Consider the following 144,179-nt stretch of genomic DNA (forward strand, 5'->3'; position numbering starts at 1 on the left):
GCTTCCACACCAAAGAGTGTTGCTACCATAAACAGGAAAGTGATGACATTTTATAAAATGATGCAGTAAAGGCTGATTGTTACCAGAAAACCTTTTCTCACCGTAAAGTCAGAATTCTGATTTAATCTATATTTTTTCCACTTCATAAAAGTCAGAACTTTTAAAGCCTTAAAGAACCTTCAGATCAGAATTGTTTTTCTCCGTGGCCCTAATCCTCTTCCGTAGTTTAGGAGTAGAGAAAAAGGGGGGGAAAGGGTTGTGGTGCGTTCAGGTTACTTCAGAAGGAACAGTGTTCAAATTGAGTTCGGATTTCAATATGGCGACACTCATCGACATTGTTTGAATCATCTCTGACAAACATATTTTTAAGCTGTATTTTCCTTACGAAAACATCACTTTTATTTATTTTTTTTTCTTAGTTTAAATTTGAGGCGTTATAAATGACATTGATTTTAGAGACACTCTTACATGTTTGTTTTGTAAAATAATGCGAGGAGCGGCCGTAATGAAACGCGATGACCTGACAAGTTCTCATCGGAGCTGCTCCTGCATTCCCAGTGGAAAATCCGACATCCGTTCACCTTTCAATTGATTTTCCCAGTTTCGATTACAAGTGGAACGCAACATAGGAATCTGCGTCAGTATCGGCACCGTGTCGATAGGTGGCGGTAGTGAACACAGGCGATTCTGAGCTGAAGGGGAAAAAAACAACAAAAACAGCCAGCAGAAAAGCACAGAACCAAGATGGCGGTGCAAGAGACAGCAGCCCAGCTGTCCATGGCTCTGAAGGTCCAGGAATATCCCACACTGAAGGTAAACACGCCACACACCGGTACACGTCCCTGGTTCGGGGTGCTCCAGGTTCCCGGGGGGTTCGGTTCTGTTTTAAAGAGGTTGGTTGGTGGTTAACTGGAAAGTGGCTAAGGTTAGCTAAGCTAGCATGGCCAGAACATCAGCCTGATGGGTTTAAAGGCAAGAATCAGAACAGTTTACACTTTAACGGGTTCGGTGCTGATCTGCTTTGCTCGCGGTTCGGGTTGTTGGGACAGAATCCCTCCAAAGGTCAAATTCTGGCTCAGTTTTAGGCAAACTGAACCCGCTGCGGGTTAGTTCGGTCCCGTTACCATCAAAATCTGAGTTCTTTGGTAAAATGTGAAAAGTTCTGACTGCTGCCCAACCCGGTTCGGGTTAAACGGATGGGTTCGGATCTTCAATAGAGGCTGAAACAACATGGTTGCTCTTCCTTTCTGGAGCAGACGTGATTCGCTTGCTAACGGTGAAAACCAACCGACCCGGTCCGTGGAGCTGTTTCGGGGTGGTTCTGGGCGGTTGGGGTTCGGGGAAGCGGTTCGGCGTGTTAGCGCAGTGTCATCAGATTCCTGCCGCCTGTGTGCGCTTCAAAATGGCCAGCAGGAGAAACCGCCGCCGGCTGCCGCACACACGCACCGCTCCTCCATCCCACGGAGCGGGACTGCGACACCGGCGGACCCGGTCCAATGACAGCGCCTCCACACCCACACCCGCGGTGAGTACCGGCTCAGTGAAACCGAGCTGGAATGGACCGCTGTGGTTCCGCTGCAGGGAGATGATGGGCTCCATTTTGGGACCAGGCTGATGTTCTAATTGGCATCAGAAGAGGCTTTTTGTGCAGCACAGCAGTGATGCTGCTGCAGAAAAACCCCAGATGTCTCATAATAACCTCCATCTCCAGCTAAACGCATCAAACTGGATCTTATCTCCCTGCTCTAGGTGTGGCAGCAGCGATTTTCCTCATGAAGGAGTATTAAGAAACGTTTCTGATGATGCTGAGGTCATATCTTTACGTTTCTATCCAAAAATCACAAAGAAAATTCAAACATTTCTCCATGTCTAGCTTTTATTAGAACTAGAATAAATATCAGTTAATTCATCCCAAAGGTTATGCTTGTTACAGTGTAGTAGAGCGATTATTTTAGTTAATCAGATGATTAATCCAGTAATCTGATCAAAAATATAACATTCTGCATATTTTTCATTGGACCATTTAAGCTTATTTTGATACACTATAAAAAATAAAAATGCATAATTTCCCATAAAAGAATGGCAGCATTCTTTGAGTGAACTGCTTGATTATTTGTAGCAAAAGATGCATCTGCAGCTAAAAGCATGTGAGGGTTGATCCAGTGTTTAATTTTTGGATCAATTATTTAATGCCAAAGGAGTTGAGAGATTTTTTTTATGCAGCATTTGAATCAGGTGAAACTAAAACTGCCACTTGAGGATTTCTGTGTTTGATATACAGACGGAGACAATTAAAAAAAAAACATTTTATTGTAAATTGTTGGTTTAATTTTGGCTTCAACTGTGTTGTTCCTTCAGCTAATGTTTTATTTCGACTCTATATACTCCAGTTAGTGATTAATCGATTACTATATTAGTTGATGATTATTTCAATAATCCGATTAATCGTTTCAGTCCGACAGCAGAGTAAGATTCTCTCCTAGTTAAAAACTGTAACAGAATATTCTGCCTTGAAACAGTCAGATTTTATTTCATTTTAAATAAAACTTTGTTTAATTCCCATTTTTCATCACTTTATAACCTTAGAAAACCATCTGTCATCTTTTCTGTTTAAATTTGTGGACTAAAGGAATAAAAATAATAATTCTGTCTATAACACTCTTATGACTTATTAGTACTTTTTATTATTTCAGCAGCAGTTGGATTAATATTTTTCCGTAGATCAGGTTTTGCATCATTTACATTTTTGTGCAGAAACAAGGGGATTGTTGTATTTTTGCTGAGGGGTATTAAACGATTAGACTCTCATGCCAGCTCATTCTGTATGCCAGCTTTCTATTTGACCAGTTGGACGATGGAGGAAAAATATATATTTTTCTGTCGTCTTGCAGTCCAGTTATCCAGAATTTATCCTGATAACTCTCATTAAAACAACTTTTTTCTCATTATTTTAAGATGTTTTTCTAGTAAAAGTGCATCTTTCTTTTGCTAATATTATGACTATATTTAAATAATAAATTCTTGTAGTTTATATATTTTTTTGCCTCATCCTATTTACTTTTCTACAGGAGCAGCGTCATGTAAATTTTTTTTAAATCTGCCCATTATTTTAGTTCTTCTCTCATCAAAATCAAAAATGGAGTGTTGTCTTAATTTTTCCATACATGTTTGAGAAGTTATTTAATCTTCATGGCAACCATTCAGTTGTGCAGTTGTGGACCTAGCCCCACCTTCGAGGTGCAGCTCCTCCCCACTCAGCTCCTCTAGACTAGCCAGCAGCAAATAGCAAACAGCTGCTGAGCTCATTATAGGAGCTGCTGCTCAGAGCAACACTGGTAAAAACGTTAAAGGGTTAATACAGGAGCCATGTTGGATGACTTCCTGGAGGCGGAGCTTCAGAAAGAGGAGTTTTAAAGAGACAGAGGCCCAATTTCAATGAGTTAAATTACAAAGCCATATTCCTTATTCCTTTAATTCATATTTGATATTTGTTGCATTTTTATAATAACTGATGCTAACATGGTTGATTGTGCTGTAAATGGCACTATGTGGAAACCTTCCAGGGTCTAAATGAAGCAGTAAACAGACGGACGGAGCCTGAGAGGCGGACATGAAGCTGGATGACTGTTACAGAAACCAACAAACGTCTCAGCAGATGTCTCTCAGTCTGTGAGGACGAACAGTCGCTTCATGGCTGAAGCATACGCTCCCACTCTGCTGGTGGACTTCAACAGATTTCTGAATGGGATCCATTAGTTCCTGCTGGAGTGTTGGCACAGTTTTCCTGTGAAATTAACCAAAGAGGAGGGATTCATTCATTCAGTGGATCAGCGCCGTCCTCTGCATGCATTTTTATAATAAAAATGTTTCTTACTTTAGAATTATCATTTGGTTGACATAATCTGTGGAAGGGAATCGAGCTCCTTTTAATTTAATTTTCTGCAGATGATTTTTTTTCTTAATTGTTGATCTGCATGTTTATGCATGTTTGCGATGCATGCTTGTTCTTGAATGAACGATCTGAACCGGTTCTTTTACCTTTTAGCCGTGACGTAAGGCTGCTGTGTTTCCAGGTTCCGTATGAGACCCTGAACAAACGGTTCCGAGCGGCCCAGAAGAACATCGACCGGGAGACGAGTCACGTGACCATGGTGGTGGCGGAGCTGGAGAAGACGCTCAGCAGCTTCCCGGTGGTTGACTCCGTGGTGTCGCTGCTGGACGGAGTGGTGGAGAAACTTAGCGCCCTGAAGAGGAAGGTGAGGGATCCGGTCGGGTTGAAACGACCGGACCGAACCGGATCTATGGAGGGTGGATGTTACGAGACTGTAAAAAAGTCACTCTATTTCTTCTAACAAAATGTGGTTTCTAAATTCAGCATCAAAAACATTTTTAAAAGGCATATCGCCAATTAAAGGTGGCTGTTATGGCAACCAGCCGGCCGCTTTGTTCGAACTCCAGTTGTTTTTTTCCAGAAGGTTCGGTTCGTTTAGTTAGGTTTGAACTCCTAATCGAAACTTTTGTCCGCCTGCAAACCTCGGTATCGGTTCGGTTGAAATCGACTCTTGCGCGGTACAAAAGCCGGAGACCACTCCGAAAGCAGGAAGCGGACCACAGCGCAGGGTATTCTGGGTAAATTCAGCCAAAACAAACGTGAACGCTCAGCGCTAGCGGGAGAAATGGCTCACGGTATTTAGATAAAGGCAAACGAGGAATCCTCTAACCGCTAAAATCTCACGCCACTCTTTAGTTTTGATTTTGTGCGCTCAGTGTCTCCGGAAGTTTTTTAAATAGTTTCCTTCAGTGGTTCTAGGTGCAGCGCCCCCACACGTGAGGAGGGAAACGGGCTGCGTTTGACGCAGTGCAGTGTGAAAATGTAACCAAATGTTGCAGTTTTGCTCCCAGTCGAACCGAGTCTACCGGACTATCGGGAATGAAAACACGCTTAGCTTTTTTTGACGTCATTTGTGTCCAGTGTCAGTTTTTACTGCCTTGAGACTTTGTCCTACTGGCCAAATTTAGCATTAGTTTGACAACTACAACTTCAGAACCCTGAACCCGGTAAAGCTCGTGTTCAACCGCTGTCTTTCCGGGAGTTTATTAGAAACCAAAATTAGCCCATATGTTGTCCTTATAAACGAAGACCGGGTGGATTGAATCTCTCGCTTTCATTTGTGTAGTTTTTTCCTGTTTATTGTGGTGCTTCCTGCGCATGCGTATGTTCCACTACGTCTCTATGGCGACGTCAGAACGTCCTGGGTTGTTAGAAAATGGAGCTGACAGGCAGCGGCTGTAAATGTTCTTGTTTTTGTTTGCTAGTAATTAGAAATCAAGCTCATTATGCAGAATAAATAACAAATAGGGAGATATTAAAATGACTCTCCATGGTTTTTGTACTGCTTTGATTTAGCCAGGTAAAATCAGGTATTTCTCAATGTTTTTTCTGTTTCTATTTATTTGTATCTTTTCATAAACTTTTACTATTCTTGAGTTGGAGAAACATTCAAGAATTCTGATGTGGTTATACTATAATGCATCTGAACAAATCGTAACACGTTCTATTCTGATTAGCTTCCAAAAAGACCATTTACCCTCTTTTTCCCCTCCTCTTGTGAAATATTGTTAGAAGCTTTCTTATGATATCATGATTGTATTTAATAATCTGGTTATTAGTAGAGGTGTGCCGATCGATCGGCCACCAATCATAATCAGCCGATTTCCATGAAAAAGTGGATCGGTGATCACTGTGTCTTGTTGCTGATCACCAAAACCGATCACATTTATCCCACTTTGCAGCCTGCATGTGCAGCTGGTCTCCTCTTTCTTTCACATTGCACAAGCGCACAGCAACAAATCCTGTTGTGTGGAACTTTAACGCTCTGAGAGAGAATGGGGACGTTTGCGTGTTGCGGTGGAAAATTACCTCGGGGGTGAAGCACGTCAAAATGCATCAACACAACGAATCTAAAATGGCATTTAAAAAACAAACACTTGATGGAGTTTGGCTACACTGAGGCTCAAAGCAGGAAAAAAGGACATCCGGATCCAGACGGCAGGTAAAGCAGCGCACAGCTACCAACATTCACCAGATTAAAGCTAAACAAATAATCCGAAAAATAATTCAAGTCTTCGAGCTGGTTCTGCTCTCGCTCTTGGACCGCCACTAAACGCTCCAGCTAGTAAGTAATATTTCACAGACGAAGCGCCGCTCATCCTCCACACAGCAATGAACTCTCACACCAAACAACTGCTTAGACCTGCAGCATGTAGCTTAAAAAAAAAAGATGTTAGATATGTACTAAAATATGTCTATTATGTCTAAATTAGGTGAATTTATTGCCAGATAAATTTTCCATTTTGCTAGATAACATAGTGCAAAAAATGAACAGCCATTCCAGGCAATCGGCAGAGATCGGCCTCATGGATGATCGGTATCGGAATCGGCAGCAACAAACCTGATGGGAGCATCCTTTGTTATTAGGAAGCCTGAAGTTGTGAAGGAAAAGAATCTTAAAGTTTAAACGCAGTAAACTGCATTAGCTAAGTTGAGTGCATTTGTTCACTGTTTTCAGACCTAACATGGATGTTCTGTTAACGTATCAGATTCATTTTTTCTCAGCATATTAGAACACTTTTTAGATTTTGTTGTAATTCTCCATAAGCGTCCGGTCTGTTTTCTGAAGGCTGCTGAGTCGATTCAAGCGGAGGATGAGAGCGCCAAGCTGTGTAAGCGTCGCATCGAGCACCTGAAGGAGCACAGCAGCGACCAGCCAGGTTCAGTCAACCTGTGGAAGAAGAAACGCATGGACCGCATGATGGTGGAGCATCTGCTGCGCTGCGGCTACTACAACACCGCCGTCAAGCTGGCCAGGCAGAGCGGCATAGAGGTTCTGCATTTGCTCATGAAACAAACTTCATTTTCCTCATCCTGACTTTAATCTGAAAGGATCGACTCTGACACCTTTCCAGGATCTGGTGAACATCGAGATGTTCCTCACAGCAAAAGAGGTGGAGGAGTCTTTGGAGAGGCAGGAAACAGCCACCTGCCTCGCCTGGTGCCATGACAACAAGTCCCGCCTCCGCAAGATGAAGGTACCTAGCATGCAGCATTTAGCAGCAATACTCAGAAACCTTCATGTTCAGATGCAGGGTGGCAGTGAGGATGCTTTAGGTTTCTCTGAATACGGAATAAAAACATCAAAATAAACACTCAGGCTTTGCTTCAAGTTTCTCCTCATTTAGGTACTGTCAAAAAATTAAATAGTAATTATGTTTTTAAACATGGAAATGGACACAAAGTGGAGCTTTGAACGGACCTGAGGTCTATGGAGCCTCATTAGAGACGAAACTGTTACAGTTAGGTTGGGATTTTAATGATTTATTTCACAAAAACTGGGTTTGAATTTATGTTTTAGATTTCTCTAACCCTCACAGGGTCAAATATTTACATACACACAGATGTTCTGTAGCCATCAGCAAACTTCTGGCTCCTATCAGGGTTGAAGGTCTGGACCGGTCCAGAAGAAAGACGCTTTTTACTCTGTAGAACCTGGTACCACAGCAGCAGTGGGCTGACTGACCCAGTTGCCTAAAATAATGTGTTCCTCATGTTCATTTAATGATTTTTCAAACTTTGGGAACCATTTAAAACTGTTTTATGGCTCTAATAGTAATAATAGTTTTTGGTTTTGCAGAGCTGCCTGGAGTTTAGTCTGAGAATTCAGGAGTTTATTGAGCTCATCAGACAGAACAAGCGCATGGATGCAGTGCGGTAACTCCCACACTTTGTCACAACAAACCATGATTGATGTGCTGTTTTCCTTTTTTTCAAACTGTCTCCCTCATGTTTGCTCTCTCTGTGTTTATATCAGACATGCAAGGAAGCATTTCAGTCAGGCAGAAGGAGGACAGCTGGATGAGGTCCGGCAGGTGATGGGCATGCTGGCCTTCCCATCAGATACACACATCTCCCCCTATAAGGTAGCAGTCCTGGGCTTCATCACAGCATTACCAACTCATAAACACACTGCAGCTTCCACAGAGGTGCAAATATGTAAAGCAAATTACTGTAATACCAGTTTCCTGCCACCAGGAGGCGCCTGTTGTCTTTTAATAAGATTGAACTGCATTTTAAGGACTACAGATTAACTTTGATTTGCTCTAGTTTTAAATCAAATGAGCTTTTTATTATTTTATAATCATGACAGAATCAATAAGGTGCACTTTGTCAAACTTTTTTTGCTAAATGAGTGAAAATGGTAAACGGCTGTTACAGCTTCAATATGCAGGGTGAATATGAACTGGACCTGATGTGAGTCGGGTCATATCAGGTCCAGAGAATTAAACTGATATGAGTCCAGTTTTATTCTACAGTAAATGACAGATTAGTGTAAACACAGTTTATAATTTAAGAAATCTGTTTGTAAAATTTCACAATTTAAAAAAAGGATTAACATTTTAATGATCTGTTTTTTATGGAGGACCAAAAGGGCCAAAATTAGATGAATACATAGTTAAATCATCTTCGATTCAAGCTTTTATGAAAGACACAGTGTCCTGGTTCACAGCAGGAATGAAAAAATAAATACTAGAGGTGTGCCGATCGATCGGTCACTGATCATAATCGGGCCGATTTTCGTGAAAAAGTGCATGATCGGTGATCGGCGATCATTGTCTCTTTTACCGATACCGATCACCTGCTTCTCATTTCGCAGCCTGCTTATGCAGCTGGTCTCCTCTTTCCTTCACTCTGCGCAAAAGCGCAGCAACAAATCCTAAGCGATGTGGAACTATGACCACTGAGTTAATGGGGAAGTTTGTGTGTTGCGACGGAAAATTGAAGCAGGTCAAAATGCATCAACACAACGAAGCTAATACGACATAAAAACAATGAGATACTTGACGGAGTTTGGCTACATCGAGGCTCACTGCAGTAAAAAAGACATATGGAGGATCAGACAGCAGGTAAAGCAGCGCACAGCTACAAACACTCACCTGGATTAGCATGACGGTCAGAAAGCTAAACAAATAACCTGGAAAATTATTTAAGTCTTCGAGCTGCGATGTAAGACGCTGGTTCTGCTCTCCTGTTGAACCGCTGCTACGCTACAGGTAGTAATATCTGACAGACGGAGCTTCGCTTCTGCTCCACCTGGTAGTGACTCTCACACCGAACCTGCTTAAAGCTGCAGCATCTAACTTAAAAAAAATACATTTTACATACATATTAAAACTTTCGCTGTCCTAACATGAGACAGATAATCTCTGAATCTCCTCCCTGATCTGCATAATTACTCTGCTCAGTCAGAAACAGCCAATCAGAGCTAGCAGTAATCAGCTAGCCGCCATGCTAACAGGAAGTTTTCATTCAGTAAATCTGGACTGTTTATTGTAATGGAACCTGTTTTTGCCTTTGAATGTTAAGTTTTATACTTGAACTTCTTGGCAATGTTGAGAGGTTTTATTTTGGCTCTTTGCATTATTTAGCCTCTTCAGAGCCTTCATATGTTATCAGTCTGTTAAAGATAGTATTATTAATAGCAGTACAATTTGCACAATGCCTGTTTTGTTTAGTTTTCTTCTTGGAAAAAGTTATTAAAAACAAGTTTTTGTCTAAATTAAGGTGAATTCATGGTTCCTTTTTCCACATAATGTAACCGGTAGTGTTTATGATAAAAAAATAAAAAAATAATAATTATGTGATCGGTATCGGTGTATCGGCCCTCATGGGTGATCGGTATCGGTATCGGCAGGAAAAAACCTGATCGGTACATCTCTAATAAATACAATAAATAGAGAAAGGAGAAAAAATAATAAATATTAAAATAATTTTAGTAGAAAATTTCTTTATTAAATATCACTAAAATGCAAACGTATAATGGATGATGCAGATAATTTATGTATGCATGTTGTGAACTCTGTTGAACTCCAATAGTTTAGCCTGATTCTTTTTTTTTTTTTTTTACACTTTATCAACTTCATCTATTATGAATTTAAATTTAAAGGCCCTTTTGGCCCTCCGTAGTTTTGTTAATGTTGAAACATTTTATCAGGTTTGTCCTGTTTTCAGGCCAGACATCATAAAGTTGTTAAAAATGTACTTTCATCTTGACCCACATCCAGTTTGAAGTAAACAGTAGAAAAAAAATCACATAATTTGAAAATATTTTATTATCTGAACTCTTTTTGTTTCACATGTTTCTGTTTATCCTGGTTCTGGTCCCTAATTGGTGAGGATGAGGTAGAACCTCGTCTCCTGTGAAACCTGCCTCTCATCTCACAGAGACCACGTCTGAGTTTTGGGAACTTCAGGGGGAACTTTGTCTTGTTTCTGTTCCCATCAGGATCTTCTGGACCCGGCTCGCTGGAAGATGCTGATCCAGCAGTTCAGATACGACAACTACAGACTCCACCAGCTGGGAAACAACTCTGTGTTCACCATCACCCTGCAGGCCGGCCTGTCCGCCATCAAGACTCCGTATCCTTTACTGGCTTCCTGCAGACTTCCACACTGATCCACTCTAATTATCAGTTCACTCAGCTGGTAACGGCTCGTTTCCAGGGATCAAAATAATACTTACTCGGACATTACAACATGAAAAACAGATTCTTTATAGTGCAGTTTGTGATGTGTATTTAGTTTGTTTAGTGAATGCTTTGTTATCTAAAGCAGAACCAGTTTAACCCTGTTCACACCACGACGATCCAGAGGATTTGGTTCACTGGCCTCAAAGGTTTTAGGTTTTTAATTTAAGTTTATGCAATTTCCTGGAAATGTTATTTATAAAATACTTTTGGTACAGGTGGAACTCATAGTGCTTTACTGAGTCTGAAAACAGACCCACTGAGGTTATCAGAATAATCAAATCAAGTCAACGTTATTAATAAAACAAAGAATTAAAAAGAAGGAAAATAAATGAGTTGTAGAAGATGAGAAGCAGAAAGATTAAAATAACATAAAAACACTGTAGTTAAGAGCATACATTGTAAATACAAGTCCTGAGCAGCAAAAAAATAAAACAAATAGTTACTGGAATATAATTGAAATGAAATGAACAATAAAATAATAAAAAACTATGAACTCATTATCAGACGTGTCTTCAGATGTTTTTAAAAGCATCTAAACTCTGATCTGCCCTCAGGAAGATGCAGGCGCTTTGAAGCCTTATGGAAGCGGCACAGAGCAGATCTGAGGTCAGATTTGTTCAGTTTTAGCAGCTGAATGAAACCAAGTTTCCCAGCAGTCTGAACGACCCAAAAGCGATCTGTTCCACTGCCATACCAGGAACTAAATTATATCCGACACCTTCAGAGCGTCTGCAGTCTGAACAGCCATGTTTTATCTGAACTCTGTTGTTAGATTTTTGTTTTTATCAGCTTCCTTCATCTAGAACTTTAAAAACTTTGAAATCCGTCCATAGACAGCCCCGGCCGTCTTTACTGCTGTACACAGCTGGTCCCGGTCCTGGTTCTGGTTCTGGTTCCGTTCTTTAACTTGCCGTTTCAGTCAGTGCTACAAGGAGGACGGCTCCTCTAAAAACCCAGACTGCCCCGTTTGCAGCAAGTCTCTGAACAAGTTGGCGCAGCCGCTGCCGATGGCTCACTGCGCCAACTCCAGGCTGGTGTGTAAGATCTCTGGGGAGGTGATGAACGAGAACAACCCGCCCATGATGCTGCCCAACGGATACGTCTACGGCTACAACGTGAGTCCAGTCACAGCTGACAGAACTGGAGGCAAACGTTTGGCAGCAAACACCTAGTTTGAGCTGTTGGCGTCTAAAGATATTAATAAAAGAAGATTCCAGAAGTCATCATCAATATCTTCAAAGCAAAAGCAGCAGAAACAAAAATGTTTTGCTGCACAAACGTAGCTGAGTTGATTGACACCAAATTTATTGGTGAGGTTGACCTCTGATGACCTTTGGAAATGTTTTTTAATATCTTTAAAATGATAGCAGCACAAACAGGCCTGTCACAATAAACCAATCGCATGATAAACGAAAACAAGCTCCATTTGCATCATTGTTCTTTCTCCCAAAACCTGGATGATAAAAGTCTTCAGTCTGCTGTTTTTCTCTCAACTAAATCCTTTTTTTGAAGAACAATTGTTTTTACAGGCTAAATAAGTCGTTTTATTTGTTGTTGCTGTTGCTTTGTGTTTTTGTGATCTTTAAAATGTCTTCCAGTTCCGGTGCTGAATGCTCTAAAGAACGTAAAGTTTGTTGATCTTTAAGAATGTCTCCTCCTGCTGTCCTCCAGTCCCTGCTGTCCATCCGCCAGGACGACAAAGTGGTCTGTCCCAGAACCAAAGAGGTGTTCAGCTTCTCTCAGGCAGAGAAGGTCTACATCATGTGATCACGTCCTCCACCATGACGACTCAGTGGAGCTGTGACCTTTCACCCCAGTAGATAACCTCCTCTTCCTCACACACAGCTGGGCTCTTCTTCTTCTTTCAGACTGTTTAGATGTGACTAGGAGTTGTTTGACCTGATCCATTCAAGCACACGGACTATCGACATTTTCATTATCTTAAAGGCCTTTACTCTGAATATTAGAGCCTAGAGGAAAAAGGACTGAGTGAAACTGTTAGTTAGATGTTTGATTTTACTACAACAAATAAAAAAAGAACTTGTAAAGGATCGCTCTGAGTTTTCCTTTTTACTAACGTTTTTTTTTTTTTTTTTAATAAATGTGATTGGCTGCTTCGCTGGTCTCCAGCCGCTCTTCCTTTTTTATGATGGCTGAGGAACTCGTTTTGACTGAAACCTTCTGGTTTGCCCAGCAGCACATCCCATAATATATCATTACCTTGCAATAACTCCTCCGTTCAGAGGAGGCGCTGTTTCAGGTGGTCCTGCTAAATTCTGGGTCATCTGTTTTTGTTGTTTTCCGATTAAATAAACTTTTTATTTAACTGATTTTCATTTTGTTCCACCTTTCTGGATTCATTAGTTTAAATATTTGATGATGCATTCATAGGTTAAATTTTAGATCAAATCCTTTACCTTCTGTTGGGACCAACAGCAGGCCTCTAATGCTTCAGTTTAACCCATGTTTTAATACTGTTCACATGTAAACTAACTCAGTAAGAGCTGATTTAATGCAGGTTTTATTCTCCATCAGCCGATCGGCCCACGTGAAATCATTCCATTTGTGTCTGTCGGTGATCTGGAAGTGTATTTGTGACGATGCCTCTGTTCTGTGTGTTTGTGTTGGTAGAATTAGAAATGGGGAGTGTTTCATGAGCTGTGTGCCTCATAAAGATCTCAATGAAACTTTGATTTCAGTCTTTATTTGAAGCGTCTCGTTTTGTCGGAACGGGTTGCTGCGGTTCTGTTGTCATGGAAATCCACCAAAGTGCTCCATCGTTTCCCATGTGTGGTAGTTTTGGGCCAGACGATGAGAAACTGGAGGCAGATTTAAAGGAGTTCAAGGGGCAACATGATTGTCCATATGCATCATTTACATTTTATCAGCAGATGTCATGTGATAGACCAACAGAGGATAGCTTAGCAATGAGAAATAGAACAAAAATAGATGGTTTCATTTGTTTTTACATCAAAGTGTGGTTATATACATTCAGCTGCTTTTCACTCTTATACTTCTGTTTTATTTGGCCTTACAGAAAACTGTAAAGATCTATAAAAAAATTATATATTACCAATCTGATAATTATGGCCAGATTTTATATACAGAAGTGTAAATTCAGAGTTACTAAACCATGCATTACTGCATTAAAACAAATTCAAGCAGTGAATTAAATCTGTACAGACTTTCAGAAAACCCAAAAGCACCAGGTTTAATTTCTGTATGTAGCCTGTTGGAGAAATTAAATAATATTGTTCTGAGTGGTTTTAGCTTTGCCCAGATTTAAATAAGACGCTTATTTTTGAGGAGGGCTGGGTTCTTCACTGTTCGTGGAAGTCGGTTGTTGAGAATGTAATCGCTTCTGCCTTCATCTGTTGGGGTGGCAGCATCAGAGCCGAGGATTCAAAAATGCTCAAACTGACAAAGAAGGCTGGTTCTGTTCTGGGGACGACTCTGGAACCTGCGGAGATGACGATGAAAGAAGGATTACAGACAACTCTGAGCTCCCTCTTCACAAGATTTTCCTCAAAGTGTCTTAAGTCAGAGGCTTCTTCAGATTTTCTGTAATACAGACTGCTACAGGAGATGTTCTTGCCATTAGCATCAACAACTGAAGGAACTTGGGTGATTCATTTTTCTTTGGGATCAATAAGTCACTTTTGAATTAAATTTATAATGAATCATTTATTTATTTTTTAAGGTTTCTATGCTTTCTACATTACTCGACCCCTGAGTATCACCAAAAATTGCATTTTTTGTTAAATGTTTTGTTATATACATTTAATCCTCTGACATTAATTTTTTGTAATGTTCTTTGTTCGAAATAAAGCTGGTTTTGGGAAGAAAAAAAAGATCAGAAATTCGAGCTGCTTTCTTCTTTAAACATTAAAAGGTCTGGTTGAAGAACAATATTAAAGATTGTGATAATTCTATGCAACTCATGGTTAATTAAAGGATATAAATTTTTAATACGTTGTCAGCATTGTACGTCTTTTCAAGATGTCCGTTGTCCCGCAAAGAAACCGGAAAAGGCGTTATAAATGTGACGTCACTGCTATTCGTTTATAAAAAGGTCCGCTCTTCCTCCTCCGCCATCTTGAGATCAACGCGTAGTTGAATTCAAGCAGTCCCTGCTCGCCATCTTTACTCCCTTTTTGAAAATGAGTGACCAGCTCTGTAAGCTCTTCGTCGGCGGCCTGAACGTGGACACCGACGACGATGGCCTCCGCAAGCACTTCGAGCAGTACGGGGCCCTTACCGACTGTGTGGTCGTCGTGAACAAGCAGCTGCAGCGCTCCCGCTGCTTCGGCTTTGTTACCTACTCCACGCCGGAGGAGGCCGACGCCGCCATGGCTGCTAGGCCGCACACCGTCGACGGTAACTCGGTGGAGGTAAAGCGAGCTGTGGCCAGAGAAGACGCAAACAAGCCCGAAGCTTTGGCTAAAGTGAAGAAAATTTTCATCGGTGGGCTGAAAGACGACATCGAAGAGCAGCATTTGACCGACTACTTCTCGCAGTACGGCCAGGTGGAGAAGTCTGAAGTCATCTCCGAGAAGGAGACGGGGAAGAAGAGGGGCTTCGGATTCGTGTACTTCACCGACCATGACTCGGCAGATAAGGCCGTGGTGGTGAAGTTTCACACCGTTAATGGACACAAAGTGGAGGTGAAGAAAGCCCTGACTAAACAAGAGATGCAGGCCGCGAGCAGGAACACAATGGCGCCGAGGGGCAGACCGGGCCGCGGCATGAGAGGAAATCAAAATGGCTACGGAGGCAGGGAATATGGCGGAAGCTACAACTACGGAAATGGCGGCGGTGGCGGCTACAACTGTGGCGGCTACGGAGGGTACGGTGGACCGTACGGAGGCGGCTATGGCGACCAGGGAAGCGGCTACGGTGGCGGCAACGGCTACAACGACTTTGGCAGCGGCTACGGCCAGCAGTCCTCTGGCTACGGTCCCATGAAGGGGCCGCCTTTCGGGGGCCAGCGGAGTGCGGCTCCCTATGCCAGAGGCGGCGGCGGTGGCGGCGGATACCCCAGGGGGGGCTACGGCGGCGGCGGCGGCTACTGAAAGGCGACACCCTGAAATAAGAATCCCCCCTCTCCCCGCCACTCGTTACTCCCAGGCATTTGGACGCAAAACTCAGTCACTAATGGGGCGTCTGCCGTGAATCCCATCCATGGCAGAGCCGCAGAGACACCCCTCCCCCACCTGAACCCCCCAAACAGGTAGGAAGGTCACTTCCCTGAACACCTGCTTAACCCGAACAGCACTTCTTGCTGTTCACCTAGGACACACAATTGAAGAATTACACGTTCAATGATCCCTTTTTTTAATGTACCCACGCCACCAGTGTGAGGTTGTCTTTAGAGTTGGATTATTATTATTTTTTTTTTATATTTGCGTTCAGTCGTTGTGTTTGGAAAAAAAATGATGTAGGATTATTTTCCTGATAAGTTCTTATTTTTTTAATATTTGCATTTTAAGCAGTTGGATTCGATTTTGTTAAATTTAGAAAAGTTTAGTGTATTTTCTTTTCAATGTGAGGATGAGAATGTTTTTCTGGTTCATAGATGTCATTCTTACTATACATATTTGTATAATTTTCCGGGTCACCAAGGAAATTCACTACTGCAGGACTCTAGTTTCCCTCCCCATATTGTACTTTAAATTCCTCTGAGCATATTGCTAGATTCAGTCTAAATACTGTTCATTTTTTCCTGTAGCAATATCTATTGTATATTGTGTACTTTCATGTGTTGAGAACAAAAACTTATTGTTAAAACATTTTGGTATGCTCATGTATGTTCATTTTAAATAAAACGTTATACCACTTAGCTTAGTTATCTTACTTATTTAACCAGGCTTCCAGTTTATCCACAGGTTTATGAGATCATCTTAGTTACATCCTTTACTCAGGTGGGTGAAATGGATGCAGTCTACCCACAGCCAAAGCATGTAGGCTTTGTAGGGTGAGACCTTGTTCTTACTGTGGTTTTAAGATTTGACTTACTTTCATATTTACTACATGTGGACCTGAGGGCTCTGATAATTATCTTTGATTATTCCTACATTTAGGTGTTCTTACTCGTATTCCTGTAGGCTATCCCAGCCAAAATAGCCGTAGCAGTTTGTTTGTAGGCTACGTCAGGACCCTGTTGATTACCTGGGGTCGGTTGTGATAGGAGTCTGAAATATCTCTTTAGGATATCCACATCCAGCCAACTAGGTATGTAAATCAACCTGTCTTCACTCTGTGTTGGTCAAAAATGTATGGAATATCTTTAAGATGGTGCACAAGTGTACCACTGTTTAATATTACCAGATTACTGCGTCTTTTTATGTAGCTAAACATAAGTAAAACTGGGGAGTTTTGTTGCTTAATTTTGGTTTTTGTGGGTGAAAGGAGACACAGGTTTGTTCCACTGAACGGTGGAACAACTAACTGGTGTCTCCTGAAATAATCCTGCATTGCTCTTGTTTCTCATTGCTGTGTTTTCCTCCGTCTCCAGGTTGCCTCTGTAACCTGGCCTGTAGGGCTTCACCTGGAAGCTGACAGGGAACCGAGGAGGGCTGAACCTTCTTCCCCTTCAGGTGACATTACTGCAGAAAAATAATGACCACTTATGTTGGCTGCTTTTAGACTTAATATTAAAGTATTCATTGCCACAAAGACACTAAATGGATGAAAAATTATACTTTTAAGCAGGGTTTTGTGAAACTTAAATGGGTGAGTTATTAAATAATTGTTGGCTTGAAATCTTAAAGAATTGTATGGGAGTGTTCTTGCAAAACCTTTCGTTTAAATCTGAATACATAATCCAACCTAAAAGTGTTCCTGCAGTGGATCCAGTAGGATGTCTGGATTTAGAAACTAAACTGTTTTACCGACTTATATTCTCTTACTTGTAGGTTATTTTTCATGCTTGCTGGTTTCAGATCAACTGAGGATGAGGAGCTTCTGTACTGATGGCTGTATATATTTTTATGAATGCACAATAAATATTTATTTTGATATACCACAAGACTTGTTACTTTTCTATATTTTCTGGAGGTAAAGTGTCAGTTTTTAATGTGGATATTGGATGAATGTTGTAGAATCCAAAGCTGGTGAAAACGTATGCACTGCACAAAATTTTTCTAAATATACATAAATTCTTACCTGGCTGATGGCAGATGTTTACTTTCAATAAAGTAAACTTAATTTTCAATACATTGAAGAAAAATTCAAAATGTAAATAAAATTCTGGGAAATGTATCAAATGTTTCACTTCAGTTTATAAGCAGTTGGGATATAACTGCAGGTTATGTTTAAAAATGTTCTTAAAGGAGGGCTGTGTTTACTTAACCTTTGCAGGTCATCAAGTCTGCTAAAAATAACCTATTGGCTAAACCTTTCACATTTTCCTGATTAAATCATTGCAAATTGCAAAGTTTTTAACTTTAATAGGATTATCAGTTGCTGATTAACTCAAAAGATGAATAAAGAACTTAAACTTTAAAAACTTGTTTGTGCAATTACCATTGGTTTAGTCACAATGGAGCGTCTCAAAATGACTAAGTTCTTAGTCATTTTGAGCTAATATTTAAACATTACCAAACTTTAATGAGTATTAGCACACTTGTATTATTTGAGTACATCACTTAAGAACTGATCTAGTCTCAGTTAAATGTGAAATGTATTTGGATTAGCAGTTACGTGAAATGAAGGTCTTGGGATCAGCTCACGATAACAATCTGGCATTATGCTGATCGTTAACGCTATCAGCTAGCAACCTTTCTGTAAAATCAGTCATTTTATAGAAATGCAACTGATTTCTGCAGTGTTTATCTAGTTTGGTTCATGTGAAGATAAATCTACAAAAACGAGCTTTACACAGGTGACATCAGATGAGGCAGATTTCAACGATCCATTTTCAAAACATACAAGCCTCATGCAACTTTGCAGGAAACCTGAGCAACAAAATATGAGCAGATTGACAAAAACCAGAACAGATTAGGTCAAATTAATCTAATTGACAGGGATTGTGATCAAAAACATGTTTTAGTCATCGATGGCAAACAAAACTTTATTAGTGTAATTTTTGTAGTACCACATGATTTTTTGTTTTATTGCAAAAAAAACTGTTTTTAAAACTTGTGCCATAAGAAATTGCAAAACTTACACGACATTCAGAGGAAAAGAAAAAAAACAACATAAGTTAATGTTAACCGAAGCACACGATGTAAGAGTACAAAAGGGCAATTTAACCATTTCCAGACTGATAGAGGTCAATGAGTTACTGTCTAATGTTCTCATGTTTTACAGTGCTGCATTTTCACACCTTTTAGCCTACTTCATATTGTCAGACAGGTTCTGTTTGAGGGATTAAAATCATACATTATAATGAAGCAAGAAATCAAATTCAATCTCATTTTTGAATAAATATTCAAATTCTACATCTATGATCTGTTAAAATTCAATTATAATCAGTTGCTTAGTTTGCTAATGCCTTGGGCCGTCTCTGGCACCTAATCCATTGTATAAAAATGTGAACATTATAGTTGATGATTTAAGGGCCAGGATTAAATGACATCAAAAATTGTAGAAATGATCTGAACTGAAAACATTAACCTAAAATACACAAAAAGCTAAATTAGTCGTGTTTATCTTACGGGGATTTGATGAAATCCTGCGGTGAAGCTGGATTTTTATTGTTACATTTGTCTTTGCAAGTAACCCGGATTCTTCACGTCAAGGTCAGGGTAGAAATTGGGCTAATGGCGTGTAGTTTTTAAAATAGTTTAAATTTGTTTTATTATGGCATTAAGAAGGGGGATAAAACTACAAACAGCAACAAAGATGAAGAATTTTGGCTTAAATCTCAACAGAACGGAAGATTTTCAAAGCCGTGTGGGTGGTGGTTCTTTTTTTTTAAAACTGAAGATGGACCAATCAGAGTGCGCTACGTCACACGCCCCGCCCAGACCTTGTTCATTGAAGAAGGACAGGGAAAGTCTCCATTTCCCATCCTCCAGACGAAACCCAACATGACGGACAAATTGTGCAAGCTTTTTGTTGGAGGGCTGAACGTGGAGACCACCAGCGATGGCCTCCGTGCGTATTTCGAGCAGTACGGCTCTCTGACGGACTGTGTCGTGGTTATGAACCAGCAGCTCGGAAGGTCCCGCTGCTTCGGTTTCATCACCTACTCTGCGCCCGGGGAGGCCGACGCTGCAATGGCGGCTAAGCCACATGTCGTCGAAGGCAACAACGTGGAGCTGAAGAGGGCCATAGCCCGAGAGGACGCCAACAACCCGGACATCCTCGCCAACGTCAAGAAAATCTTCGTCGGCGGAGTGAAGGACCACATCGAGGCGGAGAACCTGACCGAGTACTTCTCGCAATTTGGCGCAGTGGAGAAGTCTGAGATCATCTCCGACAAGCAGACCGGCAGGAAGAGAGGCTTCGGCTTCGTCTACTTCACGGACACCGACTCGGCCACCAAAGCGGCGCTGACCAAATACCACACCATCAACGGGAACAAGGTGGAGGTGAAGAAAGCCCTCAGCAAGCAGGAGATCACCACCGGCGGCCGCGGAGGAAGAGGCCGGGGGAGAGGAATGCAGAACTTCGGCGGCGGGAGAGGAGGAGGATATGGAGGCGGTTATGGCGGCGGCTACGGCGGAGGTTACGGCGGGAATTACGGAAGTGGCTACGGCTACGGCGGCGGCTACAACAACGATAGCGGCGGCGGCTACGGCGGCTATGGCGGCTACAACGAGTACGACAGCCAGATGGGGGGAGGCTACAGCAACGGGGACTTCGGGGAGGGCTACGGACAGCAGCAGTCGAGCTACGGCGCGATGAAGGGGGGCAGCTACTCCTACCGGAGCGGGGCTCCGTACCGAGGCGGTGGGGGAGGCGGCGCCGGCAGAGGCGGCGGCTTCGGAGGTGGTTATTAGGCCATTGGAAAGCCGAGATGTTCATGGGGACATTAGAAACGAACTTTACATTTACAGCACCGTCACAGGTGGGGGGCTGCGCGCTCTTTGTCCGGTTAAAGCGAGCCCATCACCCACTCTGAATGAATGAAACCCGCCTCCTCCACTCGGATCCCATCTGTCCTTTTTGTTCCACTCATTCTGGACTCTAAACATACCGATTGTGAATATATTTTGTTGTCGTGTATTGAATCATTTGTTAAAAAAAAGTGAGATCTGTGTAATTCCCTTGCTTCTCAAGTCAAAAAATTGAGTTTGTCTTGCAAAACCAGTCGGATGTGACTCCTTTCTTTTGCATCATAAACTCAGGGTTTTATGGAGCTGGTGTTGGCAGCGTGAGGCTCTATTCGAGCCTTCTGGATCTTAAAATGTGTTCCTATTGAACGTGTCACGGACTATTTTCACCTAAAATTACATCTTTTGCCGTCCGTTTCAGGCTTTTTCTTCTTTTTTATTTTTAAGAATAAATACTGTTGAGTGTATGTGTTCATTTCATCCCTATGTTGTATTCTGCTTTTATTATTAAAAGTTTTTAATGACTTGAATCTATTTATTCTTTTCGTCCTTATTTTTTCTTTCATAAAATTGTGCTCCTAAAACTGCCACTAGGGGGCAATATACACAGGTAGAAAATGGTCATTTTTAAATTTCTCCAGCCCATTTAATCTATAGAACATTGTTTTTTTAAGCATTAGCTGTTTTGAAATGACGGCTAAGAAACTAAACATGGGGAATATTTAACGGTCTGGACTTAAACTTTTATTAATTTAAAAGCAGTAGCTGAGGTTACAGTTAAATGTTGTCTCCTGTTTCTATAATTAATTTGGGCACTTTTACTTCAAAATATTCAGCAAACTAGAGTGCTTTAAAAGAAAACGGTTGGAGAAACGACTAATTCCTGGTTTAGTCCCACTAAAATGTTGAACTAGTTCCAGTTATAGAAATTAAATTTCTTGGTAAAACTGGTCAGCAGGCTTTTCCTGAAGGTCTGGTTTTAACGGTTTTAGAAAAGTTTAAAGGTTTTCTTTAGATTGAGCTGTTTAGGAACAAGATATACAATATTATTCATGCTTTCCAGGTGCAGTAAAAAGTATATTAAAATGGTTTAATTCAAATTTAAAATTGAAATTAAAACCCCAAAAGTTATTGTCTTGTTAAACAGGAACATGTTGATAGTGATAGCCAGATGTTTCTTTATGAACTGACTTTAGGACAAGTCATGCTCAGATTTTCTATGTTTTGTGGTAAAATGTTAAGATCAAATCTAACTTTCTAAAAACATGCCCTGTGACATCACAAAAGCCATTTAATTCTCTTGCATTTTTTTCTACCTCTAATTACTTTGTCTTAAATTATTCATTTTTGGCTTATTAAGGTTAATTTCTGTTAAATCCAAACAGTTTTGCTTTCCATCTGAGAAGAGTGGAAGAAAATACCTGAAAACAGGTGAGATTAAAACTGTGCTTCTCTTTGACAGAGGCTGTGAATATATCTGATTCTTTTATCTCAAGTTTGCAAAAATTTCAAAATGAACAATTTTAACTAAATCATAGTAATTGTGTAATTTAAAGAAAAACATGAATCTTAACAATTAATTTTTCTACATTTTAAGGAACATCTTGAAACAAAATGTGGAAAGTCTTTCCAGTTGCTCTGTAGAGTTTACACTGTAAATATTTACACCTGCATGGTTATGGTTGTCATCCCTGCCAACAATTTAGTTCATTTTGTTGAGCAAACATGCATTTTGTTCAGTAAGGAGAGAATATTTAAACTTTATACAAGGTTTTGTTAAAAGTTCTCATTATGTGACTGACAATAAAAAGAGAAGACAGATGAAAAATATTTACAGTGCACCATAGGAAAATCAGAATTATTAAATCAAGCTAAGTTTATTAGCATAACACACTTCAACAGTTCAAAATGCTTTACATGATGAAAATATGAAACAGACAAACAAGAAACATTATGTTACAGTGGCATAATAAAGAAAGATAATGGAAATCTGGAAATCAAATGTAAATTAATTAAGTTCCAGTTAATTACCAGAGGAATAGAGCTACTGGAAAAAAGGGAATTCTGACTTTTAATCCCAGAATTCTGATTATAATCTCAGAATTTTGACTTAAATCCAAATGGACATCTGGGAGCAACCAGTTTGAGTGGCAGCGATGTGAGTTGTGCCAGAGAAGAACTTCGTTTCCAGAGGAACATGTCAAGTTTATTGATATCTTATGTGGCAGATTAAACTCAGAATTCTGAAAAAAATAATCCAAATTCTAAGAAATAAGTAAGAATGATTTTTTTTCAGAGTCCTTAATTAATTAATCAAGGGTGACTCTAAGCAAATAGTTTTCAGTCTTGATGTAAAGATTCCCAGAGTTTCATAATTTTTGCAGTTTTCTGGAAGAAACTTCCAGAATGCTGCTTCTTCCTGTTTGGGTGGGATTCCAATCAGTAGTTTCTAGCTGTAATAGCTGGAGCTTAGTGCCGCTGAAGGTTTCAAATTATTTTCCGTTAAAAAACTGGAAAACTTTACTACTAAACGGTGCGGCCTGATCACAAAGGCCCTCGGTGTTTAGCTTTTTTTGGCAGATTGAGTGACCCATCTTGCAAATATACGAGCTTTGAGTGAAAAGCCGCAGCGGTGTTGTCGGAGTGGCTCCTCTCGCCGGTAGACGATCTGCGCTGGATGCTCTCATGCCTGCTGTGCTGTCTGACTCCGGGAGGATGGACGGTGTGTCGTTAGGGTGAGTTGGCTCATCGCTGGGGGATTATTTAGCAAAGCTGCGTTTCACGCTGCTTTTACATCTGCTGGAGAACATTTTAGTCCACATGACCCACAAATCCACCGCCGCCGGGCCCCATGGTTCGTCTTCAGGAAGGGAACTACAGGCTAGCCGTGGCTAGCCTCGGTTAGTTTGTTAGCATCGCTGACAGTTTGCAGTTACATTTCAACCAAAGTTACCTCACTGACATCCGGAAAATGTGACATTTTGACTGCAAACAAACCTTAAACAAAGTTGTCTGAATCGTATAACCAGTTAAAATGAAGGTTTATTGTGATTATTAGCTGCTCCCATTATGTTGAAATGATAAGCGATGCTAGCCGCTAGCCAGCCTGTTACACACTGGAAACATTTTATTTCAACATTCTTACAGTTATTTTTATTAATAAATTACATTTGCTGACCTGCTTCAGGTCAACAGAACTCTTTAATCCCAAACTATAGTTAGTTGTTTGTAAAAACAAAGCTGTAAAATGTCAGAAAAATACAGTATTTGCATCCCAGTTTTTATTATTATTGCAGTGAACTATTTGTGATTAAACAAACGTTTGCTATTATGTTTCATGTGTTAAAATGCTTGGCATACTCATGATAGAGGTAGTCTGTTGGCGTCACATACTTTTTGGATTAATTCAATTTCATTTTTAAGTAATTTTAGGCATCTAATTTCCCCGTAACGTCTGGATTTATCTCCAGTTGTATAAAAATGATTATTACAGGTGTTTGTTTTTCTTTCAATCAGATGTTAACTTAATAAGAATATAAATCAGAACATTTTACCTATGGTTAGTGTAAATGTAGCTATGATGCTAATTAGACCCTGTAGGCACTTAAGGAATGTAATGTTGCTTTTTCATAATTACAATGTTTTAAATACATAAATAGTGAAAGATCCCTTTACTGTTCTGTCCTACAAGCTTATACCCCATTTCTTCACAAAAATGATTGCTTTTGGGTACGTCCTTATTAATGATCCATTTAACACTATTAAATGTCATTTTGTAATCAACAGTGTTCTACTGAGCACCGCGGGTCGGACTAGAACATCTGGAGAACCAGATATATAGAATCAACTGGGAAATAAAGGAAATGTAATAAAAATAGTTTTCAATAATTGGGATGCAAAGAAAATGAAACAATTCAGCTCTGAACTGACAAAACATGAAAATCTCTTCTTAATTAGATCAAAATTTGACTTTTTGTTGCTTCAGACAGTTAATCAGTGTACCATTAATTTCAGAAGACGATCTATATAACTTAATGCGTCAGGATTAGCGACCAAGGCTAGTTTCATCTGTATAAACAACATAAATACAATAAATTACAGTGCAGTGCAGACAAAAAAAAACTTTTTAAAAATAGTAGTAATATTGTTAAGAAGTTGATTTGAAGGATAACGAGCCGTTTGTCTGGCCTGTGTGTCTCCGCTGATCCAGACACTGCCTCTCATGTCTCACCAGTCTGGTGGCGGCGCCGGCCTCGCCGCATCCGAACTGCGCCGCGGATTCAGAGGAGGACGCGGCGAACGGAGGGATTCACACCTTCAACCAGACTCACATGAGGAAGGCCTTCCAGCTCATGAACGACCTGCGCAGGTGTGTGTCTGCAGCGAGACAGTTAAACCTTTTAAACTGTAAACTTTTCAGCTTCTTCAGATCATTGTTCTTCAAAAGGTTTATAGTTTTTAAACATTTTTTGGGCAAAATTTGCAACAATATTGCTTACTTTCCAACTTGTCAGAAGAAATGAGAAGTGCATAACATTTTTGCATTAACAGTTTTTCTGGCCCTTTTCTAAAGCAAAGTTGTTTTTTTTTACTTATTTGTTTTAAATATGAGAGTAAAGTTGTAATTTTATGAGAACTCAACACCACACTGTGCTAAAATGAGGAATTCTGAGGATCTTGTGAAATTGGCATTGGTTTTACAAATAATGAAATACTTCTTAATTTGATTCTGATGTGTTAAAACATTATTAGCTGCAGGAATTTGAAATGATTGTTTCAACATCTATTTCAAAAATGAACCAGACTGTCACAGATAAAATTATCACAGCCTTTTTATTATTAAAAATATGTTTGTTGGTTGGTTTTGTAATTTAAGGCCATTATAGTTTAACTACTCTTTTAATATGCCTTGTCCTAATATTACGACTTTATTCTTATAGTTTTACAAAGTATCTTGGTCTGATCCTACTTTCTTTTGAACACTGCTGCCACCTAGTGACTGGAGGCTTGTTTATCAGTCAAGAATAAATAGATAAGAAGATAATTATAAAGTCCTGCTGTAAATGATGCTATGCTAACGATGCCACGATGACGATGCTAAGCTGATGATGCTATGATGATGACGCTAAGCTGATGATGTCACGATGACGTTGCTAAGCTAACGATGCCACGGTGACGATGCTAAACTAACGATGCCACGATGACGATGCTAAACTAACGATGCCACGATGACGATGCTAAGCTAACGATGCCACGATGACGATGCTAAGCTAACGATGCCACGATGACGATGCTAAGCTAACGATGCCACGATGACGATGCTAAGCTAACGATGCCACGATGACGATGCTAAGCTAACGATGCCACGATGACGATGCTAAGCTAACGATGCCACGGTGACGATGCTAAGCTGATGATGCTATGATGATGACGCTAAGCTGATGATGCCATGATGACGATGCTAAGCTGACGATGCCACGATGACGATGCTAAACTAACGATGCCACGATGACGATGCTAAGCTAACGATGCCACGATGACGATGCTAAGCTAACGATGCCACGATGACGATGCTAAGCTGACGATGCCACGATGATGATGCTAAGCTAACGATGCCACGGTGACGATGCTAAGCTAACGATGCCGCGATGACGATGCTAACAATCGGCCTCTCTGTCAGTAAGCAGATGCTGTGTGACGTCCAGCTGGTGGCGGGCAGCGTGGAAGTGCCTGCTCACCGGGTGGTCCTGGCAGCCTGCAGCCCGTACTTCTGTGCCATGTTCACAGGTACTGGTTCTGACCTGTTTGGGCCTGAGAGAGGCTGCTTCCAGGCGGTAAACTGTATCTGTGTGCAGGAGATATGAGCGAGAGCAAAGCACAGCAGGTGGAGATCAGAGAGGTCGACGGTCAGACGCTGAGGAAGCTTGTGGATTACATTTACACCGCAGAGATAGAGGTGACAGAGGACAACGTCCAGGTGAGAGGGAATAATCCAGATTACCACCACCTGCTTGGGGCTTCAGCTCTGGTTTTATTGAACTTTTAAAAAAATATATATATTCACTCATTTGCTCAATCTGTCATTAAGTATGGTATGAGACAGAAAACGATCTCCTCTGCCTTCTCCCAGCGCCAACTAGAAACAACCAATCACAGATTGAATCAATTTTTAAATAAACGGAAACAGAACCTCTAATAAACTCTTTAAAATCCAAAATAAAAACAAATAAAATTCATTTCTAATGAGACATAAATATCAGTCATATTCATCAACTGTTTGTATTTATTTAGTTTGAAATAAATGTTATCCATTGAGACATTTTTTTTTACATACAAATGTTCTGGCTGGAACTGTTTCCGGTACAACCATAAATCTGACGCACAAGCTGCAGTAGATGACGAAGTCGCTTCTGTTGGGTAAATTTCTGCTTCTAAATTGATCTGATTGGATGCTGGAAAAACTAATGTTATGTTCAAGTTGTGCTAAAAGGAGTTAGCCTATCAGAAGCTATGCTAGTCTAAGTAGCATCTCAGTGCTAATCATGTAGCAGCTGATGCTAATGTTCGCGTCCACATTTCCAAAGAAGAATCCAGTTTGAATTTTGAAGAACCTGAATAAAAGATTAAAAACAATAACGTTGTTGAGCTCATATGTCTGTTTATTCAGTAATTTGGCAGTAAAAGAGTTTTTGAACGTTTCTTATTTTCTTGGTTAAAACGTAATCAACTACAAATCCTGGAATTAACTTAAAAATGTTCATCCAGTCTCACCATTAATAATAATATAATCTGAATTTCTGCATTTAGTTGAGTACTGACTCCAGCAGTAACGTTTTACTAGTTATGTTCTGGGTGGGTTTAGTTCCTGTACAGCAGATCTGCTCCTTCCAGGAGATCCAGAGTTCTGGACTCTTGTTTCTCTGTTTTCTTGTGTTTTTCCTTATTTACGGTTGGTGTGATGAAGTCAGGAATGCCTCTGGGTTAGTCAGAACTTCCTGCTTGTTGAGCAGGAAGCAGAACGCTGCCCTGACCTTTCCTTTTGTCTGCCTCTTTGTTTTGTTCAGCACTTTTGGTCCAGTCAGAGCGACCAGCTGGTATTAACGGCTCCAACCACTTTTCTAAGCTGTTCATCGATTTCAGGCACATGATTATTGGTTCTTTTTATGCTCATTATTTCTAAATAAATAAATTAGCAGCTTTCTGGCAAATTTTCAATCTGTTTTATCCTCTGGTTTTAATGTTTGTCTTTTCAAGTTTGTCTTTAAAAACTGAGATGAAGATGAGATGTATTTTTGTAAGGCAGGTGACGTCACACTGTGTGAGAGAGCAGTGACTGTTTCTACTTAAAGATGAAAACATTCTGATTCTATTTGAAACTGTATTTAATAGAAGTAAGAATCTTTTACTATTTCTCAATTCGATTCAAAACTGATTTTCATTTTCCATTTTTATTGTGGTGATTTTAGCGCAGTACATTGTAGCACCGTTTCCATGGCGACGTCAGTTACAAAACGGATCCCGACAGTGGATTTGTTTTATTTTTTCATTTTTTAGAATTGATTCTGAATCACAGTGAATGAGTGTACCGATTCTTATGCCAATGGATTTTTTGGCACACGTCTAATATTAGCATCTTTACATTAGCTGTTAGCATGGCTATCTGTTAGCATGACTAGCTGTTTCTGTACAACTTCAACTGATTCTTAACTGAAGTTTTTAAAATGCTGCGTTTTCTAAATGGAAAGCTCAAAATGACAGTAAATCAAACAGATTAATGTGGCTGTAAGTTAGCCTTCCTGTTATCTGCTGAAAGTCTTGATCTCTTTGTCGCTGCCTTCATAAGTTTTATTTTATTTCTCTTAAAACTGTCTTATCTTGTGGTTGTAGGTTAAAACCTTATTTTGACGACAGAAACAGATTTAGTGATCAGTTTTATCGTTTTGCCAGAAATTGATGTGATTCAGGATTTAAGGAAAGTTGCTCCTGGATGGATCTGTGAGGCTGTTTACCTGCTGGTTTTAACTCTGTTTTTTTTTACTCTGGTTCTAACTCCAGAGCTGCGCGGTTCTGCTCAAAGCCCGATTTCCTCTTATACTGAGCGCAGGAAGCACAGAGAGAGGAAATCCTCCCGCCGTCAGCAGGGAGCCGCTCTCTGTTTTTCTCTCCTTAATGTTTCTGTGCGATCATCCAGTCGCTGCTACAGCCTGAAAATATAAAATATAAATATTTAGAATTTTAATTTGGGATTCTTCGCCTTTTAGTTTCCACATTCAGCTGGTGAAAGTCCTGTCCGTCTTTCTTTCTTTGTTCTTTCTTTTATTTTTTTCCTTCTTTGCTTCTTTTTTTTTAGTTTATTTGTCAAACTCATCCAGAATTGCAGATAAAGAGTTTGTGTCCCTGAATGGACGATAAAATATTCAGGGACATTTTGTCTCGTCCTTTAATGAGACCAAACTAACAACAGAACCTGTTTAGATGAAAACATTTTTCTATTTTACGTGAAGAAAATGCATCTGGATAGTCTTTGGGGACTTTTACAGATCTTGAGCTTCATTTAATGGTTTTCTGGATTGTTTGAAAAGTGTCGGAATGAAATGATTTTGATTTTTCATCCTGTTGTCTGTCTGGAAAGTTAAATTTTCCGGTATTACATTCTGACTTTAATAATGTGATGGCCATGTTATGTCTTTAAGTGTTCGGTTCATCTGGTGAGAGTTCATTCTGGGCTGCAAACCCAAGGTTAGATGTTGTTTACTGCAGCTGCTCCAGAGTCACACTGTCTCTCCAGTGTTTCCTTATCTTTGGTGTAAACCTGTGATGTTGTCCACCTGCAGCTTTCATCTGACTGTTAATTAGGTTTTGATCTTGTGTCTCTCATATCATCACATGGAGTTAAACTGACCTGACTGAGTCACTTTTATTTAACAATGCTGAGCAAATTAATGTTTTTCTTCCAGCTGTCTGTCCGACTTTTTTTCGTTTTATTTATTCTTCTCTCCCCACTGCTGCTGTCTCCATACTTCAAGGTTGATGTCAGATCTTTTATCTAAATTCACCTTGGATGTTTTAAAACTTTAAAAAATGTCTAAAACTATTAAGAAAGTTTGGAAATTTTAACCCAGAAAAGTAAACACACAAAAAAATAACAGAAGCTAATGCTAAACCACTAAATGTATGAAAGAATTAGCAGAAGCTAATGCTAAACTGCTAAATCCATGAAAGAATTGACAGAAGCTAATGCTAAATTCATAAAAAATTAATGGAAGCTAAGCCATTAAACATGTTAAAGAAATAGCAGAAGCTAATGCTAAACCACTAAATGCATGAAAATATTAGTGAAAGCCAATGCTAAACTGCTAAATACACAAAAAATTAGCTAAAGCTAAAGCTGACTGCATAAAAAATTATGGAAACAAGTGTTAAACACTGAACACACAAACAATAGCAGAAGCTAATGCCAAACCACTAAATACATGAAAAAATTTAGCGGAAGCCAACACTAAGTTTTGAAATGCATAATACATTTAGCCAAAGCTAAGGCTAAACACAAAAATATAATTCTAAGCTAATGCTAAACCGCTGAACTGGATTTGCCTGCAGTTAGTAGGGAAATGTATGAAAACTGTGCACCCTATGCTTCATCCCAGTCAAACCAGTCTGTGGTTTCCTGGTTCCAGGTCCTCCTGCCAGCAGCCAGCCTCCTGCAGCTGATGGATGTTCGTCAGGTCTGCTGCGAGTTCCTGCAGTCTCAGCTTCATCCCACCAACTGCCTGGGCATCAGAGCCTTTGCTGACCTGCACACCTGCACGCAGCTCCTTAGTCAGGCCCACGCATACGCCGGTAAGCCTCTCCCTCGGTCAACAGCTGCCAGATCAGACGCGTGGTGCTGTTGAGCTAACAACTAATGTGCTAGCTAGCCGTCTGTAACCTGGGCTGTCTCTGTGTCTCAGAGCAGCATTTCTCCGAGGTGGTGCAGAGCGAGGAGTTCCTGGGTCTGTCTCTGCAGCAGGTGTCCAGCCTGATATCCAGCGACCGGCTCACCGTCTCCACTGAGGAAAAGGTTTGCTTACCGGCTCGTTTCTGGTGATGGCTGCCATGCTTGTCAAAGAATTTACCATAATTTGGAAAAATCTATTCAAGACTCGTATTTTGCTGTCAAATTATACATAATTAGATCCATAAATATAAAATTTACTGATATTTGTTTATTTTTCAAAATGGCCACCATAGATGTCATAGAATATTAATTTTTACTTAATGAATCAGTTGATGAATGTGAATAAGAATGAATAGCTGCTATGATTATAATCGAGAACATATGTAAGCTAATGCTAAACCGGTAGTCACGAAACATTAGCAGTTGCTACTGCTAGACATAAACAATTAGCAGAAGCTAACACTAAATGCATGATAACATTACCAGAAGCTAATGCTAAATGCATGATAACATTAGCAGAAGCTAATGCTAAATGCATGATAACATTAGCAGAAGCTAATGCTAAATGCATGATAACATTACCAGAAGCTAATGCTAAATGCATGATAACATTAGCAGAAGCTAATGCTAAATGCATGATAACATTAGCAGAAGCTAATGCTATGCCGCTCCCTCTGCTCTGCTCAGGTGTTTGAAGCGATGATATCTTGGATCAAATACGACAAACCGACTCGTCTGGAGTTCATGCCCAAACTGATGGAGCACGTCAGACTGCCGCTGCTGTCCAGGGATTATCTGGTCAAGGTAAGACCGCGTCCTGCCACACTGAACAGAACGAATAAACCTGCAAGCTTAATATCCACTTTATCAGTCCTGCATAAGAAGTTCTTACTTTTCTGCAAACTGTTGGTGATTATGGCTCATAATGCTCACAGTAATAACATAAAGCATCAGTTTTCATTCCTCAGCACAATTACACACGACGTTTTGGTTTATTACATAAGACATAATACAATTGGTAGTTCTAACGCTTAAAATAAATAAAACAAAGACTTCATCAGCCTTTTGTAGATCCATTTATTTTAGTTATGCATGACTTAGTTTTGGGTTTTTGCATTAAATATATGAAGTTTGAATAGAAAAAACTTTTATTGTCCAACAGCAAGAAAATTCAGAGGGAACACCAGCAGCAAGTAGAAAAGTGTAAAAAAAGTTTTTAAAGTGATGAAAATAACATGGTTAACAAAATGGCTGCTGGTTTACGGTGACCTCGTCTCATAAACAAAATGGCTGCTGGTTTACGGTGACCTCGTCTCATAAACAAAATGGCTGCTGGTTTACGGTGACCTCTTCTCATAAACAAAATGGCTGCTGGTTTACGGTGACCTCGTCTCATAAACAAAATGGCTGCTGGTTTACGGTGACTAGGGCTGAAACGATTCCTCGAATGATTCGAGTACCTCGATTACTAAAATTCCTCGAGGAAAATTTACCTGCCTCGAAGCTTCGTTAATTTGTTTTATTAGTTAGCGCACCGTGTTCCGGCCGGGACTTCATTTGCGTTGCGCGGAGCTCTCACTTCCGCCTCTGAGTTGTTGACAAAAGCTAAGTCTCAGCGGCATAAAGTCCAATCTTCAAGATTGGCCCGTGGGGATTTTATTGATTGATGATAATGCCCGACTTTTTATCGTTTTTGGGGAACCAATAAGCATCCTTAAAATGACTGGGGGATGCCTGGAGTACGGCAGCATTTCTCCTCCGGGGCTGCTGGTTGAAAGCGAACGGCGGGAAGAGCGCTGAGGTGAGCGGATAGCCTGAACAGGGCGGGCGGCTGAGTAGCTGATGCTTACCGTGTAAATGTAGCTTTACCGACGAACCGCACAATAAATTTCATATCCCGGTCTGAAGAAACGGGTGGCGGAGCGCATCGTACATGGCTGGTAGATGAGTTTCTGAGTGTGACCAGTGAAGGTGTCGTAAATATCCCGTATTGCTTCCCCCCGTGTTCGTCCCCCGGTCTAACGGTTCGTCAGTCCGCTGGTCTATTTCCTCCCCTCCACCCCATGTTCGTTCATTCGCCCTCTCCTCCCAGTCCAGGCGGCATTTCCCGTATTTTCAAACCCAAAGCGTGACAGGTTAGGTGGCAAGGTGAGTTTAATTAATCTATTAAACTCACTGAAGATGAATACATAAACTAAAAGCTGGATTGTAGACATTTTTTATAAGCATATTTGTGAGCCTGCCTCTTTGTTATTAAATTCCATATAATTTCAGATTTTTCTATAACTTTTCTTCTGGTTAACTTAGAAAGTGAGATATTATTGTTACAGGTTAGTTTTCTAAACTACAAAAAAGCAACTGTTAGGGATGCTCAAATATGAAAAATTGGACTGATATTGATATCTGATAGTAACACCGGTATTATGCCAGATTTACCAATATTTCATTTTATAATTTTTTTTATCCGATTACTCGATTAATCGTAAGAATAATCGATAGATTACTCGATTACTAAAATATTCGTTTACAACAGCCCTAACGGTGACCTCTTCTCATAAACAAAATGGCTGCTGGTTTACGGTGACCTCGTCTCGAAAATGGCTGCTGGTTTACGGTGACCTCGTCTCATAAACAAAATGGCTGCTAGTTTACGGTGACCTCATCTCGAAAATGGCTGCTAGTTTACGGTGACCTCGTCTCATAAACAAAATGGCTGCTAGTTTACGGTGACCTCGTCTCGAAAATGGCTGCTAGTTTACGGTGACCTCATCTCATAAACAAAATGGCTGCTGGTTTACGGTGACCTCGTCTCGAAAATGGCTGCTAGTTTACGGTGACCTCATCTCATAAACAAAATGGCTGCTAGTTTACGGTGACCTCATCTCGAAAACAAAATGGCTGCTGGTTTACGGTGACCTCGTCTGGAAAATGGCTGCTAGTTTACGGTGACCTCATCTCATAAACAAAATGGCTGCTGGTTTACGGTGATCTCGTCTCATAAACAAAATGGCTGCTGGTTTACAGTGACCTCGTCTCGAAAACAAAATGGCTGCTGTTTTTCAGATTGTTGAGGAAGAAGCTCTGATAAAGAACAACAACACCTGTAAGGACTTCCTGATTGAAGCCATGAAGTACCACCTGCTGCCGGCGGACCAGCGCCACCTCATCAAGACGGACCGGACCCGACCCCGGACCCCCGTCAGCATCCCCAAGGTGCAGAGCCGGGTTCAGAACCGGGCCGAGTTCAGAACCGGGCCGGGTTCTGTGGTTCTGAGTGTCGCTCTGTGCAGGTGATGATCGTGGTGGGGGGTCAGGCCCCCAAGGCCATCCGGAGCGTGGAGTGCTATGACTTCCAGGAGGACCGGTGGTACCAGGTGGCGGACCTCCCCTCCAGACGCTGCCGGGCCGGTCAGTGTTCGGACCAGAACCCGGGACGCTAAGCTAGCATGAATCCGGTTCTGGTCCGTTTACATGAATGATGAATTATTGTTCTGATGGGTCCAACTGGGTCAAGATTCAATCGTCCTTCATTATTCAAGCAGCTAATTGTCCCCCAGCATAATGCTGCCACCACCATGCTTGGCACAGAGGCCATTTTATTTCACATCATTTCTGTTCTTATTGATTTGTGTCTGATTTTCTGTTTTCTTCCTGACTTTCATTTTCTTTCTTTCCCTTTTTACTTGGTTCTGTTTCCCATCCTTTCTTTTCATTTCAGCAAAACAATTCCTGGAAGAAAAAGTAGAATTTAGAACAAAATATTTTGTAAAACAAACCAAAGTTGTTTGAAAAGTGAGCAGGAAGAAGCAGAGACTCGTCCAGTTCTGCACGACCAACTAAACAAAGATTTTAACATAAATTCATCTCTGTGCCCCTCGGCTGCAGCGATACACTAATCTCACAATACGATACCCGGTATTATGCTCACAATACGCTATATATCACGATATATAAACGGCACGATTTGATATATTTTAAAGATTTTCTGAAAGATTTCCGAGGGACAGAGATGTCTCCTTGGAATAATTAATAGAACTGATGGTGTAAAACTGTAATAAATGTTGGTTTGTTCTACATTTGCTTTGTTTAAAGGTTAATTGTGTGGCTTTGTGTATTTGGTTAAGCAGAAAAGGAACCTGTTTGGCCTTATTGACAACAAAAAGATGATTTTACATCATTTAAAATTACATATTAGATGATGTCATTTCTTTCATTTCATTATTTTAATTTTAGCCGGTTGTTTCCTTACATGTCAATTTTAGTGTGCAAGTTGGAACACGAGGGATTTGAGTCGGACTTAAAATCGATACTTTACAAGGAAGAAAAATAGCAATAAATATCACAGCATCGATAAAATTACACAGTCCTACAGTCAGCAGGAAGTCAGCGTCTTCTGACTTCCTGTTTCTCTCTGAGACGTTTTAACTGGATTCCTGTCATCAGCTGGTTGAACCTTTGGCTCCGTCCTGTGTCTGTCCTCATCCTGTGTCTGTCCTCATCCTGTGTCTGTCCTCATCCTGTGTCTGTCCTCATCCTGTGTCTGTCCTCATCCCGTGTCTCTGTCCTCATCCTGTGTCTCTGTCCTCATCCTGTGTCTCCGTCCTCATCCTGTGTCTCCATCCTGTCTCTGTCCTCATCCCGTGTCTCTGTCCTCATCCCGTGTCTCTGTCCTCATCCTGTGTCTCTGTCCTCATCCCGTGTCTCTGTCCTCATCCCGTGTCTCTGTCCTCATCCCGTGTCTCTGTCCTCATCCTGTGTCTCCATCCTGTGTCCCCGTCCTCATCCTGTGTCCCCGTCCTCATCCTGTGTCTGTCCTCATCCTGTGTCTCTGTCCTCATCCCGTGTCTCTGTCCTCATCCCGTGTCTCTGTCCTCATCCCGTGTCTCTGTCCTCATCTCGTGTCTCTGTCCTCATCCTGTGTCTCCGTCCTCATCCTGTGTCCCCGTCCTCATCCTGTGTCTGTCCTCATCCTGTGTCTCTGTCCTCATCCCGTGTCTCTGTCCTCATCCTGTGTCTCTGTCCTCATCCCGTGTCTCTGTCCTCATCCCCTGTCTCTGTCCTCATCCTGTGTCTCTGTCCTCATCCCGTGTCTCTGTCCTCATCCCGTGTCTCTGTCCTCATCCCGTGTCTCTGTCCTCATCCTGTGTCCCCGTCCTCATCCTGTGTCCCCGTCCTCATCCTGTGTCCCCGTCCTCATCCTGTGTCTCTGTCCTCATCCCGTGTCTCTGTCCTCATCCCGTGTCTCTGTCCTCATCCCGTGTCTCTGTCCTCATCCCGTGTCCCCGTCCTCATCCTGTGTCTGTCCTCATCCCGTGTCTCTGTCCTCATCCCGTGTCTCTGTCCTCATCCCGTGTCTCTGTCCTCATCTCGTGTCTCTGTCCTCATCCTGTGTCTCCATCCTGTGTCCCCGTCCTCATCCTGTGTCCCCGTCCTCATCCTGTGTCTGTCCTCATCCTGTGTCTCTGTCCTCATCCCGTGTCTCTGTCCTCATCCCGTGTCTCTGTCCTCATCTCGTGTCTCTGTCCTCATCCTGTGTCTCCGTCCTCATCCTGTCTCCATCCTGTGTCCCCGTCCTCATCCTGTGTCTCTGTCCTCATCCCGTGTCTCTGTCCTCATCCTGTGTCTCTGTCCTCATCCTGTGTCTCTGTCCTCATCCCGTGTCTCTGTCCTCATCCCGTGTCTCTGTCCTCATCCCGTGTCTCTGTCCTCATCCTGTGTCCCCGTCCTCATCCTGTGTCCCCGTCCTCATCCTGTGTCTGTCCTCATCCTGTGTCTCTGTCCTCATCCCGTGTCTCTGTCCTCATCCCGTGTCTCTGTCCTCATCCCGTGTCTCTGTCCTCATCCCGTGTCTCTGTCCTCATCCTGTGTCCCCGTCCTCATCCTGTGTCCCCGTCCTCATCCTGTGTCCCCGTCCTCATCCTGTGTCTCTGTCCTCATCCCGTGTCTCTGTCCTCATCCCGTGTCTCTGTCCTCATCCCGTGTCTCTGTCCTCATCCCGTGTCCCCGTCCTCATCCTGTGTCTGTCCTCATCCTGTGTCTCTGTCCTCATCCCGTGTCTCTGTCCTCATCCCGTGTCCCCGTCCTCATCCTGTGTCTCCATCCTGTGTCCCCGTCCTCATCCTGTGTCCCCGTCCTCAGCCTGTGTCTCTGTCTCCTCCAGGCGTTGTCTCTGTGGCGGGACGGGTCTACGCCGTCGGCGGTTTCAACAGCTCGCTGCGGGAGCGGACTGTGGACGTTTACGACGGCGCCAGGGACCAGTGGAGCGCGGCGGCGAGCATGCAGGAGCGGCGCAGCACGCTGGGGGCGGCGGTGCTGGGCGAGCTGCTGTACGCCATCGGCGGCTTCAACGGGAGCATCGGTACGCTGGACCGGACCGCCCAGAACCTCAGGAACAAAATGGTTTTAAATATCTGAAACGACGCTCCAGAGGCTTTTCTGAGGTGTTTTATTTTGAAGCAGTTTGAACGAACGGAGGGCAAACTTGAAACTGATGCTGCTTGTTGCCAGCAGGCTGTTGCTAGGCAACCATAGAACTAGTGAGTTGGTTGATGCTACCAGCTAGCTTAGCTCACATTGACAGGCTAAGCGTCTGCCTGCGTTTCCCAGAATGCTGTGCAGTCGAGTGAATATTTTATCAGATGTATTATCTGTTGATTTTAATCACGTGTCCATGGTGATAACAATCGTTGTAGATTTATTGTTTTTCTATCCAAACCGAGGATCAACTCCCAATTTAAACCACAGAAAGTCAAACATTAACCTTTAGCCAACATGATGTGAAGAACGACAGGAATCGGTTCTGCTCTGACCGGCTGCGTGTCTCCGCTGCAGGTCTGTCCACCGTGGAGGTCTACAGCCAGAAGACCAACGAGTGGAGCTTCGTGGCGTCCATGAACACCCGGCGCAGCAGCGTGGGCGTGGGCGTGGTCGACGGTAAGAGCTGGGAGGATTCAGACCGAAAGATCGCTGCTAGACACGGCTTATTGGACCCGCTGTGTGTGTGTGTGTGTGTGTGTGTGTGTGTGTGTGTGTGTGTGTGTGTGTGTGTGTGTGTGTGTGTGTGTGTGTGTGTGTAGGGAAGCTGTACGCTGTGGGAGGTTATGATGGAGCGTCTCGTCAGTGCCTCAGCACGGTGGAAGAATACGACCCGGTCTCTGATCAGTGGTGCTATGTGGCCGACATGAGCACACGGAGAAGTGGAGCAGGTACACACACACACACACACACACACACACACACACACAAACTGGGAGCAGCTTTTACATGAAGAGTAACTGAAGTTGTAATACACGTATTATTGTAAATAAAGTTGTAATAATACGAGAGTATAAGATACGTAATTTTGACAAAGTTGTGATAACATGAGAAAAAAAGACGTAATAATGAGAGAAAAATATGAGAAGTCGTATCAATACAAGAAAATCATAATGTGAGAAAAGAGGTATCATTACGGGAAAAAAGCCTTAATATTAAAAAGAGGTAGTAATAATACAAGGATAAAGTTGTACAACCATGAAGATGAAGAATAAAGATGTAACAATAAAGTCTAAATAATATCAGAATAATGTTACCAAAGGAAACTTGAGCACCTTGAGAAGTAAAATAAGTAAATCATCTTTTAACACGTTGGATCTGGATGACTTTATCCTTAAAGTTTTTATTGTAATTTTACGTCTTTCTTCTGGTAATATTGCTTCTATATTCTACTAACATTCTGACTTTCCTGTGATCATTTAAAAACTCCAACATCTCCATGATGATGTGATAATGTGCCGTAAAAATCATTTTCTCATCTGGACCTGTAAACTTTATTTCCTGTTGAGCAACAGCACCCCCCAATGGACACCTAATGAAACGGCAACGTGCTGATCCTAAACACGTTTTTGTCAACCATTCAATGCTGTTTAATACTGATAACTAAAGTGAATGGATTAATGGAGCCTGTGATGAACACATGATGTTTCCCTGCAGGAGTCGGGGTTCTGGGCGGCCTGCTGTACGCAGCGGGCGGCCATGACGGTCCTCTGGTGAGGAAGAGCGTTGAGGTGTTCGACCCTCAGAGCAACACGTGGCGTCTGGTCAGCGACATGAACATGTGTCGCAGGAACGCAGGTCGGCACATCACAAATAAAATACACTAAATACGCCTCACTTCCTGGTTCCAACCTGGAAAATGTGGATTTTAAAATCACACATTTAAATGTTTGCTTACAGATTGATATGAAAACGTCTGCTGATGTGTAATAAAGTTGTTTTTTGCTTCCTGCAGGCGTCTGTGCCATAAACGGGCTGCTGTACGTGATCGGCGGTGACGACGGGTCCTGCAACCTGTCGTCTGTGGAGTTTTACAACCCGATGACGGACAAGTGGAGCCTGATTCCCACCAACATGAGCAACGGGCGCAGCTACGCCGGTACGCCCATCAGAGACTGGAGACGTTAGTCCAGTTTTAATTCAAAAACCTGTTTTTCTACCCAAACGGACCAGAGATTCTGTTTAAATGATGTGACTGATGAGAGGGAAAGAGTGTAAACAAACAGAACATTTAAAACTACAAGGTTCCAACTTACATTACACACAGACTCGTTGCCATAGCAACTGACTGATGGCAACGCCACTATACGTTTCAGGATTCAACAGCAAAAAACTCACAAACTTTTCACATGCAAAGAGCAGAACATTTAGTCGGTTACAGTTTGTGTTTTTATGGTTGATGTTTATTTTGCGATTATTAAGTGAGTGGTGTGGTTGATTAGCTGCCGCTGCTGTTAGCTAAGCTAGCACTGCAGTGGTTGATTAGCTAATTTGAACACCTGCTCTACTGATGATCTGTCAGAGTCGATGTGTGGGTCAACTTTATTTTTATTTTGTTTTTTAGCTGAAACACAGAATTCTGCAGCACATCTACAAGTTAAGGTTGTCATAGTCAAGCTAGCATAGCTGACCCACTTCCATACTTCCTCCCTCCCTACGTTTTTATTTAAAACTTTTTCCGGTACTTGTTATCTAGTTGTTGTAGTGTTGACAATAGCAAAGCACTGCATCCCTTTTTCTTTTATACGTACATTCTAGATTTAGCACATTATGTTGGCAACCTAACAGCTAAAACCAATGCTAGTTTTTGTCGGCTAGCAGTTTTTGTGCATGCTTGACAAATTAAATATTAAAAAGTATGTTAGCTTTGCTCAGGGTGTCCAAACTTTTTTCCAAAATCAACAGGTCAAAAATACTTGTGGGCTAAATAAAATGTTTTTTTTGTTTTTAAATAATTATAATAGAAAAATAAAATCAATAAGTTAAAATAGTCAGATTTTATTTTTTTTGTGGAAAAAGGATGTTATTCATTATCGATTCAAAACTTTAAAGTGACAGAAATCGTATAGTTTTCAAATTCTTTTGAGTTTGATGGAACAAATTTAATTAAAAAAAAAACTCAGTCAAATTAAGTAAAATCTTGGTTATAAAAAGACAAATACTTTGTGTCAGATATTTTTTTTTACTCTGATTAAAAATTAAAAGTTCTGTAATTGTATTCGAAGGCTGCACAAAGTCACTCCAGGGGCCACAAATGGCCCCCGTGCCACACTTTGGACACCACTGGCTTTTTCTTAGATAAAATTAAAAAAAGAAATAATTATTCAAAAAATAATTTCTGAGCATTTTGAATCTATTTTAAATTTCCCAGTAACAGGAACTGCTGAACTAATCAGACCTGTTCTTTTCAGGAGTGGCAGTGATCGACAAGCCGCTATGACCCGGGCAGAAACCCAGAACCAGAACTTTATGGTCCACTGAGAGCCTCCATGTTTGGTTCTGATCCGCTTCCTTTGGGGTTCCAGGATAAACGGATGTAAATCCACCAAACCGAGCCGCCGGTTCTGTTGGCTTGGTGGTCGGACTCTAAGGAGTCGGTTGCAATAATTGGAGCAGTGACACCTGGTGGTGACCAGCAGTATTCCTCCTCGACCCAAACGCCCAAAACCGGAGCGCCACAACAAGAAGAATGTTAAAATTATATGCAACAAAAACAGCAGATTTAGTATTTTTGAGAGTTGATTTTTAAAGCTTGGGATCAGTTTTGTGTTTTGGTTCTGGGACTAAACACTACTGATGTTCTGCACTGAACGCTGCTGCTCATTCTGAAGCTGCCAGCCGCACACATCAGATCAGAGACACTGGAGCTGAAAATGATGCACTGTAAAAAATGAGCTGGAAAGACATCATGACTTTATTTATTGACTCAGTTGCCACTGCGTTCAGGAACAGGATCCTGAAACAGAACCATGTTTACCGGACTGGATCTTAGTTTATTCTATAAAAGCACATAAAGTTTAAATATAATCTTCCTGTTTTATACGTCATGTGATTTTCATTTCATCTGGTTGGATTTAATGTTCTGTTATGTTACAGAAAACTGGGAGCGGTCTTCCTCAGGTGGAAACACCTGCAAGTAAGTAAGACTCTCCAGCACCACCTGTGGTGGGAAACAGGAACTGCCTGAAAATAAGAGGAATAATCATTAAGATAAAATAACTCTAATATTCAGGCACATCAGTAACAGTTTGATGTTTATTATTATAGAACTTGTAAAGATGTTTAAAATGAATCTGTGATGAAACACTAAATGGACTTTGAAGTATATCATGTGATTGTTCAAAGTGACCAGATGGACATTTTTCTCACTGCAGTTGCTATATTTTTTATATAAATGATGAATATTGTGAACAAAATATTGGATTTGGTTCGTTTTTCACAGCAAAGATGTAGAGAAAGATTAACATAACTTCCTCCCATCAGCTTTTATTAGGTAAATATGCATTTACTGACATATCTACTTGAAAATGTCTCCAATCGTTTGGTGCTGTATGGTTAAATAATTTAAAGAAACAACAAAAGTTTCTAAAAGTATAAATCAGTCTTCTTTTTTTTTAATCAAAAGCATTTTTAGTTTGTTTTAGAAAAATAAAGAGCAGTGCCTCAGCTGGTGGGCGTGGCCTCCCTCAGGTGTAATTAGCCTAATTAGCAGCTGCTGCTAAAACCAACAACCATTACAAACAACTCCAGGTGAGTTTCGTCCTTTTTATTTTCTTATAAATCTTTTATCAACGTGCAAAATTAGCAGCAACACATAAGATTGCTTCCTGATTAACATTGTCTCGTTTTGCTAATGTTTTAATCTTTAGAGGGGAAAACGGCTTTCTGCTTTTCCAGTGATCCGTTCAAATGTTGGCGGATGAATCGGAACTTAAAGTTCAGTAGAAATGAAAAGATAAAAGGACCGTCTTCTTTTTCGCAGTCGATTCAAACGAGTTGCCAGATTAATGAAGCGGCGTTTTATTTCGCTGTCCTGTTTTAAGCTTGTTTTAAAAATCCACTTCCGTTAGAAATTTAACTCCGGACAGGGACGATTGAAAACAATGAAGTTAAATGAAAATGTTCACTGTGTTTGTCAGTGAACTATCGTTTTATGCTGAATGCTTCAGGCCCAAAGTTGAACGCAGCTTTTGATTTTTTAAAACAATAACCGGAAGCTACCAAATTCATGGGCTGTCCGAATCAACGGCCCGTTAGTGAGAAGCAGGGAAGAATAACCGATCAGTTCTCAACAGCGTTTCAGGTCAAGCTGAATGGCTAATGCCTTTCCACATTCAATATAACTGGAATAAGATATAAATAAATTAAAAAGTTCAGATCTAGTAAATCCCCGTTTGATATATTTAAATATTTTGTGTATTTAAATGTTTTTCGTAGTTTTTATCTTCTTCGGCAGATAGTTTCTGTCCAGTTGCCTCCTTAATTAAACGTCACTTGATGCTTTTAAAAACGCAAACGTAGGTTACCTTTCTGGTTTCTGTGGCAACCGGACCAAGGTTTGGGCGTTTACCGCTGCCGTCCACTAGAGGGCGGTGATTTCCCGCCATGTTTACAGAAGTGGCAACACTTTAACACCAGAATGCCATTAATTTATACAATATTTTTAAACTGACCCTTTTCTGACAATAACGAATATTTTAGTGAAATATCTCCCAGGTTTCCTCAACTTTTGTATAACATTTTTTGTGCTCCATCTTTGTCAGCAAAATTAAGAAATCCTCTAAAAAAAAAAAAGTAAAATTACTGAATCATGAAATTAAAAAATATAACTGATCCACATTTGTAGAACTTTTCAACGACATGTTCAATAAAACAGTAAGTTATGTTGCATGAGTCAAAAGAAAATTTGAAAGATACTTTTGTAACATTTCTTAAAGTAATATTTGGTCTTTCCATATGCAGTACTTTGTTTCTCCACCAGAGGGCAATAACACTACTATAAAATGTTACAGTTCTGAGGTAAATAAGAAAGCAGCAGAACTTATGTAGCCAGCCGATGCTTTTTATTTCCACAAATTAAACCTTTTTTAATATGAAAAAATGTGAGGGCTAAACAAAAATCAAAGTATCGAATATTAACAGCTGACTAAATGTGTAATCTGTGCAGAGAAATATTTGCTGTGGATTCCTGGAGAAACTCGAGTGTGAAACAGCGTGATAGTTTCTCCACTCTGCTGTGGTGAGAAAAACATTCAAGAGACCAGAATGTTTTCTGACAGTCAAAAACACTTTTTAATGTTAGAAAATATTGACACACGGAGCTGAAACGTGTTAAAATATGTCTGATGCAAACTTTTATTATTGCTGCTTCTTCATGGCACAAATAATGAGAACAGTTGGTGTTGGATAAGATCTGTGCTGCCATGCAAGCCGACTACAGTACTGCTATATTAGCTTATATTACACAGAGCGACGACATGTTGGGGTTACATACAAAAGGTTAATGTAGGAACATTAGCAGGATGGATAATAAAAAAATCACACATATAATAAACCTAAAAGGGGCCAACTGTGAAATAATTTAAACATGTCTGACATTCATTTTTTTCTGGTTTTATGTACAGTATATTGATATTTGTATAGAAGTAGTGCTTAATTTCTAAAAATACAAATGGAAACAACAGAGGGGCTGCATTCTGGGAATGCTGTGCAAATAACATTTTTTACATCTAACCCTTCCTGCCCCTCCCAGCACTCTGCGCCACAAACGGAAACTCGGAGAAGCTCCTCCAGCCCCCTGCGTCTCGCTCGCCCTGCCAGCAGGAAGTCGCTCCCCTCCCCGCCACGCCGGCAGTGTGATGAAGCAAACCCAACAGAACACGAACAAACGAAGATTTCCCAAAGTTTCTCTGCAAACCATAAAATAACGTCTGAAAATGTTTTTTTTTTCCCCTCAACTTGTGAAGTGTTGATGAAGAGTTCATGGCGGCGTCCTGCAGGTGGCGCCGTGTGCGATGACAGCGGTTGTCTGACAGAAACCTAGATGGACTTGGAGGAATCCTGTTTGCTGATGAGGACCTCCAGGAGGCGGAGCTTGGCCTTGATCCGCTTGTACTCGCGGTACTTCTCCAGCATCGGCACCCGGTCCTCCTTCTGAACGTTCCTGCAGGATGGAGGAAAACAAGATGGCGGCGCTCAGCTCTTCCTCCGGGTGCGGGCAACAAACGGACGCGTCGCTTCACTTACCTCCCGTTATGCTGATAGAAATCTTCCTCGAACTCTCGGATCGTCTTTCTCAGTTTCTTCTTCTCTGATCTGGCCTTCCACAGCTGTTCCAGCAGCTCTGGCCTGGAGGATCATGGGAAATGGAGTCAACAGGTGAGAAGCCAACAGTTTCTAAGTAATTCAGACTGTTTTAGTATTTGAAACATTTCTCATTGTAACTTTCATAAAAAATACTTATTTGTTGAAAAATCTTAGCTCCTTGCTACACTGCAGCTAGCATAGCATGTGGTTAACTGACAGCGCTAAGCCCCGCCTCCTGGCTCTGATTGGCTGGAACAGATCGATCTCATAATCGTGAAAACCATGTTAGATCAGGTTCGCTGTGCAGGTGACCTGCTGATCTGTCCAGCTGTCTAAAGGCAGCGGTCCTTACATGGACGAGGCGTTGGAGCTGGACAGGCGCAGGTCCAGCGCCAGCCTCCCGGACCCTTCCTCCATCTTGTCGCTCAGCCCGTCCGGTTGGCTCCTCACCGACCCGCCGCTCGGGGTCACGGACTCCAAGGCCATGATGACCTCAGAGCTCTGCATCTCTCCGCCACTGCTCTCGCCCTCCTCCTCGTCGTCTTCCTCTTCCTCCTCCTTCTCCTCTTCCTCGCCGCCTTTCTGCTCCTCCTCTTCCTCCTCTTTGATTTCCCAGAAGTGAGCGGTTTCTCCCTCGATGATCGGCTGGAGGGTCTGGCTGCGCCTCTTGCTGGAGGGCGACACCTGCAGCGGAGGACGTGCGTTAGCGGCGGAGCGCAGACGGGCGTCGGCGGTCGGAGGCGGCCTTACCGTTACCGGCGTGATGCTGACCCTCGCCAGCATCTGCTTGACCAGCCTGTAGCGGTCGTAGAGAGGCTTCACCACCAGCCGCTCCTCTCTGGTCACCTGATCACAGAAACATGGCGTCATGCAGCAGCCGGCGGGGCGGGGCGGGGCGGCGGCGGCGCAGCAGGACGGACTTACTGGTCGACCATGGAGGCCTTCGTAGTGCAGCAGGTTCTTCTGAAGGACCATCTTCTCACAGGACAGCTGCTCTTTGGTCATCTTCTGCAGAAACACGATTTAAATCTGGGCTCTTCCATTATTTATCTTATGGTCCAATAAGGCCTCAAACTCTTATTTTAACATAATCAACAGATTTTTTCCTCACTGAATTTAATTTCTGAATAATTTTTTTGAAGCACCGCCACCCTGTGGTGTGACTTGGTACTACAACTTAATATACTTTCAGCCTCTTAATCCTGTTAAATTAACCAAACAAAGAGATCCCCCTTGTTTTATTAAGCGGTAACGTGTATAAAATACAGAGTGGTCACCTTGATGTCGTCCGGCCAGCCGTCCTCCTGCCGCTTCCCTTTGACGCGGCGCTGGATCAGCTCCAGTGTTTCTTCTTTGGTGGGGCGCGGGCCCCGGACCTCCCCCGCCGCGTCATGGCCGCCCTGCTCCAGCGTGGAGCCGAAGCTCTTGGGGAGGGTGTTGCTACGGGGACGGGTCTGCGGGCCGAGCTCGCTCTCCGCACAGTGTTTGGCGTCTGCAGGACGAGAACACATGAAGAAGAAGAGTTAGATCCACATCGGAACCTTGGAACCGTTTTCTGGACCGACTCTGGACAGGAATCAGGAAAATTATTTAAGTTTTTGTTCTAAATGTAAAAAAATCTGAAAAGTGTGGAGAGAGATCAGCGCTGCAGCCAACGATTATTTTATGACAACTAATTGGATAAAATTATGCAGATTTTTTTTTATTTAACCATTTAAGTTCATTTTATTAGAAGTTCAAAAAAGATGTAAAAATAATCACTTTTTAATTCTGAACTTTACTGAATAAAACAGAAATCCTTCAGTGGATGTTTGGTCATTTATGTGTAGAGCTGATCAGATTATTTTTATTAATAATTGGAGCAAAAGGTGATTGATAGACTTTTATTTTTTCCAGAATTTGAATCTGGGTGAAGCTAACGCTACCACTGTAGGAGTTTATGCTAAAACAGATTTACAAAGTTTTTTTTATTACCTCAAATGCAAAACGTTTATTTTTTGTAGTTTTGACTTAATTACTAATCTGAATATGTTCTTCTTTCAGCAAATAGTCTTTTTTAGCATCAGCTAACGATTAATGGATTACTAAATTAGCTGAAAGTTGTTTCTGACGCTTCAGATCGAAGCAGATCATGTGTTAGGATGGCCTAGTTAAAGTCCAGCTGTTGAAAACGGTCTTTCTCCATCCACCCTGATGGAACTGGAGATAAACTCAGAGGAAGTTCTAGACGGTTCTGACTCAAAGTGGGGTTGAAATAAAAAGCACGCCACACTTTTCAGATTTAAAAAAACAAACTGAAGCGTTTTTCCTCTCCTCGGTCACAGAGGAGGTTTCATTTAAGTTTTACTAAATATTTATCTCTCCATTCGTCACTCAAGCCAACATGCTGGTTGGGCAGCAAACACACCAGTAACACCAGTAACACCAGGCCGTGACTGTGGGAAGTATTCAGAACGTCTACTTACTGGGGGGGTTGTACTTACTGAGGTGACACGGTCTAGAGGCGGGGTGGAGTGGGAGGGGGGGAGTGGGATGGGGGGGTGAGGAGGGGGGGGCAGCGTGGCGTCTGTGTGAATGGAGCAAAGCCTGGTGCCTCAGCGAGCTTCTGGGGGAAAGGAGGTGCTGGAGTCCTGGTGGCCCAATCAATCAATCAATCGGTCGTTGGGCAATGGAAGGAGGAAAGTGGAGAGCGGGTGCTCGAGTTATTGATTGGTTTATTGGTTTGAAACAGAGAAACGCTTTTAGCCTCTGCGCCCTCCGTGATCGGAGGAGCGGCGTGCGAGGGTCCTGGGATCAGATCAGCCCGGCGAAAGCAACAAAACCATCAATATTCAATCAGTGAGACCCGGGGTGCTCAAACCGGGGCGCCGGGGACTTTTCTGGACGCTGGACTGAGTTTTTTCGGTCCCCTCCCGACTGCAGTTTAATCTGCTTAGAAAAATGTTAGACGCCACACAAAGCGTTGTCATGGTAACTTCCACCCTACAGTCCACCCAGGTGGAAACAGGAAGAGTTTTCACACAAAGGCCGACCTGGATCCGGTTTCATGGCCAAGAAAAGATTAAATATTGTCTTCAATCGAGCCCAGAACAACAGGAATTAATCACTTTAAAATGTAATTTAAAATCACTTTAAAATTTAATTTAAATTTTAATTTAAAATCACTTTCAAATTTAATTTAAAATCACTAAAATTTAATTTAAATTTTAATTTAAAATCACTTTAAAATTTAATTTAAATTTTAATTTAAAATCACTTTAAAATGTAATTTAAATTTTAATTTAAATTTTAATTTAAAATCACTTTAAAATTTAATTTAAAATCACTTTAAAATTTAATTTAAAATTTAATTTAAAATCACTTTCAAATTTAATTTAAAATCACTTTAAATTTTTATTTAAAATTTTATTTAAAATCACTAAAATTTAATTTAAAATTTAATTTAAAATCACTTTAAAATTTTATTTAAATTTTAATTTAAAATCACTTTAAAATTTAATTTAAATTTTAATTTAAAATCACTTTAAAATTTAATTTAAAATCACTTTCAAATTTAATTTAAAATCACTTTAAAATCACTTTCAAATTTAATTTAAATTTTAATTTAAAATCACTTTCAAATTTAATTTAAAATCACTTTAAAATTTAATTTAAAATGTAATTTAAAATCACTTTTCAATGTAAGTTTTCAAACTTTGGATAAAAACAATGCAGATTAACTAAACTACATTTATTACTGTTATTAATATCGTACTGTGATATTTTCTTAGGCTCAACCTGAAGCCTGAAAGTTAAAAAATAAAAAAAGTTCTCAGCAACTTTAGAATAATTTTGGTCATTCCAGATTAAAGTTTTTCCTTTTCACTGACTTTAACTCCAATCCACACATTCAGGAAGGAAAACGTGAAAACATTATTTCTGGGTTTGATCCGTTTCTGCAGATTAAATAAAAACTTTTCATGTTTCGTTTTTTGCTGAGTGGCCAGAAAAATAAATCATTTTTGGTGATTTTATTTTTTAAAAATGTTTTCAGTCTCTTGGCCTGTTGGGTCATTTTGAGCTGATGATTTTGGTCCCTGCGACAGAAAGTTTGTACACCCCGGGTCCAGACTGCGTGGGAGTCGGAGGTCGTTGCTTCGCCGCGCTGAGGTCATCCCAGAGGTCACGGGTTCACAACGACGCACCGGCACACTGAAGGGTGGGAGCCACGGCAACATGCTGTTGTTAGAGGGGACGAACCCGACACACACATGCACACACACGCACACGCACGCACACGCACACGCACACACACACACACACACACACACACACACAGCGGGCCGTTCTACCTTTAATCTGTCGACGGATCTTCGTCAGGTCGGTCATCCACTTGAGGACTTTGGGGTTAGCTGCCTTGTCTGCGTGAGACGGCTGCAGAGAAAGGTCAAGAGGTCACGTCAGAGGAGCTACAGGGGCAGTACGGCGGTTCTGTTCGTGTTTCTGGACCGGGCCCGGTCAGCGCAGAGGAAAGGTCACTCTGAGGATTTACAGAGACTTCAAATGTCAAACAGGAACAAACTGGAAAGTTCAGCTGCTGATCAGGCAGAAAACCTCCACCAGAACCGAACCGTCTGTAAAGGGTCCAGGTTCTGCAAACACGTTTCAGGTTCTGGAAACATTTTACTGACTACAGATCAGCTGACCTGTCGTTGTGAGTGCAGCCCAAGCAGAGGAGATGCTAACGCTACCTTGTAGTTCCTCTCCTTCTCGAATTGCTCCTCAAACTGTTTGATCTTCTTCTTCAGATGCTGCAGCTTCTTGGTGAGCTGATGGGTCACCGAATCTCCCCTCATGGCCTCCCTGGAGCCGAACGACGCGCGCCGCGGCCTGAAGAGACAAGTTTGAGTCAGAGCCGCCATGTTTGACAGGTCCAAACAGGGGCGCCGGTTCCGGTCGTACCGCTGCGCCTTGCAGGGCGAGGCGGCGTCCGCGTCCTGCTGCAGGAAGCGCTGGGTGCTGTGCGCTCCGAAGTCCAGGAAGCGGCGGGCCAGGATGTGCGGGTGGGAGCGCGAAGAGGACAGCGAGTCGTCCTGGAGTCCGTCGCCGTCGTCTTCCTCGCCGTCGTCCTCCAGCGGCAGCGGCGGCAGCGGAACCAAGCGTCCGGCGAGCGGCGACAGCTGCGCCTCGCCGCTCTCCGTGTCATCCTGCCAGGATTTGAAAGCCGGAACCGGGTCTGGAAGAGAATCCGGGTCGACATCAGAAACATTTATGGACACATAAAACCTCTAACTCACTCCTACAGCAACCAGCGTGGCGAGCTACAACTGAAAACCGTGAGCAGCTCCTCCTCAGAGACGTGCAGGTTGACGCTAAGCCCACCTAGCGGTTAGCGCTAAGCTAACAAGCTGAGCCGGAGAGGAAGAGGAGGCCGTTAAAGTGTCAGCTGCAGGCAGACACCGGGGTTATCTCAACCGTCAGAAAGGCTCTGAACATGCTTCCTGTGTGGTCGCCATGGCAACCGGTGAAAGGCGGTGACGGGGGGAGGAGGTGGGTGAACCGGTGGACATGAAGCAGCTAACTTACCTTGGCCTTCTTTCTGCAGGTGCATACATGAGAAGTCGATGGGAGGGAGATGGAGATGGGAAAGGGGTGACGCTGTTTGGATGGGCAGAAGAAGAAGAGGAGGAGGAAGAGAGATGGAGCCGTGAGATCATCACACAGCGACATTCATTCAACAAACTGAAGGAAAACTTTGTTAGGAAACGAAATGTCAGGTTCACCTTTCTAATGAGAAAATGGTCCAAAAGCTCAACGTAGAAATTAATTATTGAAAATAACTTTTGTTCCACGAAGACGAAGCAAAGCAGCAGAAATCAGCTGTTTTCTACCAAAGAGGCTCCCAGAGCTCAAATCTATTCATCCAGAAAATGCAATGAAACCGTATCGGAGTTACAGAAAGCAACGTTTTGAAGGAGGCGTCCCTCAGGGCTCTGTACTCAGTCCTCTGTTTGTGAGCTCATTTTATCTGGACTTTCATGAACAAAGTGGACACAGAGCGTCACTGTAAGCAAGAGCAACAGAACTGATACTCCATTCATTTTAAAACTACGATGTCAGGAGCTTCTGAACTTCATGATAATCAAACTGGATTAAAATCAGGCTTAGAATAATAATCTGGGACGTTTCTGGGAACCTACCCTCCCACTGGTTATCTGGGAACAGCTGGAGGTGGGGGCTGTGGGGGGCGGAGCTTGGTTGGCACGGCGACAGGCGGTTCCTGTTGGCCTCGCTGGTGTTGGCGTTCTGATCGCAGCCAAACGAATCAGAGTCCTGGGAGAGGAGAGACGGACCAATCAGAACCGAGGACACAGAGCGAAACAAACAGAATAAATCAATAAATCAATAAACATACGGAAACGTTTAACTGCCAAAGCCTGGAAGTTAACATGGATATAAAATCTAACGCATTGTAAAAATGAGGCTGAAAATAATGGGTTTTTTTAATTTAATAAAAAAACCTTAAATTATGTTACAATTTGTGTCTTTTATGAAAATTATCACTTTTTTAATGGCAGTGGCATTATTACTTTTTATTCAAACATGATTAACATAGAACTGTGAAATAAAGAAGCTGCGTCAATACGCAGTAAAAAGAATGTTATGTTACAACCCCAGCAACCCCCCCGACCGTTACCTAGCAACCCCCCCGACCGTTACCTAGCAACCCCAACAAAGCCCCGACCGTTACCTAGCAACCCCCCCGACCGTTACCTAGCAACCCCAACAAAGCCCCGACCGTTACCTAGCAACCCCCCCGACCGTTACCTAGCAACCCCAGCAAAACCCCAATCGTTACCTAGCAACCCCTCCCAACCGTTACCTAGCAACCCCAGCAAAACCCCGACCGTTACCTAGAAACTCCCCCGACCGTTACCTAGCAACCCCAGCAAAGCCCCAACCGTTACCTAGCAACCACCTGACCGTTACCTAGCAACCCCAGGAAAGCCCTAGTTCTCGTTCCAGTGGCAGATTTTTTCACTTTTAACAAATTAAAATTTAAAAATACTTTATTTATCCCAAATAGAAATTAAACCACATTACAAGAAAAAAATCTGCCACTGGAACTAAGACTTAAAATAAAAACCACTTAAGGAACTGCATGTACTCGTAGTTCTGCCTACTAAACATTCGCACTAGAAACTAGACAAAATTATTTGGTAGAATCTGCTGGAGACTCCTGTCCTAAACGACAGCAGAAGTGTTGCTGTTTTTACGATACCTTTGGTTTTATAAATCCAGTTTTAACGTCTGTTATGTCTGATTAAAATGATCAAGTTTATCTCCCAGCAGTGGAAGTGAAACGTTCCCAGAAAGGTGAACATCTTCCTGCTACTCACGCAGCTGATGGTGACCGTCTGCTCCATGGCGTCCAGCGGCTGGTTGTCCTGCCTGACGGGGCGACACCAACAAATATTCAAAACAAAACTCAAAAAACGACTTCAGCTGTGATTTCTGTTCCTCCATGTGACGACCGGTCACATGTTCGCTTACAGACGGGCTGGACCAGCTGAGGAAGAGTCACTGCACTGAGACGCAGATTAAAAACAAACAGCAGGTGGAAACTGTTGGGAAAATGCTCCAGAAATGTAGTTCAGAGAGAAATGAATTCAGGAATAAACTAAATTTGGTGGCATTTTAAATATTTTACTTTTATTTTAATTTATTAGTAAAATTGATCATAAACATCCAGTTTTACTAAAATGCAGATGTTGAATAAACTTTTCAGAAAGAAAGAGCCATATTCTGCTCTAGGTAGGCCCGTCAGAATAAGCAATAAATCAATTAGTCACATGATGAATTAAAGCACAATAACTTACATTTTCCTGGTTAATTATTTTTCTCTTAAACTGGGTGATGAAGTCTTCATTCTGGCGCTTTGGTCTCAACTAAACCTTTTGTTAAAGGACAACTTTGTTTACAGGTTCTTCATAGTTCGTTTTATTTGTTGCTTCTGTTGTTTTGTTTGTTTATTTTGGAAATTTAAATGTTTTCCAGTTTCAGTTCCTCCAATGGATTTAAAGTTTATTGATCTTTATGCCCTTCTTATGATACATAATGGTGTCAAAACAACAACATTGTTTATTTCAATAACTTACAGATCAGCAGCAAAGAGAAACGGAGGGAAATGTGACTGTTGATCAGGTGAAAATGAAAACAGTTTGTTAATTCTAACTAAAAACATAAATGCTGAGGCGTTTGGTGCCTCAACAGCAGCAACAGGAAGTAGAACCACGATCTGGTCACCTGGCAGTGTTGAAGTTCTTCCCAGCGTCTACGGCAGCTTCTGGATCCAGATCCATTCCCGAGCTCTCCTCCACGCCGCCGGCTCCCACTGAATTCTGGGAAAAAAAACAACAAACAGCAACGGTTTAATCACGAAGCTTTCCAGAAGCAGAGGAGACGAGAAGTGAAGAACAGAAAGCAAACTCTACTGGGAGTCCACCATCGCTGGGTGAATCCCAATTCAGACGTTTCACTTCCTCCCAACTGGAGCAGGACGAACCGAAACAAACCGAAACACTGATCATCTGGAAACAAACTGAAACAAACCGAAACACTGATCATCTGGAAACAAACTGAAACAAACCGAAACACTGATCATCTGGAAACAAACTGAAACACTGATAATCTGGAAACAAACCGAAACAAACTGAAACACTGATTATCTGGAAACAAACCGAAACAAACTGAAACGCTGATCATCTGGAAACAAACTGAAACAAACTGAAACCCTGATCATCTGGAAACAAACCGAAACACTGATCATCTGGAAACAAACCGAAACACTGATCATCTGGAAACAAACCGAAACAAACCGAAACACTGATCATCTGGAAACAAACCGAAACAAACCGAAACACTGATCATCTGGAAACAAACCGAAACAAACTGAAACGCTGATCATCTGGAAACAAACCGAAACAAACCGAAACACTGATCATCTGGAAACAAACCGAAACACTGATCATCTGGAAACAAACCGAAACAAACCGAAACACTGATCATCTGGAAACAAACCGAAACAAACTGAAACGCTGATCATCTGGAAACAAACCGAAACAAACCGAAACACTGATCATCTGGAAACAAACCGAAACACTGATCATCTGGAAACAAACCGAAACAAACTGAAACACTGATCATCTGGAAACAAACTGAAACAAACCGAAACACTGATCATCTGGAAACGAACCGAAACAAACCGAAACACTGATCATCTGGAAACAAACTGAAACAAACCGAAACACTGATCATCTGGAAACAAACTGAAACAAACCGAAACACTGATCATCTGGAAACAAACCAAAACACTGATAATCTGGAAACAAACTGAAACAAACTGAAACACTGATTATCTGGAAACAAACCAAAACACTGATAATCTGGAAACAAACTGAAACAAACTGAAACACTGATTATCTGGAAACAAACCAAAACACTGATAATCTGGAAACAAACTGAAACAAACTGAAACACTGATCATCTGGAAACAAACCAAAACACTGATAATCTGGAGACAAACCGAAACGCTGATCATCTGGAAACAAACCGAAACACTGATAATCTGGAAACAAACCGAAACACTGATCATCTGGAAACAAACTGAAACAAACTGAAACGCTGATCATCTGGAAACAAACCGAAACACTGATCATCTGGAAACAAACCGAAACAAACCGAAACACTGATTATCTGGAAACAAACCGAAACGCTGATCATCTGGAAACAAACTGAAACGCTGATCATCTGGAAACAAACTGAAACACTGATCATCTGGAGACAAACCGAAACAAACTGAAACGCTGATCATCTGGAAACAAACCGAAACAAACTGAAACGCTGATCATCTGGAAACAAACTGAAACAAACTGAAACGCTGATCATCTGGAAACAAACCGAAACACTGATTATCGGGAAACAAACCGAAACACTGATTATCGGGAAACAAACCGAAACACTGATTATCTGGAAACAAACTGAAACGCTGATCATCTGGAAACAAACTGAAACACTGATTATCTGGAAACAAACTGAAACAAACTGAAACGCTGATCATCTGGAAACAAACTGAAACACTGATCATCTGGAAACAAACTGAAACACTGATTATCTGGAAACAAACTGAAACAAACTGAAACGCTGATCATCTGGAAACAAACCGAAACAAACTGAAACGCTGATCATCTGGAAACAAACCGAAACAAACTGAAACGCTGATCATCTGGAAACAAACCGAAACACTGATCATCTGGAAACAAACCGAAACAAACCGAAACACTGATCATCTGGAAACAAACTGAAACAAACCGAAACACTGATCATCTGGACACAAACCGAAACACTGATAATCTGGAAACAAACCGAAACACTGATCATCTGGAGACAAACCGAAACAAACCGAAACACTGATCATCTGGAAACAAACTGAAACACTGATCATCTGGAGACAAACCGAAACAAACTGAAACGCTGATCATCTGGAAACAAACTGAAACACTGATCATCTGGAGACAAACCGAAACACTGATCATCTGGAGACAAACCGAAACAAACTGAAACGCTGATCATCTGGAAACAAACTGAAACACTGATCATCTGGAGACAAACCGAAACAAACCGAAACACTGATCATCTGGAAACAAACTGAAACACTGATCATCTGGAAACAAACTGAAACACTGATCATCTGGAAACAAACTGAAACACTGATCATCTGGAGACAAACCGAAACAAACTGAAACACTGATCATCTGGAAACAAACTGAAACACTGATCATCTGGAAACAAACTGAAACACTGATTATCTGGAAACAAACCGAAACAAACCGAAACACTGATTATCTGGAAACAAACCGAAACGCTGATCATCTGGAAACAAACTGAAACGCTGATCATTTGGAAACAAACTGAAACAAACCGAAACACTGATCATCTGGAAACAAACTGAAACAAACCGAAACACTGATCATCTGGAAACAAACTGAAACACTGATAATCTGGAAACAAACCGAAACAAACTGAAACACTGATTATCTGGAAACAAACCGAAACAAACTGAAACGCTGATCATCTGGAAACAAACTGAAACAAACTGAAACCCTGATCATCTGGAAACAAACCGAAACACTGATCATCTGGAAACAAACCGAAACACTGATCATCTGGAAACAAACCGAAACAAACCGAAACACTGATCATCTGGAAACAAACCGAAACAAACCGAAACACTGATCATCTGGAAACAAACCGAAACAAACTGAAACGCTGATCATCTGGAAACAAACCGAAACAAACCGAAACACTGATCATCTGGAAACAAACCGAAACACTGATCATCTGGAAACAAACCGAAACAAACCGAAACACTGATCATCTGGAAACAAACCGAAACAAACTGAAACGCTGATCATCTGGAAACAAACCGAAACAAACCGAAACACTGATCATCTGGAAACAAACCGAAACACTGATCATCTGGAAACAAACCGAAACAAACTGAAACACTGATCATCTGGAAACAAACTGAAACAAACCGAAACACTGATCATCTGGAAACGAACCGAAACAAACCGAAACACTGATCATCTGGAAACAAACTGAAACAAACCGAAACACTGATCATCTGGAAACAAACTGAAACAAACCGAAACACTGATCATCTGGAAACAAACCAAAACACTGATAATCTGGAAACAAACTGAAACAAACTGAAACACTGATTATCTGGAAACAAACCAAAACACTGATAATCTGGAAACAAACTGAAACAAACTGAAACACTGATCATCTGGAAACAAACCAAAACACTGATAATCTGGAGACAAACCGAAACGCTGATCATCTGGAAACAAACCGAAACACTGATAATCTGGAAACAAACCGAAACACTGATCATCTGGAAACAAACTGAAACAAACTGAAACGCTGATCATCTGGAAACAAACCGAAACACTGATCATCTGGAAACAAACCGAAACACTGATCATCTGGAAACAAACCGAAACAAACCGAAACACTGATTATCTGGAAACAAACCGAAACACTGATCATCTGGAAACAAACTGAAACGCTGATCATCTGGAAACAAACTGAAACACTGATCATCTGGAGACAAACCGAAACAAACTGAAACGCTGATCATCTGGAAACAAACCGAAACACTGATTATCGGGAAACAAACCGAAACACTGATTATCGGGAAACAAACCGAAACACTGATTATCTGGAAACAAACTGAAACGCTGATCATCTGGAAACAAACTGAAACGCTGATCATCTGGAAACAAACTGAAACGCTGATCATCTGGAAACAAACTGAAACGCTGATCATCTGGAAACAAACTGAAACGCTGATCATCTGGAAACAAACTGAAACGCTGATCATCTGGAAACAAACCGAAACACTGATCATCTGGAAACAAACTGAAACGCTGATCATCTGGAAACAAACTGAAACGCTGATCATCTGGAAACAAACTGAAACAAACTGAAACGCTGATCATCTGGAAACAAACCGAAACACTGATTATCGGGAAACAAACCGAAACACTGATTATCGGGAAACAAACCGAAACACTGATTATCTGGAAACAAACTGAAACGCTGATCATCTGGAAACAAACTGAAACACTGATTATCTGGAAACAAACTGAAACAAACTGAAACGCTGATCATCTGGAAACAAACTGAAACACTGATCATCTGGAAACAAACTGAAACACTGATTATCTGGAAACAAACTGAAACAAACTGAAACGCTGATCATCTGGAAACAAACCGAAACAAACTGAAACGCTGATCATCTGGAAACAAACCGAAACAAACTGAAACGCTGATCATCTGGAAACAAACCGAAACACTGATCATCTGGAAACAAACCGAAACAAACCGAAACACTGATCATCTGGAAACAAACTGAAACAAACCGAAACACTGATCATCTGGACACAAACCGAAACACTGATAATCTGGAAACAAACCGAAACACTGATCATCTGGAGACAAACCGAAACAAACCGAAACACTGATCATCTGGAAACAAACTGAAACACTGATCATCTGGAGACAAACCGAAACAAACTGAAACGCTGATCATCTGGAAACAAACTGAAACACTGATCATCTGGAGACAAACCGAAACACTGATCATCTGGAGACAAACCGAAACAAACTGAAACGCTGATCATCTGGAAACAAACTGAAACACTGATCATCTGGAGACAAACCGAAACAAACCGAAACACTGATCATCTGGAAACAAACTGAAACACTGATCATCTGGAAACAAACTGAAACACTGATCATCTGGAAACAAACTGAAACACTGATCATCTGGAGACAAACCGAAACAAACTGAAACACTGATCATCTGGAAACAAACTGAAACACTGATCATCTGGAAACAAACTGAAACACTGATTATCTGGAAACAAACCGAAACAAACCGAAACACTGATTATCTGGAAACAAACCGAAACGCTGATCATCTGGAAACAAACTGAAACGCTGATCATTTGGAAACAAACTGAAACACTGATCATCTGGAAACAAACTGAAACACTGATCATCTGGAAACAAACTGAAACACTGATCATCTGGAGACAAACCGAAACAAACTGAAACACTGATCATCTGGAAACAAACTGAAACACTGATCATCTGGAAACAAACTGAAACACTGATTATCTGGAAACAAACCGAAACAAACTGAAACACTGATCATCTGGAGACAAACCGAAACACTGATTATCTGGAAACAAACTGAAACGCTGATCATCTGGAAACAAACTGAAACGCTGATCATTTGGAAACAAACTGAAACACTGATCATCTGGAAACAAACTGAAACACTGATCATCTGGAGACAAACCGAAACAAACTGAAACGCTGATCATCTGGAGACAAACCGAAACAAACTGAAACGCTGATCATCTGGAGACAAACTGAAACACTGATCATCTGGAAACAAACTGAAACGCTGATCATCTGGAGACAAACCGAAACAAACTGAAACGCTGATCATCTGGAAACAAACTGAAACGCTGATCATCTGGAGACAAACCGAAACAAACTGAAACGCTGATCATTTGGAAACAAACTGAAACACTGATCATCTGGAAACAAACTGAAACGCTGATCATCTGGAGACAAACCGAAACAAACTGAAACGCTGATCATCTGGAAACAAACTGAAACACTGATCATCTGGAGACAAACCGAAACAAACTGAAACGCTGATCATCTGGAGACAAACCGAAACAAACTGAAACGCTGATCATCTGGAGACAAACTGAAACACTGATCATCTGGAGACAAACCGAAACAAACCGAAACACTGATTATCTGGAAACAAACCGAAACGCTGATCATCTGGAAACAAACTGAAACACTGATCATCTGGAAACAAACTGAAACACTGATCATCTGGAGACAAACCGAAACACTGATTATCTGGAAACAAACCGAAACGCTGATCATCTGGAAACAAACTGAAACACTGATCATCTGGAAACAAACTGAAACACTGATTATCTGGAAACAAACCGAAACAAACTGAAACACTGATCATCTGGAGACAAACCGAAACACTGATTATCTGGAAACAAACCGAAACGCTGATCATTTGGAAACAAACTGAAACACTGATCATCTGGAAACAAACTGAAACGCTGATCATTTGGAAACAAACTGAAACGCTGATCATCTGGAAACAAACTGAAACACTGATCATCTGGAAACAAACTGAAACACTGATCATCTGGAGACAAACCGAAACAAACTGAAACACTGATCATCTGGAAACAAACTGAAACACTGATCATCTGGAAACAAACTGAAACACTGATTATCTGGAAACAAACCGAAACAAACCGAAACACTGATTATCTGGAAACAAACCGAAACGCTGATCATCTGGAAACAAACTGAAACGCTGATCATTTGGAAACAAACTGAAACACTGATCATCTGGAAACAAACTGAAACACTGATCATCTGGAAACAAACTGAAACACTGATCATCTGGAGACAAACCGAAACAAACTGAAACACTGATCATCTGGAAACAAACTGAAACACTGATCATCTGGAAACAAACTGAAACACTGATTATCTGGAAACAAACCGAAACAAACTGAAACACTGATTATCTGGAAACAAACTGAAACGCTGATCATCTGGAAACAAACTGAAACGCTGATCATCTGGAAACAAACTGAAACGCTGATCATTTGGAAACAAACTGAAACACTGATCATCTGGAAACAAACTGAAACGCTGATCATCTGGAGACAAACCGAAACAAACTGAAACGCTGATCATCTGGAGACAAACCGAAACAAACTGAAACGCTGATCATCTGGAGACAAACTGAAACGCTGATCATCTGGAAACAAACTGAAACGCTGATCATCTGGAGACAAACCGAAACAAACTGAAACGCTGATCATCTGGAAACAAACTGAAACGCTGATCATCTGGAGACAAACCGAAACAAACTGAAACGCTGATCATTTGGAAACAAACTGAAACACTGATCATCTGGAAACAAACTGAAACGCTGATCATCTGGAGACAAACCGAAACAAACTGAAACGCTGATCATCTGGAAACAAACTGAAACACTGATCATCTGGAGACAAACCGAAACAAACTGAAACGCTGATCATCTGGAGACAAACCGAAACAAACTGAAACGCTGATCATCTGGAGACAAACTGAAACACTGATCATCTGGAGACAAACCGAAACAAACCGAAACACTGATTATCTGGAAACAAACCGAAACGCTGATCATCTGGAAACAAACTGAAACACTGATCATCTGGAAACAAACTGAAACACTGATCATCTGGAGACAAACCGAAACACTGATTATCTGGAAACAAACCGAAACGCTGATCATCTGGAAACAAACTGAAACACTGATCATCTGGAAACAAACTGAAACACTGATTATCTGGAAACAAACCGAAACAAACTGAAACACTGATCATCTGGAGACAAACCGAAACACTGATTATCTGGAAACAAACCGAAACGCTGATCATTTGGAAACAAACTGAAACACTGATCATCTGGAAACAAACTGAAACGCTGATCATTTGGAAACAAACTGAAACGCTGATCATCTGGAAACAAACTGAAACACTGATCATCTGGAAACAAACTGAAACACTGATCATCTGGAAACAAACCGAAACGCTGATCATTTGGAAACAAACTAAAACGCTGATCATTTGGAAACAAACTGAAACACTGATCATCTGGAAACAAACCGAAACGCTGATCATCTGGAAACAAACCGAAACACTGATCATCTGGAAACAAACCGAAACACTGATCATTTGGAAACAAACCGAAACGCTGATCATTTGGAAACAAACTGAAACCCTGATCATCTGGAAACAAACCGAAACGCTGATCATTTGGAAACAAACTGAAACACTGATCATCTGGAAACAAACCGAAACACTGATCATTTGGAAACAAACCGAAACGCTGATCATTTGGAAACAAACCGAAACGCTGATCATTTGGAAACAAACCGAAACGCTGATCATTTGGAAACAAACTGAAACACTGATCATCTGGAAACAAACCGAAACGCTGATCATTTGGAAACAAACTGAAACACTGATCATCTGGAAACAAACCGAAACGCTGATCATTTGGAAACAAACTGAAACGCTGATCATCTGGAAACAAACTGAAACAAACCGAAACGCTGATCATCTGGAGACAAACCGAAACAAACCGAAACGCTGATCATCTGGAGACAAACCAAAACAAACCGAAACGCTGATCATCTGGAAACAAACTGAAACACTGATCATCTGGAAACAAACTGAAACACTGATCATCTGGAAACAAACTGAAACAAACCGAAACGCTGATCATTTGGAAACAAACTGAAACACTGATCATCTGGAAACAAACCGAAACAAACCGAAACACTGATCATCTGGAGACAAACCGAAACAAACCGAAACGCTGATCATCTGGAGACAAACCGAAACAAACCGAAACACTGATTATCTGGAAACAAACCGAAACGCTGATCATTTGGAAACAAACTGAAACACTGATCATCTGGAAACAAACTGAAACGCTGATCATTTGGAAACAAACCGAAACGCTGATCATTTGGAAACAAACCGAAACACTGATCATCTGGAAACAAACCGAAACGCTGATCATTTGGAAACAAACTGAAACACTGATCATCTGGAAACAAACCGAAACGCTGATCATTTGGAAACAAACTGAAACGCTGATCATCTGGAAACAAACCGAAACGCTGATCATTTGGAAACAAACTGAAACGCTGATCATCTGGAAACAAACTGAAACAAACCGAAACGCTGATCATTTGGAAACAAACTGAAACGCTGATCATCTGGAAACAAACTGAAACAAACCGAAACGCTGATCATTTGGAAACAAACTGAAACGCTGATCATCTGGAGACAAACCGAAACAAACCGAAACGCTGATCATCTGGAGACAAACCGAAACAAACCGAAACGCTGATCATCTGGAGACAAACCGAAACAAACCGAAACGCTGATCATCTGGAAACAAACCGAAACGCTGATCATCTGGAAACAAACTGAAACACTGATCATCTGGAAACAAACCGAAACACTGATCATCTGGAAACAAACTGAAACACTGATCATCTGGAAACAAACTGAAACACTGATCATCTGGAAACAAACTGAAACGCTGATCATTTGGAAACAAACTGAAACAAACTGAAACACTGATCATCTGGAAACATTTTCAAGAAAAACACAAAGATGTCAGTTATGATTTAAACTTTAGCTGCTTTTTAAACCTGAAAGCCAGTAATCATCTGCTCTGCTGATGCTGGCAAAAATAAGTGGGGGTCGAAGGTCACCGGTGGGTCGCGAGGCGCCAACCCTAACCCTACACTAAGAAATTACACATATTTTCAAAAGTGGGTTTTATTTCAATAATCCCTTCTTTGAGCTGTAAGATGACAAAATGTTTAAAGTGTTTCATTCTGAGTATAAAGTAGCAACATTAGCAGAATTAATACGCAATTTTACCAGAAAAACGTGATTTTTATAAGAAATGTTGTCAAGATCTTTTTGTTTTTGGTAGAAATGCACATTTCTGTAAATGTGCCAGAATTAACCGAATGGCTGTTTTTCATCCGTTTCTCTTTACAACGTTCAATTTATCCTGCTAAAATCAATAAATCAATAAACTATAAAAAGTACAAACAGTCATTAAAACCGATGTGAGCAGCTCAGTCTGAGATTCTTTCTTCTAAATAAAAGTTTCATGTGGTAATAATTTGGTAATAATTTGTTGCTGATGTGTTAAAAGATGAAATATTTTCTTATCTCTTGAAGATAAAGTGTAACTTCACAAGATGCTCAACATTCCTCACTTTCATTTGGTCAGTTTTCATGTCGGAGTTCTCGTAAAATAACTACTTTATTCTCCTAAAGTTGCAACTGTAACCTTGTAATATCAGTAAGAAATAAAGATGGGGATTTAAAGGGCCGGCAGCACAGAAAAGCTGGTCAGAGAAACGTTGAGCTTTAAATGTGCGAGAGGACGAGACGTCCAGGCAGCGGAGACACTTTGTCCTCTCTAAATTTATCTACAAACTATCTGAACTGTGGAGTCGAGGGCTGGAGGTGAACCGGCGTAGTCTGGATGTTTGGCTGGAATAACACTGTGTGTCGGTGTGTGTGTGTGTGTGTGTGTGTGTGTGTTTTCCTGTAATTTGAGTCCAGGGGAGATTTTCTGTTTTGTGTCAAACTGAAAATGATGCTGACCTCTGCGTCGCTCTCGCTCGGCTGCTGCTCCCTCTGTTCGAGCGGGGTCTCCCTCTCTGCGTCGCAGGGACTGTCCTCAGGGTCAGTTTGTTGCTCTTCCTCTTCCTCCTCGTCGTCATGGCAACCCTGCTCTTCAGGCTCGGAGGGACTCATCCTGGGAATAAAAACAATAAAAAATGTTAAACTGGAAACAAAAGTTAGTTATGAGGCAAATAAAACTTGAATCATCGTCTGCTTGGCCAAACAGCATGATGCTGCCATCACCATGCTTCATAGCTGATGGGGTTCACAGTCTAGACCAGGGGTGGGCAGTCCTGGTCCTGGAGGTCTGAGTCCTGCAGCTCTTAATGTCTCCCTGGTCCAGCAGCTGAATCTCCTCCTCAGAGCATCAGGTTCTGCTAACGACTCAGTATTTGACTCAGGTGTGTTGAAGTTGAGACGTCTAAAAGTTGCCGGAGGCCCTCCAGGCCTGGAGTGACCACCCCTGATGTAGCGTTTCTTTTTTAAACATTTTATACCAACTTCTGTCTCATCTGATCCTAAAGCTGTTCTCCAGGCGACGCCTGGTGCCACGAGTCTCTTTCTGTTAATCTGCATCATTTGATGTTTTTCTAATATTGTATAAAAAACAACTGAGGTGCTTAAATAAAAAATCTGCAGAATGTGGCATTTTTAAACAGAATAATCAATATAATAATGAATTAGTAAAGTGATGGAGTGTTTGCCTCGCACCTCCTGCTGATGTTGGTTTTCAGCTCAAAGAAGTGCTGCTCCACTGCAGCCCTGATGGTTCTCTGAATTATCCTGAAAAACACAAAAATCACATTTATTAAGAAGTTCAGTTTTTCAGTGACAAACTTTAATTTTGTTCACTGTATGAATGTTGAATTATATTTGACAGATGGAAGCAGAGTTGTAGTTTTATTTGAAGTTTCTCTCGTTTTCTCTGATAAAACAATGTAATCCCATAATATGAGCTTGTTTGTCACAGGAAATGTTTTCCATGCTGCCTCCATCCCATGCAGTGAAGAATCTGCCTGACAGTCATGTGATCAGTCATGTGATCAGTCATGTGATTTCACCTCCCTGAGGCTCCAAAACTAACAAGCTGTGCGAAACGCTTTAGTTTGGCTCTGGAAGGAAACGGCAGCCTCCTGCGTTCTGCTCGTCTCCTTCAGATCCTCCCGCCTGCCTTCGTCTCTGGAGACACTTTCATTCATCACCAATCGTTTAACCTCGTCAGAGCTTTGGAGGTGAGAACGGCCGGTTGCAGAGAAACGTGCGAGTGTGGAGAGCGGACTTACTCAGCAGAGTCAGCAGGCAGGATGGACATGGGGGAGAGGCGGGAGCTGCAGAGGAGGAAGGGACAGAGCGGTTAGAACCTGCAACAGCCGGGACCCAACGCGTCAAAACAGAACCCATGAGAATCGGGTCGGAAACGGATCCAACTGGGACCGAGTGAAGGCAACAGGAACGGCGCCGCCGCTCTGGGTTATTTAGACTGGACTGCTGCTGGATCTGATACAGGGGCGAGAGTGTGTGTGTGTGTGTGTGTGTGAGAAGCTGTAAGACACAATCACACTTCAAGGGCAGCAGACAGATCAATAATTTGAATTATTAAAAAGTGGAGAACGATAAAAACTTTTATGTTTATTCTTCTCTATTTTTTCATCTAAATAAAGTAAAAGCAGAATCACTTCAACACATTTTTACTCAAGAGTAAAAAGTATCTGGTAAAAAGTCGACTCACGTTCTGAGTAACTGATCACATTATCAATCATTTCATATTAAAAATTACATCATCAGATGGACAAAAATATAAAGTTAAGTGGAAAGTTTGGTATTTTAAGGACGAATAATTCATAAAAGTAACAATAAATATAATCTGGAAAAATAAAATCTTAATAAAAAACTTGTGTGTCTGGTGGATTTGTGGTTTGTTTTTCATTCAGAGGGAAGAAAATCCAGAAATTTTACTCAAGAGTAGAAATCCTTCATAGTAAAATTACTCAGGTCAAAGTAAAAAGTACAGCGTAGTAAAAGTTTTTTTTTTTTAAAAAGTTACCGATGAAAATGTAATTGAGTAAACCAGTTAGTTACTACCCAGCTCTGTCTGTTAGGACTTTGACTAGGCCGAGCGTCCATCACCGCGCTGACCCGTCCTTCAGACAGAACCGCAGCTGTTCCTGCGGCGGGCCGATAACATCTGACAGAGACGCGCCCTGAGGGACTCCGCCTCCAACAACAGGCCCTTCAGGATGTTGCATAATCGTTCAGTAGCTGAGATAGGATCTAATCTTACACCTTCGTGTCCCTGGGGGCCGGAATAAGGCGGCTTTTCCTGCCGCTTCCACCAAACGCCACGCCGCCGCGTTCTTACGCAACACAGACTCCACGTTCTCGGACAGCAGAGACCTTTCTGCAGGACGCTGAAGGGCAGATAAGATCACGCAGAAACGGCTGTAAAGATTAAAGTGGAATCATGAAGAGACGACCTTTTGCAGAACTTAAATCACCAACACAAAGAGGAAGCTCAGAGGAGACTTTCTCAAGATTGGTCTGAACTCTGGGAGACGTTAACGCTGCGCTCCAGGAGGTCTGACTCACTCTGCGCTCTTAGTCCTCTTCAGATACTGTTTGTTTCTAGAACTGTTTCATACTTTCCTTTATACTTGTGCACAACGTTTCAGAAACACAGATATAAACCCGGTTCATTGTAAAACTCAACTTCAGCACAAACTGCTATAAAGTTTTTCCCAGCAGGAGATTCACTTTGATCTGAATGTGCAGCTTTCCTTTTCCTGCAGGAAAAGGAAAGCTGCACATTTCACAACTCGCTGCAGCAGAAACCTGGAGGTGGAGAAGAACGAAGCGGCTTTGCTGCGCTCATCAGCCGCCACACGACATGAACCCAGAACTATTCACCACCAGCTGCTCCAACAGCTGCAGGAGCCTGGTTTACTCCGACTTCACTGGGTTTCTTTAACAATCCTCCACAGACTCCTTCCTGTTACGATTGGTAGAAAAGCCTTAAGTTTGACTTTGTCGAGCTTCTTTCTCAGTGAACTTGGTTTTCCAGCAGTTCTCAGTTTGGTTTAAGCTTCAGCCCGGATCGCTCTGTGGCTCCTGGAGCCAGTTTCAGTCCAACTAGTTGGTCACATCCAGGTGTTGCCACATCCGTAAGCTCATTTGGTGGTAAATTACGGCTAGCAGCTCAGCTAGCAGTCTGCATGTCGAGCCGACTTTAAGCTCTCTAAAGTTCAGCAGAGGTTCCTGACCTAAAACTACTAACCGTGCCTTAGCAAACATTCAGACGAAGGCCAAGCAGTCGGATTAGAGATCAGAAGCAGAGACATCTTAAAGAATCACACCTCGACGCTCTGGAAGGAACCCAACAGGAAGCTAATCTGCTTTTATTAGCTACTGGAGCGGCTTTTCATTCAAAAGCTTCTAATGAGGAAACTTTCTCTGTTTTAGCCATTTTTACCATCAACAGATTGTTTTCATCTGAACAGGTTTCTAACCAACAGCAACAAACCGATCAGGAGGCTGGCGACAGAAGCTCAGGTCACCAGGTTACTCATCAGGATACGGACTATGTTTATGTCGGGGGGCCAAAGTGTGGCCCGGGGGCCAACGGGAGGCGTCTGAAGCATTCTGGGCGGTCCTCTGAGTTCAAACCTGGCCTGCAAGCAAAGGCGGCTCCTGCAGATGGACGCTTCCATCTTTCAGGGAAATATTCTCTAAATAATTTTTACAGAATGATAATGTCTTCTTAAAATAATATGTGGTACAAAAATAGATTCCCATCTATTAACAGTTTCTGAGAACCACAAATTTACTTTTTCTCAGGAGCAAATCTTACAAAAATGTCAGTTTTCCACAAATATTTATTTCTTTAATTTTAATAAAATTTAAATGATTTAGTTTATTATTAAGCAGATAAATTTTAAAAAGGCACCAAAACCAGTTTTTGCATGTTATTAGTAAAATGTTACATTTTCCGTCAAAGCAAAACGTTTGGATGAATAAACTGTCTGGAGACAGAATGAATGCCAAGGGAGCGCAAAGTGTGTGTCTCTGTGTGTGTGTGTGTGTCTGTGTGTGTCTGTGTCTGTGTGTGTCTGTGTGTGTCTCTGTGTCTGTGTCTCTGTGTCTGTGTCTCTGTGTCTGTGTGTGTCTGTGTGTGTCTCTGTGTCTGTGTCTCTGTGTCTGTGTCTGTGTGTCTCTGTGTCTGTGTGTGTGTGTCTCTCTGTCTCTGTGTGTGTGTGTGTGTCTCTGTGTGTGTGTGTGTGTCTCTGTGTGTGTGTGTGTGTGTGTGTGTGTGTGTCTCTCTGTCTCTGTGTGTGTGTGTGTGTGTGTCTCTGTGTCTGTGTGTCTGTGTCTGTCTCTGTGTGTGTGTGTGTGTGTGTGTCTCTGTGTGTGTGTGTCTCTCTGTCTCTGTGTGTGTGTGTCTCTCTGTCTCTGTGTGTGTGTGTGTGTGTGTGTCTCTGTGTGTGTGTGTGTGTGTGTGTGTGTGTGTGTGTGTCTCTCTGTCTCTGTGTGTCTCTGTGTCTGTGTGTCTCTGTGTGTGTGTGTGTGTGTGTCTCTGTGTGTGTGTGTGTGTGTGTCTCTGTGTGTGTGTGTGTGTGTGTGTCTCTGTGTGTGTGTGTGTGTGTGTGTGTCTCTGTGTGTGTGTGTGTGTCTCTGTGTGTGTGTGTGTGTGTGTGTCTCTGTCTCTGTGTGTCTCTGTGTCTGTGTGTCTCTGTGTCTGTGTGTGTGTGTGTGTGTGTCTCTGTGTGTGTGTGTCTCTCTGTCTCTGTGTGTGTGTGTGTGTCTCTGTGTGTGTGTGTGTGTGTGTGTCTCTCTCTGTGTGTGTGTGTGTCTCTGTGTGTGTCTCCCTCTGTGTGTGTGCGGTAGCAGGAAGTTTAGTTTGTGATTCTGCAGAAGTGCTGCTGTCAGCACATCGTCCGCCTGCTGAGGTCTGGCTGGACGGGAACCGACTGCTGCAGACGAGGCTCTTCACCCAGAGAAGCAGCTGCAGCCCAGGAAACACTCCGGCTCGTTTTCACAGCTCGCTCGGCTCGGTCTCCATTCAACCCAACAAACATGACGCCAACGTTTACCCAGCAGCTCCTGGAGCCTAAAACTCGGCTCGGTTATCCCATCTGCTCATCCCAACCTCCTTCAAACCGCATTTAACAAAATGTCTTTCCTTTTCTCTCCTAAACTCCTGCAGTTGACAAAAACTCAAACTTGCTTGCACTGTTATCGTCAGCAGAACTTAATGTTTCCATAAACAGATACAAACCTTGAAGTTTGTTCCCAGAAACAAGAAAAACATTCATCTAAACAATCCACAAGCTCGATTTGAAGGAGGAAATTATATAAACAGAATCCAAACCAAGAATGTAAGATACTCTCTGCTTCGCTCTGGTGATGATTTAGCTTAGATTCTGGAGCCGATTAGAGATTTATTCACTAAGTTTGTCTAACATGAAAATGTTCAATAATAAATGATGCATCTCAGACGGCCTTCGTTTTACATAACATGGAGCTGCTGAGAGGAGAAAGGCCTCGCTGGAGCAACAACCCCAACCGGATCACTTCACTTCAAATTCCTTTTCATCCAGATGAATCAACAAACCGACTTTCTGTGAGCTCATCCATCCGTCGGTGCATCCAGCCATGCATCCAACCCAGAGGAGTTACGTAAAGCTGCCGTTTACCTCTGCAGCAGGATGTCACAGGCCATCCTCATGTTTCCAGCCGGGTTTCCTCTCAGGCTGATCTGCCCTTTTATGCCAGAACCGGGTCCACCCTGTAGGTGTGTCAATGTCAAGATTCGGCTTGTTTCTCGACGTTTCTTTGTCCCCTTTTTTTTTTTTTTGCTGACCGGCTCAGAAAAAATCGTCTGTTTTTATCCTTCTGGAATTGAACCCAAACCAGCTTCTGGTTTCTTCTGTTCGGTTATCCCAGCCGAGCGCTTTGTGGCGCCAGAGACAGAACCAGCAGGTCCAGCAGCAGAGCCACAGCATCACCTGGGTGCATAATGTGGCCCGAGTGTGTGTGTGTGTGTGTGTGTGAGAGAGAGGTCGTCTCAGTCTGCTCTCTGAAAAGTGCTGCAGTAAACAGCCAGAGCTCTGCTCAAATATATGAGCTCCTGATGTAACCATGCAACAGCCTGAGGAGGGCCAATGGGACGGCGGAGGCTGGAGCCAGCAGCCAATAGGGAGGAGGGATGAAGCAGAGGGGGAGGGGCTTCCTGTCAGCGATGAATAGAAAGTCAGCGGTTCCTGCAGCGGTCCGCTGGGCGGTGTAGAGCCGCTTTAAAATACACATTAAACCAGAACCAAACCGCTTCATCCTCTAACCGGCGACTGCTTATCAAATGCATTAAGAGATTTAATAAAATACAGAGCAGACAGAGACAGACGCAGCAACAAGAGATCACCGAGACAAAGAGAGGAAGGAAGACACAAACAGAAATAATCATTTAAAGAACACTTTGTTCAGTAAATCTGACTCTTCTCCAGCTTAAATCTACAGGGGTTTTATTTTTAGAGCGATTTGGGTTCAGACATGAGTCATAGTTTAATTACATGACTCATCAAAAAAACCAGAAGAAACAAAAATCTATTAAATACAGACTAATGGGAATATTCAGCACGTTGTGTGCAGCTCAAAAAGGAGGCTCAGGTGCTGTTTATACAGTTAATGTCGACTTGAATTCTTCTTTTACACTTTAAAAACTCCTCAAGATATTACTTTATTTGCATTAAGCGTTCTATTTCAACAAGTTACTTAAAAACATTATTTGAACCTTAAATGTCAGCTATGTTATAATGGACCTTACCACAGGGGCCGCGTTTCATTGGCTAATGTCCATTTCACGTCACAGCGCAGCTACCACGTGGTGACCGTCTCACAAACACAAGCTACAGTAGTAAACACATGCTAATGCTAATGTACATTGTGGACTAGCAGACCGGCAGAAAGTTTTTGCGTCAGGACTCGAAAAAGAACGGTTCTCCTCTGTCAGTGGGGAATCTGTTCAGGCGATGTCGGGTATCCTGATCGTATTTGTGGAAATAAAATTCACAGATTTCCAAAATCTGAAACGGAAAGCCTAGCTTGGATCAAAGCTTGTGCACGACCGCATTTGCAGCTCAACCGTCGTAGGATCAATAAGAACAAAGGACTGTGTGCTGGTGTGAGTATTATTACTTTGCTTTCTGTGTGTTTAATGAATGAAAAAAAGAAAGTCAATCATTAACACATCCATTATGAAAACCTTTTAGCTAAGTACAGCATAATGGCAGTACCGATACAACTTCTACACCTTGAAGCCTGTCTGTTACACAGTCTTACCTTAGCTGAACAGATCAATATGCAACGTGTACCGTATCTGACATACATTAAAGATTTCATTTTACCTGAAAAGGCTTTTTACGAAACTGTAATCGTGTTAGCCGCGCTAGCATCGAGTATCAGGCCTAGGTACACTCATCCTGTTCTGTTGTTTGCCAACAACAGAAATCACTGATTCCAAAAGTAACCCTCAAAACCATGAATGCCCGACTTACCCAGCCTTGCAAGAACAACAGGCATCAGTGATCTTGTCCACAGCTATATGTATGCTGAGGCTGGGAGGATCTGCTGTTTTCCTCATCGACCAGTAGCATTTAGCTGCGACGCGCTCAATGTTGGAGGCATCCTGTGGCTCAAACACCTTGATGTCGTCCAAAAAAGATGATATGAACTCGTTGGTTCCCCTGTCCATTGTCGTGGCTGATATTTTTTGAAAATCCGGCAGAAATGCTACACTAATCGACTCAGAAATACTCTGCAGAGAGTCAGTCTAAGTGAAAGACGCCATGTTTACGTAGAAACTAAGCTCCGAGGCTTTGTTTGTGAGACTTGCAGCCACGTGGGACTTTAGGGGGCGTTTCTGGGCGGGGCTTGGTAAAGTCCATTCTGTTAAGGTTATGTGCAGCAATTTCAACTTTTCTATAAATCTATGTCTTGGCAAAAGCAAATAATACAATTTGCAACTGTGAAAGCAATTATTTTTTAATTGCAAACAAACAAAAGAAAAAAACGTTAAATCCAGGCAGCAATAATCACAAAAACACAGCAAGAAGATAAATTAGTAAAAAATTAGTAGTTATAGTTTTGTTTTATAGCAACATCTCCTTTTTGGCCACCAAGAGACACTGAGTCATTAATATTGGGAGAAATGTACAAGAAAATAATGCACAATAGGAACACAAAATGATTTTAAATATGTTGAACCTTGGACTCAGGGATTCCTCAAATCCAGCATTTATGGAGCCATTTATCGTTTTTATAGGTAAAAACAAAAACAAAGCGGATAAATGTGAGTTTCTGCATGGAAATCATGAAGCTCATTTAGGAAAATTTAATCAAATCACCAAAGTTATTAAAACTAATTAAATTTAGTACTAAAATAATCACAACCACCAGAAGAAGAATTTGAACTTCCCTCCGTCTCCAGTAAAACTTTTAGATGTTGTGATTTTGAGCTGAGGTCAGCCTGCAGACTCGCTTCTCTGAGGTGATTTCAGGATCTGGCTGTTAACTAAAAGCCTGAACCAGAACCGGCGGTCCGGTTCAGATGTGCTGCTATATGGGTCAGATAGGTCAGCTAATCCATCAGGTGGCGCCTGGACCCGCCTGGACCCGGTGACATGAAAACACTCTCTGGATGCTTGAACTGATTAAATAAACTGCCATCTTTACATAAAAGAGCATAAAATGACTAAGTCAGGTTAAAGACACTTTATTATTAAACCTCTAAAACGTTCAAAACAACATTTAGTGTGAGCTATTCATTAAAATAAAGACTATTTATTGTTGTAACATCATTTCATCTGACGTTTTCAGCCGCAGAGGAAACCAAAGTGTGGCCTTCCCTCCAAACTGGGCCAAAGCAGCAGAAGGCAGATACTGACCCGTTTAGTATCACATCCAACAGGAAACGTTTGGCCTCCAACACATCGACCTGTCGGTTATCATCTGATTTGTGCTGCAATCCTTTCAAGAATTCTGAATTAACAGCAGAAGCTATCATTAATAAAGTGATGAAGGTTGTTCACACTGAACATAATGTCCAAACAGCTACAATTATTTATAAGGAGTTAATATCGGCCTCATTAATAATTTGAGATAAGCCCAAACAAACTGTGGTGATAAACGGTTGTACTGGGTGATATGTGGATATTTCAATTTGCTGTTATTGTATTTTTTTTTTATGTATTTTTCTGCAACTGTTGTTGCTGTCTAAAAAGCAAAATGCCTGTTGGGAACAATAAAGTTTATCTAATATGACGAAGGTTTTTAGTAGGAATGAGACAAAAATGAAATCTATTTTACAGAGGAATCACAATTTTCATTTACGACAATTCAAAATCGATTTAAAAAGAAAACCGCTGCCAGTCGGCCTCCATTTTGTAACTCCATGGAGACACTGGATGTTCCGACGTTGCCATGGAGACACTGGATGTTCCGACGTCGCCATGGAGACGCTGGGTGTTCCGACGTCGCCATGGAGACGCTGGATGTTCCGACGTCGCCATGGAGACGCTGGGTGTTCCGACGTCGCCATGGAGACGCTGGATGTTCCAACGTCGCCATGGAGACGCTGGATATTCCGACGTCGCCATGGAGACGGTACTGGGACGTACGCAGAAAGTGCCACAACAAAGAGGAAGTTATAAACGCGAAAGAGAGATTCAATGACTCCGTCTCTGTTGAAGGAAAACCTTCGGATATTTACTGAATACAAGGTTCAGAAAATAAAGATAATAAAGATTGAAAACTTTGGGAAGACCGCTAACGAGCAGAGTTAAGGTACATCTCTCCCTCTGCTTCCACTATCTAGTTTCTGAGTAAATATGGAGAGTTTATCTGCATTTTTTATGATTCTCCACTAAATAACCACAAAAACTGTCAAAAAAATGTCCTGGATGGAGACACTGGAGGACGCTGTCTGCAGAAAGGTGGCGCTCTCTCTGGGACCACTTCATAAAAACAAAATGGAGGATGCAGGGAGGGAGTGGAAAATACTTTTTAATGTCTCCATTTGTCGTTCAGACTGGAATAGATCAGGAGGATCATTTAAACACTGAGAGGCTGAAGCAGAAATCAACATGAGTAATCGCTTTGAATCGAAAAGATTCCCCATCAATCTGTTTTATAGTTTCCATAAACTATAAACAACCATAATTCATAACTAATAAGGGTCATAAGCTACAAAAAGCTAATCTTTTCTCCATCTTGTTTAGAGACCCGACTGTTGCTGCTTTGACAGGAATAACGAGGATGTGTGAACGGCAGGCAGAAACAGGTGAATCCTGAAGGTGTCTGGGACGCCAGCCTGGGTTTGTTCCTGTTTAGTCCAGAAGCTGTAAAAGGCCTCAGAGGACGTACGGGCCAATAAACTAACACCCACATAAAAATAAGGTGCAGATTATCTCAGATCAAGACACTTTACGGAGCTGCATGATGGGTAATATCTGCCTGGTGAGACGGTTTACTGCCTCCTCCACTCACACTGCAAATCAATAAACTGATGGCTAGCATCAGCCGCTCCTCTTCCTCACTGGGAGTTTTGTTTCTCCTGTGGTTGGGATTCTTCCTCAACAATACTTTCCACAGACAGCGACACTTCCAGGCCGGTCACCAGAGAAGAAATACCAGCGCTTATAAATAGCTGTAAAAGGAGCGAAGGCCTTCAGGCGCTAAGGCGAGTGTTAGCTGTCAGAGGCTATTACTGCAGGCGATGAAGAGGGCAGCCGCTCCTGTCCGTCAAACAGTTAAACAACATGTTGAGTCAGTGGAGGACGACTTTATCTGAGATGACGGTCAGCCACGCCAAGACTCAACAACAACTTCAGGGAAAAAGACTCCAAATTTAAAATATTAAACTTATTGGACTTTCTGTCGTCACACCAACATTTCAAACTAATTCAGATACAAAAAAATCATTAGAGAATTAAGTTATTTATTGAAATAAATTGTATTTCAAAGCAGAATTCTGGGTTAAGCTAACGCTTGTAGCATTAGCTTGTAGCGTTAGCACAGCTAGCATGCAGCATCTCCTGTGTGTCTGCCTCAGAGGGAAAGTACTTCCTGACATGCTAACAGCAGGCTAATGAGGGTTTCAGGCTGCTGAATTTTCCGACTCGGAAGTTGAAATGTCTGTATTGCAACTGGAAATGGAAGGCAGCTTTTTTAAAATAAATCTACTTCTACTGATTTCTGACACAAATAAGTAAGAATTTAAAAAATATTTTTTATAGTATCGATTATTTCGAGACAGAGGTTATTCTGGAAACCCTAGCAGAAAGACGCTCGCCTCATTTCCTGTCAGAAACCTCAAGCCAAATCTGAATTTTTATAAATTAGGGCCTAGCTGTAATGCTGCTGACTCGCTCGTGTTCTTGCTGGACCGCCGTCAGCGTCAGTTCTGAGAACGGCGGTGTCAGTTCTGAGAACTTCAGCAGGTCACATTTATTTCCATCCACCTGCAGCTCATTTTATACCGCCTGGTGAAAGTCAGTCCTCCGGTGTTGTTAGATAACCTGCCGGCTGACGTAACGTCTGAACTGCTGCAGACTTTCTGTGACGGGGAATCCAGACATCTGTTCGATTCATCAGACAACTCGGTGAACATATTCAACTTTCTGCTGCTTTTCCACCTCTCATCTAAAAGAAAACTGTGATTTTGGTGAAAAAAGTTTAAAAAAGGTAAAGAGATGGTTTTAAATTTAAGATTTAAATAATTTTAAATAAAGGGTTGTTAATGTCAATATCATCGCCACCTACAGGTCAAACATGAGCGCTACAACTTCTCATACTGATTCCTCTGGGTCTGACTTGGAAATCTTTTTAGCTTTACTGCATTGGCATGGAGACAGAAATGTAATATTTCCTCAGAACTTAAAGAGCTTAAGGAAATAAACAAGTACCTCAAAATAAAAGATTTGATATTAAACAACATGTACAAAAGGAAAATATTAACTAACTTTTGGTTAATGATGAAAACCTCAAAGAATATGAAATTAATAACAGCCAATCAAAATAAGAAAAAGTGCCACCTTTTATACAAATCTAGGGTTTTGGGGTGTATTTGTCTTTTTACATAAAACATCTATTTTTATGTGATGTTAGATTTAAAGAATTTTAGAACTTGGTAAGGAACATGTTGTCTAAAAACCCAGAAATTGATCTGAGGTCACCATTTTTACCATATCTGTGACATTAAAAGTTAGGAATAAAATTATTATTTTATAGAGATGAAGGTCAGGTTCGCATGGTTTGTTTGTTGTTTAAAGCTACGATTCGTAGTTTCAATCATACCTGAGCAAATACAGATGAAGCACTCTGTTGCAACGCTTCACTGATTTGTGGCGTCCCTCAGGGTTTGATGCTCGGCTCTTTGCTAGACTCAGTCTCACCTGGTTGTGGGGTGGTTATCGGTGTGGCTGTGTGAGTCGGAGGGTCCTTCCTCCCCGTCCTGCGGCAGTTCTTCACATTCTGCTTCGCCCTTCTCGTCGTCCAACAACTCTGTGATCTGACAAGGAGAAACGAGAGAAAAGATTCAAGACCAAATCCAACCAAAGCAAAGGATTTCACTGTAAGACAACATAAATGCAAAGACAATGAGATTCGTCAGAATATTTTGTGGTGCAGCTGTAAAGAAATGGTGTGAAATAAAAAAGCAAAAAAGGAAGAGAAAGAACACCCTTATCTGAAAATGCTAACATTTCTTCCCACTCTTTTAATTGCAACATTTGTTTTTCAAAAATAAAAGCAGATGTTTTTAATAGAAGCGTTGATACTTCTGTAAGACAACATGTCTGTTTGTTCTACCAGTCATTTAAATATAGATGGTCTCATGTAACAGTGCAGCAACGCCACAGAGACAAACTAAATTAAGGATTAATTTCAAGAGGACAGCTGATGGGGAGTCAGGAAAGTGTTGGTCTGAGGTGGTGACAGCTGGGTTCTGTCAGATGTCGTTTTCAAGTTGGCTTAGCGATGTTCTGAAAGTCATTTTAAAAGACCTGCTCCACCATAACAAAGAAACTGGGGTTAAATAATATCACCTTATTTAACCACAAGACATGAAAAGTAATTATTCTTACTTTGGGTTCTACATCTGTGAAAAACATGATAATCTGGTTAAACAACCTCCGAACCTTTCTACGACCTTCACAAGCAACTAAGGTAGTTAAATAAACAGACATGTAAATTCACATGAATTGTTTTGAAGTTCTTCTCACGTTCTCTGCTGTCAAACAGGTGGGTGTCAACATAGTGGAAGCTAATGCTAGCTTCTGCTAAATATCTTGGTATAGCACCTTAACTTTCAGTAAATACCATGTTGGTATAGCGCTTTATTGTTAGCTTATGCTAAATACCATGTTGGTATAGCGCTTTATTGTTAGCTTATGCTAAATACCATGTTGGTATAGCATTTATTGTTAGCTTATGCTAAATACCATGTTGGCATAGCGCTTTATTGTTAGCTTATGCTAAATACCATGTTGGTATAGCGCTTTATTGTTAGCTTATGCTAAATACCATGTTGGTATAGCGCTTTATTGTTAGCTTATGCTAAATACCATGTTGGTATAGCGCGTTATTGTTAGCTTATGCTAAATATTGTGTTGGTTTAGCACCTTATTGTTAGCTTATGCTAAATACCATGTTGGGATAGCCCTTTATTGTTAGAGCAGCTGTGGCTACTACCCACTAGCATGCCACCATCATGAGCGTGTGCATGAATGAGTGAATGACTGTTGTCAGTGTTATGTTGGTATGGAGCTTTAACGTTAGCTTCCATTAAATATATTGATATCGCACTTTGTTAGCTTCTGCTAAATTTCATGTTGGTAAATTGCTTTAACATGAGCTTCTGCAGAATACTCTGTTGGTAAAGCACTTTCGTGCTAGCAGAACTACTGTTTATGATTAGTGCTTTAGGGTTAGCATAGCTAACTTGCTAGCTAGCAGTGCCAACCAGTGCGAGGAAGGTTTGAGGATGTGATTATGATCTTCACCTCCAGTTGCAGAGACGGAGTTGACGTCGGTCTCCGTTTCCTGTTTGAGTTGACAGGAAAGTCTGGTAATGAAGCTACCAGAGATCTGAAGACCCAGAAGCAACGACTCATCTTCTGTTTGAACAGTTTTGACATCGGCTTTGCCGAGTCATCGTCGCTCTGCGTTTCTAATAGGAGCGTCTGAGTTGGTTTGATCCAAACAGAGAAGAAAGACGGGGTTAAAGGTTAAACTGGCCACATCAGTGTGTCTGTCCTCTCCTCCATTTCTCCCCTTCACAGCAGCACCTCCATCTGCTGCTGTCGCTGTCGTGTCGCTATGGAAACGACTGTGCTTTAGAAGCTTCTGATTGGCTGTCGGGGAATTCTAGCATTGTCACATGAGCGGATCGGGGAGGATGAGTCATGAAACTGAGAACGGGCTGCGAGCGTGTGAGACACCGAATAAAGACGTCCGCTGTTTGGACAGGCTCTGTCTTATTCCACTAAACATTCACTCAAAGCTGATCTGGATCAACTCTCATTAAAAGTTTTTAAACTCGAGTTAGAGGGTTTTATTCAACCAGAAACAGAATCAAGATCTGAGATTTAGTTGATGTAAAAAAGACATTTAGATGATCAAATTCAAGATGTTGTGCATTTTTGTTCAGATTTCAAACAAAAGCACTCACACCTCTAACTTTTTCACATTCAGAGTATTTTATTGTGACAGAAACACAAAGTAGAGAATTAAGCAGAAAGAAAATAATATGTGGGTCAAGATTCTTATGGTGGTGGCAGCATCATGCTGTGGGATGCTGGAGCTAAATCCAGGACAAGCCTGTAAGAAAACTTCTTCAGAAGACATGAAACTGGGATCCATCCAGGGATGCTATGGGATGATTTTGATCAAGCAGTGGTCTAGTCAAAGTACAGACACAAATATAACTGATCTCTGTCCAGTTTCCTATAGTTGTTTTTTTTTAGTTTTCCAGATGAATTGCACTCAGATATTTTTTCCAACTTTATTATTATTATTACACTTCTCAAAGTTTTACTGTAAGCTGAATTTGAGATAAATCAGATTATTGTATCCAATATTATTCTTATAATTATTAAACACTTGAGTTTTATTCAGATTAGCCAGCAACTTAATTTTTCCACATGAATCAGACTCATTATTATGTCCAATATTAATTAAATATTTGTATTCACCAATTAGAGCATATAAAACAAGAATTACAGACTATTATTTTAATCTACAAAATAAATAACCAATTAGATAAGAGAATGAACAGCAGCAACAGTAAACAAAAGAAGGAGGTAAACATTAAATGTTTTGTGTTATATAAATAATATTTCAGGCTGCAGCTGCTCAAAGTTTATGCTCCACTTGTTCTGTTCACTTTTACACCCAAAAACTGTGTTTAATCCTCTGTTATATAATTAAATGTAAGCATGAGTCACTTCAGAGTCAGTGAGGTTAATGGATGAGGGGCGGAGCTACGGTACAGCAATAACATTATTCCAGAACAGGCAGAATGAAGCTTGGATTACTGCCGTTCTGCTCAGTGACATGGAAAAAATGTGTCTTTAAACAGAAGCATGTTTTTCTGCACCGCTCTCCAGCGGCTGACATAATGAACAAAGAAGCCCGGTTGTGTAAGCGCTCCGTGGCTAACGGTGTTAGCCCAGACTGACTTATGAGCGCGATGGCAGCTGTGCTGAGTAAGTCATTAGAAAGCCTCTGAGCTGACGTAACAACATTAGCGGATAGGAGGAGCTAAATCCCCGTCAGGATGACCTTGCAAGTTCGTTCATGTGGATGAAAATATTATCCCCCTTCACTTAAGACTCTGGGAAATCTTAACGACATTGACTCACAAATCCGTTTAAAATCAGACGCTGAAGCCGGTGTTGTGTGTGGGGGTTTTCAGAGCATAAATACCAGGCTTTAAGTTTTACACACAAGAAGCGCTGTGTTCCTGCTGCGTCTGCCTGAGTGGGCAAAAAGACGAGCCGGAGAGCGCGGTGGAACAAAAGGTCGGGATCTTGGCCCTCGTTTGGCAGCGCTGACATCATTAACTTGGCTATTGAACTGATTGTGGGCCAAGAACCGAGAACAATGATGGCTGACTGGCACCGCCGGCGCCATCCAAACCGAACCGATACCAGGCATTTTTTCAAAGTTTAATATGCTGCTGTTGTAATAAATGTCCAACATTTTCAGCAGTGAGAGAATTTCTCCATTTATGGGGAGAAAAAGAAAAGATAAAAATACAAGTTTTACTGTAGCACAATATTAAAAAAACAACAACCATTTAACAATTTAATTATTGAATTTGCTGTTTAGATAACATCTGATACATAATAAAAACAAGAAAATCTTGGAGCTTTTTCTAAGCGTGCATTGCATGCTTCTTTCAGCCAGCTGACCGGCAGATACTTCAGAGATAATTTAAAGAAGGACGACCTTCACAATATATTTCCTCTTCACTTATTTCAGTTTTGACACTAATTTTTTTCCTTACAGAAATCCTAAACCAAAGCAACGCGTTTTGTTATTTTACTCCATCGAGTAATTATCATCAGCTCTCTAGCGCCACCATGTTTTGTCATGAAGTGATGCAATTAGAGGCAGAGGAGAAGTAATTTCTACCCCTTAGGAGGTTCAGATTTTATTTTGTTAAATGCTCCTGACGTTAGCGGACATGATGACCAGCATTAACAAAGACGACTTGACTTACACAGCGCCATCTGCTGGCAGGATGCGGCACAGCCAGGAAAAACAAGACTTCAAAGTAACAGACACAAAAACTAAAATTAAACATTTTCCCTATGAATTTTGTTAAGGTAACAGTTTCACTTAGTTTTTTGCAAAGTCTCTTTTTACTTCAATTAGCAAGAATGTTTTTCACTTCTAGATTTTGTTAATTTGTTAACAGTAATAAACTTGGGGAGAACTCAGGATTTACTCCACTTTTTACAGGTAGAAACTGTTTTTTTTCTCTCTTTTAAAGGATTTATTTGGCCTTCATTTGAGAGTGAATCGATCATCCAATTGTCCCAAAGTTATAAACAATAATGTTGTTTTGAGATCATTTTCAAGTAATATAATGGTAATGGAGTAATAATGCAAGAACCCCTTCTCAAAGATCAATAAACTTGAAATCTAACAAACATTAACACTGGAACTGGGAGACATTTTAAATCCAGAATAAATATAGAATACTACAGAAACAACAAATAAAATGAATTGTCAAGAATCTGTAAACAAAACTGTCGTTGAAGAAAAGAGCTAGTTGAGACCGAAGACGTTTATCATCCAGTTTTTGGTACGAGAGAAAAAGATAAATGATGCAGAATCAAATTATTGAGCTCGTTTTCATTCATCATGCGATTAATTAATTTATTGCTTACTGAAACATGCAGAGTCGTGCGTTTTTGTATCATTAAACTGCTAAAAGCATTAATATTTTTTAATAAAAATAGACTTAATAGAGGAAATCTGCTTTATTAAGTCCTTATAGAAGGAAATCAAATAAAGACAACTTTAGCTCAAAATGACAAAAATCTTATTTTCATCTAATCTGAAATGAAAACCAGCCAGCTTTGGAAAGGTTTGGTAGTGGTGTGAACCTTCTTTATAAAGAGAAGAACACAGAAGGTCCTGACAGGACCGGCGACCCGGAGCCCCTCTGTGCACCGAGTGGGAGCCGATTGGCTGCTCTGCAGACTCCGTCAGTCCAGCGCCTGATGCAGCTGGGAGATGCACAGTTATGTCATCACAAGCTCCTCATTTCTTCCTCTGGACATTTCTCCCCTGCCTTCCTCACTGCTTCCTCTCCCCATCCTCTTCCTCCTCCAAACCTCCCACTTTTCTGCCCTCTCTTACATAAGACACGTGGATCAGCGTAGATGTACGCTTACAGACCGCTCTGCTCTTCTATTCAAATAAACTCCAAGACACAAGATAGAGGAGAACAAATCTCAGAAAGAGTCATTTCTGTTTTGGCTGTAATTAAACCAAAATTGTACAAAAGATATATATTTTGCATTTTGGATTAAGAAAAATCCTTCTTTGTCTGTAAATCTGTTCTACTCAGAACTCAAGTGGCAGTTTTAGCTTCACCTGGTAAACAAACACATTTCTATTAAGCTACTTTGGTTCCAATTATTAATCAGTTAATCCAAAAATACTCAAAAGATCAGCCCTGCACTGCAAGTGAAAAATCTGCTGAATTTATCATGCAATTAATCAATTAGTCATAAAATAACTGATCAGTAAACAGTAGTTATGTAGAGCTCTAATGTTTTGTTCTATAGAGTGAAGGGAAAATTGTCCAGCTAAGAGGCCGACATACAGATAACATAGATTATAAATTATTGCAATAAATAATAATATTGTTGCTTTCAGACCATTTTCCAGTAATGTAGTGACATAACACAAGAACATATTCTCAAAAATCAATAACCTTTCAATTCTAATGAACATTTAACACTGCAACTGGAGGATGTGTGTTTGGGATATTTAAATTAACAGATAACTGCAGTTCTTCCTGGAATAAAACGGATATTAAAACTACATATTAAAAACAAACTAAAGTAGAAAAGTAAGCGATAAAAAGGGTAAAACTTTACCCACAATAAGTAGATAAAACTGTTTTTGTTCCTCACGTATTTCAACAGTCAGTGACTGTACCGGTCTGATCACCGTTTAGGCCGTTTATTCATAAAGTAGCGTAAATTATCAAACAGTGGCTGAGAGGAAAGTTAAAAGTTAACTGTGCTGAACGTCCAGTAAGTGGAAAGCAGGAGCAGCAGCGTGTGTGTGTGTGTGTGTGCATGTGTGAGTGTGTGCGTGCGTGTGTGTGTGTGTCGGTGTGTGTGTGTGTGTATCTGTGTGTGTCTGTGTTTGCATGTGTGTGTGTGTGTGTATCTGTGTGTGTCTGTGTTTGCATGTGTGTGTGTGTGTGTATCTGTGTGTGTGCGTGCGTGTGTGTGTGTCGGTGTGTGTGTGTGTGTGTGTGTGTGTGTGTGTGGGTGTGTCTGGGCGAGGCTCGTCTACATTCTCAGAAGATGTCTGGTTGGCGCGGCTTCCTGACCGTTTCATGGTGGGTTTCTGTGTTCAGGACGGAGGGGGTAATTAGTAACTCTGAAGGGTCGGATCCTTTTGTTCCCAGGTAGAGAAATGAGTTTCATAAACAAGGAGAAGGTTATTTCTGTTGAGGCTGAGCATTTACTGTCAGGTTACTGATTAATGAGGGGAACTCAGGCCAAGGCTGGTTAATCGGTGCTGTAAACAATCAAAATTAAACTGTCTGGTTTCTGATAAACCCAAGAATGCAGAGTCTGGCACGCGTTAGGAAGGTTGTGGGTTTGAATCCCAGCCTGAGGGGATTCTGTGAACCTGTTTATTGTCCTCCTCCATGGAAAACACGACTGTCAGGTTTATTCATTCCACTAAGCAGGCTTTAGGTCATGGGTGTGTGGGTGTGTGGGTGTGTGTGTGTGTGGTTTAGCCAGGATTGTTCTTCTGTGGTTGTTCAAACAAACTCAAATATGACAAGAGTAAACAGGTATCAGGGTCAGGCTAAAAAAATAATTAGGAGAATAAAGTCGACATAATACAAGAATAAAGTTGTTTGGTATGGTTTTTTCTGGTAATATTATAATTTTGTCCCCATGTTGTTACGACTTTTTTCTCCTAATTTTGCAAGTTACTTTAGTCTTGTATTATTCCACTTTACTGGCGCATTATTACAGATTTATTCTCAATATCTTATAAATATATTCTTGTAATATAACTCATTGTAATCATAATTTTTTTTTGTTCTAAAAACAAAATCTAAAAATCAAAAGTAAGCAATCAGACCAAAAACCTCAGATTAGAGGTGTGCCGATCATAATCGGCCACCGATCATAATCGGCCGATTTCCGTTAAAAAGTGTATGATCGGTGATCGCCGATCACGGTCTCTTGTTGCCGATTACACAAACTGATCACCTGCTTCCCATTTCCAACCTGCCTGTGCAGCTGGTCTCCTGTTTCCTTCACACTGCGCAAACGCGCAGCAACAAATCCTAAGCGATGTGGAACTATAACGCACTGAGTGAATGGGGAAGTTTGCGTGTTGCGGCGGAAAATTGAAGCAGGTCAAAATGCATCAACACAACGAAGCTAATACGACATAAAAACAATGAGATACTGGACGGAGATTGGCTACATCGAGGCTCACTGCAGTAAAAAAGACATACGGAGGATCAGATAGCAGGTAAAGCAGCGCACAGCCACAAACACTCACCCGGATTAGCATGACGGTCAGAAAGCTAAACAAATAACCTGGAAAATTATTTAAGTCTTCGAGCTGCTTTGTAAGACGCTGGTTCTGCTCTCGCTGTTGAACCGCTGCTACGCTACAGGTAGTAATATCTGACAGACGGAGCTTCGCTTCTGCTCCACCTGGTAGTGACTCTCACACCGAACCTCTGCTTAAAGCTGCAGCATCTAACTTAAAAAATACATTTTACGTACGTATTAAAACTTTCGCTGTCCTACCATGAGACAGATAATCTCTGAATCTCCTCCCTGATCTGCATAATTACTCCGCTCAGTCAGAAACAGCCAATCAGAGCTAGCAGTAACCAGCTAGCCGCCATGCTATCAGGAAGTTTTCATTCAGTAACTCTGGATTGTTTATTGTAATGGAACCTGTTTTTGCCTTTGAATGTTAAGTTTTATACTTGAACTTCTTGGCAATGTTGAGAGGTTTTATTTTGGCTCATTGCATTATTTAGCCTCTTCAGAGCCTTCATATGTTATCAGTCTGTTAAAGGTAGTATATCAATAGAAGTACAATTTGCACAATGCCTGTTTTGTTTAGTTTTCTTCATGAAAAAAGTTATTAAAAACAAGTTTTTGTCTAAATTAGGTGAATTCATGGTTCCTTTTTCCACATAATGTAACCGGTAGTGTTTATGATTAAAAACATAATAATTATGTGATCGGTATCGGTGATCGGTATCAGTGATCGGCCCTCATGGGTGATTGGAATCGGAATCGGCAGGAAAAAACCTGATCGGCACATCTCTACCTCAGATAACTTCTTGAATAAATTATTGGGGATGCAATGATACAAATATTCATGACGATGTCGACATCCGATATTAATAATGATGTTTTGGTCAATAACCGATATTTACCTACGCTACTTATATTCTCTATTGTTTTGACACTTGGAAAAAGTGTCAAAGAAGCAGCTGTTGGTGCTGATATATCGTGCATCCCTATAAATTATGACCCATTGTCAGGTTATTCTGTCACAGAAGGTGAGGTGAGAAGAACCCAACCTGTTCGTTGATGGAGCTGTAGTCGTTGGTGGTGGACACGTCATCGTCCTCCGAGTCGAACAGTCCCTCCTGGTTGTCCAGCAGCTCGGCCAGCACTCTGCTAACCGACTCCTGGTCCCGAATGTCCTCCCGCTCAGTGGACAGACTGAAAACAGACAACGAGACAAGACATTTCAGTCGGGTTTCCAAATTCAGGCCGGTGGTTAGCATGTCAGAGGCTTCTTACTGAAAGATGTCGGGTCCAAAGACGGCGGCCAGCGCCCCGACGGTCCAGCTGTCCGGCTGGAGGGAAGCCACGCTGGCCAGGAAGCGGCACAGGAAGCGGAGCAGCCCGTAGTTCACATGGGGCAGCTGCTGCAGCAGGTACTTCAGGCTTCTGCACAGCTCCTCCTCATTGCTGTAATCTGCATTCAATAGACCAGAGATCCCTGCAAATGTTCACTGTGCAACAGAAACTAGCAGGAGTTCTGGAAAAAGTATTCACACATAGATTTATGACCCAAAACAGCCCATCAGCAATGATCTGCATGACGACAAAATGAATAAAAAGAGGATTAGAGGAGATTATCTATGCCAGAAGCAGCATCAAAAAGGACACTGCACAGAGGTGAACCATAAATGGAAACAGCAAATCTGAAAATGGAGGATTTGGTCCTTTAAATCTCAACAAATGAACCTTTATGAGCATTAAAGATGCATTAAACAATTCAGAAAAATTACATGATTAAGTTTCAGTTCTTTCATAATTCATCACAAATGGAAACTTCAACATTTTGGTTGAGGAAAGTCACTGAACGATCCGAATCATCAGCTCAATTCACGGTTATTCTTAAAACGTACACCAGAAAAGTGTAACATATTTATTTATATTAATTAATAGGACTTATTTTCTTAGACAATGTTATAATTATTTTAATGTATAATTATAATGATTTTGTTTGTTGAAGTCAGTAGAAAATTGCATATTGGACCCTCTTAGCTGAATGTGCCGTCTGGTGGACTCATACCTGATAAAAAACAACTTTATTTTTATAATAATCACATCTTCTATGAGTTTATTGGTTTATCAGACTGGTTTGTGGAAAACTCAACTTTATTATCCTCCATCTTTTCCTAATGTTTGATTCTTATACACGGGCAAAAGCATTAATTTAGCAGTAGCAATCTAGCAAAATGTGCTTGAACTGTTTTTATCTTTATTTCTTGATATTCTTGTTAAATCATACATTACTTTTATAATTGCAATGACATACAAAAAAAAGAAGAAAAAAAAACCTCCCTGGAAGTATTTCTATTAGCACATGTGCAAATTAGCTGATAGGACGGATTGTGCTGTGACAAGGATCAACAAATAATTTTTCATGTTAGGTTACCGAGAAGTGAACTATCTGATCGGAAGCTGCGTCCCTGAAACGCACCTTGGTAGAGCTGCAGGATGTGTCCCTGCAGAGCCGTTGGTATGACGGGTTCGGGAAGCTCCTGCAGGAAGAGGCGGAGCAGACTGACCGCTGATGCCAGATCAGCCTCCTTCTCCAGCTCCACCTCCTCGCCGCTGTCGTAGCGCTGACGCAGCCAGTCTACTCGCTCCGCGTTGCCGTTAACCAGGAAGAGTCCCTCCAAGTCCAGCTGACCTGATGACGCAGACAGACAGACAGCAGCTGTTTACTGGGCCTTCATCTGCGTGACCTTCTGAAGAGAAGCCATGTTTAAGTTTGAGGTTCATTACAAACAAAAGTTGAGAGTTTGGACTGTCCCTTCACGGATATACCACCTTCTCTTTGGCTCTAGACTCTAAAGCTGCTGCAGAATCAAACAAAATTACCAAAATTATTAAATTTAATCCCTGTATCGAGATTCTGAGCACAGAAACTCTGAAATACATAAAAATACAGACTTGGAAACTTGCTGGCCCTGTAAAGTTCAGGGCCAGCAAGAAAAAAAATTCAGCAAAAGTCGCATTTTGAAAAATGAAAAGTGCAAAGCAGGATTTTTATTTTATTTTTTACAGAAGTCCTAACTGGCAGAGCCCGTTTTCCCAGTATGAGCATAATTAATATGTTTAAAAGAGTAATTTTGTTTAAATTTCATAGTTTTTGTTTTGGTTGTTTCATTTATTTTGGATATTTAAAATGTCTTCCAGTTCCAGTGTTAAATGTTCTTTGGAAATTAAAGTTTATTGATCTTTGAGAGGGTGTACTTGTTCCATTATCATTTCATTGGTTGAAAATGGTCTTAAAATGTTCATGGTGTTATTTTCTCTTAATTTAAAATTTTGATTGTTAGTTTTGCACAATGTCAATAAAAATGAGGGTAAATATTCTGTTAAAGTGAAACAGTAAATGTTGACCTCCAGCTATTTTACATACTTTTTGAGTTAATAAATGTTGTTAAATTGAAAAAAGTGGAATTCAGAAAGATAAAAGAAAGAAAAATCAAATTTGGAAAATAATGAGAGATTTCTTGTAGAGCTGTTTCAAATTCCTAAATATAGATGCAATGCATATAATGACAATTTTGTAACATGAGGATTATGAAATGGCTTCTTTTCTGCTGTTTGCCGCCTGGTGTCTGATCCATTAGTGAGCCTTGAACCCGGTTCAAGTCCAGAAGACTAAAAGGAATCCTGTGGACCAGATTCCCTTTTCTGGCTCCACACAGCTGACCGCATGAAGCGCAGGGGCTCAGACGACAATAAGGGGCCAGTGTTAAAAAAAATGAACTGTTTCTGTGACTGTGGGTTTTTTATAAGATTCATATGTTAGCCGCAACACAGAATGAAAATGTACCAAAACAGAAGGAGACTTTTCATCTTTCTTTTCCATTAACTGAAATGACAAATATAAATAACAGCCAGTAAAACCTGAGGTATCACTCACAAAGCAGGACAGATTAATGCTGATGACTAATTAACACTGCAGCTGAGACTCCTTACATAACTTCACACGGCTGAACAGCTGCTGGGTCACCAACCTGTTCCACACCTTACTAGGCCTGGACACTTTGTTCCAATCTTTACATCAACTCAACACATTTTTCAGTAAACTCTGTGTTCCCATTGACGGTTCCTACTGAACAGACACAGTAAGGCTGTCACAAAAAGGAATAAATCAATTAATCGCATGATAAACTGAAATGAGCACAATGACTTTCATTTGCATGCTTGATTTTTTTGTAGTTTGCTTATTCTTTAGAGATGTTGCACTTGAATATTGTTAAAAAGCTGCCATTTTAAAAAATGAAAATGCAAAGGAGTTAGTTTGCACTTTTATTTATTTTTTAAAGTCCAAACTGCCAGTTTTGCCCATTTTCCCTGCTTTAGCCAAATGATTAATATGATTGAAACTTGATCATTTTTGTTTTGTTTATTTATTTTGGATATGTAAATTGTCATCCAGTTCCAGTGTGAAATGTTCTATAGAAATTAAAGCTTTTTCAAGAAGATGTACTTACATTAATACGCCATTATCATTATGCTGATTGAAAGTGGTTTCAGAACAAAACCATTATTGTTTATCGCAATACTTTCTGGGACAATTCATATTTCAGAAAATTTTCGTATTTTGCTCAACTTTTACAGCAGAAATGTTTTGACCCCACATTCTGGATTTAGAGCAGAACCGCCCATCCGTCGTTTTCTTTCATAAGGAGATCAAAACGTCATCTTCACAGAGCGCTTGGGACGTCTTGGATAATGTTATCTGGTCAAAAGGTTTTGTAAGGACCACAGATTATTAATTAATTCTAAATCCGTGCAGGCCACACACAGACTCCTGTCTCTGTACTTGTGTGGCCTTACACTGACTTCCAACCCAAACCTTTTCACTAAACCTGATAAAGGTAAAGTTACCTCCAAACCCAAGAATAGAATACAGTCATAATCAATAAGTTAAAATATGTGTTCCATGAGGCTCATTTGTCAGATTAAGTACCTTTTGAAAATTTACAACTTTTAAGCAGATATTAAACATATTTTTTGTTAAGCCCACATTTCTGTTTTAAAAGAATAGTTTTTTTAATTAGTCAAATGTAATGTTCTAATGTTAATTATGTTTTCACTAACTGTCTGTGGAAAATCATCACAATTAAATACAAAGGCTTTAAAGCATTCACTTAGTGATAAAGTTCCTGAAATGAATAGACTTCTCAATAATATTCTAATTTATTGAATGGGCCTGTATACCTAACCTACATTCACACCTTAGAACTAACCCCTAAAACAAATATTGTTTTTATATTGTGTGGACATGACAAAATGTCCTCACAACTACAAATGTCCTCACATTGTTGGTGATTTGCCACATTCCCAGAATGATAGGTAAACAAGTATAGACACACACAAACATACAAAATGTGGATGTTTTTGTTTTGGATCCAACAAGAAACCAAACCTGCACTGGGAGAACAAGCAAACCACATGACAAAGGCACCAGTGAGGATTCGAACCAGGACCTTCTTTTCACTATTTGTTTTTTATGCTGTTGTTTTATACATTTCAATAGCTAGAAATTAAAACAGTCTTCTGCTTACCAAATTTTTATTTTAAAGGTATAACTGAGGTTGTTGCAGTTAGAAGTTAGCAGAAAAACAATGTGGGCAATAAAGGGCGGATGCAGGAAAACCTCAACCTGCTGTTCTCCTTATCGCCCAGAACTTTTGATGGATCTGAAGTTAGCAGGACTGTTATGCAATGAAAAAGGAAGCCAAGGGTGGAGCTGTCATCAGAGTCATCAGAGTTCATCTTACAGTCTGGATCTCCACAACATACCAGAGCACAGGTCACCAGAGGTCAACAACAACCTTAATCCTAAAAACATCTGAGACTTGTTGACTCGTTGTGTGGCTAATAATGACAATGCTAACGCTAACATAACCTTGTATTATGTCACTGTGATTACTGAATGGATTTACAGAAATTATTTTTATTTTTATAAAAAATATTTCTCATTTATTCATAGATTAACTTGTTCACTTAATTTAGTAAATTTGTCGTGTCTGAATTTGTCCTAAAGTAATTGATGAAATCCAAGAGGAAACCAAGTATGTGAAAATGTTTGAACTACACCAACAGGAAAATAAAAAATTGCTTTAGATTTCTCCCACAAAGAGAAATAAAATCATCTGCGTCTCTCACCATGCTCCTCGATGTAGTCAACGATGTGTTTGACCAGCGCAGGAACCTCATGGCCGCTGACCGTGTGCGCGCGCGTCACTTCCTCCAAAGGAACGCCAAAAACCCGAGCGGTACTGGCTGAGCCCTCGCCCTCATTGCCTGGCAATGGAGACACGCTCTTCCTCATGGCCTCTTCCTCCGCCACCTCCTCCTCACCACAATCCCGCTGAAACCTTACGTCTTCCCAAAGACAAAAAAACATTTTAATGAAGGAAAAAATTAACAATTGAGTTGTCAAGAAACACATCTGTTATTAAAGCAGTTTACATTAAATGATTTTAGATTACTGGTATGGTGAATCTCAAATAATATTAGCTCTTCACAATGTTTTAAAATTTATTTATTAACATGTAAAAATGTTACATTTTCTGATCCAAGCTAATCCACAGATACTAAGTAGTTAATTTGGGTTTTGCTTGTAAATTATTAAAATAATGAGTCTTTTTCATTATTTATAGATAAATATTCATATATGCAATTCTTCAAACAAAACTAGAAATACACAATATTAAATATATTGATCTTTATTTATGATGAATAATTTCTAAAATAGATCATTAAAATATGGAAATAATCTAAAATTAGATTTTATGATGAAATTATTTAGGTCTGTATGGCGACACTATGAATTTATTCGAACTGTCAGTTGAATAAAGATATCTATTTAAGATATCTACATTGTGGCATTTTCAAAGTATAAGCAAAAATCAGGATATATCAACTCTGAAAACTAAAAGAACTTGAAAGAGGATGGAAAATTATCATTAGTAGTATTATTACAGTATTTATTTATCAGGTTCTTTACAGGAGCATTGTTGCTGATGTGTTTTTAAATAAAAAGGTAAATATGAAGTTTTGAAGTCACAGTAATAAAAAAAAATCATTCTAGTCTGAAGAACTGAGGACAAAACAGCGTTGTAAATAAATAAAATTGTGTGTGTGTGTGTGTGTGTGTACCGTGTAGCAGTGACGGTGTGTCCTATCCTCTCCTCCTCTGGCCAGTGAACCACTGGACCATCTATGGCTGCTTCAGGTTGTGGCAGAAGATGAGCCGGTAGTTCCTCATTGACAGACCGCTGATCCTCTAGCAGGATTCCCTTCTAGCTTCACTGAGGACACACATTCAAAAGAAAAATAAAGAATTCAGTCCAACAACAAATTTATCACATTTAACATTTCCTGCTATGGATTTTCACAGAGAAACAATGTTCTATGTTAACAGATTTTGTGTTGGCAGCCTTGCAGGTCTGCTTCTGCATCAAGTAGGGAGAATTTTATTTAAATAAAATATATAATAACATGAAGAGTTCAGAAAACATTACATACTTTAGGCTGTAAAATATTAAAAATGCAAGATCACATGCAACAGAAAACTTATGCAGAAGAGCACAAAAAATGTATAAAAGTCAAAGACGTAATAATCAGTCAACAGATTTTCTGTTGAATGGCGTTGAGCAGGTCAAAATAAAAGACGCAACTTCCCAACCCATTAATTAATTGCTCAAATGAGCATTCACACATTTTTCAGTCTGTAAAACACTGACCAACAGCATGAACCTCAATGCTTTTTTCAGTTTAATGAAAATCAGATATGAATTAAAGAAAAAAAATACTTTCCTGTATAAAAGGAGAAAATCTGTAGTCTCTCCATTCATAAATACTACATACATCAACAACTTTGCTACACATTTTTCTGTCTCATGAACTGCAGTCTTTAGAATAAAAGATACATGAAGCAGAAAGTCCTATTAATCAGTTCCGGTTTCTATTAAAAGTGTATGTCTGTACCAACCAGGAACAGACTGATCACAGCTAAACAAACAAAACGTGTGTTTTCCCTGTTAACATTTTTGGTTGACACATAAACATCACGTTTCTTTTTTTCTTTTTTTTTAGAATTACGCAGGTAAAGAATGAAAACAATGTTATCACAGTTATCTTTGTGTTTGTCTTGTCAACAAAGAAGTAAATGTCAGAATGCACTGTGAGGAACATGTTAATAAAAATATCCACTATTTTGCTGATCCAGAGATGTAAAAAGTTATTACATCCTAAAACTCTAGGAATAAAAGGAGTGTCAAGGGCGGTTCAGTGTTTTCTGAGTAGCTCTCGTTTTTCCTAAAGCTTATAAACCAACCCGTGGTTCCAGGAGTTTGGAGTTCGCTCATAATGACTTCTGACTAAAAAGCATTCTTCAGCCTCTTTTCCTCCTAAAAGCAGCTAAACTGGCACATTTAAAGAGGCGGGTAAGCCTCTTTAAAAGCTAAGGAAAATCCCTCTGTTCCTGAGGAAACGTTTCAAAGCTCTAGCAGAACTTAAAGGTGTTTCTCAAGCCAAATCCTTCTGTTCTAAGCAAACTAAGCAGATATTAAACTCCAACACATGTTGAATAGTGTAAGTAGATTAAAACTCCCACACATTCAACAGCTGTATACTCCAGCATTTCTGTATTATATTTAAATATCCGTGTGCTGACAGGGCGCCAATCTGGAGTCAAATTGCTTGAAATATTTGCCAATGGAGCTGGTTCTGGTTCTGCTACTCTAAGAGTAAATGGCCCAAAGTTTTCCCTTTCCAAACACATTTGAGCTACAAGACGACCCAAATGTTTCTGAACTTAAGGCTGAAAAACAGCACAACTCGGGTCCCAAGACAAATTATCTAAAAATTTGGAAGTGGGCGGAGCCAACAGACTGAGGGGCGTGGCCAACAGTAGGTGAGAGGTCAGGTGGGAGTTGGGTCGGGATAACAGAAGCACTACTGTCAACTTTGTCGATATATTTAAGCAACTTTGAAGACTCTCTGGGGAATCTTTCAAGAAATCAACAAGCGACAAATCTGGCAAATTAAAAAAAAAAAAGTAAATAGTGATCAATCTACTGATTTACTTCTTTTTTTTCCCAAAAAAATGACAAGTGACAAATCTAGCAACTTTTTATTCTAAAAAAAACACCTACAGATTAATCTTGTGACTTAATAACCAACTGCTGACAAATCTTGGAACTTTAAAAATTAAAATAAATATTTGCACCCTGAAGGTCCAATTTGTCTTCAAAACTCGCTCTCTCACTCCAGATGTGTTTCATGAATAAAATGCAACCTGATTTAATCTGTGTGTAAAACTTAGAGATCAGGATGAGACGGTGATGATAGGAGAACGCTAACCGAGTCAGAAATATTCAAAACAAGAGCACAAAAAAATCATAAAGCTGCATGAAAAGAGAAAGTAAGGTTAACATTTTCACAGCTGAACCAACTCTAACTTTATTGGGTAATTCTTTGTATGGTTTTGGGTTTGTATTCATCTAGCTGATAACAGCTCACTTCCTCCTCAACACAAACACTTGGTTATTCGTTCTGTACTTCCATCTGAAGTTAACCCCCTCCAGTCTACTTTTATCAGCTTATTAGAGAAGCTACGATCTGTTGTGACGAACAGGAAATCGTCTCTGAACCGTAACAAGCTAAAAGTCAGCCATCACACCTACCTTGATTCAGTTAGTTTCCATTAACTGCCCACTGCAGACTGGTAGAGGCAGTAAATTTAAATGAGCCAAGTCGATATCAGGTTTCAGCTCGTTTCTAAAAGCAGCACCTGCCCACATTCAGATGTGAAGCCTCAGCAGCGCTCCACGGGGGGCGGCTTTCAACACAAAGGTCACGGGTTCAATACCTGCAAAACAGCGACTGCACACCTGACCCAAAACGTCCGTGCATCGGTGAGGTGGTCACCTCCCTGCAAACGGCCAAATCCTTCCAGAACCGGTGAATACGGAGCCGGAAAATCCCACTATGGTCAGTCTGAACCAGCATTTCCTTCAGAACAAGCTTTAGAAACTCATTTTATCCAACTGCTTAAAATGGATTAAAGCTGTTAAACTAAATATTAATGAACAGCAAAACGACAGGAAATGACATTTCCAGCAGCAGAATTACTCAACTAACTGCGCTGGTCCAAATTAAAGCGATAAACATTATGATCATTAGTTTTTTGTTTTATTTGTTGCTGTATAAGACAGATTATGAAGAATTTATAGGATGCACATTGGCAAGGAGCTGGTAATCGCTGTGATGCTGAATGTCCAGTTGTTATTTATAATGGTCCTGATTATTAAGGGTCTGTAGGTTTTCTTGTCTTGTTGTGAGAGTCAGTTTGTAATCATTTTGTTTATGTCATATAATGTGTTTGTTGGTTCTTTAACACAGGCATATTAATACTATAACATGGTTTTAATTAGACATTACTGACAATTATTGAGTCAGTAATTGATATTAAATTGTGTTCACTTCTTTCTACTCCTTTTCAAACAGAAACATAATCTAATTATTTTGTTCTAGGTTAATTGTTTTCTTGCTTTTAGAAAAGCCAGTTTGAAATAAACAAATTAAATTGAAGTATTAGTGAATCAGGATAATAAGTCAGCTAAAACACCGGAACAAGGGTGAGAGTGACTGAGGTATTTCTGCTGCGTTGTCATCTATCCTTACACTTCCCTGTTTTCAGAAGAGCAAGGTTGACTTTTCACACACAAACAACCACACACCCTGAAGCACATGACCAGGAAAGCATGCCGATCCGAATCTCTGCCGCCGACACGCAGCATGTGACGGAGAGCTGCCGTGTCACAGGAAAACATTGCCATGTCCGCGGCAGCTTCCTTCAGCGAGCCGAATGGATCCGGTTTGGCTCAACAAAACTACAATCATGTCACAAATATGAATGCTTCGCAACACGTCAGACTGACATCAGTCTGCAGTAAGAGACACAGCAGGAAGTCTGTCCATAATCAGCCTAAGCTCAACCTGCGCTCACTCAGTGTATCAGTCTGCTGTGATCCAAACACTGAGCAACGAGGGCTCAAACCGTCAACTTTCTGTTGTCACAACAAAACAAAGAGAGGAAATGCAACACCTGCTCAACGCTTCCCGCAGATTCTCGCAGCGCCGGTTGGAGCGATTCCCCTCGTTTAGTCACAGCGGCGCGCCGTCTGGACTTTACACCCAACAGGGTGACAAAAGTATTCAACCCTTCACATTTATTCTGCTTTTACTTTGAAAAATACATTTGCTCTCATTGTTGAGTCTTGAAGTAACTGTCACAATAACTTGTCCCAGAAGTTATTGCGATAAACGATAATATTGTTGCTTTGGGGTAAAGGCATAATAATGCAAAAACAGATTATCAAAGATAATAAACTTTAAATTCTAATGAACATTTAACTCTGGAACTGGAAGACCTTTTAAATATCCAAAAGACATTAACAACAGAAACAACTAAAATTAATTATCAGGTCTCTATAAACAAAACAGTGCAGGGATTTCCCCAGTGTTTTATAAGCCTGGCGGGCCACCAGGCTTTACTTGTGCCCCACCAGGCTTAGCATTGCTTATTTAATTATTTTTTTAATGTTTGCATTTTTTTAAGACTTCATAGCTGGTGTTCATATTTTAATTTCCAATAACACATAATTATTAGGTGATAATTTCAAATTTCCTGTCAACTTTTAACAGTTTTTAACTCAAAACCACAACATGCCGCTGGATGAAAGACTGCCGAGCGCCCAACCACCAAACTCAGGGGAAACCTTGCAGTCCTTCAAAATAAACCGTGAGTTCAGGCCAAAGCACCAGAGTCCAGTTTTTGGTAGAGAAAAACAGAAAATCATGCAAAAGGAAATAACTGAATGATAAGTCGATAATTAAATGGGTTGTTGGCTTCAATGTTGTTTTTTGTGTATTTACAATACTCACCAAATAAACATGAATAGTTTCCACAGAACCTGATGGTTGTTTTTGTCCAATTATTTGATGAATTGGCAGAAACATCAGTAGAGTACTCGGTTATTAAATTAATCGTTAGCTGCAGCTCTACCAAAGCCGTTTCGATAATCCTGAAGACTGCAGGGAAAAAGATGCTAAAGACTCAACACCAGATAAGGTTCACCAGGTCGCAGCTTAGGGGCAATTACTTCCTTAATTGGTGAACTTCCTTACTGGTACAGTCGAACAGAAGAGGAACTAATGCAAAAGTAACCTTTTCTCCAGTGAACTAAAAAACGTGACCCATTTAATGCTGCGTCATTTTCTGACAAACCAGATAAAAAAGTGTTAGGATGCATTTATGCAAGTTTTTATCGGATGAGTCAGACTGAGCCCACAAATACTTCATCACAGATACAGTAAAGACAATAACCTTTATTACTTTATTAAAGTAAATCAGAGATAACAAAATGTTTATGTCAAAGTAAAATGAGGTCACCAGTGGATAGCAGGACGTCAGATGTTTAGGTCAGGAGCCAACATTTGTTTCTGTCTGTATGACTGTGGTTCTACTTCAAACGGAAAGAAAGCAGCAAACCTTGTTAGTTGGGCTGCAAAAAAATAAGGAAAGCAATTTTATGGCAAAAACTGGAGGAGAAACGAGCGGGAGGACAAACAGACGTGTCAGGAAGATGAGGAGAGGCCGGTAAGGAGACGGCAACCAGAAGAAAAATCCGTCTGAGGTTGGCTGCTCTAACCTACTTTATCGTCTCCTGCCGGCCCGTCTCTGATGAATTAATAACCGGCTGCTGCTTCCAGCGCCTCGCTCCTGCACAAATATGCATCATATTTCCCTCATTCATTTTAAAGATGAACAGAACATGCAACAAAGTTCATCTTCCTTTTCAAATGTTTGTCCTGCATAAACCAAACAGCTGATTAAAGGAAGTCCTGCAGGATAAAAATCAGGGTCCTGCAACCTACAGACCTCCTGCAATGGATCTTCATAAAAACAACTCCACTGAATTTCCATAATAAATGACACTGGAAGTACCGGTAATACTTTTTTAGAGTTCAGGAAGTGCACGTCTTTTCCCAGAATTTTCCACAAATAACAAGTCAAAGCAGAAAATGTATCCATCTTCCTTTTGTTTTAAGGTTTCCAATAAGAAGACAAGTTTTATTTAGCTGGGCTGAGCGTAAAACGGCTCTTTGGATCGTAAAGTTTGCAGACCGCTGCTGCAGATCTGCAGCAGGTTGCTGAATTTATTAATCTGAGAGAAATTTTAAACATAGAAGAAGAAAAACTTCTGAAGGCCAAATTTCTAGACCTTCCTGTTTGAAACATTTGTTGAAACATTTTTAGTTGCTTTGGTCAGGCCAACAAAATGCCGAAGCATTCTGTGCAGAAAGAGCCTGAAACGCCCACAGCTGAAACATAAACGCAGCTCTATGTTCAGTCTGTGGGAGTGGAGGAAAGGCAGCTCTCTGTTTGCAACATTTGCATCAAGTTTGGTTTGATGCCACTGAGAGGAAAGAAGGCCTGCAGCGTTCGGGTTGGGATGCAGCGCTTTAACTTTACAAACGGACATAAAACTGGAGGTTAAACCACTTCTCAAAAATCTCATTTTCTCTGTCACATCTTAAAATATCTTCACACTATTTGAAGAGGAACTAGATTATAATTTCCTTTTATAAACATCAGCTCATGGCTGATTGATTTGAAGATAAAATATTTTTAGGTATGAGGCAGTTTATGCATCATTAGCTTCAGTCAGAGCAGAAAGTAAACTTAAAATTAGGGCCAGGGCTTTAATGTGTTCATGTTTATTTATTAGATTTTAACATGTTAACCAGTAAAAAAGACAGCAGAGAAATTAATTGCATTTATTTTTTAAATGTAAACGTTCTGGCCCGGAACCTTTGCATTGCGTTTCTGGTACGCACATAAATCTGATGCACATCTACTAACAGCAGTGATGGAGGACAGAGGTAATAAGTTTGATTTATTATCGTCACGATAAATTACAATTAATGACGTTTAAAACTTCCCCAAACTGTCCTTATAGTCAGGATTGATAGTTTTACTGTTTTCTCAATAAAAGAATTAATAAACACTAATAAATTTGGAAATACAGTTACCGTGTGCGGCTTAGTGATATAAATGACATTCTTTATACGAGTAAAGAAGCACATTACAAATGGGAATATTTTTCAGGAGCCGTTTTGGTGTTTGTGGGGCTAAAATGAAGTCATTCGTAATTAAACCAGCTGTATTAATATTGGCCAAACTTTCTAATCAGTGCATTTCTAATTCTAATTACACAAACATCAGCAATTTAATAAAAAGAAACATTTGAGTTTCTAACATCAGTGGAGTTATTTAGATCATCATGTTCTCAAATTTATTATGAAAGAATAAAAATAGAAAACAGTGCAGAACTCTGTAATAAATAGTAATATTTGCAGACCTGATAGAACCAGGCTGAGTTAAAACTGCTGAGGAGCTGACCGAGCAGCATCCTGAAATAAGGAAATACTGAAGCCAGAGCCGAGAGCTCCAGCTGAACAGAAAAACTCTTGTTGTTTCCGTCTGTGTGTGTTGTTGTTGCTGCAAACAATGAATGAAAACACAAGCTGTGAACAGACTGAGCAGCGAGCAAACCATGACGCTGCAGCTTCACCGTCTCACACGGACGACAGGAAGCCGTTTAGTCGCTTTCATTAACACACACACACACACACACACACACACACACACACACACACACACACACACACACACAGCCTGAGAATAAACACATCAGGCTCCATGGTTGCGGATTGTTTGAAACATTCCTCTAACTTTTCAGGACCATGAGAGCCAGAGTTGCGCCGCGGTAATTGATCTGAATACGCAGCGACTCAGATCAAACGTCTCCAGGACCTGAACCTTCGATCTGCTGCCAGAAAGCCGACTTAGCCGCTCGTCACTCTGAGCCCAGTTCAGCCTGATCCATTAGGTCGGGTTGGAATCAGTGTCGGCTCGGGCAACGAGGAAATCAGTCACCAGGAAGAAACAGCAGGCAGCTTTTGCACAGCGCTCAGACTATCCAGTCACACAGAAACCTTGTCCTGGGTTTAAAAATAAAAACACGGCGCAGCGTGTGAGGAAATATTTAATAAAGGGACTTTCCAAAAACAGTCGGAACAAACCGACAACCTGAATGTTTCGGTCTAATTTATAAACATCCTCCTTCAGCTATTCTGGAATAAATTAAAATGCAACAGAAATTTGGATTCCTGTGAGTGTTTGAGAGGAAACTGACAATCACATTAAAAATAAGAAAAATCTTTCCCGCTACATAGTTTACCAAAAATGACACGAATGATGCAAGACTTTTAATCAAATTGTTGAGATAAAACCCAGTTTGTGATAAAACTTTTTTAATAAGTTAAAGCAGTATTAAACGTCTCCAACTCATGAGTTTTAAAGGTAATTCATGTGACGTCTGTAACTGCAGACGCTGAGCGCCTTAAACACGTTCTCACCCAGATTACTCAACCCAGCCATCTGCTAAGGAACCAAGCCGTCAGATGAATCTCACACCAAAACGTAGAGACTCAGGTCTGAGAGGATGCCGATCCAAACCTGCCGTGTTTAAGACAGAAGAAACCTGCTGTTCCACAGAAGAGTTTCTGTCCGTCCTCTGAAAGGTTTAAACTTCGTGGTTTCAAAGCCAGCAGCCCTCCTGGTAAAGAACGTCCTTCAGTTATCAACATATTAACAGCAACTCTGATGATGTTTGCAAACCCAAAGAGCTGTTCTTGGATTTGGAAACTTTAGTTTCAGTTCCAAGAAATCATCAATATCAATTAGAAACATTTGGGATGTTTTGCAATAAACTGCTGAGATTATTATACTATGGTTACTGACACACCGTCACAAAAGCGACTGGACACAAATCAGCGACTTCAAAAAAAGTGACTAGTGACAAATCTAGCAACTTTTCTTTTTAAAGTGAATAGTAAAAAAAAATCTAGTAATTTTTTTCCTAATAAGCAACAAATCTAGCAACTTAAAAAAAAGCAAGTAGTGAAAAATCAGATTTGTTTTTAAAAAAGTGACTAGTGAAAAATAAATTTCTCTGAAAAAAGTGACTAGCAACAATTTCAGCTTAAAAAAGCTTTTAAAAAAATCAACTTTTTTTAAGCAAGACAAATGAAGCGACTTTTTAAACAGAGCGACTAAAGACAGATTTTTCCCTCAGTCAGTGACTCTTGTCCAAAACTGTTTTATTTGAGAAATATTTTTTAAAAAACTAAAAGTTTTGGTCCCAAAACATGAACTTCAGATAATTATCCATGTCTTCCTCTCAATAAGACGATTGTTATTCATGTTTAGGATGAATTATTAAAACAAGCTATGACTCCTGATGTTTCTAAATGGTCCAGCTGGTCCCTTTATTTCTGAGTAAATAAAGCTACTTACTGCCACTGAAGGCTCAGATCAGTAACCGCTCACGGTCTCCAGGACCAAATAAAAATGTCCCAGACAGAATGAGATTCCTTTGTTTCATCGCTGCCTTGAGTCTCAAAAAGCTCACATTCAGGGGAGGAATAGGACATTTAAACCCTTCTTTAATATTTACAGATAAAAATGTCAGAATGTGAGCAAAAGAAGAGTATTTTCTCCTCCAGTGGAAGCCTGCGTTATATCAACACCCTGACAGGCCATCTCCATTTACCCGATCCTTGGGCCCGGTCAGCGCCGCGCGGCGGGAAGCCGCCTCCGGCTGGTTTTGGCAGGATTCTGGATTCCTACAGCTTCTTTCTCAGTATCAAAATATCTCCATCTTTACTGTGGTTCCCATCAGTGGATTTCCATCCGTGGAAATTATTTTTAAAAGATTTCTGGGTAATAAATGTGTAATACTAGATCAATGTTTAACACCTAAAGACAAATGATGCTTTATGGGAATAAAAATGAGGTTACAAAGTTATTTTAGGAGCAGGGTCCAATGTAGCAGACAGGGATTAAATGTGGTGACTTCCTGTTTGGGCCTGTTTATGGGTTAGCTTGAGGCTAAATCAACCACAGATTGACCGACCAACTGTTGGGAACTGCGGCCGGCAGCTGTGGGATTACAGCGCCGGTGCAGTTGTTGTGTTTGCACGCCAGTTTTCCTTCCACATTAAACCATTTCTCATCTTACACGTCTTATCTCACACGGTGGGCGGCTGGAGCTTCCCCACTGAGGCTTTCTGCATACGTGAGATTGTTCACATAAAGGCCAACAGGTTCAACTTAGATACACTCAGAGTGTGAAGGTCAGTCGCTTTAATGGCGCCGCATTTCAAGGGTTACAATACTATCAAACACAAACGCCGGACGGCTTCCTGTAAGCTTTACTGAGCTCTAAATTAAAGACATTTAGGCATTTATTTGATAGAAACTCTTAAACTGGAAGTAAAAAGGTTTATTTTCCAAATCTGATACAAATCTGTTTTATATTTCTGATCGAACATGGAGTTAAAATAATATTTAAACCACTTTATTCTGCTTTTATCTGAACTTCACAGTTTCCAACCTTTAGAAAGAGAGACGAGTGGATATGGAAGTGAAATTCCTGTACAAAAGTCTAAATTTAACAACTTTTTTTGTTATTTTATGCCGATTAGAATTTATAAAACTTATTTTACAGGTACAACTCATTAAATATTTATCTGTGAGAGTTATATAAGACGTGCCGGTGAATTCTCCTTTACTGATGGGCTGGAACTGTTACATGAGCATAAGAAGAAATGATTATAATGTGTTCACATTACGTTTCATAATCATTTCTTCTTATGCTCATGCTCAGGTTCCTCTACATGGAAAAGAGAAAAGGAAAAAGGAAGCAAAATGATGATAAAGGAAAAGAAAAAACTGAACAAAAAACAAGACAGACAAGAAAGACAGAAAATTAGAAAAAAGAAAAAAATTAATAAGGGGAAGAAAGAAAATAAGAATATAAACAAGAACAAAAGAGAAAATAAACAAGCAAAGAAAGAAAAAGTTATCATTTAGACAACAAAATAAATAACATCTGAAATTCCAAATATTCTTTCAGACTTTAATTTGTTTTTCTATTTTTATAGAGCTTTGGAAAATACAGAAATCAAATCCACATTTTTCCAGACGGTTCAGGAATCCTGTTAAAAAATATTCCTGGATCAGCTCCAACATTTATGGTTCAGTTTACAGCTCTGATTAGATATCTGCCATAAAAAGATCATTTCATCTAAAATGCCGTTACCTTTGTGTTCAAGAAAACAGCCTGTAATTATTTACAGCCTCAATTAGTCTGAATATCTTTACTGGACCAACACGAAAACATTCCTGCTGACGTTTTTCCATTTTTCAGCCATGATTTTCCTTCTCCTGATATGATCTACTGCCATCAGCTTCTCATTCTCTAATCACCGGATCGATTAAATCCAGATGAAACGCATTCAGTTGGTCCGTTCTCCTGCTGGCGCTAAGAATAAATGAAGGACGACAAAAAAGAGGCGCACCAATAAAATGTGTTGGATGATAAATCGTCCCAGAAGTTATCGCAGTAAACAATAATATTGTTCTTATGAGACCATTTTCAAGTAATATAATGGAAATGGCATAATAATAAAGCAAGGTCACATTCTCAAAGATCAATAAACTTTAAATGCTAACAAACATTAAACGCTGGAACTGAAAGACATTTTAAATATCCAAGACAAATAAATAAATCAAAAAAACAACAAATAAAATGAATTATGAAGTCCATGTAAACAAAAAAGCACCAGCAAGAAGAGTCTTATCATCCAGATTTTGGTAAAAAGAGACAAAAGACTAAAAAGATAAATGTTGCAAATGGAAATTATTGAGTTTGTTTGAGTTTATTGTGCCATTAACTGAATTTCCAAAATAAATTCTGGCTGTTAGCGTCTTAATTTTAGCATTAGCGTAATTAGCATTACGTAGCACTAAGACAGTCTCTGTGTGTATTCCCTACAGAAGGCAAACCTCACTTTGACTCAAAACATTCAAAAGTTTAAAACTCCAGGATGTTCAATGGGGTGAAGTCTTGAGCACTTTGACAGTTAATCATTCCTGGTTTTCTGTATCCTGACCCCCTGAATGAACCAGACGCGTCTCTGCAGGCCTCAACATGTCCTGACATGTTGCTTACTTCATCAATATGTGGTTTTCCACTAAAATCTCAATAACTGCAATTAATTAATCACAGACTCAGTAATTAACTGGGTCCCACCACTACCTGGAGGACATATTTTACACGAAGAAATCAGACCATTTGGATTAATAAAATGCATATTACAAGTCAGTTATTCTAACCAACAAAAAGGCAAAACAAGGATCAGATCCAAACTTTTAGTCACAAGGGCCAAGATTGTTGAGTCGAAATTACTCAGAGGGGTAAAAATAAAATCAAGCAAATAAAGTATTCCGATTTTTGTTTTTTTCCAAAATGGATATTATAGATCCAGAACTTTCACATTATAGATCCAGAACTTTCACAATAATTAAGGCCATAGTAGATTTAAAAATAGTAATACATTTCTGCCAAAAACTCAGAAAATGAACACTCACAGAAATTTACTAGAAAAAAAGTAAAATTTTAACTCAGAAATTTCCCAGTTTTTTTGTAAAAAATTTCTGAGATTAAGTTTTGGTGGAAATTTACTACTTCCTCAGACAGTCCGAAAACGTCTCTAAAGATTGTCCATGTGTTTTTTGAATCATTTAAAAGTTATTCCGTCAAATCAACCCGTGTGTTACAAAATGTTAACATCACCAGGATAAATGCGGCTTTAAAAACAAACGGATAAAACTATAGATAATTCAGTGGAATCGTGTGTTGCATTAAAAAACAGAATCTGGACGCTTCACATCCAGCGGAGCCGCTCGGAACCAGAACATTCCAGCGCAGACAGCGAAACATCCGTTCAGGAAGCATCTACAGCGGAGATGAAACTCTCCAGAAACGGAACAGAAAACGAAACCAGCAGCTGGTTGCTCCACATATCAGTTTAAATACGACACTTTAAGAATCTTATTACTCAGCATTTTAACACAATCAAACACCTGAGCAAAGACAGGTGATTCTGACCTGCCCTCTGCATCTTCCTCCAATTAAGACACAACAGTTCAGCGGAGAACATCCCACAAAATACCGATAATAACCATGAATATGTGACCCTCAGAGCCTCCTGTTGTTCTGGTCATGATTTCACGTTGTTTTCTTTATTTTCTCTTCCTGTTAGCTTCAAGGAGCCACAGATGTGACAGAACTGCTGCTAGCCGCTAGCGGTTAGCTCCCAGTCAACACAAATAAACGATAGAAACTGTTTAAAACTCAAGAGTCCTTCGGTGTCAGAATTTAAACTGAAGCACAAACATAGCTGGAAAAATATTAAAAACATACAAGAACGTTTTACATATTAAGAAAAAATGGTTTAAGTCACAGTTAGCCTAGCCTGCTAACACCAGTTAGCGCCTGAGATGCTGAGAAGCCGAAGAAGAGCAGTTAGCAGGGAAGCTAATCGGGTTTCTTACCAGGTCAAAACAAACAGCACCGCGGAGCAACACGCATCAATTTCTGCGGTTCTTTATGCGGCTGGCGTCCGAACAGACGGAGACTTCGGCGGGATCAAAGTAGACGACGAAGAAATATAGTCGAGAACATCGCAAAAAAGGATCGAAATTACAGCGGTTCCTGGTTTTCCTTTTTCTGCTCGGACTGGCTGAGATGCCCGTTTGCAAGTCGATGCCTAGAGAGACTCGCCTCCTCTCGCACACACCCTCTGGGGCCGAACCTGCCAAATACTGACCCCGCCCCTCTCACTGAGAGCACGGCGGGAGGCGGCTGCCAAATAATGACCCCGCCTTTGCAGACAGCCGCAGACAGATCATATTTTAATATTTTCACTACAACTATTTTATCGGTGTTTTATTCAAGTGCACTAATCTCTCATGATTCTTCAGAATAGAATAGAATAGATTTGGAGTCATAGGTCAATCTAATGAGATGCTGCCTACATTTACACAGAGCTGTCCAAATAGAGCCATCCCAAGCCTTTTTGCACGTCTGTGTAAAAGTAATGAGCTTAATTGGAATAGTGCCCAGGGCCTCATAAAACCCTGGACCACCCCCGTTGATCAGTACCTTCAAGAAGAGCTCAAACTAATAACTAAAACATAAATATTTGGTTTGAATTAAAACATAAATACATTTTATTGGTTAAATTAATCAAATTCAACTTCCAGAATAAAAGTGTTCAATTTTAGAGTCGTTTTTATTCTATGATAAACGTTTAACTGATTTCATTTTAGGTAATCCACAAATGTACCACATCTCTGTGCATTAGAGGCGTGAATTACATAAAATCAATTAGTTATTATTGCAAAAATGATCAAGAACAGTTTGAATGCAGTTTTTGTTGTTCTACTTTTATTGTACCAAACATTCAAATGTTTGTATGGATTTCCATACAGTTCTTTACTATTTTAAGTCAAAATGTATGTAGAAAAATATGTGAATTATATTAGTACTGTAAAAGCATGTTTTCATTATATAATGCAAACCCTCAGTGTATGACACACTGATGCTCTGTGCTCATTTTTATATAAAAGTCATGCATTAAAATACATGAAATGAGGTTAATTACAAAGGAGGATATTTATAACAGCACTTAAATTACACAATTAGTCATTTCCAGGAGCTTTTTAAGTTTTACATACACACAAATGTAGGACCTGCACATTTTACTGGCGTCATTTTATTCACTTGTCTTTAATTCCCTTCAGAAATATTTCTCTGCTTGTTGGCACATTAATATTCCCGAGACATAAAATGCTTAACAGCGCTCAGTTTTTCATCTCCGTCTTACTGTCCTCATTAGCAGACAGTTTGCACAGTTGCCATGGAGATATCGAGCCAATGAATAATTAATATAACGAAAGTGACAGTCACAAGAAGCGCCGTAGAAATGGTGCCATATGCATGTATGATGTGAAACATTTTATAATAATTAATTAGATTGTTTACATTTATCTTTATTTTCTACCTAGTTCTTGGGTTCATGCATAGAGAATGTTTATCCATGCTTCCCTATCGGTGTGAAACTTTAACTGGAATATTTAATTTTCAGAAAACTGTTTTTTATGATGGTAAATTTAGTAAAGTGCGCCACCTGCTGGAAATACTGTGGTACAGCATTGAAGCAGCCCCTCATTTTGCACAACTCCACATCTTTAATGAGACTTTATGGTTTTATTATTAAAGATTGTAGCGGTTTATTATTTACCTGTAAAATACTAATTACTGTTACATGTCTGATTTATACAGACTTTAAAAAATAGGTGCCACTGTAGGCTCCTCTTATAGATGGCTAATAAATAGTTAATGTTAGTTATTAATTCATCTCTAAACACTTATAAATCATCAATAACTGTTAACTATGCATTAATTAAGGACGAGAAGGAGAAAAGCTGCTGTTTTTTTGCCAAATAGTGAGCCAAGTCTGTTCACCTGTTCTTACACTAAACATTCAAGCCTCCCTTATAAGAATAATGTTATGTTTTATTTCTCCTTCTCATCTTTAATTAATGCATAATGAACAGCTGTTAATGATTTATTAAGTATTTATGGACAATATGTCTATGAACTCTTTATTAGCCATTTATGGCCCAGTGACTGCTGCTGGATGTATATTTGGATTAGTCAGAAAACAATAACTGAACCTTTTCCTGTTTTCCATAAAAAGCTGAACAATGTGTTGCTAAAACCTGATTCTGCATAATCAATCAAAACGTTGCCATGTTCATGCAGCGCCTTGCAATGTTCCTTTATTTAGAGTTTAAACAGGACAGACCAACATACAGTAGTGCATAACTGAAGAGAGAGAAATAATTAAAGATTTTCAATTTTTATTTACAAAGACAAAATCTGAAATGTGTAAAGTTATATTCACCCCCTTTTACCCAGACTGTACTCTAATAAACTGAATATACATCCACACCACACTTTTCAGAAATGATTCATTTTCTTCCACTACTTTGTGTTGGTTTATGATGTTAAACTCCAGATAAAACACATGAAAGTCTGTGGCTTTAATGGAAGGGGCAACAATTCATGAAAAAAATTAAATAATCCCAAATTCACGTCTACATTTCATTTTAGAGCTTCAAGATTTTATTTCACCTCTTCAATGATGAATAATACAGACAGGATGAAGAGGTTTTATCTGCGGTTAAAGGAACAAACCAGTAGAGCGAAGCCTAACTGATGCTTTGAACAAATAGTTATAAAAACAGTTTGTATGAAATAACGCATCACTACACAAATCTTAAACTAACAGACGTATATAACAGGTGTGATCGCATTCTTTATACATTTTGCATTAACTCACATGAAAACAGCTGTCTATGCAGAACGGCACTAACATTGTTTTCACCTACGACCTGCAGATTAAACCAGAGAATATTTTACAAGATGGTGGAAAGTCCACACACACACACACACACACACACACACACACACACACACACACACACACACACACACACACACACACACACACACACACACACACACTCTTCCAGAAAGTCAGTATCTTTTCTAGAAAAAGAATCTAATTTATTTTATTACGGTGAAGAAACGTATCTCCTCACGCTAAATGTGAGGTTCTGGGTTTCCGTGTTTCTTCAGAACCTGAACCGCCTCACGTTGGTAGAATCCTAGGAGGTAAAATAACCGAGACGGTTCCTTAAATAAAACCTGATGAATCCGCCGTGGAGGCCGGGAATGTGAGTGATGGAACTACCTGGAAGGGAGACTAAGACAATCCCGTCAGATTATTTACAGACTACAGATGCATTTTTAACGTTCGCAACAGGTCTCTGGTCATTTCTTCACAGAACAGTTGTGGTTCTGTCCGGGTCTGGATGTGTCTCACTGGATCCTTGTTGTTCTTAGGCTTCGTACACCCTGCAGAGAAAGCAAAGGATGGTCAACAGGGGGCGCCGTTTGTAAAGTTACTGCCAAAATTAACAGCAATAATTTTGGTGCTATAAGAGAAAAAATGGGGGTTTGTTTTTGTAAGTCATATTTTCACCATATTATTCATTCATTTATAAAATGAGGTTTCAAATTTAATACTTAATTAGTAAGCTAAAGATTTAGTTAATCCAGCTCAGCGGTAAATATTTAGCTCAGCAGATTTTTTTCAATCATTTTATTTGTATTGATGATACAATACAATAACTTATAGTTACGGACGTCTTCATGTTAGTCTGTCATGTAACGTCACAAAAAAACCTTTAAAAAAATGTAAAAATTTTCTGTTGGACTAATTTCAGAACAATAACTGATAAAAATGACAATTATTGTGGCTGAAGCCTTTAATTATAACTACACAAGGATATTCACAGATATGTTGAATATTTATTAACTGCAAAAATATTGATTAGATTCTGTCCAATGAATACCATCCATTTCTTACATGCATGTAAAATTATAAATTATAAAATTTTAGATGTAATTTTGCGACAGAAGTGAAAGCCGTCGCTGCTGCTGCAGGCTACAGGCTGCAGGCTACAGGCTGCAGGCTCGCTACCTGTGCTTGTCCTTCCAGATGCGGAACCATTTGACCAGGTTCTTGGTGCTCTGAAGGTTGGGGTGCAGGCAGTACTCCTGACCTTTGAACCGAGAAATGTTCTCCATGGTTACGCTGCAGGGAGGAAGGGAAGGACAGAGACATGTCAGCCTCCTGAAGAGCGGCGCAGGGTTAGGGCCAGGTAGACATCAAACTATGAGAATCATGAATATTATAAAGTTAAGGCATAACAGCAGAAAAAACACATGAAATTTGAAAATAAAATAAACTGATTTGATGAGAAAAAAGCTTGAATATTTATTAAAATCTGACATAATCAGCTCAGCTAGTCGGTGGAAATAGATTCTATTGATTGTTTCAAAGTCCTGATAATAATTACAATTCGATGCTGAGTTTTTAAAAGATTAAATATTTCCTCATTTGTAAAACTTATATAAAAAAGATGCTCAACTTTCTCATTTTAATTTTCAAATATTTTTCAGGTAGGCTCATAAAATTACAACTAAATTCTCTTAATATTACAACTTTATTCTTGTGATATTATTCTTGTGATTAAATCCTTTTCTTAGCCTTTCTGTTGTGAGTTAATAACCTTTAATCAAAACAGAAACATGAAGTAAATCTGCATTTCTTTCTGTTTTCCAGTGTTGGAGTGAAAAATCCCAGGCCGTTGCAGAGAAAACCCGGTCCAGCTGCAGCACTGAGGCGGTTGCGTTACTTTAACCAGATTTCACACAGGAGCTGAAAACACCATTTGAAAGCCATTGAAGCCGTTTGAATGGTTCCACTTGAGGACCACTTGACATGTTTTGCCCCAGATTTCTAGATATTCCTCAACATTCCCACAGTTAAAAGCGCCTCGTCTTCCAGCAGTATTATGGAGCTGACAGCTAAAATGTGACATGGGCTCAGTGAATGCAGCGGTGTGTCTGCAGGCGTCTAATCGGTGGTAATGACGGAGACAGTCGGCCTGCATGTGGTTTATTGAGTCCGACACAGACTGCAGGGCAGAGCCTGAATGCTAAATGACCACAGGATAAAGGAGCCGACTCTCAAAGTCAGAGATGCGGCTGCTGCCCGGCGCTTTCACTGCTGACTGAGGCTTGTTTTATCTGCAGAAACTCTGAGTGACAAGAAGAAAGGAGGGGGACGTGAAGGCTTCAAAACGAGGAGGAAACGGAGAAAACCAGGAGGAATCAGGAGGAACAGGGACATTTGGAGGCGTGTGTGTTTGTGCTTTGGAGTCGCCGCTCAGCATGCCAAGCTGAGCGCCGCGAGCCAAGCGGCCAGAGACTCGCACTCGTTTCTCTGCCTTTCATTCCTCCTGTGGCTTTCCGGAGCCCGCTGAGGCTCATTTTTCAACGGTGGCTCCCATCTCATGCTAATAGAGAGGCCCTGACTGACGGCGGCGTGGCAGGTAGCAAACACCGAAATAATCCTGGAGGGTGGCTCCAAGGGGTTTCAGTGTGATCACAGTCGAATTCTTTAACTGTGTGACAGAAGATAATCCAGCTCCGCACTGATTACATCATTTTAATGGAGTCTTTATGGTTTTCTTCCTGTTATTTTTTTATTTTTTTGCAGAAGAACACATTTATTTATTATTTTTACAGGGATGTGGGGGAATTTTACTTTTATGCCTTCTCTCGCAATACTTTTTTGTACATAAGAACGTAAGCATTCTTGGAGTCTGACTGCAGTTTCATTTAATTAGTAGGATTAACAACAACGCAGAAAAAAAATCTGATTTCAGAAAAAAAATCAGAATTGAGCATCAAGAGCTGCTGTGAGAACGGCGCTTCAACTTCCTGCTGTCACTAATACAAATCGGCTCTTTGGATGAACTTATTACCAACAAACATCCTGCTGCTGTGAAACTAAGGATGAAGAGGCTGGAAAAGAACCACAACTCACTGGAAACTACAGTAGAGTAGAAAATCAACACGAATTATTGAGCAGAGTTAAAATCACGATCTCAGACCTGGTGCTGACGTCACGGACAGCAGCGCTGTCAATAATAGAGCTACTTATGATTTTATTATAAAACAATGGTCAGCTGTCAGAGCTTAGGAATAAATTCAGGAGCAGAATCTCGTTAAAACTGAAAACTTTTGATCATTTTAGATTAAAAAAGCTTATCGTAACGAGATTTATAACCAAAGTAAACTCTCTTTTAAATAAGAAAGGTTGTAAAAGTGAAACAGCAGCACATGTTGGGATTTTATTAGAAACAGGTGAGAATATGAACTCTTTATGACTTTTAAAAGTTATAATCTGCCAGATGAATCTATTTTTATATCTTGTTAAAACCAGAATATTTCTCATAATAATGAGATTTAAAACTCGTCTCATTATAACGAGAAACTTTGTCATTTTAACGAGGTTTGCATCTCATTACAACAAAAACAACTTAATGATTTAAAAAGAAACTTTCTTGTTATGATGAGACATTAAACTAGCATCATTATAAGGAGAAAAGTTTTGCTTCAAAATGAGGTCCTGAATTTATTTCCATCACTGACAGTTAAACATCATTTCCTGCTGAGGAGGTGATTCAATAAGCAATAAGTCAATTAATGATAAATTAAAACAAATTCCATTTCCATTAAATTTATGATTTATCGTTTTTTTCTTTTTTCCAAAAACTGGATATCAAAAGTCGTCAGTCTGGTGTTTTGGTCTCAACTAAACATTTTTGAAGGATAATTTTGCCTAGAGACTAAATAATTTACTTTATTTATGTTTCTGTTGTTTTGTTTATTTATTATGGATATTTAAAAATGTCCCAGTTCCAGTGTTAAATGTTCATTAGAATGTAAAGTTTATTGATCTGTGAAAACAATGTTTATGCATTATTATGCCTTTATTATTATATTGCTAGAATATGGTCTCAAAACAACAACAACATTATTGTTTATTGCAATAATTTCTGGGACAATTTATGACCCAGAATAATTTGTAACTGTGACAGGACCAGAGTGGATATAATTTTAGGTTTTGTACTCAAATTTTCCTGCAGCTGTAGCGACTTGTAAACATCCAAATGAATTAAAAATATGAAAATGTCCTCTGGGTTTTTGTTTGGTTCTCAGTGACCCCATCTGGCGGCCATGTTGGCTGTGTCTCGGTGTGACTGAAACCTGCCAGCAGGGGGCAGCAGAGTTTGTGGCTTCCACTGACAAAACGTCCATCTGCTGATCCTCCAACTTCAGAGACGGTCAAACGTCACTTTTCCATCTCATGTGACATTGTCCACCGCCTGTCCGCAGGCATGTAGGCAGGCCGAGGCACAGCAGTGCATGTTTACTGGTTTCTGTGTTTTTAGTTTATTTCTGTGTTTTTAGCTGGTTTCTGTGTTTTTAGTTTATTTCTGTGTTTTTAGCTGGTTTCTGTGTTTTTAGTTTATTTCTCTGTTTTTAGCTGGTTTCTGTGTTTTTAGTTTATTTCTGTGTTTTTAGTTTATTTCTCTGTTTTTAGCTGGTTTCTGTGTTTTTAGTTTATTTCTGTGTTTTTAGCTGGTTTCTGTGTTTTTAGTTTATTTCTCTGTTTTTAGCTGGTTTCTGTGTTTTTAGTTTATTTCTGTGTTTTTAGCTGGTTTCTGTGTTTTTAGTTTATTTCTCTGTTTTTAGCTGGTTTCTGTGTTTTTAGTTTATTTCTGTGTTTTTAGTTTATTTCTCTGTTTTTAGCTGGTTTCTGTGCAGAACGAGGTTCAGCCTGAGATTGAACATAATAACCGCCTGTTTGCTTCAGCTGTGATTTAACTCAGGTTAATAGTTAGTAGAACCAGTTTTACTCATAAGTAGATCTTTCAGTCCAATGAGAAAAAAAAGTCACTGTGAGCCTGTTTTATATGTCCTTGTGCACAGAATGATATACTGATCTGTTTTCTACAAAAAGAACGACAAAAAAACATAATTTTTAAGACTATAAAATATTTCTGGCCCCGTCTGCTTCCAACTTAATGATTTTGGTTGTTATAGCAAAAGCTTTGGACACCAGATGAAGGAGGCAGGAAGAAGAATAAGAAGAAAGGCTGAAATAGTGGCAGTAAATTTACTAAATAACTCACAATATCATCTTCTCTTGGCAGAAGGGATGTTTGGGTTTGATCTCCAGCTTTTGCACATCTTTATATCTGATCTTTGGTCCTTTTCTGGTGCATCTGCACTTATAGGCTGAGGAGAAATGTAAGACATGTTAGAACGAGTTCTGTTCTCTGCAAACATTTAAACACAGAGACACGTTGACAGAAAAATTAGAGTTTATAAGCTGTTATTGGTTCAGTTCTGCATCCGCTGAGCTGTTTTTATCTATGAAACATTGAGTTTCAGAGGCTCTGACCCAGATAACACGCTGCTACTTATTGACACGTTTCTTGAGTAACTCCACATCCATCTTCCCTCCGGCTCCAGCTGCCTGCCGGTCACGGCTCTGCTGCCGGCCAAGAAAGAGCCGGAGAAAATTGGTTTTGCTGGGCTGTATATCTGGGATGACCCGGATAGTCCAAGGTTTCCCTTCATCCATCACCTGCTATCAGCGCTGACCTCCGGGCCGTTAAATCTGCCAGAAAGCTCAGGCTGCAGAGCTGCACGCTCACACCAGACAATAAATGCCAGAAAACACACACAAGTTAATATTGACTGGAGAGAAGCGGGGACAGAGGGATGTTTAAGTCGCTCCGGAGAAATACGAGTTTACTTTGCTTTAAAAGCTCTGAAAGACGCCAGCTGGAAACAACAAAACCAATCAGAGTAGAAGGAACAGATATTCACTCCTACTCTGCCTCAAATTATTCTTGTAAGCTGGGTAAGAATCTAAAATGTTTTCAGGTTAATTTCATCCAACTTCTCAAAAAATAATCTTAAAATGTTCTCCAAATACCAGTAATACTAGATTAGCTGCAGAGATAAAGATATTTTTAAATTCTAACAGACACATGCTCCTTCATTTATCAGGTTTGTGACGGCAACAAATGTTTCTGGATGATAAATTGTCTCAAAAGTTATTGCAATAAACAAAAATATTCTTGTATTGAAACCATTTTCAGGTCACATAAGGCAGGAGCATATCCTCAAAGATCAATAAACAAAATGCTATTGAAGATTTAAACACTGGAACTGGAGGACATTTTAAATATCCAAAATAAATCAACAGAACAGAAACAACAAATAAAATGAATTATTTAGTCTCTGTTAGCAAAATTATCCTTCAAAAAATGTCCAGTTGAGGCCAAAACACCAGACTGAAGGATTTTATCATCCAGTTTTTGGTAGAAAGAGAAAAGCGATAAATGGAAATTATTGAGCTAGTTTTAATTTATCATGTGATTAACTGATTATTGCCTATTGAGAGACATGATCTGATCGGATTCCTGCGTGCAGCAGGTGTTACTGTCAGCCTAAAGCCTGCAGTCCGCTCAGAAACGCTGAACTTGATTCTGGATTCCAGTGAAGGCTGGAATTTTCTCTAGATTTCCTTCCAGGAACACAGAGTCAAGTAAACAGAGCAGGAAACTGTTACATCACCACAGTTTGGGCGCCAAGCCGACATTTTTTCAACAAATGAAGGTTTTACCTTCTGCGCTCAGGAAGTGCAGGATGACCACCAGCAGCAGTAGCACCACTTTGCACCGATGCATGGCTTAAAATACTGTTTCTTAAAAAAAGAAGTTCCACAAACGGGATTCCTCAGCGGTCAGGAGAAAATGCGAACTGGACGGATTGTTGGTGGCTGCAGATTAAGTCCACTTGCAGGAAGGGAAGGTTTTTTCTCGGTCTGTTTGGAGTCGCTTTGAACTCCGTCTGTGCGTCTTGCGCGCTTTGGATGCGTCTCCAACTCTCCTGGCGCTCCGTCTGGAGGGCTGAGCCAGCTTTAAAAAGCTCCACGCTGCCTCTGCTCATTAATATGCACGGCCAGGCAGCGAATCAAACACTTGTGGCCTGCGAGGAGAGGAGGTCTGGAGCCGGGAGGGAGGGCGAGCGGAGCCGGGCTCAGATCATGAATGTTCTCTCTGCTGGCTGGAAAATAACCTAAAACCTCCGAATCAGAGGTTATTTATATACGTTCACATCCTGGGGTAGAACCTTCATGAGAGATTTATAAAAATAAATATGTCGAAGGTTCCAGCTACGTGCATATTGATAAAACTAATAACAAAAGCTGTCTCTGGATTTTATCGGTACGGGCCGTTTGTAAAGTCACACAGTCAAAAACAGGAATAATTTGGGGTAATTAGCCTGTCGTTTGAGGAAAAAAAGTCTTATTTTCACCGTATCATTGATACATTTGTAAATGTCGCAGTTCCAAGACAAATATTTAGCTAGCAAGCTAGCCAGCAAAGAAAAAATATTTAGCTTGCTAGCTAAATACTTCGTTAGCTAACAAAATATTTAAGTCCGAGCTAAATATTTAGCTCAGAAAATATTTTATAAAACGAATATTTACTCTGGAATTTAAACAAAATATAAGCTAGCAAGCTAGCCTGCTAACAAACAATGTGGGTTGCTAGCTAAATGCCTTGTTAGCAAGCTAAATATCTAGATCTGAGGTAAATTAAATGTTTAGCTTACACACTTATTTTTAGGAAAATAAATACTTCTATTGGAACTAAAATAAATATTTAGCCTTTAAAGCTAGCCTGCTAACTAAATATTTAGCTTTCTAGCTAGTTTGCGAGCAATTATTTAGGTCTGAACTAGATATTTAGTTTGGAAGATAAATATTTAGCTCGTAAATTAATTGTTCAGCTTGGATAAAAATTTGTTTGGAAAATAAATATTTACATTGGAATTTAAGCTAAAACTTTAGCAAGCAAGCTAGCCTGCCACATTTCTTGATTGCAGAGAAAGCTATAATATCTAACAGCTTGTTAATTGGCAGCTTTTCAATGCATGATGGATGAAAGAAATTGCAAAATATTTTGTTTAGAAACTAAACATTCATAAACTCAATATTTAGTTTGCAAATTAAATATTTTGTTTACTGATGCTGTACAGAACAACTAATTAATTATTAAAGTTGTATAAAATATTACTTCAGATACCTCAAGCTACATTTCATTCCTAGAAAGCAACTTGTTAAAAAGAAAATCTCCCAAAAACGTCTCTGTGTGATGAAAAATAGCTGTAATGACTGATGTAATGTTTGCAGCTGCAGGTTTTCATGTTGCATCCAAAATAAATGCAGTCATTGTGTGAGGTGGTGCCAAAAGGTCGAACATTTCTGTAAACGATAGCCCTGAGAAGGAGCTGATCCTCCCACCTGGGATCCCCTCATCACAGGATTAAACTGCAGCCATCAAAACTCTGCGTCAACAGGGATTTCTCTCTCTCTCTCTGTGTGTGTGTGTGTGTGTTTTCACCTCACAACCCTGAGCATCAGCCCAATCAGCTCCTGTCATCACTCAGACCAGCAGCCATGCCGTTCTGCCCGTATGAATACTGTCATCATGTTTTCATGCCCATTTTGGTATTAAATGAGTGCCTGACGTTTACACCAGGGGCCAAATTGTTGAGTCAGAAGTGCCTAGTGTCTAGAAATTTTTTAAAAAAATTGTTAACATTTGTAACTCAAACATTTTCAAGTTTGGTGGAGAAAATTTCTGAGATTAATTTCAAATTTTCAGATTCTTTTTGTGGAAATTTAGAACAAAAAAAAATTCCAGCTGAACCCAAAATCAAGCAAATTAAGTCCGATTTTTTCCTCTCCAATATTTACTGTAAATCCAAAACTTGAAGGGTATTTTTACGATAGTGTAATAGGCTGTGAGGGTTCTCACATTAACCAGCCAGAGAGACGCTGAATGGAATTCAAAAATAATCTTAATTTATTACAAAAAAGTTCAAAAATAATCAAACAATGAAGAATTGGGCCCAAAAACTGAGGTCAACATAACAAACTACAACTCAGGTGTTAACACAAAGAACTCAAGCACAAAACTGACCTAACTAACAAGACATGAGGGGAAGTTAAATAGTGGCTGATCAGACCACTGCTGACACACAAGGGGTAATTTAAACATACAAAAACTTAAATAAATACAATACCAAATCTTTAAATTAAACAAACATTAGACTGAAACTACCTAATAGAAAAAGCATTAAATAAATGGTCAAATTATATTAAAGAAAACCAAATTTCCCCATTCCCTGGCAAACAAATGGAACGGCCCGCTGAGGAGGTTTGCCAGCCATATAAGGACGTCAATTAGCTGGAGTTTTTCTGTGACCCTCCAGGAGCAGCTCCAAAGGAAACTGGGAACTCAAAACAAATAAATTAATTTGTTGCTTTCAACAAAAATATAAAGAACTGACAAATAAGGTTAACTAAATGTGTGCACTCCAAACAGTTAACCAAAAAAGTCAGACTAATGAAAATAATTAACAAAAATCTAAACTATTCACTAATTAATGTCTAAATTAATGTAAAGGATAAAACACACAAAATGATTACCATTCAGGTCGGTGTGACAGTAGGGTCAGCTGTCACATTCCCCCTCCCTTCAGAAGGGTCATCACACCAACGAGAGAGGTAGTCTGCGGTCACATTCAGCTTACCAGGTATGTGCTGGACTGTAAAGCGGAAGGGTTGCAGAGCAAGAGACCATCTTGTAATGCGACTATTTGTATCCTTCATTCGCTGAAGCCACTGGAGAGCTTTGTGATCTGTCTGGAGGATGAACTCTCTTCCCAGCAGATAATACTTTAGGGAGTCCAGAGCCCACTTTATGGCGAGGGCCTCCTTTTCCACTGTAGAATAACGGACTTCTCTAGGGTGTAGCTTACGACTTATGAAAGCTACAGGCTGTAAAGCCTCATCACCTTGCAGGAGGACTGCGCCAATACCCCTTTCTGAGGCATCTGTTTGTAGAATAAAACTTTTGTCAAAGTCAGGACACTTCAGGACAGAACTCTGACCCAGAGCTTGTTGAATGTCATGAAATGCTGCAATTGTCTTCTCGGTCCACTGGACTTTACTTGGACATTTAGATCCAGTCATATCTGTCAAAGAGGCAGCTCTGGCTGAAAAGTTTTTTATGAATCTGTGATAGAAACCTGCCATCCCTAGAAATGACCTCAATTGCTTTTTGGTTTGAGGCAATGGACAGGATTCAATAGCATGAATCTTGCGAACTTGTGGCTTGAGTTCACCATTTCCAATTATGAAACCCAGGTATTCTGTCTCAGATTGTGCAAAAACACATTTTGCTGGGTTAATGGTCAAACCTGCGCCTTGGATGAGGCCCAAAATTTCTTGTAAATGCTGAAGATGATCCTCCCACGAGTTACTATATATGACAATGTCATCAAGATAGGCACAGGCATAGTCATCACATCCACGCAGTACCTGATCCATGAGTCTTTGGAAGGTAGCAGGTGCGCCATGCAATCCAAAGGGCAAAACTGTAAACTGGAAGAGTCCCCAAGGGGTCCGAAAGGCCGTCAACTCCCTGGACTGCTTAGAAAGGGGTACTTGCCAGTAACCTTTGCACAAGTCGATAGTTGTTAGGTACTTAGCTTTGCCCAATCTATTGACCATGTCATCGATGCGAGGAGTAGGGTAGGAATCAAACTTTGACACAGAATTAAGGTACCTGAAGTCTATACAGAAGCGCATCGTTCCATCTTTCTTCGGCACCAAGACGACAGGATTACACCACTCACTTTTTGAAGATTCAATAATCCCAAGGGACTGCATCAGTTCCATCTCTCTCTTCAGGGAGCTGAGAAGGCGTTCTGGAATCCTATAGCTCAGACGTTTAACTTTAGCATCACTTTTCAACACAATCTCGTGTTCAAGAATGTCTGTGCGACCTGGATATTCTTTAAATATCTGAGGATTACATAATGCTCTAACCTGAAGTTGTTGTTCACTTGACAGATGTTTCAGGTCAAGCTCCATGGGTGTGGTTGAGGGCAGTAACTGATCATCAACTGCTTCCTCCTCTTCCACAGCTCTAATCAGCATGACTTCTGCCCCCGTTTTAGGTCGCTCTGTCCACTCCTTAAGGAGGTTCACATGCAGCACTTTGGTGGAATGTGGTCGTCCCACTTTAACAACTTTGTAGGTGGTAGGTCCAAGCTGTTTTGCTACCTCAAATGGCCCCTGCCACTTGGCCAAAAGCTTGCTCTCACTGGATGGTAGCATAACCAGAACCTTCTGGCCTGGGACAAAGGTCCTCTGCCGGGCTGACTTGTCGTACCAAGCCTTCTGGTACTTTTGGGCTGCTGCCATGTGCTGCTGGGCCAAAGCTGTCATCTTTTGTAGCCTCTCTCTCATCTGCATAATATAGGAGATAACATTAACAGGCTCTTCCCTCCCCTCTTCTCCAGCCCAGGTCTCCTTTAATAGCGCCAGAGGTCCCCTCACCTCATGACCATATAAAAGTTCAAAAGGAGAGAACCCGGTGGAGGCCTGTGGTACTTCTCTGTAGGCGAAGAGGAGATAAGGCAACCATTGATCCCAATCGGAGCCAGTTTCATCCACAAACTTACGCAGCATCTGTTTGAGTGTTTGGTTGAATCTCTCCGTGAGCCCGTCGGTCTGTGGATGATAAGGGGTAGTTCGAACACCCTTAATCCCCAGCAGCTGATATACCTGCTTTAGGAGAGTAGACATGAAGTTAGTGCCTTGATCTGTCACAATTTCACAGGGAAATCCAACCCTTGAAAAAAATTGCACCAAGGAGAAAGCCACAGCTCTTGCTTTAATTGTCTTTAATGGAAACACTTCTGGGTACTTGGTTGCATAATCTGTTATCACCAGCATATATCTGTGTCCAGATTTGCTTCTTTCAAGTGGACCCACAATGTCCATACCCAAGCGCTCAAAAGGTGTGTCAATTAGGGGAAGAGGTTGCAGTGGAGCTCTAGAAGGGAACTTATTAGAGGTTAATTGGCACTGAGGGCAGGTCCTACAGAACTGTGCAACATCAGTCCGTAATCCAGGCCAGTAGAAATGGCGCTTGATGCGAGCCAAGGTCTTGTGGCTCCCTAGGTGGCCAGCCCAGGGAATTGAGTGGCCCAAAATGAGCACCATCTCTCTTGCTTCCTTAGGGACGACAAGTTGCTTAAATGCCCCCTGTTGGCGGTAAAGGATATTTTTCTGTAGAACAAACTCTTCAGCACCATCTCTGTGGTCACCTTTCTGAGGTTCTTTGGCTTTCAGAAAAAGAGCAGCCAGACTGGAGTCATCACGCTGGATTTGAGCCATATTTAAAGGCACTTTAAAACCCTGTGGCAGATCCTGAACCCCTTCTGTAGATGTAACAGGTGTATGCAGAAACTTTTCCTGTCTCTTTTGTCGACATGATTTTCTAGATTTTCCAGGCTGCACGTCTAAGTCTGCATCATAAAAAGGCAGCACACTCAGAGTTGGAGGAGACTCTTCTGGCTGTTTTGCTTGAGAACGAGTCACTACATTGCAGTTCTGTGGTTTATGTAGCAAATCAAACAAAATGGGTAAATCACTACCTAATACTACTGGAAAAGGAAGATTTTCTGCAACACCAACATTCAGTAGGTATAGTTGTCCTTGCACTTCAATATAAATATCCGCTGTGGGGTATGGCCTTTCATCACCATGCACACATCGGATAGGGATTGTGTCAGATGTACAAATTATATTAGATGGAACCAGCTCTCTTTCAACAAGAGTCTGAACACTCCCAGTGTCAATTAAGGCTTTCACACTTTTCCCATTAACTTTAACATCACTCAGTTTCACCGACTGTCCAACACTGATGCAATTGTCACTTTTAAGTGGGACAACACACAGCTGAGTGAGTTTGGGAGGGTTTTTTGGACACATGGGTTTTGTATGGCCTTCTTGACCACACAAATAACAAACAGGCACTTTATTATATTGCTTGGGTGTTGTGCTTACTGACTGATTTTCCCTTAGGAAGGCCTTACCCACAGCAGATACACCCTTTTGGTGGTGTTGTACAGGTGCAGCTCTGCGTGTGTCTTTAGCTGCCTTCCAAGAGGAGTAACTCCATGGTTGTCCTTTCCGTCTTGCAGCCACAAACACCTCAGCCAGTGAAGCAGCTTTGGAAGCTGTTGGAGGATCATGTTCCCGGACCCAAACCTGAAGCTCAGGAGACAGCATACGGAGATATTGCTCCAAAACAATAACTTCACCAATGGCTTTCACTGTTTTACCTCTAGGTTGGATCCATTTTTCATACAACTCTTTTAACCTTACATACAGCTCCTTGGGAGTTTCTCCAGGTTCCACTTCTGTAGAACGAAATCTCTGGCGATAGGTTTCTGGATTAATGTCATATTTCTTAAGAATTGCCTCTTTAACAGATGTATAATCATCCACTTCATCAATGTCCATATGCACATAAGCGCTTCTGGCTTTTCCAGTGAGCAATGGAACCAGACGGAAGACCCAGTCATTCTCTGGCCAGTTACATGAAACTGCAATCCTCTCAAAAGTAATTAAAAAATGTTCAATATCATCAGTTTCTGTTAATTTTTCTAATTTAGGCTCCAAGAAGGAACGAAACTGACCTGAAGTGGAGATGACTTTGCGGTCCCCTGGTAGCAGATATTTATCCTTTGGTTCTGGTTCATCTGAATCAGAGTTTTCCAGCTTAGCAGGTTCAGGTGTTGGAGAAGTTTGGGCCTGCACTTCTGATTGCAAGAGACTAAATTGGTGCTGGAGAGACCTGAACCGTTGATCTTGGCGAGCTGCTTCCTCTCTCATCATTCTATTCTGTTCCTCCTGCTGGCTCATGTGGGCACGAAGAATACTGACAAGATCTGTATATGTTGGTTCTTTTACCTCTTCACCCTCAGTGCCTACATGTCCTCCAGATGCTCCTGCTTCAGTGCAATCAGCCTGCTCATCAAGGTCTGCTGTTCCTTGAGACTCCACCAAATTGCCTCGTTTACTCCTTCCTCCACGCTGCATGTTTCCATCAGGGTTGGTAATGGGGGGAAAAAAAAACTTTGTACTCCTGGCTGGTAAGATCCCACTTCTGACACCAACTGTGGTGTCAGAAGTGGGATCTTACCAGCCAGTCTCTCTTGGAGGCGTGGGTTCAGATCCCACTTCTGACACCAACTGTGAGGGTTCTCACATTAACCAGCCAGAGAGACGCTGAATGGAATTCAAAAATAATCTTAATTTATTACAAAAAAGTTCAAAAATAATCAAACAATGAAGAATTGGGCCCAAAAACTGAGGTCAACATAACAAACTACAACTCAGGTGTTAACACAAAGAACTCAAGCACAAAACTGACCTAACTAACAAGACATGAGGGGAAGTTAAATAGTGGCTGATCAGACCACTGCTGACACACAAGGGGTAATTTAAACATACAAAAACTTAAATAAATACAATACCAAATCTTTAAATTAAACAAACATTAGACTGAAACTACCTAATAGAAAAAGCATTAAATAAATGGTCAAATTATATTAAAGAAAACCAAATTTCCCCATTCCCTGGCAAACAAATGGAACGGCCCGCTGAGGAGGTTTGCCAGCCATATAAGGACGTCAATTAGCTGGAGTTGGTCTGTGACTCTCCAGGAGCAGCTCCAAAGGAAACTGGGAACTCAAAACAAATAAATTAATTTGTTGCTTTCAACAAAAATATAAAGAACTGACAAATAAGGTTAACTAAATGTGTGCACTCCAAACAGTTAACCAAAAAAGTCAGACTAATGAAAATAATTAACAAAAATCTAAACTATTCACTAATTAATGTCTAAATTAATGTAAAGGATAAAACAAACAAAATGATTACCATTCAGGTCGGTGTGACAGTAGGGTCAGCTGTCACATAGGCCTATTGAAGATAGAAATAAAAAATAAAGAAAAACTATGGTTTTCTAGAATTTTTTTTGGTGAAAATTTTAGACTTTTTGAATTTTTCTAATTTTCGACATTTGAAATTTAGAAATTTAAATTTTTAGTATAAAATTTCTGGGATTACTCTCAAACTTCTTTGAAAGGCATCAAAAACAGCTCAGACCAGGTGGATTTTAGTCTGGATTTAAAGGAATCAGTGTTTCGGCTGCTTTACAGTTTTCCCAGAAGTTTGTTCCAGATTTGTGTTGGATCATTTCAAGACAGTTTGTGTTGTACTTTACATTTTCCACTGTGAGAAAATTACAAATTAAAACATTTTTATGTGTTACTAAAACACATAAAAATGTTCCAAATCAAATATTTTATGTCTAACTTGTTTACAGGATGAAAACAAGTTAGAACACTGAGAATGTTTGTGACCAGCTGAAAATCTTAAAATCGCTTAAAAGGCAACAGAAACCAATAATGTCGGCCATTGAAGAGCTCGGACTGTGTTAGTTGACTTGTATGCGACTTCTCCACAGAAATGAATTAGTTCATCTTCATTTCTCCACTGATATCGACATTTTCAAGTTCCAGAACTTGGACAAAATGCTTTTTTCTGGTGTTGGATTTAACCGTTTAATGTAAAGCAGTTTCTTGTTTTCATGCCAGGAGGATCTAATGACTAAACCAGAACGTCGGACTCTGTTTTGGTTTTTGAAGTTTGTGTGAGTGATGTGAACGGGATGAAAGGAGCCGGTTCCTGCTGACGGAGTTGGGCCGAGCCGGGCGGGGCCGGGCGAAGCCAACATGTAAACGCTGCTCATGTTCCCATCACTTCATTTTCATCAGATTACAACCAGGAGGAATAAATAAACATCAGCGCGTCTGAAGTGAAGGAATGACAGAAACCTGTTGCTCCATTTCCTCAGGAACTGAAATATTTCCAGCTGAAAGATTCAACAGGAATTTATTTATGTGCTTCAGTTTGACTGAATTCACTTCACAGCAATAATGCACAATAAATACTTTCACAATGCAGCACAATGCAGCCTGGACTCACAACAAATTAAAGGTTTAACATCTTAGTGAAACAAAAAGGAAATGAGGAAAGTAAAGTTTTTCCAAACTTTTTGAGTTGATATTTTCTATTTTGTTGGTTTGCAAAACGTTTTTTGTCCAAGATTAATGCATGAATGTTTCTTTGCAACACACTGATTTTCAAACCAAAGATGTTCCAAAGACTCAGCAGCCGGCTCTGAGTTAGAGAACATTTTGTACATTTTGTTCCTGAGGGTGGAAGATAATTAGCTGGCAGATGGGAAGATAAACATCTGGTCTGCATCTCTGAAAAGACAATTTCTACTGAAAAATGTAAAAATAATACAATCTCTGTTTATGAGACTTGGACAGAGTGGATGATTCCAGCACGATCAGAGAGCTGCTGCTGATCTGCTCTGACCTTTGACCCCAGGATGGCTGTTTCAAACCTCAGGCTGGCAGAGGAACCTGAAACTGAAGCAAAAACAATCTGTCAAAAGAAAATGACTCAAATGTGTGTGAATTTGCTGAAGTTCAGACGGAAAACAAGCCAAATGCAGCATGGAGGCAGCAGCTGCTCGTCCAGGAAACGATTTCCTTTCTTATTGTGACGTTGAATGTTTGGTCACCACAGTAAGTCTGAAGCTCCCAGTAAATCTGCTCACCATCGAATTATTAAACACAGAGAAGCTTTATTAACGGTGCGCAGGTGTTGAATGTTGATGCCTCACAATGATGCAGTTCGTCATTCGATCATTCAGAGTTTATCTTTTATTACAGCAAGAAAAGGAGAAACTTAAATTTTCCCCAGTGTGTGTGGAATCACATTTTTGGTTTTTGAAGATTTAATTTGTGAAAAATCTGAATTTTTTTCCCGCCAAAGCAATCATTTGGTCTCCACAGTTCAGAGTGATGTCAGCATGGCGGGCGGCCATCTTGCTTTACAGCTTCTGTTTGTTGGCATTTTGAGAACATGAACAATAAGAAAAATTTTAATAACTTGTTTCAGAAGCTGATAAGCCATAAAAACAACTTTTTTCTCTCTCAATTTCAAGACATTCTGGTAAAATTCTCTTTATTCTCAAAATTAAACAGCAGTTCTTGTATCCTAACTGACACTTGCAGACAAAATAATTTCATTTTTTATTTATTTTCTTCTAGAAAAGAAAGTGAGATTTCAAAAATAATTAAAATTGGAAATTGGATGTTGGTGGAAAAATAGATCTGACATTTTAAGTTATTTTAATAAAAACTGGATGGTGGAAATCTCCAGTCTGATGTTTTGGTCTCAACTAGTTGATCACCTGCAGATAATCCTGAGGCAGGAAAAACTCCCAGCTGCTGCTGCCGTTCGCCTCCGTTCTCCTCAGTCAGCCGCCATGTTTCTCGCCCCGTGGATCTTCAGCAGAAAACGCTGCAGCTGCTTCGGAAAAGTTCCAGCTTTGACTTTTCTCCAGGTTTCTGTCAGAAACACTGAGGTTTTAACTGAGTTGGAGGTGAAAAGGATGTTTTGCTCACATCTGCATGATATTAAACTGAACAGAACAAGAACTAAACAGCGAATATAATGTTTTATTATGCAACCGGTTAAACATCTCTGGTTGTGAAATAATTCACTGCAGGGGTTGAAGTTGTTGCCCTGCAAAAACACAAAATCCTACCAAGTATTTTTGTTCAGTTTCTACTGCAAATATCTTTGAACATTTGAAATAAAAGTTATTTTTCAGCAAGAAATAGTAGTTTGTGTTAATTTACAGCAGCGAAATGTCCAAAACAGAAACATGCTGAAAAGTAATGGGAATGAAAGGAGTTGGCAGTGTGGTACTGAGGGACATTATTATAATTAAACATTTAATTCTGTCATTTTGTTTTACTCATGTTTTTAAACTGTTTGAGGTTCAGCAGAGCCTCACATTCACATGTAACATTCTCTGTTTTCACTCAAAGCTTTGCATTAAATTAAGAAATTTGCATTTGATCTCCTGAAAAATGTTTTCAGGTCTTTAGACTGTTGATCCCGGATCTTTGCTGTCAAACTGAAAGTTTTATCTGGAGACAGTTGTTCAGATATTCTGCATGCATTTTTCTCAAACTGCAGCCAGACGTGAAAATCAGCTCAGAAAAGCCAACATGACAAACATCAAAGGTCGAATCAGGTTTTCACAGATTCCTCGCTGAAAAAGAGACGAAAACTAAAAGCAAATTAAAACTAGAAACTCTGCAGCTTCCATCAAACCCACATTTTTCTGTTTCTCCTCTCCAGGACTGTTTGTTCCTTTTGGATGTGTTCCTCTCTTTCTTGGCAAAATAAAACATAAAGGAATGTTTCAGTGAACAGATGCTGCCGAGGTTTTCATCACAGTGTTCAAATGAGAAAAAAAAATCTAAAAATCAAGCAAATAAAAGGAAAATGAATAGATTTTTTTTGTTTTTTTGTAAATAAAAACACAGTGATGTAGAAATGTGAAGAGAAAGGAAAATGATGTTTTGTTTTAAACATTTGTAATAAATGTTCCAGCTTTCACTTCATAGTCCTCTTTCTTACATCGGCTGTGGTTTTATTTAGACTTTTATATGCTGGTGATACTCTGCTCTATTTATCAGTGACTTTAAATGTCCTGACTTTTAGTTCTGGCTTTTATAAAAACAGAAGTTGTTTTTATAAAAGCCAGCAGACGCTTTGTAAGTTACAGAAATGTTTTTTTTAGATATGTATTGAAACTGTCACCATGTTGTGACAGTTTCATGAGGCAGATAATCTGCAAAAAGATCGATCTCCACCGCCTCCAGTTCTAACTAGAAGCAACCAATCAGAGCCAGGGGGCGGGTTTTAGCGCTGTCAATCACTATCTCAAACTACGCTGCAGCTAGCAAAGCCTGTTGTGAATGCTAAGGCTAGTTAGCATAGCCACCGCTGACAGACAGCAGAAAAACGGTTTTCCTGTAACAGTAAGTTGTTAGCACATTCAGCAGTGTGTACATGAGTTGATTGACAGCGTTAAGCCCCGTCTCCTGACTCTGATTGGTTGTTTTTGGTGCATTTCTTCAGACGGCAGTTCAGGGAGGAGGAGATCGATCTGCTCACAGATGATCTGTCTCATAAACTTTGCAACATGGTGACGGTTTTTACAAAGATGTAAAAAATCTTTTCTTTACAAAAGTTACAAACTGCAGAATAAGATGAAGAGTTTGGCTGCAGGATCTGAATCTGATCATTTCTGAACACTAGTTAGTTTATGGAGAAGTCAAGCAGAAAGTAAACATTAAGGAGGAAAACGGTCCAAACGTCCAACCAGCTAAACACCGAGGAAAGGTTTCACCGCTCAACGTCTTCTAGATTTATACTAAAACGCTTTTTAAATGTTAATATACATTGATAAAATGTTTGAACTTCTTCAATTTTCTACTAATAAAGTTGAACATTCAGACTACACTGTTGAGATTTTGCAAAAACACTAAAAAGTTTTTATTATTTCACCGTTAATCATCTATCTGATAAAATCCAAATTAAAGTCACTTTTTGTGGCTGCAACTTAACAAAATGAAAAAGACGTAACATTTAGAGAGCCCAGCTCCAAGGAAGAGGCTGAACGGTGAATTACCTGTGAATCTTTAGTTACTCTGGATTATTCTTCCAGATTGAGGCGTTCTGAAGACTCTAATCTGATCGATCGTCTAGAGTCTCTAAAAGTCAAAGTGTTTTACCAATAATTAATTTAACTACAGTTAGATTTTTAATTGGCTCCTTGACCCACAGAAAGGCCTGATGATCCTTGTTTGGGTTCGTACGTCAAACATTTGGTCTTTCATCGGGATCCTTAACCTGCTGAAACCCACATTTCACATGTTTGTGAAGCAAAATGAAAACTAGCATTTCCCTGGCACTACTTTGTGTTGGTCTGTTACATGAAATCCAGATAAACTAGAAGGTTGTGGATTTGACAAGGACTGAGGGTTGAATATATTTGAAACATAAAATTAATCTAATTATTTTTTATTTGATTACAGAGCAGCAATAGGATGTGATGAAGTTGGTTTTAAAGCTCAAACTAAAGTCTAAGAGTGCACTCCCTCTGATTTAATCAAACTCCAGTCTGTCTGCCTAGTCAAAGTCCAGTTCGGTTATGAGGTGTGAACGCTAACTGACCTCTGACCTCTGGTCCTCCAAACCTCGGTCTGGGTTTGGTTTGAATGTGAACGCCAAGCGGACCGGAGACCGCTCCAGAAGCAGGAAGGGGACTACAGTGCAGGGCATTCTGGGTTATGTTGTTGCTAATAAAATGTAATTTTGACTGTTAAATTGTTTGTGCCTTGTTGTTCTTTATGGATTCAGCCAGAGAAATGGACACAAATTGTGTCTTTGAGAAAGTAGAAAAGTTTCCCGAGGTTCAACTTTATGTTATTTTCTGTCAGAAGAAGCTTTCTGGATAAAAAAAACCCCAGGAAGTGGACTACAGCGCAGGGCATTCTGGGTAACTACAACCAAAGCTAATGTGCTAGCCAACGCTAGCAGCAGAAATGGCTCCTGGTCTTTAGCCTAAAGAGAAATCCTCCAACCGCTAAAATCTGACGCCTCCATCTTGTTTCCATCTGGTGAAGAAGGAAGTTGCTCTCAGTGTCTTCAGAGGTTTTTGTGTCGCTTCCTTCAGTGGTTCTTGGTGCAGCGCCCCCACAGGCCAGGAGGGGAACAGGTTGCTCAGAGGGTTCGGTTGAACCAATGTTTCCGTTTTGGCCTCAAATCGAACCGAGTCGCTCAGACTGTCAGGCGTTAATCAGATCTCGTCTATCAGGCTAAAACAGAGACGGACGTCACACTCTGACCTCCTGCTGACCCTGAGCACACAGCTGAGAGCGCGGCATCCTGACTGAAACACACACAGACAGCGTATCCACAGCTTCAGTTCACCAATATGAACCCAGACATGAAGTTTAGGCTGGCTCCATGTCTGCTGAAGGCCTGAGGGGGAAACTATTCATGAATGAGATGCAAAGTCTGAACAAACACAAGAGACGTGTACATGGAGTCTGAAAACTCCCATTTCATGCCATTTCCACGTTCTCTTTTGCTTTTTGCATCAATAAAAGCTGCCAACACACACACCAACACACCTAATGACTGCTTTGTGTCCTCATTTTACGGCGAGCGAGCGCTCACACCCGGCCCAGAGCGCTTTGTACCCTCATTATGGAGCCGTTAGACTCAGGCTACTTGGGATTGCAGACACGGGCCAGGCAGATGTCCTCTGGCCCTGCATACCTAACACACACACACACACACACACACACACACACACACACACAGACACACACACACACGCACACACACACACACACACACACACACACACACACACACACACGCCCACACACAGACACACACACACACACACACACACACACACACGCACACACGCACACGCACACACGCACACACGCACACACACACACACACGCACACGCACACACACACAGATGCATGCATATGTGTGTGTGCACTTCCTCTGGGTGTGTGACCTGTTTCTTGTTACCTGGTGTCAAGTGGGTGTTTTACAGGAAAACAGGAGCTTTATGTGCTTCACGTGAAGAGATGGAAACACACCAGCAGGGAGAAAAACTTGTTTTTCTGAAACAGAAGAAGGAAGCAGAGACACATTACTGATCTAGAATTACAGATCTGTGTGGAGTGATCGCTCACGTTTCAGAAAACGTCTTTTCCTCGACTCCTGGCATCACAAACGGGATTTCTGTCAGGTTACAAACAGAAAAATCAATATGTTTGATATTTAGGATAATATCCAGTAGATAAACACAAAGATGCAATTAAATGTGAAGTGGAAGCAAAATAATATTTGGTGTTTAGTTTCACCTAAACTGAGGTTTAAACCTTCAAAACACTGAATAATGATGTTCAAATCATTTCACATGGAATAAATGAGGACTGACATAATTTATTCCTCACCAAAATGTAAAAAGTCTTTTCTGTTGTTTATTGTTGAGAACTTAAATTTCTCAATATATCTACTCATATTAAACAACTACATGTTCAAACATGTTTCATTTATGTTCATGCTTTTTTATTTTGCACAAGTCTTAATAATAATAATAATAATAATAATAATAATACAATATATTTGTATAGCGCCTTTCTAAGAACTCAAAGATGTGTACAGGAGTCTAACAAGATCAACAATAACAGAAAAACACAAAAAAGAGAGATTATACATGCTGTTTTAGTTCATTCCTTTTGTGTTTATTCTTGTCTTCTGTTATGTTGTGCATTTAGATTTAGTTTCCTTAAATTTACTTTTTTCTAATTTAGCTTCCTGATTGAGGATCTGATGCAGGGACTGAAAACTGAAGTCTTCCATCTAATCTGACTGAGCTGGAGACGTTTACAGAGAATAATGAGAAACAATTACAATCTGCACAAATTCAAAGGTGCTTTTGCAAAGTTCTGAGTCAAATTCACACCGCACCTTTCAGATTTTTACTGAGTGAAAATATTTACTGTGTCCATGTCCAGTTTTGCTGTAGCTCCAGTTCTGCAGTATTTTGTGTTGAACTGAACTCCTCCCAGTGTTGAGGAAGCTCCCTGTGCTGCAGGTGAAGTGCGCAGCAGGTGACGCGAGGTTCTCTGTGAGGGACAGCAGCTCGAAATGAGCCGCCTCAGGCTGTTCAGGCTTCACTGGAATCAGACAGGACCGCATGTGGCGCACAAGATGGCAGGATTCCTGTCTGAACCTCACTTTGCTGAAGGATTTTTCAACTTTGATTGTTTTACTGCATTTCAAGACTGAGACACATAAATGCATCAAAAAGTAAAACGTGCTGTTTGTAAGCTTACAGTCAAAACCCAATAATTTGGGTTTTTTATAAAGACATAAAAAATGCAGATTCATGTTTTAGTCATATTTTCTCCATGTTATTCTATCATAACAGTTTCGACTCCAGTACTCGATTAGCTAAATGTTTAGCACAAAACTAAATATTTAGCGCCAACTAATTTACTTTGAAGCTAAATGTTTATTTTGAAGGTAGGTGCTTACCCTGAAGTTTAATATTTACCTCAGGGCTAAATATTTAGCTCAAAGTTAAATATTTAAGTAAAATTTACTTGTCAGTAAACAGAAGTGGCCAGCTAAAATAAAAACGGCATCTTCTGAAGTTCTTTATAAATTCCTGCTTTCAAATTGCATCTATTTTCTTTTCTTTTGTTTTTTTGTCCAACATTTCAGCTCAAACAAGCAATGAGTCGCTTTAAAGGCAATATAGACGTTTACCACTAGATCTACAGCAAGCAGCACTTCCATTTATCGGCAAGTAAATATTTAGCTCTGAGCTAGCTTAAGCTTTAGCTTGTTCGAGCTAAGTAAAAATTCTGCTAGCTCTGAGCTAACTGAATGCTTTGAATGAAACTAAGCTCGTAAACTAAGTAGTTAGCTTGCTAACAAACTAGTTTGGCGTTAAATATTTAGTTTATTTAATTAGCTATGTTTTGTGAACCTCTTTATGAACTCTTGCTTTCAAAAAGCTCTCTGTCTATTATCGTTTTTTTCTTCTTTTCATGTCCAACATTTCAGATGAAACAAAGGAGTTGTTTTAAAGGCAACATAGATGTTTACCAATAGATCTAGAGAAACAGTGAAGCATCAAGTTTTTGTCTTGATAGTCCATTTCTCCTTTTCAGCAAGTGAATTTTCATGTTAAATATTTAGCTCTGAGCTAGGTATGGAGCTAGCTTGTTCAAGCTAGGTAAATATTCTGCTGCTCTGAGTTAGCTGAGTAGTTTGAAGCTAAACTTGTAAACTAAATTATTGAATTTTTGACTGAACGATGGCATCCCACCATTCAACTTAACGGATACCTGGAGATGCGTCATGTTTGTACAGCAGAAGGTTCAGCTTCAGCTTCCACTGATTTACCAAGACTCTCATCCTCCTGTAGGCCGACTTCCTCTCCTCTGTCATGTTTTGGGAATCTGCCTGCAGTGAAGATGAGAACAAAGATAAGATGGTGAATTAAAACCCACCCAGACTCGGAGAGAAGCTGGAAGCGTGATGAGCATCAGTGCGTGCCGGGAAGGCGTGGGACAGCCGTGATGTACGTCAGTCGCTGCACGCTGCTGTTCAGGACCAAAGAAAAGGCGTCTTTGTTCCCCATCCAACCCGAGCCACATGAAAGCGTCAGAGTGACTCAGTTTTCATGAAGATCCACATTCACTCGATGCACAGGAATTAAAACTGAGTCAACACGGAAACTGACTCTTTTGTGCTTCCTTCATTTATGTATTTTTATTCTTTCATGACTCATGAGCAAACATGATTATGAACGTCACAAACGCTGCATTATTGTTGAAACTCCTGTACACGTGACGCTCTGCCCCTGAAATTCTGATTCAGTGGATTAACTTGAAGCAAACATGATGCCGGGATGCGAAATGGAAAAATAAAGATAAAATGTCAGCTAAATTCAGCTTACATTCACGTTTCAAATTATAAAAGTCTTTAACAGATGTTTTTACGGACAGGGGATGCACTCCACACTTTTAAGATTTTAATACATTAATCATCTAATGAGACACTTTAATGGGATTTTAAGTACTTACATTTTATGTTGCATTTTTACAATAACTTTGCCAGCAATAAATGAACAAATTTTCAACATTTTCATGTAAATTTTAAAGTCTTGAACTTTTGAAAGATTGAAATGGTACAAAAATGATTTTAAAAATGAACGTATATCAGATTCTAGACTTTATTCCTTATACGTTTGTAGAAAATGTTTGTCCTTTAAATAATCCACCAGCATGTGCTGCATGAGTTTTCACTGTATAAAACATTTACACATGTTGAAGTCTTTTTCCCTTTAATTTTTCAAAATAATGATAAAAATTCAGCTTAAATTCAGATTTCAAATGATAAAAGTCTCAAACGGTTTTTACGGCCGAATACAAATTTGTATGCACTCCACACTTTTCAGATTATAATTTAACATTTTTAATTTAAAAACTTGCAGAATCCAAATAAAACACTGAAGTTTATGTTACTAATAGGCCTGAATGAATTAACACTTTAATGACACATTTTAAATTGGATTTTTACAACAAATACACAGTTTTGATTTTCTAGTTGATTCCTAAATGTTTTCAACAAAGATTAACACAAATAATGTTTTAAAAAATTACATAAACTTTGCAGTCAATTAAATGTATTCCCCAAACATTGCAGCACCCTAAAATGTGTTGCAAGTGTACTTTCTTCTGAAATCCTCTTCCAGAAATTGCAGTAATTTCCTCAGATAATGTTTGTAAGCTGTAAAGACTTTCGACCTCACAGTGAAAAACTCAGCAGCCAACAAGCCTTTATAGAAAATGACTTAATGGCGGCTCCGGATGGATTTTCTCTTTTCAGACGAGCGCTGCTCTTTGAGGCAGATCTGGGAGGAACCTTTCAGAAAACATTCCTCTTCTGTCGAATAATCACAGATTTGCTCAGGTGAATACTTGTGCAAACATGTAGTCAGCATACCTGTTGAAAACCCAAACTTCTTACCTAATCTGATTATTTAAGTGTTTTTCTCTGGACGAGTCTTCCTGCCGGAGTGGGATTGTTGCAAAACAGAAAATTGCATCCCTTGCAGCCTCTCAGGTAAAATATTTTGCGTCTGTGGCTGTTTCTGCTGAGTTTGTCGGCAGCTCAAATAAAACATTTCAGGAAAATCATATGTTTGGGTTTAAAGATGCGCTGGAAGAAATTACTGGTTGCTCAACCTGCTGGAGGGACTTATCAAAGGTTTCCAAACATAATCTGCAGGAAATTACTGCAATTTCTGGAAGATTTTCCACAGAAGAGTCAGAAGCCTTTCAACAATCCTCTGACTGTGATGAACTCGCCGCTAACTGGGCTTTTTATGCAGCTGTTGAGATATTTTATGTTTAAAAAGAGCAAACTCGAGCTGAAAGATTTCACAGGATGAACTTCGTCAGATTAAGGTTATTAAGCTCTTCATTTTCAACACGTCTTCCTCTGCTCCGCTCCGGTTCCCTCAGGGGGGATTTATGGATTTGTTTTTATCCTGTCTTTATTTTGTCCTCTCTTGTCTTTCGCTCATGTTTTTACTTCATTTCTCTGAAAATATTTCACTTCTTTGATTCTTCTTTAGCATCTGAATAACAAAAAAAAATTCATTGTTTTCCCAGATTTCTCAAATTGAAATCACAATGTTTGATATATTTTTATATATTGAGTTATATTTTTATGAGTTTTAGCTTTGTGTCCACATAAAAACTCACTTTAATATCAAGAATGTAGAAGAACTAAAGAGTTTAGTTGCGTTTAAATGCAACTTCTGAGCCTCCAGGCGCCATGTTTAATTCCTAACAGGAAGTCATGGTAGTTTTGAAGCATTCTGATTGGCTGGTTGAGGATTTCGCTTTGCGCTGCACTGCCCCCTACAGGTCTGAATGTTTAAAACAACGCTGCGCGGCGGGTTTGTGTGGATGACAACTTCTCTGAAACTGATGGAATAATTACATTGAATTTCCACAACACTGACACTAAACTGCCAGGAACATTTTATAAATTTGATTGTCATTAGTTTGTGGAAAATAATTTTTTTTAAATAGCAAAATTTTCAAATAACACAACTCTTTTCACAAAAGTTTAATATTCATCTTTATTTGAAAACCTTAAAAAATAATTAAAGTGGATTCTTTAATAATAACCTTTATTTTAGGAGACGTTTTATAAAATATCATAAGCTCTCTTGACAAAAGGTTGAGCGCTTCAGTTTCAGTTTAAAGATTTATAAATTATTTAAACTTGGAAGAACAGATAAAAACAAATCTGTAAATTATACTTTTAAAAAACACACTACAATGATAAAAATGTGGTGTATAATGAGATGTTATTTATATTCAGCTGAAATCAGAGGCAGAAATCCTTTGCGCTCAAAGCAATAGAGGAAACAATTTGATGACAAAAAATAAAGAATAAAATTAAACATGAGTCAGATAGAGAACAAAAACGGAGAGGGAGAAATTATGAAACATCTCGTGCAACAAGATGATCGCTGTAATTACATCAAATTAGTTTGACCATTTAAATCAGACAATGGGTTCTTCACAAAAACATCCAACACACCCAAACAGCAGCAACTAGCAATCAGCTGATGGGATCCATCTGGAAAAATCACCTCAGATTCATCAACGTCTGCATATTTCTGTTTTCAGCTTAGATGGGAATAAACCCTGAGAAACCAGCTGGGCTTACAGAGACAGGCTCACATTCCTGTTAGATTAAAATAAATGCTTTGCACCTCAGGTTTGCTGGAGGACACCCAGTCATCCCTCCGGTTATCCGTAACAACAAACTTCTTGTTCACGTTAAAATAAAGCTGCCTGGAAGCACATTTCCTGTCCCACAAAACAACCCAGAAACGGACGAGAACAAAGAGGGAAATCCATCATTCCTCAACGTAGGAGGAGGCATGTTCTTATCAAATGTTTCTCTTTTTGGATACCTAGAAGAGAATCATGGGACTGCTGCCATGTTTAATGTTTGTCCAGTTTTTCTGTGCAAACATGGCCAGATATGTTTAAAATAATGAAAAACAAGATACTTGTTACTATTAAATAATCTTGGTTTAAGAAGTGTTCATCCACACAGAGCTGCTGAATTACAGCGTGTTTTAAACATGCCAAACCCGTAGGGGGCAGTGCAGCGCTAAGCTAAAACCTGTCAGCCAATCAGAACCTTAAAACCGCCACCACTTCCTGTTAGAAACCAAATATGGTGCCAGGATGTTTAGATAGAGGGGTTGAACTGCCTTTAAATGCAGTGTTAGAATATGAAGTCACTGGGAATCTTGTTAAATCAAACATGGCGGCTGAACGGCATTGAGCCTCCATGTTGGGGAGGGACAGCTCTGATCTGTGTCTTTGAAACTCAACGTATTGAAGCAGCTGGGCGTATAAAAGAAACAAGTAAAAAGTGTCTGAACAAAAAAATCAGCCTTTTTCTGGAAGCAGCCATCTTTCATTCTCTGCATGATCAAACACAGGGCCGGCCAAAGCATTTCTGGGCCCTAAGCAGATTTTAAGAAGGGCCCCTCATACCAACATGTCAACACCAGACACTTTATCTTTCCTAAGAGTGTAACTATCATTAGCTTAATTTGTAATTATTATGGCTGTTTATTTTAATGTTACAGGAGCAGCAAACTAAAAAAATATATTTGGATTCTGAAATGCAGAATGGGATTTATGTGAATTTTAAGTATTTGAAAGTAACATTAGCTAATAAACACTAAATTTACAGTAAACAAGCTGATCAGTCTGATATCCTACAGAGACTATAAAACTATGACAATAATATAGAAATTGTGTGTAATAGAATATAGTTTGTAATGTTATTTTAAAAATATTCTTATCATGTTGGCTTGGTGCTCTAGGAGGCCCCCTGGTGGTGTGGGGGCTCCTTGCAGCCGCCTAACATGCAAAAGCATAAAAAGAGAATTCACAAATCTTCACCTTGGCCGGAGCTTTTATCATCAGTCGTTTTTAGTGATTTAAATGGAGATTATGTGTGGATGAAAGGCCAAATTGTATAAAATCTACTTGGTTCTTGTGGATGAACGTGAACCAGAGCATCCAGAATCCGAAGCAGGAGCTCAGAGACACGTCTGCGCCTCGGCGTTCCCAACTTCCTCATTTCCATCCAGAAGTCCGGGAGGATTTCTAGGACAAGAGGCTCCAGACGCCGACACGACGCAGAACGAACACAACCAGGAGGGGAACTAATAAACATGTGTCAAAAACAAGGCACATAAAAGCCAGGATTTGTGTCGCCGTTTGGCTGAGAATCTCCCCGCAGACAGTCATGACAGCGCGGCGGTTACACAACCATCCGCCCGGCGTCAATGGTTGGAGAACGTTCTCAAACTGCTGACGGTTCAGACGGGCGGATGAACCGTGGAGATCACAAACTGAATGTGTGAGGTTTTAGGACGAACGGATCATCGGACCAGATTCAGCTGAAAATTAAACAACCAACCAGTTTGACCCACAGAACAGAAAGTTCTTTGTTTCAATCGGTAACATTTCAAAGGAGCTGAGAAAAATCACATGTGTGGAACCCCAAGGCTCAGTCCTGGGGTTCTCCAGCTGGCTCAGGTCATAACAAGTAATCAGATTAGTTACCATAACGACGCTACTCAGCTCTAAGTTACAATGTCAGCAGGGAGCCAATCACTGATCAGATGTTTAAATCAGTGATGGAGGAGATAAAACTTTCTCCAGATGAACAGAAACTGAAGTTTTTATCTTTGAACCTAAAGAGGAACGATCCGGAGTCGATGCACAGCTTCAGTTACTGCAGCTGGAAACTAGAGGTGGACTCAGACCTGGACATTCACAGCCACATAAAGGCGGTTACAAAGTCGGTCTTCTGCCTGAGAAAAGCCTAACATGGCAGCAAATATCTACAAAATGGAAAATATAACATTCAGTCAACTTAAAGTTAAATTTTTTTCAAACATTGGAATAAATAGGAAACATATATCAAACAATATATGGATATAGGATGTTGAAATGATGAGAAAACAATAAACATTAAGTTTGTACCTTTTTAACCAAAATTCATTGGCTTAATCTATTATCATATCACATATAATGCTAACCTCTCTGGTTTGAATATATTTATATATACTTCATTTATGTTTTCACAACTTGGATAAGACAAAGGAAAAGATTTTGTTCAAAGGAATGTGAAACTAAAAGTTTCTCTCTAATCTTAAGTTGTATCTACAAATCTGTGTCTATGTGGTTTATCATGAGAAATGTAGATATCACTATCTGAAACTGTAAAAATAAAGACAAAGTCAGCCTGCTATCACAAGAAGAGCATTTCCAGGATTAAACGTCCCAGAAGAAACTCGTCCATGAGTTTCTCTTCAGTCATTACTGCAGCCGCGTCTTCAGGTCTGACTAAAACAAAGAAAAATTACAGAATGGAGTCCAAATACCATAAACGTATTGTAAATTTCACAAAAATAAAACTTACAACAATGAAGATGAAATAATGCTAAAATAAAATCACAACCAGAATGAAATCGCAATATTGGAAAAGTGTTAATTTCTACTCACAAAAATAAAAATGTAAAATGAGGAATGTTCTCGTAAAGTTATACTTTGGTATCAGGTCCACAAATATATAAACATTTTATCTTTTAACATGTCAGCATCAAATTCTTAGCAGTACGTTTAAAGGATTCGGTAACGACTGAGTTTATTTCCAAGAATCTTAAACTTGATGAGTTTTGCTCTCATAGAAAACTGTAAAATAAAATCTTTATTCGACTGATATTCTGACTTTATTCTCATAAATTGGCCCTTTGTTTTTATTTGTCCTTTGGTTTTACTGCATAACTTGGTTCAGTCCCGTCGTCAGAAAACAGTGAAACAATCGATATAATTGTTCCTGACTGGATCCAAAGCTGCACGTTTCCATTTAAATCCTTATTTAATCGTCCCAGTTTTCCGGATGTTGTAATTAAAATGTATTTTTTAACCCTGCTCCACCTCTAATGTTTTTCTTCTTGGTTTCTGCCAGTTGCTGCGGTGTGGCTGAGATGTGGGTGTGACTGCTATGCAAACCTCAAAAATCCTGTTATAAACTAGATGACAGTTATTTTCTACCAGCGATTATTAAACCGCAGCTGTTTCACGTCACTTTCCCTGCTGAGAGTTTGACTCTTTGTTGGAAGACTTTTTTCAAACTACTGAAACAATCATCAGTTGTGGTGGTTTAGTGAGAACACGCCGTCCTGGTCGGACTGGGCGCGCCGCCGTTTGCCTGCACTTCCACTGACCGCACTGCAAAAACACAAAGTCTCAACTTCCACTTCTGTCTTAAAAACACTTGAAATAAGACAAAACTTACTGAAAAGGAACAAAGCTGACCTTAAGTCAATCATTTTTATCGATTTAAAAGTAGTAGAGTGTTTAACTGCCAGAGTTTCTAAATAAATTCAACATCTGTATCTTGTTTAAAGAAAACTTTAATTTTAGTGAGATTTATGTCTCATTAAAACCAAAACAGTTTATCTTTTAAATAAGAAAGGTTGAAATTTTTAATTTGTTAAATGTTGCCAAGCTCTGGCAACATTTTCCTTTGTTACAGGTGGAAAATCATCTGCCAGTGGAAATAGTGCTTTTTCTAATTATTGACTTTAAACAAACTCCTTTATCTTGTTTAAAACTTTTAAGTTAGTTTATTTTATTTTAGGTTTACCGAGATATTTTCCCTAGAAACTAGACACAAATTCTCGGTAGGATTTTGTGTTTTTGCAGTGTTGACCGGGTTTATAACGAGCTGAGTGACGATGGTTCACTGGAAGAATCGAGGAAAATATACCTGAGTTTTCTCATGCGCTATCAGCATTTTAACCAAAAGCCATCAACAAATTCAGCAACATTTTCAATTCAAAAACCATTTTTACTGCTAAATTATTGAATAATTAGATAAATTAACTCAACAACAAAGATATTTATAGTTTTTAATCTGTTCTTCAGCCGTCATATTGGAGTAAATTCAGCTTTCCAGGAGCTTCTTTAGAAATCTGGACTGTGGACGCTAACATTAGCATTAGCTGCTCATGTTTAGCATTGAGATGCTATTTTCGGCTTGAACAGCTTTGCTGTGCTAACTCCTCTTAGGACAGGAATCGTATTTTCCAGCGTCCAATCCGATCAGTCAGAAGCAGAAATTAATCCCGGTGGGATCAGAGAAGCAGCTTCGTTGTCGTTGTTAGCGGATGTAGCTTGTGCGTCACATTTACAGGTGCTCCAGAAACGAGTGAATACAAATGGTTTTTCAATTAATTAAAATCTAATTAATTAATAAAAATTAATGACTTAAAGTCCCTGCACTAGTCACTGTGGTTTCTGAGAAGTGTTGAAAATTTACCTCAAACGTGATTCATAGAAACGACAAACATCTTAAAATAAAAAAGTCACCTCTGTGTGTAACATTAAATAATAATTACTGATGTAAATGGGAACATCTACATCTAAAAATCTCTTAGCCAAACTTTCATCTTTTTTCCTGGAAAACTTTCAATAAAAGTAAGTCCGCTTGTTCCTGGTGAGACGAATCAGGGCGGCCAAAGTAACCGGAGGACGGGTGACAGATGACACCAGCTAATTGGAAAACTAATGAGGTCCAGAAGTCCAGGCTGGACTTTGCTGTCAAACAGACACAGAGAGAGTAATGAGGTCCAGAACGACGAGCGCAGAGTGAGGTCAGCCTTACAAAGAGCAGATGCTCAAAATGACAAACACAAAGAGCAGAGAAGTCAAAGATTGACTTCCACCGATTTGTCTTCGTCCTGCAGGACGTCAGCTGGGACAAATAGTCCAGCAGTTTTATATACTATTATCTTAGTACATGTGAAATAACTAAACTAGCTTAAAATTAACTGTTAAACAGTTAATTTAACAGTTAACTGAGTTATCCTGTTAGAATTTTTTTAAACTTTTAACAGGATATTTCTCCTGTTTTGTGAAAGTAAATCTGCCAAAGTAACTAGAACTTTTGCATCCATATTCAAGAAGTATCGACTGAAAACAAGCTGATTTATCTTGCTGAAAAGTTACTTCTGTCTCAGTTCAAGTTGACTAAAATATTTGCAGCAGAAACTGGACAAAAATTGTTTTTGCAGTGAAAAGTGCAGCATTCATTGAGCCTTGTTGGGTCGATTCTTCCTCAGTTTTCCCCATTTTTAACAGTAAAGCAGCAAAAACCTCCTAAAAACTGAGCACTCAGACCCACACGCACCCGGTTCCGCTTTCTCCTACGCACGTTGGAGTTATCCAGCGGCCATCGGAGCGGCCTGCGGCTGCATATAGGTGGAGATTAACGCTGTGCAGAAAGAGGATTACAGCAACACAAAGAGCAAAGCGGAGACGCTCACTGGGACAGAAATAGAGGAAGAGGAGGATGCCTGTGAGGAAGGAACAATAAGAATCAGAAACACGGGAAAAGTACGGAGGATTTAAACGAAGTGAAGAGAATCAATGAGGAAGATGTGGTTTTAAACACTGCAGGTTATCATCTGTGGAAATGCTTCCCCTTTTTTACACTCAATGTTTCAGAAGAATCTCATCTTAATCGATCATAAAATGCAACTTTACATTTGCTTCATTCATTTACAGTTTAAAATGAACATGTCGCTTGCTGACATAAAAGTTTTGAATGAAAATGAGTAGATTGAAGAAAAAATATTAGCATAGAAATCTCTCAAAAGTCAATTTATAACGATAAGCAACTAGCATCAATCAAACCTATAAAGAAAATGTCATTTTAAAAAAAGTAAAAATAGATCTAATCATTTGTTTATGTCTGAGTTTATTTTAAAAAATCTCTTATCCTCCCAAATTATAAATGCTGTCGCTTTTAATAAATGTTTATTTGCAAACGTGCTGGTGACTGTTATCCGTTTTAAACGTGACATTTTAAGTTGAAGAACAATTGATTTGTTGGATCTCTGCAGATTTGAATGTTTTGTAACAGAAAAGCTGCAAAAGTCTCACATTTTACTGCATCACTTTGATAAATTTGCGTATTTTGCACACGTCGTTTTGTGATATTTATCTTTTTGGAGTCTGCAGACAGAAAAGCATCACTGACCTTTTTTTATTTAACCTGAGTGGATCAATAACAAAATCATTTCTTGTCAGTTTCTGCAGCTTTCAGTCAGCAGCAAACAGCTGCTAAAGTGTTTCTGCAGATTTCCACAGAGGCCCGGCGGAGCAGCAACACCTTGTAAACAGGTGATGGCTTGTTTGCTGCATCAATAATACTTCTCTTTTTTTGATCTGGCATTTGGACAAGAGCTCCCGAGGCTTTTCTCAGAACTAACCACCAGTTTTCTCTTGTTGGCCTTTTTCTGCTTTTTAACTCGCATGATAAATTTCTGAAATATATTTAAACAAATATGAGTAAAGTAAAGGAAAATGTATTTTGTTTTCTGCAGCTGTCGCTCATTGTCAGGAACAAAAGAAAGCACTTCAAAGCCTTTCAAACTGTGTGTGCTCGACTCTGCCCAGGTTTCCGTAGCGATGGAGAGCAAAACAAACCCAAAGTTCATGCAGAATAACCCACAAAGCGTGGGAATCTCCTCCAGGAAACCTCTTTGATTTCACATGCTCAGCTGCTTTTAGCTCTAAGGCTTTAACTAGGCCACTCTGAGGGTTTAGTCACCTGCTGGTTTAATGCCTCCCCATCTGCAGATAGTTTACATTTTTTATCTAAAATCAAGAAAATTAATAACCATGACAATATTCTTCATGAAACTGTCATAAAAAAAGTGTCTTCTGTCAGAGGCGTCTTTAAATTTGTTGTAATACAGACTGCTGCAGGAACTGCGATCAATAAAGCATATTTTAAATTGATTAATTGAAAAGGATCAGGAGTCCTGCAGCACAAAAACATCTAAAACATGCATGGGAGGCCCACTGATGATCAAAACTGAAAAAATGTGCATGTTACAGGTTTGACAAACATGTTTGGCTTTAAGCATCTGATGGGGGCAGAGAAAGCTTTTGGGTGGAGACGGGGTTCATGCAGCATCCTGGTACCGAGGCGCTGCCAAGACAGCTTGACTGGTGAGAACAGATGGCGGAGAGCTGGGCGTGAACATCATGTCTGCAACAAAGCAGAAGAAAACTCTGTCCTGATGCAGACTGGGGCGGAGGTTCACCTTCCTGAACATCCAGCCAGATGCAATGGATGGTTCAGATCAGGTCAACCCCATTACCAACATCATTTCTGAAACTTTTTAAATTTAAATGGCAAAACTGTATTAAAGACATAAATTAATGGACATCATATAATTACATGCAAATAAAATTATTCTGATGACAAAAACAAGCCCCTCACTTAACGGTGGGAGTAGATCAACGTAGTTCAAAGGTTCTTAATTTTAAGCAAAAACAAAAGAAAAAGCTAGACATTTAAACAAGGTCAGCAAAATTAATTCATTAATCATATGAATGAATAACATCAGTTATTCATAAAATATTCATTCAATAGTCTATTGGCAAAAGCCGGAATTAAACCCAAGCATCTTAGGCACTTCATCAACAACAGCACAAGCACTAGCATGTCGAAATATGTCAAAAACACCCGGAAGATCAATAAACATGTCAACGTCAGTTAAACCGAATTATTAAGAACCCTTAAGAGATCAATAAAAATAACCAATAATCCTATTTCAGTATTTTAAATTGTTTTATACACAAACTTAGCAAAAACAATTAAATCCCACTTTGGCGTTCCGTCCCGTAAACAGAAATAACAGGACCTAAAAGCAGATTTTAACCGTAAAATTAACAACCCGCAGCAAAAGCATCCAAACAGTCTGAATGTCAAGCAACTCACCGCTGAAGCTGGAATCTCCATATCATGTTTTCATCAAGTTTTGGGACGTGAAAGGTAGACAGCTTCAGCTCCACTCCAGTCATGCACAGACAGTCCTTTCGTAACAGCGCCCCCAGTGGCTGGATGACTGAACGGGTTATAGGCTTAGTGAAGATGGTTAAATGCCTGCAGTTGTTTTTCTTCTTTTTTTTCTGGAGACACTGTGGTCTGCCTCAGATTGAAGGAAATATTCTTGGCCTTACACAATAGATCTTTCAGAGTTTTCAGTGCTTCAACAAGGACTGAGAGAATTTATTTTAAAATAAAAACAGTTTAATTGGATGTGGACAGAAAAAAGCGATTACCTGTTGAGAAGAAAATGTAGAAATGTTAGCAGCTTGATTTGCTTATGCCTCAGTCTGTCTCTGCACTGTTCCACCTCTCTGTGGTTGGAGTTTTTCTCCTTTTTGTTGTTTCTCCTTCACACCCAGCGAGCCGTTCTGCAGCCTGACCTCCTATTTTGGGCCAAACTGATTGCCTCATGTGGAGCCAAAGCCCCGGGGCTCCGCTGGGGTCGCTGTACTTTCTGAAATATCAAAAGGAGAATTATGCAGCGACCTTGAGCAGGCTGGTTTGTTGCTGAACTAAATAATTTAGACATAATTTCAAATTAAACATGAAAGTTTTGCTTGGATTAAACTGGCAACAATATACAGAGGTAAAGGAAATGTTGACATAAGTCTTTCCAAATGAACCCTTACTTAACGTACTTTTTCTTTTCAACAGGCTCCACATAATTGTATTTTGTTAATTGAAAACAAAAAAAAACATATAAGATAAAATTAATGTGTTAACCCAACTTCTTCAAATTAGATTGACAAAGAAGTTAGTTGAACTAATTAAACTATTTCGTGTTAGACTGATGTCCATTCAGTAAATTTATTTTGCATTTTTTCACTCAGCATGAACAAATTATGTTAAAATTTGCTTTCCATCAACTAACGTTTTTATTCAACTATTTTTTTTCTAGATAAGTTAACTCAAGTTCGTCACTTTGATCCATTTTGCTGAGTATAAATGAATGAATCTCAAAATCACCCTGAACAATTTAAATAAAACAGAATTTCACTGAACTGAAAAATACAAATTTAAGCCTTCCTCAGGGCCGTGCAGAGGCCACTACAGGGGCAGGGGCTCAAAAGAAAAAAAGGGCCCATCTAACCTCCTTCTAGGACAGAATATTAAAGCCTCTCAGCTTTCAGAGTTTAATAAACAATGATAAATTACAAAATTGTGAGATATACAATCAAAGTTAAGGAAAATCTCTACATAGACCATACAACGATGCATATGTAAGATAATTTATCAGTAATTTCTTTCTGCAGGTCTATTTTGTTATAATTAATTAGTCCAAATTAAAATTAACAGTTCATTAAAAGTGCCAACTTTGCATGATTTTGTAAATGATGATAATTTAATGCAAAGTTAGCATTTTTAATGGACTTTCAAAGCAACTTTGCATTAAAAGTGTCATTATTTACCGAATGAAACTTCATGACAACATTCATAGACATTCATAAAGACTCGTTCATGTTCATGACAGTGCCATGTCAGTCTTATGCACACCCCTTCAATAAAGTGTTACCAAAAAGTTTTTAACAAAACGTTTTTTTTTTTTAAATAATCATTACAATTCCAAAAATTTTGATTACAATTTTATTTTACTTAACTGAGGTTAGTTTGTTTTTTTTCATTGAATAATTGGGAAAAAATTTTAACTTCATACTCTGCGAACCAGAACCTAAACTTAAAGTCTGGGTAAAGGGGGCAAAAGGTCAAAGGTAACAAGGTGACCGGGGGGCTTATTATGTTGTACAAAAAAAACCCAACAAAAAACTAAATAATTTTAGTACATGTTATTATGTGCCAGAAGAGGGATTAGGAAATAAT

General features: G+C 39.9%; 6 protein-coding genes across 11 annotated transcripts; 4 read left to right on the top strand and 2 right to left on the bottom strand.

Annotated features, from left to right (window-relative positions):
• Positions 1–688: 688 nt before the first annotated feature.
• On the top strand, positions 689–12,632 carry maea (macrophage erythroblast attacher, E3 ubiquitin ligase). The gene is made up of 9 exons (XM_015004938.2): positions 689–813; positions 4,074–4,256; positions 6,681–6,884; positions 6,967–7,089; positions 7,692–7,768; positions 7,869–7,977; positions 10,341–10,474; positions 11,504–11,699; positions 12,256–12,632. Exons 1-9 carry the CDS (start codon positions 745–747, stop codon positions 12,349–12,351), a joined length of 1,191 nt encoding a protein of 396 aa, XP_014860424.2. The 5' UTR covers positions 689–744; the 3' UTR covers positions 12,352–12,632.
• Positions 12,633–14,662: 2,030 nt separating this feature from the next.
• Positions 14,663–17,611, top strand: LOC106928585 (heterogeneous nuclear ribonucleoprotein A0-like). Its single transcript, XM_088009350.1, has one exon. The coding sequence runs from the start codon at positions 14,745–14,747 to the stop codon at positions 15,654–15,656; it is 912 nt and encodes a 303-aa protein (XP_087865476.1). The 5' UTR covers positions 14,663–14,744; the 3' UTR covers positions 15,657–17,611.
• Positions 17,612–19,555: 1,944 nt separating this feature from the next.
• Positions 19,556–21,115, top strand: LOC106928586 (heterogeneous nuclear ribonucleoprotein A0-like). The gene has a single exon (XM_015004941.2). The coding sequence runs from the start codon at positions 19,617–19,619 to the stop codon at positions 20,529–20,531; it is 915 nt and encodes a 304-aa protein (XP_014860427.1). The 5' UTR covers positions 19,556–19,616; the 3' UTR covers positions 20,532–21,115.
• Positions 21,116–23,200: 2,085 nt separating this feature from the next.
• klhl3 (kelch-like family member 3) lies at positions 23,201–41,252 on the top strand. Of its 2 annotated transcripts, none has more exons than XM_015004934.2 (15): positions 23,201–23,320; positions 24,796–24,954; positions 26,266–26,372; positions 26,441–26,562; positions 30,263–30,425; positions 30,536–30,645; positions 31,210–31,326; positions 33,586–33,735; positions 33,813–33,930; positions 36,683–36,880; positions 37,354–37,455; positions 37,599–37,727; positions 38,494–38,634; positions 38,792–38,935; positions 40,248–41,252. In XM_015004934.2, exons 1-15 carry the CDS (start codon positions 23,271–23,273, stop codon positions 40,274–40,276), a joined length of 1,839 nt encoding a protein of 612 aa, XP_014860420.2. In that variant the 5' UTR covers positions 23,201–23,270; the 3' UTR covers positions 40,277–41,252. The 2 variants fall into 2 exon arrangements, with proteins under 2 accessions (XP_014860420.2, XP_014860421.2); XM_015004935.2 differs by having other exon boundaries at positions 23,214–23,320; positions 24,820–24,954.
• A 1,852-nt stretch (positions 41,253–43,104) lies between these two features.
• On the bottom strand, positions 43,105–104,125 carry fam13b (family with sequence similarity 13 member B). 5 transcript variants are annotated; one of them, XM_015004929.2, is made up of 24 exons: positions 103,899–104,124; positions 90,521–90,672; positions 89,525–89,743; positions 85,812–86,024; positions 84,620–84,797; positions 84,394–84,538; positions 75,461–75,576; positions 64,304–64,348; positions 63,732–63,803; positions 63,000–63,153; positions 52,429–52,523; positions 51,522–51,573; positions 50,322–50,454; positions 49,708–49,779; positions 49,084–49,357; positions 48,873–49,011; positions 48,474–48,555; positions 46,626–46,772; positions 45,420–45,634; positions 45,067–45,150; positions 44,893–44,988; positions 44,495–44,826; positions 44,083–44,184; positions 43,105–43,999 (listed from the first exon to the last, which is right to left on the bottom strand). In XM_015004929.2, exons 3-24 carry the CDS (start codon positions 89,688–89,690, stop codon positions 43,876–43,878), a joined length of 3,036 nt encoding a protein of 1,011 aa, XP_014860415.2. In that variant the 5' UTR covers positions 89,691–89,743; positions 90,521–90,672; positions 103,899–104,124; the 3' UTR covers positions 43,105–43,875. The 5 variants fall into 5 exon arrangements, with proteins under 5 accessions (XP_014860415.2, XP_087865477.1, XP_087865479.1 ...); XM_088009351.1 differs by having other exon boundaries at positions 48,873–49,357; positions 103,899–104,125; XM_088009353.1 differs by lacking the exon at positions 49,708–49,779 and having other exon boundaries at positions 103,899–104,123.
• Positions 104,126–106,164: 2,039 nt separating this feature from the next.
• On the bottom strand, positions 106,165–113,825 carry cxcl14 (chemokine (C-X-C motif) ligand 14). The gene is made up of 4 exons (XM_015004946.2): positions 113,534–113,825; positions 112,029–112,134; positions 107,960–108,073; positions 106,165–107,331 (listed from the first exon to the last, which is right to left on the bottom strand). The coding sequence occupies exons 1-4, from the start codon at positions 113,595–113,597 to the stop codon at positions 107,316–107,318; spliced, it is 300 nt and encodes a 99-aa protein (XP_014860432.1). The 5' UTR covers positions 113,598–113,825; the 3' UTR covers positions 106,165–107,315.
• Positions 113,826–144,179: the final 30,354 nt, after the last annotated feature.

The sequence above is a fragment of the Poecilia mexicana genome, unplaced genomic scaffold (genome assembly GCF_051168715.1).
Source record: "Poecilia mexicana isolate PSO_F unplaced genomic scaffold, ASM5116871v1 scaffold_10, whole genome shotgun sequence".
Taxonomy (NCBI): Eukaryota; Metazoa; Chordata; class Actinopteri; order Cyprinodontiformes; family Poeciliidae; genus Poecilia; species Poecilia mexicana.

Excerpts from the sequence above, each read along its gene's own strand:
- fam13b (XM_088009351.1), bottom strand. The coding sequence starts at position 89,690 with ATGAGGAAGAGCGTGTCTCCATTGCCAGGCAATGAGGGCGAGGGCTCA. Across the intron at positions 75,577-84,393 it reads ACAGCTCCATCAACGAACAG|ATCACAGAGTTGTTGGACGA; the intron begins GTTGGGTTCTTC and ends TCTCCTTGTCAG. Across the intron at positions 49,780-50,321 it reads CCCAGATAACCAGTGGGAGG|CGTCACCCCTTTCCCATCTC; the intron begins GTAGGTTCCCAG and ends CCATCCAAACAG.
- cxcl14 (XM_015004946.2), bottom strand. The coding sequence starts at position 113,597 with ATGCATCGGTGCAAAGTGGTGCTACTGCTGCTGGTGGTCATCCTGCAC. Across the intron at positions 112,135-113,533 it reads GCACTTCCTGAGCGCAGAAG|CCTATAAGTGCAGATGCACC; the intron begins GTAAAACCTTCA and ends ATTTCTCCTCAG. Across the intron at positions 108,074-112,028 it reads TGCCAAGAGAAGATGATATT|CGTAACCATGGAGAACATTT; the intron begins GTGAGTTATTTA and ends TCCTCCCTGCAG.
- LOC106928585 (XM_088009350.1), top strand. The coding sequence starts at position 14,745 with ATGAGTGACCAGCTCTGTAAGCTCTTCGTCGGCGGCCTGAACGTGGAC.
- maea (XM_015004938.2), top strand. The coding sequence starts at position 745 with ATGGCGGTGCAAGAGACAGCAGCCCAGCTGTCCATGGCTCTGAAGGTC. Across the intron at positions 814-4,073 it reads AGGAATATCCCACACTGAAG|GTTCCGTATGAGACCCTGAA; the intron begins GTAAACACGCCA and ends CTGTGTTTCCAG. Across the intron at positions 10,475-11,503 it reads CTGTCCGCCATCAAGACTCC|TCAGTGCTACAAGGAGGACG; the intron begins GTATCCTTTACT and ends TTGCCGTTTCAG.
- klhl3 (XM_015004934.2), top strand. The coding sequence starts at position 23,271 with ATGCCTGCTGTGCTGTCTGACTCCGGGAGGATGGACGGTGTGTCGTTA. Across the intron at positions 24,955-26,265 it reads CTCATGAACGACCTGCGCAG|TAAGCAGATGCTGTGTGACG; the intron begins GTGTGTGTCTGC and ends CCTCTCTGTCAG. Across the intron at positions 30,426-30,535 it reads TCAGGCCCACGCATACGCCG|AGCAGCATTTCTCCGAGGTG; the intron begins GTAAGCCTCTCC and ends TCTGTGTCTCAG.
- LOC106928586 (XM_015004941.2), top strand. The coding sequence starts at position 19,617 with ATGACGGACAAATTGTGCAAGCTTTTTGTTGGAGGGCTGAACGTGGAG.